Genomic DNA, 144,179 nt, shown 5'->3' on the forward strand with positions numbered 1-144,179 from the left:
AAAGAATGGTTACTTTAATATCAAGAATTTTCAACGATGGAAAATCTTGATTATTGCTTGATCTTTATGTGCCACAATAAATTCATTAAATAAAAAAACATCCTGTGTATGCATCATAAGAAATACATCGGCAGCTTTATCATGTACATAAAGGGAGACTTTCAAAGTGTGACCTTGACCTTTGTGGAAGAGATCTGGGTGTTGCATGTGCAATGTCTTAGTATTGCCTTCCCAACCCCCCACCCCCCTCGCCCGACAAAAGCCCCCCCCCCCATCTAAAATGACAAGGTGGACAAAATCAACAGGATCTTTAAATACCAGGAGGTTTTAAAAATAGGGTGAGACTTGCTCAGTGTCCCACTCCAACTCCTACTTTTCTAACTGATTCTTTTATAGCAGACTGGCGTTTCCGTGAGTTTTACCCATACCAGAAATTTCATCTGGCATGGGGGGGGGTGCCAGATGAGTCGCATGCCAAACAACAACCTCATTTAAGCGCACTTTATGAATGAACCACGTTAAAATGATGTTGAGAAGGGAAATATGTGCTTAGGATGATGTCATTTCGCCGTTGTTACTTAAGTTGTAAGTTAGTCATACGCTACTGTAAGAAAATAGTTATGGATGAAATGACTTTAATTTCCATAAACATATACCATATTGAGGTAAAACATTTTAAATATGAAATAATGTGAAAGAATATGCAAGAAAAAATATCTGACATATGTTTGCGGTTTGGGATATCGGGAACTCACCCATGGGCGGTAACTCGGCAAGCCTCGTTACAGCTCACTGGGCGGGTCCCCTTGAGACGGATATTTCGGTCCAAACCGCAACTTATGACAGATATTATCATTCCAGGATTTTGTAGGATGACTGATTTGTTTGCAGATGTCAGAACAATGTATATTGTAGTATCATCTGCAAACAAGGACCTGGGAATTCATGTTTCGTGGGGTGGGTGGTCATTTATATAAGCGAGAAACAGCCTAAAACAGGAGGGGTCTTAGAACTGAGCCTTGGGTGACACCTGAGTTTACTGGGATTGGGTTTGAGCTGTTGCCATATAGCACAACGGACTGCAGTGTTATTTAGAAAACTTTTGACCCATCTTACAGTTTGACCTCAGCAGTGATTCCATATAGTCATGTATTTTCAGCACAAACATTTGGGATGTGGAGCTCAGAACGCATTTCATTTCCAAATAAAATGTATGCTGTATTTGTCAATCCCAGCACATGGACTTATCTCATATATCAAAAAAAAAAAAAACTTAATATAAGCTGTTTCGAAAAAAAAATCATATTTCAACGTCTATAATAAAAATTGCCCGTAATGAAATCTAAAAGAAACAAACTTCTTGCTTTTTCTCAACCCTACATTCCCTATATAACAAAATCTTGATGTGTCAGGCATGTCATTCTCCTACAAAATCACATCTCTAGCACAAATACTTAAGGGTCATTTCTTATAAGTCTACCGGATGGAAAATTCAATACAATAGTCTGACCGTCAATACAAGATCATGACCGATTTCAAGAAAACAAATAGAAAAAACTTTCGAAAGAGGAAGCAGTCTTCTGACAGTGATCTGGATTCAGATGGAAATGAAGAGACAATGTAAGAATGTTGGTACATAATGTGATTTTTATTCAAAATAACTGAACAATATCTAAGTAATGACTTAATAAATGTAATGACATGTATTTTCGCGACATCGGGTCAACTTAAAAACTTCTATTAGGATATATATAGGTTTTTTAGATTGTTTAGTTAATATAACATTTAAGGAGTAAATTATTATAAAAGTATTCAAAAGTACGATCAATTACAAACAGAAATTGAAAAGGGTGACAGTGTACATGTAAGTATTGTTTGAAATTATCTTTGTTAAACAATGAAAGTTATGATGAAAACATTTAAAAAGTAATCATTACCAGTAATATATAATTATGGGCTGAGTTGACCCGTGCCGAGTTGGAATAGGGCTGAGCTGACTCTGGGGCCGAGTAAGTTTTAGGGCCGAGCTGACCCCAGTTCATAAATGACTGCCCGTTTAGGAGTAGTCCAACTAATTGTACTGCGCGACGAGATATTGTGCTATTTTCGTGTCTGGGCAATATCTCGCCTCTAAAGCGAGATTCTGCCCCAGAACGAAAATATCTCAGAATCAAGCTTTGGCACGTCAATATATTTTGACTAGTTTAGGAGGCGCCCCTGTGTGCTCTTCTAATGTATGTCTATGTTGTTTCATAATGTTTTGTTGACAATTTTGTTTGTGTCCCTGGTTGTTTTCTCGTCTAAGTTTAGTATCTTCCTGTTTGCCCCTAGTTTGTTTTTTTATTTGGCCACTTGGACCCTTCCCCTGATCTTGTTTACCATATTTTGGACCAGTCAAATTAATTTCACGTTATCCATTTTACTTACCTGGTAGGTATCAACAACTTGTTAGAAAAAGATATTGCCCTTCAACATGATAATCTTGATGTTTTAAGTTTTTTGACAAATCTAACTATTTTTACAAGATCAGCCTGAGGACATAAATGCGGGGTTTTCGATTTAAAACACTGGATTTCCGTGCATTCTAATGTAAATATGATAAAGACATGCAGTCATAGAATTTAAGATTTTGAATTGACTGGCCCTAATTCAAGTTTTGAATTTATTTTACTATATATTTAACTAAATTTTCTTAAAATTTACAATGGCCCGAACTAATTTTCACTGGCCATGGGTCACTGGGCCAGTGCTAAATTCGATGACTGGACATGAGCCTAAACATAACCATGGACTTTAATTACAAGGATCAGAAAATTATTTACTGGCGATTAAAGATGCAAAATTTCAGTTCAATTGAGTTGCTAGTATGTAGTTGTATTTATTGATGCACAGTTGTTTAATGAGTTAGATCTATTATTATTTTCACTTAAACTTATTCATTTCTTAAAGGATTTACTTAAAACTTCCTCATCATAATAATATGACAAGGTTTATAAATCTAGCGTCCATATTTCCAGAGTGATCTACCCCTTAAACTTTGAATTTTCCTAATTTATTCTATTTTTTCTTATTAGCTCACCTGAGCTAGCTCAGGGTGAGCTTATAGGATCGTTGAATGTCCGTCGTCCGTCCACACTTGTTCGTTAACACTCTAGCGGTCACATTTTTGCCTCAATCATCATCAAACTTTGTCAGGATGCTTATCTAGTTGATAGCTCGGATGAGTTCGAACATGGGTCATCTCGGATGAAAAACTAGGTCACCGGAGCTAAAAATAGAAAAACCTTGTTAACACTAGTGGTTACATTTTTTCCTCAATCATCATCAAACATGGTCAGGATGCTTATCTAGGTGATAGCTGTGATGAGTTCGAACATGGGTCATCTCGGATGAAAAACTAGGTCACCAGAGCTAAAAATTGAAAAAACTTGTTAACACTCGAGCCGTCACATTTTTGCCTCAATCATCATCAAACTTGGTCAGAATGCTTGTCTAGGTGATAGCTCGTATGAGTTCGAACATGGGTCATCTGGGATGAAAAACTAGGTCACACTGCCCAAATATGGAAAAACCTTGTTAACATTCTAGTGGTCACATTTTTGACTCAATTATCATCAAACTTGGTCAGTCTAGGTAATTGCTCGGATGAATTCGAACATGGGTCATCTCGGATGAAAAACTAGGTCACACTGCCCAAATATAGAAAAACCGTGTTAACATTCTAGGGGTCACAGTTTTGACTCAATTATCATCAAACTTGGTCAGTATGCTTGTCTAGGTAATTGCTCGGATGAGTTCGAACATGGGTCATCTCGCATGAAAAACTAGGTCACAGGAGCATAAAATAGAAAAATCTTGTTAACACTCTAGTGGCTACTGTTTTGATCCAAGTATCCTGGAAATTGGTCTGAAAGTTTGTTTTGATGATTTCTAGGTCAAGTTGGAATATGGGTCACCTGGGGTCAAAAACTAGGTCACTTTGCTCAAATATGGATAATCCTTGTTAACACTCTAGTGGTCACATTTTTGACTCACCTGTTTTGAAACTTGGTCAGAATGCTTGTCTAGGTAATTGTTCGAATGAGTTCGATGGGTCAGGTTAGCGATCTAGGGCCATCTTGTTTATATTGTGTGAGCATATTAAAATATAGTTTTTAAGTTAACTTTGATATTTGGATGGGAACTATACTTGAATGCCAGTATGTTCATATCAACACCTACACATCATATGTGATTACATTTATAAGTCTAGCACCTGGATTTCCATGATTATTTTTATTTTGAACTTAGAATACATTTGATAATTGTTATATTTTTTTTTCTTTGTTACTATAAATGGTATATGTTTGAAAATTGTTATTTTTTTAGATTTCTTCTTTGTTACTATAAAGGTACTTCTTTAGACTTAAGATGATTGTTCTTTGTCATAACCCGCTTCATAAAACTATGACAATGTTGATAAGTCTAGCATCTTGATTTTCAAGAGTTATCTCCTCTTTAGTTTAAAAATTTTACTTTTAAAAATGTTATATTCTCGTTACAACCAGGGATGTTAAATGATTTACCCTCTGTCTGTCTGTCCATCCCTAAAAACTGTTTCATGAGGTCACTTTTAAAGAACTTAGAACTTTTCCAACAAATTTACTTGAAATAGAGAAAAGTTGAAACATTAGTTATACATTATATATAATATTATAACTTTTAAAACTGGGAAATTTTACGTGTATGAAATCACAGAAACTTGACATCTATCAAAAATTACCAAACACCCCAAAATATTTTATATTTATGTACAATCAGACTTCCTACCAAAAACCCCCAAAAATAGTTTACAGACAATCAGTCTGAACTCTTATTGATAATTATAAAGAATATTGTAAGTTCCTGCACTCGGAATCAGAAATTTTTTGATCCCAATTTTTGACACATTGAGTTTCAATGCTATTTTGCAGATATTTTAAATTTTTTTTGGAAAATCTATTATCATTTTTACAATGAAAAAAAAAATCAACCTGTTTCATATTATCTACAATTTCAGATCAAAGCTTGGCGACATTAAGGAGTTACAAAAGTCCAGAGAAAGGCAGAAAGGTGTGAATATTGTGGGACTGGCATTAGGGAAGAAAATACCAAAAACTGAGGATGTTGACAGTGTAAATATTTTACTGTTTATAGCTATAAGCCTTGCATTGTATATTTAACCTAGACAAAATTTGATGTATATTCATTATTTTGCCTGAGGGAATGAGAGGTTTCCTTAATAGGACTTGAAACCAGTACATCTAGACCCTGAGGCACCTATCATATCAATGGAGCACTGTTTCCCATGACTTCCAGAAATATTTTTAGAAACATTGTGTACTAGTAATCAAGAAACAAAGAACAAAGCTTTTTTTAGCTTCCTATTTGACATTAAATCTGTTTTGATTCCTGAGACATTGTGCTCTAAAATGGTAGCATACACATATAAAATGTTTTATATTTGTATTAAGCATAGAAAGAGATAGAATAAATATATATAACATATTTTATATTTTACAGCATGATCCATTTAAGATGAAAACAGGTGGTTATGTTGACATGAAGGCATTGAAGTCACAGTAAATATTATTTTTATGCTCTTTGGCTTAAAATTAGTAATTGAACTGTCTATCCGTACGAGGTCACTGGTGTAGAAAATAAATTTATACATTTTTGCTCATACACTGACATTCAGCCTTTATTTTTAAGTTGATTTATCACTTTTGATAAGGTCCTTGTATGATTGACTAATTCAGGCAAGTTAAAGATTTTAGAGTGACCGATGTACATTGAGAGATATTACTACTAATTAACAGATTAGTCACCGTTTTCCTGTTTCTCACTATAACATGAATTGCTCATGATGGGACATTATTTGTAGAGGGACTGTCTTAACAGAGGAAGAAAAAGATGCTATTGGTACAGCATTTGCTGCAGAAACTAACAGAAGAGATGAGGATGCTGAAATGTGAGTGTTATAACTTGCTTAATCATTTTCTTACTACGAACACATTGTTTAATCAAATTAAGGGCATTTTAGTTTAACTACCAGGAGTGTTCAAATATGAATGAATCTAAGCACATAAAATTTTATTCTGTATAGGTTTCATTGATTTTTAGGATCATTGAATGTCAGTAAGTTGTCCACATTTAGTTTGTTAATACTCTAGTGGTCACATTTTGCCTCAATCATCATGAAACTTGGTCAAGATGCTTGTTTAAGTAACTGGATGAGTTCGAACATGAGTCATCTCGGATGAAAAAATTAAATCACAGAAGTTAAAAATAGAAAAATATTGTTAACACCAAAGGCTTCTGTCTTGATTATAATATCCTGGAAATTGGTCGGTGAATTCTAGGTCAAGTTTTAATATTGGTCATCTGGGGTCAAACGCAAGGTCACACAGCTCAAATATGGAAAACTCTCTAGTGGCTACTGTTATGATCCAAATTATGTATCCTGAAAATTGGTCAGAAAGGTTGTTTTGGTGATTTCTAGGCCAATTTTGAAAATGGGTTATCTGCGGTCAAAAACTAGGTCACACAGCTCAAATATGGAAAAACCTTAATAACACTCAACAGGCTACTGTTTTGATCCAAATATCCTGGAAATTGGAAAGAAAGGTTGTTTTGATGATTTCTTGGTCAAGTTTGAATACGGGTCATCTCTGATGAAAATTTAGGTCACAGCAACCTAAATATGGAAAAACATTGTAAACACTAGAGGGTAGTGTTTTGATCAAAATATCCTTGAACTTGGTCAGAAAAGTTGTTTAAATGATGATTTCTAGGTCAAATTCAAATACAACTGTTTTTGTATTACAGTATACAAGAGGACAATGTGAGCAATAAACATAGTAAAAGTGAATAGATTTAATGAATGTGGTATAAATGTAAATCTAACAATTATTGTACATTTGTACAATAACCTTCATTTCTTTGTGTATTTCGCAATATTGAACAAATTATTAATTACTGATAATTATAAGATAAAATTTATGAAAACAAAAAGAGAAAGTATTGTTCTTTTAATTTTCTCTTGGAGTTCTCATAGTAGGAGCACTGCGATGGTATATTTTGTCGGAAAATTTCCTAAATGATCGGTAGAAAAGCCTGAAACGTGAATTGTTCATGTTACAACATTAACATAAATCAGAGTAAATGATTGTCATAGAAGAATCAATGATGTATCTAGATATATAATTCAGTCTTAGCTGTCTTTTAAGCAAGTGTGTTACCCTAGCTGGCTTTGTTTACCAGTGGTCTTTAAAACAGATTTTTGTTAAAGAAAATAAAATTTTGGCATTTTGTGACCGGTTGTTTTTTTTTCAGACCTTGTGTTGGGCATGTTTGGCATTGGTTACATTTCATTACTGATTTTATTTTGATTTTCTTTTATTAGGGCTAAGTTTGTAGAAGAAGAACTGAAGAGAAGAAAAGGAGTGACACCGATTGAGAAGAGAAGACAATCCAGGTATGTTGTCTACTGTACCATATAATTTTATGATTCACGTTTGCTGTCTATTTTACCACATAATCATTTACATGTATAATTTAGGTATGCTGTAAACATTACCACATTATTTTGTACAACCCAGCTATGCTGTCTTTTACCACATTGTTATATATACATGCTCACAATCCATTTATGTTGTCTACTTAATCATATTATTACAGTTAAACTTCGTTCGCTCGAACTTGGATTGCTCGAATACCTCCCTTCGCTCGAACTCATCGCCCAGTCCCGGCAAAATTCCTATATAATATATATTGTTCTACCTCGGATCGCTAGAACACCGATCGCTCGAACTCTCGAACCTGATCTCTTGTCCCTTCAGCAGAAATATAGTGAAAATCACACCTTTTCGGTCGAACACAAAAAGACATGTCCTAAATAAATGACAGTCGGCGACACATGTTTTTAACACCTCGTGATAGTGACAAAGGTAATTAAGGTTAATTGATACAAAATAAGAGGTGTTGTAACTGATTTGTTTGTTATGATAATATTGTTGATTTGCCGTTTATCATGTTTATGGTAACAATAAAAAGAAAATAACTCGTGAAATAAGTGAAATATGCAAAAGTCAATAAAGAATGACGTTTACCTGAACGGCTTTAATTACAACCGTGGGTCATGTAAAGTGAATTGAAACAGTGTTATCTATTTATAGAATGATACTTGTATGTGTGTTCATCATACATGTGAACTTTTTTCGATGATCAGGAGGGAGATTTTTCTTCAAACAGAGGGAGATTTTAGAATTTGCAAAAAACAAAGAAGAAATTTCTGACATCAAAAATAGGGAGATTTTATAAATTTGTGAAAATACCCCATATTTTAAGAAAAATCTTTGAAAATATGGCTGCCCTAAAGGTGGAAGAGTTCACATGTATGGTTCATTTTAGTAAATGACTACAAATAGATGCTGCTGTAAAACGTTCTTTTTGTATTTTAAATATTTAATTTATTCATTTTTTAAAATTAAATTACAATAATTAATACAGCGTACCGTTTATACTTAATTGAAAACTCTGAATATGACATATTCGACGAACAGATGTACTAACAAACAATTATATTGACGTATTTATAATTTGACCGACGTAAGCAAGAAAACCTTTAGGCATATGATCAACTTAATAATAGTTCAACCTCGGTTGGCTTGAACTACCGATCTCTCGAACGAGTTCGAGCAAACAAAGTTCTACTGTATATACATAAACAATGGCCCTTGAATGAAAACAGTGTTAATAAAGTTTGTCCAAATTACTCATTTTATATTACTGATGCAATTTCAACTTTACTGGATTGATTGTTAGTTCTTGTGCATATGGCACAGGTTTCCAGTTGAATAATTTTTGGCTGAGTTATGGTCATTGGATAAAAAAAGGGTCTTCTTATAAGCTTGCTATATACCAAGTTTGATTAAAATATCTCATTCCTAACTTAAGTTATTGTCCGGAAACCATTTTTCTATTTTTTTGTAACAGTGATCTTGACCTTGACCACAGGGGGTGCAAAAGACAAAGGCCCAAAAGCAATCAAAACCTAGGTTTTCAAATATTATGGTTACTATATACCATGTTTGAATACAATAACTCATTCCAGTCTAGTTATTGTCCGAGAATCTTGAAGTGGACCAACCATACGACTGACAAGCTGACTCCTGTATAGCCCTCGAAACTCTGTTTGTGGGGTTATAATAAGTTAGAATAGAATACAGTCAGAAATATTTACTGTAAAAATTTCCGTTGCTTCCTTCATTTTTTTAAGCACCCACCAATTTGTTTGAATATATATTGCACTATACAGCATGTACAATCCCGATATGCTGTTTATTTTACCACATTTAATTATCGGACATGTACAATCCATGTTTGATCTTTTCATTGCAATTGGTAAACTAAGAAAATCTTTGATTTTGTTACTTGCAGTACTGATGAGAAAGAGTCAATCTTTGAATTACCAGAGCATCTTAAATCTGTAACATCAAAGTTTAAGAAATCAGAAGACATGTTATCCAATCAGATGTTGTCTGGTATACCAGAGGTCGATCTTGGAATAGAGTAAGTTCTTTTCTTTAAAGTATAAGATGTGTATTTGACAATGTTACAAATGTCATCTTAATCTTGACATTAATAAACTTTTATCATTTTCAAAAACACAAAAATAACAGTCTATTTCTAGTAGCCTTTTAGTGTATTATTTATTCCTAGTATCCTGTTAGTGTCTGTGTATTCCTAGTAGCATGTTTGTGTCTGTGTATTCCTAGTAGCCTGTTAGTGTCTGTGTATTCCAAGTATCCTGTTTGTGTCTGTGTATTCCTAGTAGCCTGTTAGTGTCTGTGTATTCCTAGTAGCCTGTTAGTGTCTGTGTATTCCTAGTAGCCTGTTTGTGTCTGTGTATTCCTAGTAGCCTGTTAGTGTCTGTGTATTCCTAGTAGCCTGTTTGTGTCTGTGTATTCCTAGTAGCCTGTTTGTGTCTGTGTATTCCTAGTAGCCTGTTAGTGTCTGTGTATTCCTAGTAGCCTGTTTGTGTCCTGTATTCCTAGTAGCCTAATAGTGTATATATATTCCTAGTAGCCTGTTAGTGTATATGTATTCCTAGTTGCCTTTTAGTGTCTGTGTATTCCTAGTAGCCTGTTAAGTGTATATATATTCCTAGTAGCCTGTTAGTGTCTTGTATTCCTAGTAGCCTGTTAGTGTATATATATTCCTAGTAGCCTGTTAGTGTCTTGTATTCCTAGTAGCCTGTTAGTGTATTATATGTTTTCCTAGTAGCCTGTTTGTGTCTTGTATCCCTAGTAGCCTGTTAGTGTCTATATATTCCTAGTAGCCTGTTAGTGTTGTATATTCCTAGTTGCCTGTCAGTGTCTGTGTATTCCTAGTAGCCTGTTATTGTATTATATGTATTCCTAGTAGCCTGTTATTGTATTATATGTATTCCTAGTAGCCTGTTATTGTATTATATGTATTCCTAGTAGCCTGTTAGTGTCTGTGTATTCCTAGTAGCCTGTCAGTGTCTGTGTACTGTATGTGTAGAAATATTGGCGGGCTTCAAATTTTCGCCATCTTCGCGGTGACATTCGATCTGCGAATTCATGTTCAGCGTGAATATTTCTACACCAATAATTTCTTAAAAGTCATATTTTCGCGCATCTATAGAACAATGTATATCAGTGTGTTCACGGCTGCCATAAGTCTGGTATCCATGGCGCTTTCAAAGACTGATTTTACGTTGTATAAACTGTACATATAACATTCAGCTCTGTATATAAATCAGTTTGCTAGTGTATTATTGTTTGACTGATATGATTATCGGATACTTGTATAAGTATATACATGTTTGAACAATACCATTGTAGTTTTAGTCATAAATGTTTTGACATCTGACCAGATTATATTTTGTTTTTCTAAACAAACAATACAAACAACACAAACTTTAACGATTTTAACTGATGAAAACATGGAAAACAAAACACAATTACCCAGTCAACATTTTACAATATCGGTGAAAAGGTTATGGTCTCATTCGGTGCTGTTTAAAACTGTGAAAAATCATGCAAGTTAACGGACCTCTTTTGTTTGCCATAATTTGTCCGTTAGACAAATTTAATGTCTTTGTTATATGTACAATAGCGTATTGTTTGACACCAGGTGTTGAAAATAACTGTGAAGTCCAACAATGGTTACAGTAAAAAGTATTTTAAATAAAAGAAGGCTGCTTGCGAAAACCATTGCCTCATCATGTAAGACTAATTTCCCTTATTTTTTAACCTGATGGGTGAACGCGAATTCATGATTTTCGGCAGTCACCTCCGCCAATTCAAAATAGCGCGAGTATTTGTATATACCCCCAAAATGGACCTTTCAGCGAAAATTTGCTTCCGCGAATTTAAATACACATACAGTATTCCTAGTAGCCTGTTAGTGTATTGTATGTATTCCTAGTAGCCTGTTAGTGTATTATATATTCCTAGTTGCCTGCCAGTCTATGTATTCCTAATAGCCTGTTAGTGTATATGTATTCCTAGTTGCCTGTTAGTGTATATATATCCCTAGTAGCCTGTTAGTGTATATATATTCCTAATTGCCTGTCGGTGTCTATGTATTCCTTGTAGCCTGTTAAGTGTATTATATGTATTCCTAGTAGCCTGTTAGTGTCTATGTATTCCTAGTAGCCTGTAAGTGTCTGGTTGTCTTTACGTTCTTAATTGCCTGTAAGTGCAGTAGTGTAGTCTTTTTCTAGGCTGGAAGTCATTATATGACTTCAGCAGTGTCAAAACATCAATAAATACTATGAATGATTTCAGAGCTAAGATCAAGAATATTGAGGAGACAGAGGAAGCCAAGCAGAAGTTGATCAAGGAGAGGATGAAAAAAAAGGAAGCAGTGTCTGAATTTGTTCCAACTAACATGGCTGTCAATTTTGTACAACATAACAGATGTAAGATGGTGTTACTATAATGTTGTTCTAATTATACTTTAAAAAAAATTGTAAAAATCTAATTTTAATTAGGTAAAGAATCATTGCCATGTATATGTAGCAATGGTACATTATATTCTATAAATATTTGATTCTTCTTATAGATTACTGAAACAGTCATTTAACTTAGTGTCTTTTATTGAGCAATTTTGACTGTTCTACATATATTATACAGACTTTCAAAGAGTAGTAGCACAGTGAAGTTCAGTCTTAAACTGTCTAGGCAAATTTATATACCTTCTTATCTGGGACATAACTATGCAACAATAAGAGATATCAACAAGAAACTTTGTAGGTATGTTGAGCTGATTGAGTAAATGTGCATTGCAAAGGAACTGTAACTCGGCCTTGCCTACGTTTGGAGTTATTGCCCTTTGTTAATTTTTACACTTTGAACTTTGACATAACTCTGAAACCACAAGAGGTATCAACAAGACACTTTGTAGGTAGATATATCTCATTGAGTAGAAGTGCATTGCATAAGAACCGTACCTAATTTTGTAGTTATTACCTTTTTATGCCACCGCAGCATCTGCCTAGGTTTTCCTCTTATGTAAGTACATGTAGTAAAAACTAAAAAATCTCCTCTGAATTGACAAAGGCTAAGGGTTAGATATATTGCTTGAAATATTATGTAGTGATTGTTCAAATTATGGCCCTGGGGTCAAAATTGGCCCTGCCTGGGGGTCATTGATTTTCATTATGTACATATAGTGAAAACTGAAACTAAAACAAATGTTCTAGGAGAAAGCTAGAGCTTAGATATTTGACATGAAACATTGTCCGGTGCACTTGTATCAAGATTGTTTAAATGAATCTCTTGGGTCAAAATTATGCCCTGCCAAAGGGGACACAGTGACTTACTTTCTTGTCCTTTGATATACAGCCATGAAATTTTGACCATGTGCACAGCTTGAGATCTAAAATTGATCAGTATCTCAAGTACTTGCGCATAATTTATGGATTTTCCAGTGGAGGGATTTTGGCTGAGTTATGCCCCTTGAATAAAAAAAATTGTTTTGGCCTATTCTTGATTATTGTGTCTCCTGCTACACAGTAGCCACAACATGCTACAAAGTAGCCACCACATTTTGGGAACAGACTGGTCACACCTCAATACAACTACTTAATTGGCTATTATCAGGCGACACGTGATCACTGATTGCTATTGTTCCAATTATGTTTTACTGAAAATTTACTAAAAAATACAACAAAGTTTAACCAAGGTGTTTTAACCAAGATGTGCTACAGTCACCATTAGATTCTTAATTTTAAAAAATTAGTTTGTGCTAGGGAATGTGTTATATTTGTTGTTGTTTTTTTTTAGTTAACATTGAAGATACTGCACCAATATTGAAAAAGGAAGAACCTGTACCAGTAAAACAAGCTAGAGTTGCCGACCCAGAGTTACGGAAGAAAGGTGTGTACCATGATTTTGATTTGATGAAATCAAATATAACACAGTTAAATATTTTTAAAGTACTTGTACACACTTTAATTTACATGTGTGAACATGCACCCCAGGAAAATATATTAATGCAGCGAAACAATTCAGTTTTTATGCCCCCACAATGTGGGAGCATATAGCGTTGCACTTGTCCGTCCGTCCGTCAGTCCGTCCGTCCGTACGTCCCGAAATCTTGTGAACGCAACTCCTCTTAAACGGGATGGCAGATTTTGCTTAAACTTACAGGGATGAACAACCTTAATGTGTAGATGGTAGTAAAGGAAGGAATTTTCGCTGCGACCAAATTTAACAGAATTATGGCCCTTTGTTGATTTTTTCACTAGATACTATGTAGAAATTTTGTGAACGCAACTCCTCTTAAACCGGATGGCAGATTTTGCTTAAACTTACAGGGATGAACAACCTTAATGTGTAGATGGTAGTAAAGGAAGGAATTTTTGCTGCAACCAAATTTAACAGAATTATGGCCCTTTGTTGATTTTTTCACTATATACTATGTAGAAATTTTGTGAACGCAACTCCTCTTAAACCAGATGGCAGATTTTGCTTAAACTTACAGGGATGAACAACCTAAAGGTGTAGATGGTAGTAAAGGAAGGAATTTTTGCTGCGACCAAATTTTACAGAATTATGGCCCTTTGTTGATTTTTTCACTATATACTATGTAGAAATTTTGTGAACGCAACTCCTCTTAAACCGGATGGCAGATTTTGCTTAAACTGACAGGGATGAACAACCTTAATGTGTAGATGGTAGTAAAGGAAGGAATTTTTGCTGCCACCAAATTTTACAGAATTATGGCCCTTTGTTGATTTTTTCATTATATACTATGTAGAAATTTTGTGAACGCAACTCCTCTTAAACCGGATGGCAGATTTTGCTTAAACTTCCAGGGATGAACAACCTTAATGTGTAGATGGTAGTAAAGGAAGGAATTTTTGCTGCGACCAAATTTAACAGAATTATGGCCCTTTGTTGATATTTAGTTTTCAACTTGTGGCACATGTAGTCCAAAAAATATTTGACCTAGAGTCATAAGATTGACAGAACAGTGGTGTGTGGGGGCATCCGTGTCCTATGGACACATTTCTAGTTGTAGAATTATATTGCATATTTAAAATTTAATTTTGCATATCATTAGATATATCTACCTTTGACTTTACTTGCAAGTCCATCCAAGTGGAATTCAGAATTCTCTGCTGTTATGTAATGCCTTAAGTATAAAGTCGTCTTTACAGTTGACTGATAAATGGCAGGCTAATGCCTCAATTACTATGTCATCTTTACAGTCTGGCAATAATGGCAGGCTAATTCATTCACTATAGTGTCATCTTTACATTCTGGCAATAATGGCAGGCTAATTAATTCACTATAGTGACATCATTACTGGCAGGCTAATTCATTCACTATAGTGTCATCATTACAGTCTGGCAATAATGGCAGGCTAATTCATTCACTATAGTGTCATCTTTACAGTCTGGCAATAATGGCAGGCCAATTCATTCAGTATAGTGACATCATTACAGTCTGGCAATAATGACAGGCTTATTCATTCACTATAGTGTCATCATTACAGTCTGGCAATAATCGCAGGCTAATTCATTTAGTATAGTGTCATCTTGACAGTATGGCAATAATTGCAGGCTAATTCATTCAGTATAGTGTCATCTTGACAGTATGGCAATAATGGCAGGCTAATTCATTCAGTATAGTGTCATCTTGACAGTATGGCAATAATGGCAGGCTAATTCATTTAGTATAGTGTCATTATTAAAGTCTTGCAATAATGGCAGGCTAATTCATTCAGTATAGTGTCATCATTACAGTCTGGCGATAATGGCAGGCTAATTCATTCAGTATAGTGACATCATTACAGTCTGGCAATAAAGGCAGGCCAATTCATTTAGTATAGTGTCATCATTACAGTCTGGCAATAATGGCAGACTATTTCATTCAGTATAGTGTCATTATTAAAGTTTGGCAATAATGGCAGGCTAATTCATTCAGTATAGTGTCATCTTGACAGTATGGCAATAATGGCAGACTAATTCATTCAGTATAGTGTCATCTTGACAGTATGGCAATAATGGCAGGCTAATTCATTCAGTATAGTGTCATCTTGACAGTATGGCAATAATGGCAGACTAATTCATTCAGTATAGTGTCATCTTGACAGTATGGCAATAATGGCAGACTAATTCATTCAGTATAGTGTCATCTTGACAGTATGGCAATAATGGCAGGCTTATTCATTTAGTATAGTGTCATTATTAAAGTCTTGCAATAATGGCAGGCTAATTTATTCAGTATAGTGTCATCATTACAGTCTGGAAATAAAGGCAGGCTAATTCATTCAGTATAGTGTCATCTTTATAGTCTGGAAATAAAGGCAGGCTAATTCATTCAGTATAGTGTCATCATTACAGTCTGGCAATAATGGCAGGCTAATTCATTCACTATAGTGTCATCTTTATAGTCTGGAAATAAAGGCAGGCTAATTCATTTAGTATAGTGTCATCATTACAGTCTTGCAATAATGGCAGGCTAATTCATTCACTATAGTGTCATCTTTATAGTCTGGAAATAAAGGCAGGCTAATTCATTCAGTATAGTGTCATCATTACAGTCTGGCAATAATGGCAGGCTAATTCATTCACTATAGTGACACCATTACAGTCTGGCAATAATAGCAGGCTAATTCATTCAGTATAGTGTCATCATTACAGTCTGGCAATAATGGCAGGCTAATTCATTCACTATAGTGACATCATTACAGTCTGGCAATAATGGCAGGCTAATTCATTCACTATAGTGTCATCTTTACAGTCTGGCAATAATGGCAGGTCATTTCATTCAGTATAGTGTCATCTTGACAGTCTTGCAATAATGGCAGGCTAATTCATTTAGTATAGTGTCATTATAAAAGTCTTGCATTAATGGCAGGCTAATTCATTTAGTATAGTGTCATCATTACAGTCTTGCAATAATGGCAGGCTAATTCATTTAGTATAGTGTCATCATTAAAGTTTGGCAATAATGGCATGTCATCATTAAAGTCTGGCAATAATGGCAGAAGTCTTGCATTAATGGCAGGCTGATTTACATGTATTCAGTATAGTGTTATCATTACAGTCTGGCAATAATGGCAGGTCATTTCATTCAGTATAGTGTCATCTTGACAGTCTTGCAATAATGGCAGGCTAATTCATTCAGTATAGTGTCATCATTACAGTCTGGCAATAATGGCAGGCTAATTCATTTAGTATAGTGTCATTATAAAAGTCTTGCATTAATGGCAGGCTGATTTACATGTATTCAGTATAGTGTTATCATGACAGTCTTGCAATAATGGCAGGCTAATTCATTTAGTATAGTGTCATTATAAAAGTCTTGCATTAATGGCAGGCTAATTCATTTAGTATAGTGTCATCATTACAGTCTTGCAATAATGGCAGGCTAATTCATTTAGTATAGTGTCATTATAAAAGTCTTGCATTAATGGCAGGCTAATTCATTTAGTATAGTGTCATCATTAAAGTTTGGCAATAATGGCGTGTCATCATTAAAGTCTGGCAATAATGGCAGAAGTCTTGCAATAATGGCAGGCTGATTTACATGTATTCAGTATAGTGTTATCATTACAGTCTGGCAATAATGGCAGGCTAATTCATTCAGTATAGTGTCATCATTACAGTCTGGCAATAATGGCAGGCTAATTCATTTAGTATAGTGTCATCATTAAAGTTTGGCAATAATGGCGTGTCATCATTAAAGTCTGGCAATAATGGCAGAAGTCTTGCAATAATGGCAGGCTGATTTACATGTATTCAGTATAGTGTTATCATTACAGTCTGGCAATAATGGCAGGCTAATTTATTCAGTATAGTGTTATCATTACAGTCGGGCAATAATGGAAGGCTAATTTATTCAGTATACTGTCAGCTATACTGTATTGCAATATTCTGTATTCACCATGAATATTGCATAATGCAGAAATATGGAAATTACTTAGGAATTGTGCAAAATGTAAGCTAAATTGTTCAAATTTATAATGGAAACAAGTAATTACTTAGGAATTGTGCAAAATATAAGCTTAATTGTGCAAATTTATGATGGAAACAAGTAATTACTTAGGAATTGTGCAAAATGTAAGCTTAATTGTGCAAATTTATGATGGAAACAAGTAATTACTTAGGAATTGTGCAAAATGTAAGCTTAATTGTGCAAATTTATAATGGAAACAAGTAATTACTTAGGAATTGTGCAAAATGTAAGCTTAATTGTGCAAATTTATGATGGAAACAAGTAATTGCTTAGGAATTGTGCAAAATGTAAGCTTAATTGTGCAAATTTATGATGGAAACAAGTCTAAACCTATAGCATGTTCAGTAAATGGTCAATATATTTTGAAGTAAACCATTTCAAAGAAGTAAAATAGTACATTGAAAGTATTTGAAGAAAGTCTTTGCTATAAAGATCAATTGTTAGAATGACAGTCATGCATACAGAAGGTGATTTTTATGCTTTGTCGATTACAATAATGGACATAATACTTTATTGCTTTTGTATGCCTGAAAAATTTGCTTAACTAACAGTCATATGCACTAATTCATTTTTTTCAAATTTGTTTTCCATCAAATATATTGGTCCATTTATCAAACATTTAACACCATAGCTTTGCACAATTGGCATTCGTTTTTGCTTATTTTCACATTTCTGCATTATGGGATATTTTGCTGGCTGCTTATTTTTGGAATTCTGATCCGGGTATTGAACAATGAAAGGACATAATGACACTTTATTGAAGGTATTTGCCTGCCATTAATGCAAGACTGTATAGATGGCAGAACATAGACATAAAACAGATGAATGCTGATTTTAGAACGGGTTGTATATATCCTCATATCTTGTATTCAAAGCAATTTGGGGTAATGACATATTATAACCTTTTTTCTCAACTTGAAATGAAGTTTAAGCATTTAAGATATCTTGAATTTTTTGTTAACAGATAACCATCAGCTGACAGTACAACCAGATGAGAAAGCAACAGATAACTTCCATTTTGACAGATTTAAAAAACAAATGAGAAGATGATAGATTACAAATGATGAAAGATAACTGCTAACTTATGAATGTATTGTTACTTTCTTGATAGTAGTGGTGATAGGCAGGTGTCAACCACCAGTATAAAGACATGCCACTTTGACAGTATAACCTTGCTGTTGAGTGTTAGTGCTCACTTTGTGTTATAAATATAATGTACCAAAATCTAACAATTGATATTACCAACTCTTAAAGCAGGAAAAGCCAACTCAATAAATTCAGAGAGAAAATGTACTATATGTACAGTGGATGGTGACATTCTTGTCCTGCAACATGTTTGTACAATGTACTACTAGTTTATATTGACTTAAATATCAATAATCTTATATGATTGGTGTACTAGTCTTTCAGTGAGAATTCTTGCAAATAGAAGAATTAATTAGGATGAAAATTATTTGTTCAAAGTATCTGTTTCAGTGTCATTATTGCTGTCTAAAGAATGACCTAAATCAAATAACAAATAAGAGTAGTCGTTGTTGAGAATGATGGTTCCAAATAAATGGATGAAAATTTCAAATAGGCTTTATTTTGTCTTAACAATTGATGTCTTTATACTTAATGTTTTTAAAAAAAATTAAATATCTTGTTCCGAATTCCAAGCAGGCATTCAACAGAAAGAATCAAGTAATCATTGCATAATAATTGCCATACTTGTTCCAAACTTTGTTGCTTTGCATGTTGTAAGAAGTAGTGATGTTCCGATTGTCGCAAGTTGCCGATAATCAGTTACTGTTATGTAAAGCGACAATAATCGATTCACAAAAATTGTTCCACGACGTCGTTGAAAATGTTTAAAGTATCAAAGGGAATTAAGTCTGATGGTAATTTTCTTTTAGGAACACCTCGCCGTTCTAAAACAATTATCTCAGAGACAATTTGGAGTTGAAAAGGATCAATACTTGATGTAAACAATAGTTAATATGTCATGTGAATGTTATTATTTGACATCCATTGGAAAATAAAATCTATTTCGTAAAATTACGACTATATAAGGTTAAAACTGTGATGAAAAGTGCTAAATGAAGTTCATGTTACTGAATATAATCAAGTGCCTTGTGAAGAAATGTTACTTCCCATTTTTAGCTCACCTGTCACAAAGTGACAGGGTGAGCTTTTGTAAAAAAAAAGATCACTTTTCGTCCGGCCGTCCGTAAACTTTTACTTTAAATGACATCTCCTCATAAACCACTAAGCCAATTTCATCCAAACTTCACAGGAATGTTCCTTTGGTGGTCACCTTTAAAAAGTGTTCAAAGAATTTAATTCCATGCAGAACTCTGGTTGCCATGGCAACCGAAAGAAAAAACTTTAAATATCTTCTTTTAAAAAACCCAAAGAGCTAGAGCTTAGATATTTGGCATGAAACATCTTCTAGTGAGTGTCTACCAAGTTTGTACAAATAAAAGCCCTGGGGTCAAAATTGGCCCCGCCCCAGGGGGTCATTGATTTTCCCTATATGCATATAGTAAAAACTTAAAAAATCTTCTTTTAAAGAACCCATAGAGCTAGAGCTAAGATATTAGGCATGAAACATCTTCTAATAAGTGTCTACCAAGTTTGTTCAAATAAAAGCCCAAGGGTCAAAATTGGCCCCGCCCCAGGGGGTCATTGATTTTCACTATATGCATATAGTAAAAATTAAAAAAATCTTCTTTTAAAGAACCCATAGAGCTAGAGCTAAGATATTTAGCATGAAACATCTTCTGATAAGTGTCTACCAAGTTTGTTCAAATAAAAGCCCTGTGGTCAAAATTGGCCCTGCCCCGGGGGTCATTGATTTTCCCCATATGCATATAGTAAAAACTTATAAAATCTTCTTTTAAAGAACCCAAAGAGCTAGAGCTAAGATATTTAGCATGAAACATGTTCTAATGGGTGTCTACCAAATTTGTTCAAATAAGAGCCCTGGGGTCAAAATTTGCCCTGCCCCGGGGGTCATTGATTTTCCTTATATGTGTAAAGCAAAAACTTTAAAAAAAAAATCTTCTTTGAAAAAAAAACAAATAGCTAGAGTTTTGTTACTAAGCATGAAACATCTTCTATTGACTGTCTACAAAGTTTGTTCATATAAAAGCCCTTGGGTCAAAATTTGCCTCGCCCCGGGGGTCATTGATTTTATTTATGTGTATAGCAAAAACTTCTTTGAAAAAACCCAAATAGCTAGAGTTAAGATATTAAGCATGAAACATCTTCCAGTTAGTGTCTTCAAAGTTTGTTCAAATAAAAGCCCTAGGGTCAAAATTGGCCCTGCCCCGGGGGACATTGATTTTCCTTATATGTGTATAGCAAAAACTTAAAAATCTGATTTAAAAAAAACCAAATAGCTAGAGTTTAGATATTAAGCATGAAACATCTTCTAGTGAGTGTCAAATGGGGTCAAAACTGGCCCCGCCCTAGGGGTGTCATTGCTTTTAACTATATGTGTATAGTTAAATCTTAAAAAATCTTTTTTTAAAAAACTCAACGAGCCAAACCTTAGATGTTTAGCATGAAATATCTTCTAATGGGTGTCTACCAAGTTTGTTCAAACAAAAGCCCTGGGGTTTAAACTGGCCCCGCTCTGGGGGCCTATACTATATACAGGTGAGCGACTTCAGGGCCATCATGGCCCTCTTGTTTATAAAGTTATAAGATTTGCCTTGGTGCTTCCTTTACTGCTATTTTCAGAATTATATAACATATGTTGTTTGGAAAATGTCTTCTGTATACCAAATATCAAAAGAAAACAAAAAGCATAATACTATAGTATATGCATCATTATAACAAACCAAAAAAAAATTTTCTAATGAGGTTTATAATATCATATAGTAGCAGCTGTTTGTGCTAATTCATAACAGATTTTTTTTTTCAATTTCGAGTTACTTTAAGATACATTGGTCTGTTTTCTTAGTGTGTTTGTTGTTTGTTGAATTTCACTGCTGAATTTTCACATTCCTGCATTACAGCAGTGTATGAAATCATCTACTTCAACCACAAAACAATCTGTTGATCATTTACAATCACCCTGTTCATCACTTCTGTATTGTGCAGAAACTGTTCAAATCACTTCCCACTTCAAGCCACTTAACACTATATTGTCTACAAATCTATATATATAAAATGAGCAAAAAAGTTGCATGTAATAAATATTTTAATCTTAAAAAAAAAAGAAAAAAAGTTTTTTCATCAATGATGATCTTTTAGGTGATCTTCAATTGCTCTTTGTTGAGCCTTTAATTCTTCCATTCTTAAACCAATAGTAGAGATAATTTCCTGTCTTTGTTGATCTGTGAGTTTATCCAGCAATTGTCTATATTCTGTCAATGTTTCTTCTACAGCTTTTTGAGCATCTTCTAAATCTTCACTAAAATATACTGTGTCTTGACTTTCTCTCTGAAAGATGAAAAATATGAATTAATTGGCATTTGATATAGAGGCAATGATTTAATCTTATTTGTCACATACGAGGGATGATCCAAATTAACTAAAAGAATAAAATACAACAGAAAAATAATATATTACTTAAAAATTGCAAGAGTGCAATGTGATTCTAGAACCACAGTAACATGTATGCAGCGCATTTTGATTTTCCAACAAATAACCAAATGTTAACATACATAATTATTACATGTATCTATTCAAGAAAAATTCATGACAGAGGAGAGTGCCAAACAAAGCCACATCACAGTCTGATATGCTGATGCTATTCTGTCAAAGTTTGAGGTAATCTGAATGATGTGATTTTAAAACAACAACATTGTGATTCATGGTGAGGTGTTACCAGAGTTTCTACATTTAAAGCTTGAAAATATTACTTTTAGGGAAATCCGTGAAATTATTTAGTTCTGCCTTATCTAGTAAACATTTCAAAATGAACGCTTAAGATGACTGAATTTCAACCAATTTTCTAAAAGCAATAAATAAATGGTTTAAATAAATCTTTAAAAAGAAAATTAAAGAGTAAAACATCCAGTTTATCCTTTTTCTTATTTTAATTGGTCTGTCTAGACACATTTGTTGTTTTGTCGAGGTGTGAATCATTTCCATAACTCAATGAATAAGTTAAGAAAATATTGCAAAATTCAATCATCTGACCTTGACAGTTAAGGTCATAGTTTAAAGGTCAACACATTTATGCTCAAGCAGCTAATGTATGTTTACTCATGATGATTTTGGAAATTTCGTTGGCACAAAATATGTTGACCTGGGAATTTTAAGGTAGTTGTTTGATAATTAACTTATCGTAAATGAGGAAAGATGGCTCAATATTTAACGGTTGCTGAAAGAGATATGCTATGTTTATGTCTTATTTTTAAAAACTGCAAGAGCATGTTGACCGGGTCTTGGAAATACACTACGGTGAGTAAACTTGTATATAATTTATAAAGCAAACAGATGCTGTATAGTTATTTTGTTCTTGATGATCAAGGGGTGATAATTTTATGATAATTTGACCATTATTGGCATGGCAAACATGCCGAACGTCTGTGGTTTTGCAGTAGTGACCAATCAACGCGCCAAATAACTGTGCACAGTGCTATCAGAAAAGCTCAACTCTAGCCTAGGTTTGCTAAAACGCGTCAATCGAATCTTGGAGTAACTATGCAACTCTATATGAGTTTACTGGAATCTTACCGCATCAGTTAACAATTCTCGTGCTTCAGAAAATTTGTATGTCAAATTGTCAACAAGTTTCTTTAATTCAGGAGCTTCCACGCATTTGTCATTCCACAAAACTGATTGGCATGTGAAACTTCTACAAACTAAAGATGTTTCCAATTTTCGGACTGTCTGTAAGGTTAAAGCATTTGATCTTACTGCAGCTTGACATCTTAAAAACATTGTCCTTATTATGGAGGCTGCCATCTTGTGTACAGTAAAATATACTTTCCATGATAATCACTATAGAGCGCAGTAAAGGTCAGACTAATGTACTGATTATTCCATAGACATATATTATGAGAAATGGTCCCTAATCTTACCTTAAATTGTGTTTTCATGCTAAAGAGGTAATTTTTCTATCAGAAAAAAAATGCCTTACACATAAAAATGATCTTGTAACATTTTTTTTCTGAGTGGACAGGATTGAGTAGCTTGGGTAGCCTATCACACTATACTTTTAAACCCCCATGCATGGCCATGATTAACGTACATGTATCATAAATAAACATAGCCATTAAGAAGAAGGGGTAGCCAACCACATTTTTTACCAAAATGACTCCAAAGAGTATTACCCCCCTTTTCATTGAAATGTTCTGCTGATCACAGGACTGACATACACTTTTTCAAATGCAAATATCAGTCACGCAAAGTCAGTTCCATAGAGCTTTGACCAATTGACTAGATATTGTTATACTGTGTTAGAAATAACTCATAGAATCAAGATCTCGCACCTTCTGCACCCATACCAATTAAATAAGCATCAAACATTATCATTGGTATTATGTATGAAAATGTAAATACATTTGGTAACGTAAAATCTCCAATAAATCAACACAGCCCGAAGTCAATCTGATCTTTGCGCCACTCTTGAAAATCCATTTACTTCAATCATATTTGTACGATATCTCTATTTTTCTTTGGAGCAAAATATATGGTGTCCATTACCAAGTGACATCACTTTTTTTCCCTATGAAAACAATATTTAGTTAATGATAAAGGTAATTATAGCAAAAAAAACCGAAAAACCCTGAAATTACAATAATTTGACTTTCAAGGTCAAGGTCACTGATTAGTAAAGGTCACAATCAATTTAATCTACTTTAAAACCTTGTCCAAAGAATTATCATGTCCAAGAATGAAGCTATGCACAAAAGTACACAATCTAGTCCCAAACATCACATTTGACATACAAAGGTGACCTTGACATTGAACTGGAGACCTGACCCTATGCAGTACACATCATGTCTTAAACATTTACCAGTATGCAAATCATTTTAAAATCCATCCAGGAATGACAGAAATGTTGACTGGACTCTTATGAAAAAAAATCATATCATGACATTGGAATACAAGTGTGACCTTGACCTTTGAGGTAGGGACCAGATTCATGCACATGCCACACATTAAGGCATAATATTTTTCAAATCTATCCAGGAATAACAGAATTTTTGACTAGACACGAACATCAGTGTAGATTTATAGAAATTTATATCTACAAGTGGGTAGGGACCCAATTCTTGCTCATGACATGTCATAATTATGTCCAACACATTTATGCATAATAATATTTAAATCCATCCATCAATGATCACACAGAGTCATAATAATAAAAAACAAAACAGATTTTCTCTAAATATTTTAATTATATCATATTGCACTTTATATAAAAATATCTCTCATTTTGTAAGAGCAACATTTTATCACATTTATATGTACTAATGTGTCTGACTTATGAGAACACTTAAAGTTTGCAACCTCTTATCATGCTTAACTCTGCAAAAGATATTAACAGTATCACACAAGGCTGATGTATGCAAACCTCTTTCCTAACTGACAGCTCATCACGTTAATTATGTAGGATGGCAAAATATAACAGACAATGATATGGTTTTGAGACACATTTAAGGTATAATTCTTGTATTATTGAACTCTCCATCCTATACCTAAGAAACAATTCATAATTAAATGTCTTTGATTAAGTTCCTCATTCAGATAGTTTACTAACATAAACAATCATTGTTGACAACCATACAAAATCTTTGGCTGCCATAAACCAATCATATAGTGTAGGATTCTGAGAATTGTTTCTTGTATGTCACACATTACACTAATACGAGAAAACTTTTTTAACTTGTTATTTGACATTCTGATCCAGTACTTAAACAATAGCTAATCAAATATGCTGCTTAGATGCAGACAGGATGTGTTTCTTGTATTGATCACTTAGACCCCTCATCCAATAACTAAGCAACTTTTTATCATCATCAGTAGCACCAACAATTTTCAGCAGATTTTTTGTGTCTTCTTCACTACGGCTGCCACCAGCTTTCGTAAATTTGAACAGTACCTTTACTTTGCTGAAGGAAAAAAGAAAGAAGAAACTATTATAGAAAAATATACAATGTACATAAAAAATATAACTACTTTCAAGCAAAATATTTGACCAGTAAATACCTAACTACAATCACCTTTCCAAAACTAAAATTTAAAATCATGCAAGATGTCGTCAATAAAAATTCCTTTCAAGATAACAGACCATCTAAGAATGTTACAGACAAAGTTTTGTGATCATCCATAAATTAGTTTAGTAAAAAAAAAATGTTTTAAGGTTTTTTTATTTTTAGCTCTGTTGATGCCTAAAAGATGCCAATTGAAATTTAACGTGTGATTGTCACAAGGATGCTACAGTCCAAATTTGAAGTAATTTGCCCAGCAGTTCAGAGAAGATGATGAATGTTGGTGTATGACGCCGGATGCTGGAGCATCTCCTTTTGATACTATTAATAACTCACCCTGGACCTTCCGTTCTGGTGAGCTAAAAAAGGCCATAACTTTTCAAAATATAATTTTTGGATTATCTGACCTTGTGATAAGGCATCATATGTTGGTAACTAGAGCACCACTAAGGCAGGGTAATATATTCCCAAATGAAAAATTTGTTTGAGTTAGGAAACTTCAGCAAAAAAGTTTAATCTTAAATATCCTTATAAAATACTAAATGACCCTGAGAGTTGATGCATTTTTTTACCATTAGTGCATAATTCATAGAAATTTTGTAGGAATCTACTAGGCAATGGTACATGCTAAATATATAAGCATTGTGTACTTAAAAGTTTTTATCAAAAAGATTAGATTTGTTTTCTTATTTATTAGTCTACATGAGGCATGTGACCCAAGGGCAGGGCCAATTTTGACCTTAGGGCCATAAATGATATCACTTTTGTAGGATGCTACATGCCAAAAATCTAAACTTTGGGCTGAAGAAATGTATATTATATAAGTCTACTTAACAAAAAGATCCCCAAGGTGGGACCAAATTTCACCCCAGCATCATAATTTATGAAACTTTTAGATAGGTTCATTAATCAAATTTAAATGTGTATTCCTATACAAGTCTATATTAACTAAGGGATCCTTGGGGCAAAGCCAATATTGACACAAGGGACAGTGTTAACATCAGTTTTGTAAATGTCCACCAAGCAATGCTGAAGGTCAAATATCTAAGCTCTTGGCATTGTAGTATAACAAGAACATGTTTAACCTTTTACAGGTCACTGTGACCTTGACCTTTTGACCATAATATTTGTGTCACAGAACTCATCAAAGTGCATTCACATATGATGTTTCAATATTATGCCTTTATAAGTATTGAACTAGATGGGCTTCATTTGCAAAAACATATGTCTCCCAAAACTATGTATGGTCACTCCAGTGAATTTTGGTGGAAATCCTGCCAGCAGTTTAACCTGTAATGGGTGTCTGTCTTAGTTTCAAGTTTTTTGACTGTGTTAATTTTGTAAGTTAATTTTACTTTTTAAATTGCTGGTTAAAATGATGCACTGATGAAAGTATTATGTTTAATGATAAATAAAATGAATTGTATGAATGTTCAGTATATGTGTTTATATATGTTAAAATTGTGATAACCATTTAATCATTTCATTTACATGTTATATTTTCTTTGATTGATATGTGTTCTTTTGTGTGTGTGTTTTTATTTTTATTTATTTTTTAATTTTATTTTTTTTTTTTTTATTTTAGAAGGCCGCATTGTAAATAAGATGTTGCAATCTGTATATGTCTTAATGTGTTACCTTCGGTAAATAAAGTTATTATTATTATTATTATTATTATTATAGCCGGACAGGATTTTCTATTTATAGCTCTGACAGTGATTTTGTGCAGCAATGCAGAACATGCCGGCAATATGCACAATTAGGGATGGTAATGATCCCTCTTGTGAGGTATTATTGAAATCCTACCAATAGTTTGACCTGTGAAGGCTAGACAAGTTTTTTCAATTTTTATCTCCGGCGGCCATTTTGTGCAGCAGAGCGGAACGTGCCGTGATATGCACAACTAGGGATGGTACTTATCACTCCTGTAAAGTTTGGTTGAAATCCCACCAGTAGTTTGACCTGTGAAAGCTAGACAAGATTTTTCTATTTTTAGCTCTTGTGGCCATTTCATGCAGCGAAGCAAAACAGTGATGTGCACAATTTGGGAGGTTACTGATCACTCCAGTCCTGTAAAGTTTAGTTGAAATCCCACCAGTAGTTTGACCTGTGAAAGCTGGAGAAAATTTTTATATTTTAAGCTCTGGTGACCATTTTCTGCAGCGAAGCAGAATATGCCGGCGATATGCACAACTAAGGATGGTACTGATCACTCCTGTAAAGTTTGGTTGATATTCCAAAAAAAGTTTGACCTGCGAAAGCTGGACAAGATCAGGGCTCACGCTGTCGGTCGCCATGGTCGCCATTTGCGATAATTTTATATTATTGGCGATTATTATTGCATTTTGGCTACAAAAACTGGCGATTATTTTTTACTTCCAACAGTGTTTATATAAGGTGTAAAAATCAATAAAGAATGCAGTAAACCTAATTAACACCAGCGGGGTGGATTTAATCGAGTGTCAACTTTTAATCAGTCATCCGATGGTTACTATTGCCCGAGTTGTTATACATGCCAGCTGTAAATTTGTATAAGTTCTTTATAGATATTGTCCAACATTATAATAGACATCAAATATCCACCAATTAGCCACAGACATTGTCTTCAAATTGATAAACTGTATATTAACCAATCCAAAATTTGCTGTTCATAGCCGTTAATGTAAATTTTGATATTATTTTGTTTTAAGCTGCTTGACTAAATCGTCAGTGGAAAACAATGATAAAATATTTCAAAAGTATTTACTTCAAAACAATTAAATGCACAACAACCAAAATTGTGAATATTTCCAAATTCAATTGTCACATATTTTCGTGACACCGATATTTTTTTATTATTTAAAGGTGAAAAAAGCTATGTTTTGTTTAAAAATCTTTACTATTACGACAAAAAATTTGTATTACATTGGTGATGATGACATTTTTTAGTAAGTTTCTCACAAAAAAAAGCTGCATTCTGAACCAGTGTGAACCCTGCAAGATTTTTCTATTTTTAGCTCTGGCGGCCATTTTGTGCAGCAAAGTGAAATGTGCCAGTGATGTGCACAACTAGGGATGGTACTGATCACTCCTGTAAAGTTTAGTTGAAATCCCACAAGCAGTTTGACCTGTGAAAACCGGAGAAAATTTTTCTATTTCTAGCTCTGGCGGCCATTTTGTTTAGCAAAGCTAAATGTGCCGGCGATATGCACAACTAGGGATGGTACTGATCACTCCTGTAAAGTTTGGTGGAAATCCCACTAGTTGTTTGACCTGTGAAGGCTGGATAAGTTTTTTCTATTTTTAGCTCTGGTGGCCATTTTGTGCAACGAAGCAGAACATGCCGGTGACATGCATAACTAGGGATGGTACGGATCACCCCTGTAAAGTTTGGTTGAAATCCCACCAGTTGTTTGACCTGTGAAGGCAGGACAAGCTTAATGCAGGAAGACAGACAACCAAACAGAGGGCGAAGGCAAAAACAATATGTCTCCCAAAATGTTTTGGAGACATAATTAATGACCATAAGTTTATGGCATAAGTAAAAACTTTATCAAAAAGGTTGACATGTAAATGTTAATGCTCATAGCAAGAAGTGGGTCATGACAATACCTCTAGCTTTTTTCTTCAAAAATCAGTTATCCCTTTTTAGGCAGTTTTGTAAAAAAAAGCATCATTAAGGAAAGATTATAAACTACATTAATATATAGAAATGACTCACTTCATCCATTCTTCTTTTAAACAGACCAGACAAAGATCTGCTGCATCCATACATAAGTCCTCATTTCTGATAGCATACTCCATCTTACTTAGAATGCAGGGAGCTGAAATAAAAATTATAACAAAGTTAAGAGCTATGGTGCGGGTAGGTAGGGGTGTAAAGTTAAAGTAGCATACATTAATCACTCAACTGTGCATGAATTTATTCAATCTAAATTTTTTTCATTTTTTGCCATTTTTTACTTTTGGGTTTTCAAATTTTCTATTTTTTTACAAATTCAACAGTGGACTTATCACAGCTGCCTAAAGAAGTAATCAGATTTACATCCCTATCAATTTGTATATGAAGATGGTAAAAATACCCATTTATGCAACACTCAACAATTTTGAATACCAGTGGTGATAAATGTAGTAATACAGTAAGCAGGAATGTGTCCATAATGTTAATAAGGTAGTTAAAAAGTTTTGTCTCAAAACAAAATTAAACAGCCAATTAAAACAAGAGCCACTTCCGGGTGGGGGCAACGTTTGACTTTTTTGTTACTTTTTCTAAATGTAAACAAATAAAAGGTTGTAGCAAATCTTTAAAAAGAAAATTAAAAAAAATTGTTTTCCTTTTTTTAAATTTCAATAATAGTCAAACTTGTTGTTTTGCCCCAAGTATGAATTATTACAATAATGTTCAATGATCAATTTTACATCTGAAACTGTGCAAATGTTCCAAATTTCATAGCTGTACATCAAAGGACAAGAAAGTATTTGTTCTTTATTTCAATGGTTGTTTGATCTGCTTTTAAGACCATTCTGCTTATCTACTAATATAACCACTAAATTCAGGCACAATATTTATTTTGAGGTTTAATTTTCATCCTTCTCCTTGTACAACACTAAACAGTAAGAACAGAAGTAGATATCTATCTAGGTATCAAGTGAATTTGGGGTTTAAGGTCATACTCCAACATTTCAAATGAAAGACAATGTGCAGATGAGTCTAATGTTCAGATTCAAAGGCCATAGTATAATAACTGATTCAAAATAAAATTACTTGACAAAAAATTTGGTATTTACAGCATTACATAGCTGTGGGATGTCAATGGTTGCTATGGAAAGTCACTGGTTGCTATGGAAAGTCAATAATTTCTATGGAAGTCTATGGTTGCCATAATTTGAATATTTTTTGTTTAGGTTCACCACACTATGTTTCATGTTAAATATCATAAGATATAGCCTGAGCAGTTTTCAAGAAGATTTTTTAAGTATTTACTTCATATAAGGAAAATTTACATTTCCCTGGGGTGGGGCCAATTTTAATTCAAGGGCTATAATTTGAACAAACTCAGTAGAGGTCTACTAGATGTTTCATGTAAAAAAGTAAGCTTTAGCTATTGTAGTTTTAGAGAAGACTTTTTTTAAAATTATTACTATATACATTTAAGGAAAATCTATGTTTCCCCATGGCGGGGCAAATATTGACCCAAGGGCTATAATATGAACAATTTTTGTAGAGAGAGGTCCACCAGATATCAAATTCATACCAAATATCTAAGCTAAAGCCTCTATAGTGTAACAGAAGAAGTTTTTTTTATTTGTTATATACATTACACATAAGGAAAATGAATGACTCCCTTGGGCAGGTCAATCTGCAGATGCTGCACTAGCATAAAAAGGCCACACATTTCTTGATTATAACAACAAGGCAACGACTATTTAATTTATGTCACCCTATCCATTTGCCACTAATACGGAAGGGATTTTATTTCCCTTGCATAAGAATATAAACGGCTGAATCAAGCTTAAAACTCATAAATCAGACCATCCAGCAATTAAGACCACTTTAGAGCAGTCTGGTGGATTGCCTTAACTGAGGGTTTTCACTATATTTTAAATCTCATGAATTCTTTTACAAAACCTTACAATTTTCTGTGAATAAATTGAAAAATGGTTACAAAATTCTCTACTGTAAACATATCATGATTTAAGAATAAACTGTTTAGCTCACCTCTACCTAGATTCACCTCACTGCTAAACTTAAATCTGTAATTCTCTAGAGATTTCTCATCAGAAGATTGTCTGTTATCTGGTTCATATATATCCACCAATAGAAATGGCTCGTTCTTACTCACATGTGCTGGTATGGATACAGCTGGATTCAAACCAAGAAAGTTACAAAGGTAAGACTCAACATATACATCACTGTGTGGCTTAACACAGTAACAACCTTTTGGTAGTAAACACTGAAAGAAAGAAAAATTAAACACAATCTTGATTCATTTATTTTCTTCAGTTATACACCATTTTATGATTATAAATTTCCATTTCTTGTAATTCAATACTCTTTAAACTTAGGTAACACCCTTACTGGCATTGAATTGTTTGAGATATTATGGTTAACACAGGGTTCGTACAGACATCCAATATTATGGTTAACACAGGGTTTGTACAGACATCCAATATTATGGTTAACACAGGGTTTGTACAGACATCCAATATTATGGTTAACACAGGGTTTGTACAGACATCCAATATTATGGTTAACACAGGGTTTGTACAGACATCCAATATTATGGTTAACACAGGGTTTGTACAGACATCCAATATTATGGTTAACACAGGGTTTGTACAGACATCCAATATTATGGTTAACACAGGGTTTGTACAGACATCCAATATTATGGTTAACACAGGGTTTGTACAGACATCCAATATTATGGTTAACACAGGGTTTGTACAGACATCCAATATTATGGTTAACACAGGGTTTGTACAGACATCCAATATTATGGTTAACACAGGGTTTGTACAGACATCCAATATTATGGTTAACACAGGGTTTGTACAGACATCCAATATTATGGTTAACACAGGGTTTGTACAGACATCCAATATTATGGTTAACACAGGGTCTGTACAGACGTTAACACAGGGTTTGTACAGACGTTAACACAGGGTTTGTACAGACATCCAATGCTAAAATTCAAGTACTTTAGTTTAAGCATAATTTGTTGCACATAATTATATCATTTAAAACCAATGATAAAGTAAATTTTCTTCAACCCCATATTATCAGCCATTTTTGTTGAATACACACTTTCTGATTGACATCTTACAGTTTCTCAAGAAAAACAGCAAAAGCGCAACTATGATATATTCTTACCCAAACTACATGTAGTTCGAATCTAGAGTAATTCATCCCCTTACTATTACTGTTGAGCAAACATTTCATTAATTTTGGTACTAAATTTGATTGTTTTGATTTTTTGTTAAATGTAAAGTAAACCCCACACAAAAAAATGAGCCAATCAATGGGTATGCTCTGGAGTGCTGGTAACTAATACCTGCACTCCAGTTAATGCACTGTGCATGTATATGTATATGATTTAACTCTGACAGATTTTCAACAAAAAGGTCCCCACACTATGATACAATATATGCATAAATTTAATGAATCATGTAGGCCTCCTTAACGACAGCTAATTTGTTATATTACATAACACCTTGCATTTTTAGTTCAATAAAAAATATCAACCATTGAACCAAGGCAACGTGAGTTGTTGAGTTATTTGTCAGAAATACATACAAGGTCAATGTGACTTTGACCTTTGACCCTTAAAGCAATAGGGGTTATCTACTGGCAAAGACTAATGTACCTGTGAAGTTTGAAGGGAAAGGGCCAATGACTTGTTGAGATATTAATTTGAAAAAGTTTTTACCAATAAGGTCAACGTGATCTTGACCTCTGACTCCTTGACCCTAAAAATCCATTAAAAGAAACACATTTGTGAAGTCTGACGGTCGCAGGAATCATGGGTTGTCTAGTTATTGATAGGAAACTTTTTTGACATACAAGGTCAATGTGACCTTAACCTTTGACCCCCCTGGTCAAGACCAATGCACCTATGCAGTTGACAGCCTAAAGCCCATGGGTTGTCAAGTAATTGATCACAAATTGTTTTACCTACAATATGAACTTGACCTTTGACCCCAAAATCAATAGGGGTCATCTACTTGCCAATACCAATACACCTACAAAGTTTGAGGGCCAACAGCCCATGGGTTGTCAAGATATTGATTGGAAACCGTTTTTACCTTCAATGTCAATGCGACCTTGACCTTAGACCCCTTGACTAAACAATCAAAAGGGGTCATCTTCTGGTCATGAACAATACCCAAACCAAGTTTGCAGTTCCTAGGCATAAGCATTCTTTAGTTATTGATCAGGAGGGAGGGGGAGCAAAAAAATAAAATTGTACAAAGAGCAAATAGTTAAATAATACAAACAAGCCAATGCCTTGTGAAAAAATCTAAGCTCTAGCCCTTTCCATTTTGAAGTATAAGAATTTTTTTGTTTTCTTTTAGTTGCCATAACAACCAAAGTTTTGCATGGAATGGAATTCTTTGAACAATCTTGATAGAGCTTCATACAAAGAGTATCCCTGCCAAGTTTCATTAACATTGGCTTGTGGTATCATAGAAGATGTCGTTTGAATAAATGTGGATGACGGACGCAAATGATGAGCCATCATAATAGCTCACCTGCACTATGTGCAAGGTGAGCTAAAAAAAAAACCTGATACATATAAATGAAAATTGTTTAACAAACAACAATTTACTAGCATTGACAGTGCAAAGAGTAATTTCTTACTGTAAGGGAATCAAAAAATGTCCTGATGAGGGTTTTGCCTGTGCCTCTCAATATTACTTGGTTACCAATGACAACATGATGTGATAAAATGTGTAACTTCTCTCCTCCCAGCAACTGTAATACAATACATACTTTGAAAACATGAAGTCAGTACTAAATTTAAGAAATTTGAAGACATGCATAGGCTATGAAAAGTCAATGGCTGCTATGAAGTCACTGGTTGTTATGAAAACTAAGCTTAAGCACTTGTAAATTTATAGAAGAAATGTTTAATAAGTCTGTCCAGGGCAGGGCCATTTTTATCCAAGGTTTATCAATTACATAACTGAAGTAGAGGATCCACATAGCAACACTACATACAAATTATCTAAACTCTGGACATCTTAGTTTTACAAATAAAGTTTCCTATATAAGTTTATGTAAACTAAGTGACCCCTGGGATGGACAAAGGCTATAATTTGAAAATGTTTCAAACCAAATATCTAAGCTTAAACCTCTATACTATAATAGAAGAAGATTTCTGTTCTGTTTTTACTTTATACAAATAAGAAAAAATAATGACCCCCTGGGGTTGGGCCAATTTTGACCCCAGGGCTTTTATTTGTATAACTAGAAGATGTTTCATGCTAAATATCTAAGCTCTTCAAGATTTTTAGAAGAAGAAGTACAAAATAAAGACAAGAGGGCCATGATGGCCCTGTAATCACTCACCTGTATATAGGCCCCCTGGGGCGGGGCCAATTTTAACCAAGGGTCTTCTATATGAACAAACTTGGTAGACACCTATTTGAAGATGTTTCATGTTAAATATCTAAGCTCTAGTTCTAAGAAGATTTTTTAAAGTTTTTACTATACACATATAGAGAAAAACAATGAACCCCCCCCCCCTTCTGGGTGGGGCCAATTTTGTCCCAAGGGCTTTTCTTTGGACAAACTTGGTTAACACTCACTAGAAGATAATTCATGCTAAATATCTAAACTCTAACTCTTTGGGATTTTTTAAGTTTTAACTATATACATATAAGGAAAATCAATTATCCCCAGGGCAGGCCAATTTTAATCCCAGGGCCCTTATTTGAACAAAAATGGTAGACACCCATAAGAAGATGTTTCATGCTAAATATCTTAGCTCTAGCTCTTAGGGTTTTTTTTAAAAGAAGTTTTTTAAAGTTTTTACTATATTGTGATGTTTTCCGGGGGAAGGAAAGATAGCCGTTGTTCGAGCCTAGAGGGGAAAACTCCGACCTGTGGGTGCCTTGATAGAATATTTCAGATAAACTACAAAGAGCTAATTTAAAGAACAAAAATGATTTATTTTATTAAGTAATCTAAAGATGTGTAGTAAGATGAAGTTGAATCTATAAATAAATTATCTATAAAATGATGACTGTTAGTTATTGTTAGTAAAAGTAAACGTTAGTAAATGTTAGTAAAAGTTAGTTACATTCGTTCCATCATGAACTCCAATTCAGAAAATAGAATCTACTAGATCTAGGTGATGAAATAAAGTTCAGCTCTTGTAAGTTGTATTCAGTGTAGATGCCTAGTATCAACTTGTCGTATGTCTATAATGTTTAACTGAGGATTCCTATTATTTAACCAAGTAAAAAGAAACTAAGTAAAATGATTAGACTTAAATGATCTTTCCAGTGACCGAATCCAGTAAGCTGAAGGATAACACCGTACCGGCAATATATTGAAATTCCCCGCGTTAGGAACTTGTATATTATTGGGCACCTAAGCACAGCTAACGCTCTCATCCACTCAGATTGCGGAACGTCCATTTTGGCGCCAAAGCCCTCCATATCGACCAATGGCTAGCCGTTCGACTCCTACATCTAAAAGAAATAGATCCGAACAGGCCACGACGATTTCCAATAAAATCCCCATATCTGGTTGTCTAAGTAACCAATATTATTTACCTAATTTAGTACTTTTTAACCCAAACATTCTGTTCCGGAATTGATTAAGAATTTAGTCAAAACCAAGCATGCACTGTGACGTCACAATTGACACAAAATGAAAGTAAATTCAGTTTGCATTTCCTGATAGAAATAAAGAGTCACCATGCATGTCATCAACTATTTGTAAAAGGTATATTGTCACTGAAATGTATAGTTTGTATACATGCATTTATTGCATCATATCCGTTAATTATAAATATGATAATACGAAATGTCATTAGTTTTCACGATCTGTCAAATTTTGCCGGTGTTTTAAAAGCAGCTTTCTCTGCATACCCTGAGTATCACATACCCAGTAAAACTTATCAATGTTATGGTTTTAAGTGTTTAAAGCATTTGTAATTTATAATGATGTGTTACATGTGTAAGAAAGAGTTCTATAACTGTAAACAAAAGGGGGGGGGGTATTCATATTACACTCTCCCCACCTTAGTTAAAGTAATCCTCCTGGATTACAATCTTAAGAACCTTAGAAATAACTTAAGAAATAAGAAACAAACAATTGTACACGGTTTGAACCATCTAAACATGTGAAAGCAACAATTTACATATGAATAATACAGTATATTTAACAACAATAAATACATTTGAGCAGAATCAAATTCATGCAAATGTCTCATGTAATGTCATAAGAACAACACTTAATAAACAAATTTAAATTAGTTATTTACTCCCCAGCCATTCTGAAACAACATCATTATTTTATCAAATTTAACAACCAACAGTATTTTTAAAGTTTCACTTTCACGCCCCCTTCCTCCAGTACTTTGATTATATCATCCGTCTCGGTCCAACGCTCGGCTTTTTCCAAGGATTTTACTATAGCCCAGGCTTGTTGTGAGTCTGGGATCTCACCTTTGATAATTCCCTTTAGATATGAAAGATTATATTGCCGAATTTTATCTGGAATCTTTTCACATTCACTAGTACTTGCCAATGGCTTATCCTGGCCGTCAAGCATTAAGAAGGCATACTTGTCACATAGTAATTTTTTAGATATGACTGGGAATTCCACATTATTTTTCCTTTCCAGAAATAACGCCATCTGTTCCATCGCAAAGAGCCGGTTTTCTGGTGTCAACTCCCGCCAATTCCTGGGTGGCCACTTCATCTGTACATCGCCAACGTCTATCTCAATTTCTCTCGACCAAATCCTTCTACCAGGGGGACAAAGAGGCATCACGCCAGTCAACAAAAGTTTTGCTGCCCTGCTTCCCAATGTTGATGGTGAATCGTTTACTTCACTTACAGATGATGACCCTGATGAAGAACTACTTGTTGAAAAAGAGTCTTCGTTTTCCGGGCTTCCATGCCCTACTTTTATCCCCCGTATACTTCCCCTAGCACTAACACCTTTGTCCTGTTTATCCTCTTTAATGCTTGATTCATTTTCAGTGCTCCCCAAAACGTCTCCCCTAATCCCATCACCTATACTATCCTTTGATTTAACGTAAGTCCCTGTGTTTAACTCTTTTTCCAAATCGTCTGAGTCAAGTATCGGCAGAAACTCCCCTGTCCTATAATTTAAACGCATTGATATGTCTACATTTTCTCCAATAGTCAAACAATTTCCGTCTCCTTCCTCTGGTCCAACTCTGCCTTTTTCTGTATCCTTCATTTCTCCTAATAATGTGTTAACCGCCGCTTCTGTTTCGTTCCTTTCCTCAGCCACTTCACAGTCGAACTCATACTCATAAAAATCTTCTGTCTTCTGTCTCTGGTCTGCGTCCCCTCTTTCTGTTATGCTTTCTTTTTCTACTTTGTCCTTCGTTTTGTTCATGTCAGTATCCATTTTCTCTTGTCTGTCTACATCTAATGCACGTTGTTTATTGTTGTTTGCGTCTTTTTCCAATGATTTATGTTCTTTATCAACTTTTTCTAATGTCTTTTGTTTCTTGTTAATGTCATTCTCTATGCAGTCTGTATATCTCTTTCCTCTTCCACTGTTGCAAGATTTCTCTTCCTTTCTATTTGTTATTCTACCAGGCCGTTCACTACTAACTGATCTACCCCTACGATCCTTTTTCTTTGAACACTCCTCCCCCTCCTTCCAACCTTTGTTTAACCTGTCTAACCTTTCCTTTTTATCATCAAATCCCTCTGCCCAATTTCGGAACTCCTTCCTGATAGAATATGCCAATTCACTTCCATATGGGGTAACCGACTCAGTGACCTTTGCATAATCTATAGGCTTCAATGCAAAGTAAAACCCTGCCTGACGGGAAAACATCTCTTTGCTCCTCCATGCCTCATCAGTGTGAGCACTACCCCTGACATGACTTTCTAAGTCTGAGATTCTAGTGAATGTCTTCTCCTTTCCGGGACACCATGGACATACTACTGTCAGACACCGGTGGGCAGAACCAATAAGATGCGACTTCAGAGCTCCCCAGGTGCGGAACATCGCAGGACAAAGCCAACATGATTCCCTGTAAAGAACGCCTTCTGTTAGTTTTGTTAGTTATGTATTTTTATTTCTTTTAGGACACACAATGAAACATTTATTGATTTAATTTTGTAACTGCAAAGAAAAATTTAGGTTGGCCACCCACAGGAGTTGCGACGAAGACTATACCTGCTCTGCTAAAAAAAAACGCGGAAGACTCCGTTGTGAAGAATTTACGTTTCCGATATTTTTGTATTTATTCAAGTTTTATAAAAAGGTTTTTATTTTTACACATGTTGCCTGTTGAACATAAATAAAAATTTAACACAATTTTACATATGTTGTCTGTTGAACACATATACATTTATTTTATTCATTTACTGTTATGTTTTACATTGTTCTATGCATAAATTAACTGTGATATTTTTTTTTTTACATTTGTATTGTTTATTAACATATATCTATAACACAAAAATCAAATTCGCGAACACGTGACCAATTCCTTAAACTATCTATCCTACATGTCATAACGTTGTTTCTCCTTTCTAACCCAACTAGGGACCTTATTACCACAGTAGGGATATAATCTATCAATGTGATAAGCTTTTGGTTTGCCAGTTGAAGTCCGTTTTACCATACAAACCAAATCGTCTACAGTCCTTGTCACTATGAACGGTCCTTTCCATTTGTTGACGAGTTTCGAGCTGACTCCGACTTTCCTTGTTGGGTCGTGTAGCCAAACCAACTGCCCTTGCGAATATGCATTGCGTTTCCGAGATTTGCAGTCATAATGCTTCTTTTGGTATCTAGCTGCAACCTTCAAATTTGTCCTTGCAATATCATGACATGTTTTCAGTTTGTCTTCAAGATTCAACACATACTCACTTAAGTCTGAATTGTTTTCCGGTTTAGGACGGCCGATAAATGCATGCATTGGTAACGTGATCTCTCTACCAAACACCATCTTATTTGGACTGAGTTTTGAACTACTATGCGGAGAGCTACGGTAGGCCATCATTACTTGTTGAAGGTAAGTGTCCCAGCAATTTTGTTGATCACTGCAATATGCTTTCAGCATCGAAATCAGAGTTTTATTAAAAACCTCAATTAATCCGTTGGCCTGGGGCCGTAGGGAAGTAGCATGTGTCTTTTCTATATCTAAAAGCTTGCATAGTTCTTCCATAAGTTTTGACTCAAAACATTTTCCTTGGTCCGTATATATCTGTAAAGGCACGCCAAATCGGCATATGTACGTTTCAACAAGTGCTTTAGCAACCGTTTTTGATTCTATGTCATGTAAAGCAACACTTTCAGTCCATTTTGTGAACCAGTCAGCCATGACAAGGATGTACTTGTTTCCATTTGTTGTAACCGGAAGTGGTCCAAGAATATCCATCATTAGCCTCTCTCCTGGTTCCCCAACAAAGTATTGTCCAAGAGGAGCCTTATTCGCAGTTCTTGATAATTTTGCTGCTGCACATTTGTCACATACTTGACAATATCTTTTAACAGTATCAACCATCCCCGGCCAATAGAATGATTGTCTGATCTTTCCAAGTGTTTTCTCTATGCCGAGATGTCCATTGCATTTGGTGTCGTGGTGATGTCTAATAACATCGCGTTGTCTATCCTTTGGGGTAACCAGTTGATAAATTTGGTCTCCATCGTCAGTTTCGAATTTCCGATATAGCAAGTCGCAAACTATTTCCAATCGATCCCATTGCCGCCATAATGTTTTCAAATAAGAGGAATAAGCAGAAATGTCAGTCCAAGCTGGTCTTTGTTTACCATCCTGCAAGGCCATTTTTATCTTCGCTATGTCTAAATCTTGAGTTTGGCTGATTGATAAATCAATAGGGTCCCATCCGTCTAAGAGAAAGTGATTGTTTGACAATGCAGATGATGCATCCTGTGTCTGACTTCTGGTAGAGATCCTGATATGTTCTTCCTTGTATTCATCTGACGGTTTGTTATTTTTCTCAAAGTTATCTTGTATCTCTTGTTGGTGTTTACATGATTTACATGGCCTTCTGGAGAGTGCATCTGCATTTGCATGGCTCTTCCCACTTCGGTGTACTACGGTTAAATTATACGTATTCAATTCCTGTAGCCATCGAGCAACTTGTCCTGTTGGAACTTTTAAGGATCTCATCCAACTGACAGCTGCATTATCAGTCCTTAAAAGTACTTCCTGGCCATACAGATAACTGTGGAAATGTTTCAAAGCCACCACAACTGCTAGCATTTCTTTTCTGGTTACACAGTAAGACTTTTCATGCACATTCATGGCTTTGCTCAAATACGCAATTACTCTTTCTTTACCATCTTGCATTTGACTTAGCACAGCTCCAGATGAAGTATCAGAAGAATCAGTATCAAGTATAAATGGTGCACCTAATACCGGATATGCAAGTATAGGCGTTGTAGTCAGTGCATTTTTCAACTGGTCGAATGACTCCTGACACTCGTTTGTCCAAATAAACCTACTGCTTTTCTCACAGAGCTTGTGCAACGGTCTAGCCACGTTGGAAAAGCCTTTAACAAACTTTCTGTAATAAGAAGCTAACCCAAGAAAACTGCGCATTTCCTTGCTGTTCCTTGGTGTAGGCCAATCATGCACAGCCTTGATTTTCTCAGGGTCCGTTTCAATGCCCTCCTCTGATACGACATGGCCAAGGAAACGTACAGATTTCTGGAAGAATACACATTTTGATGGTTTAAGCTTTAGTTTTGCCTCGCGAAGTCTTTCGAAAACATGCTCTAGACGACATAAACATTGATCAACCGATTCCCCAGGAGTTATTATATCATCCATGTATAGAAGAGATTCAACCCACTGAATTCCTCTTAAAACTGTTTCCATTAGCCTTTGGAAAGTCGACGGTGAATTAACAAGACCAAATGGCATGACACGAAAATGAAATAAACCTTGGCTACTTGTAGAAAATGCTGTCTTCATTTTGTCTTCTTCTTCCATTTCTATTTGCCAGAAACCACTACAAAGGTCCATGGTGTTGAACCATTTGGAACCAGAAAGAGAATCAAGACAATCATCTACCCTTGGTATTGGATATGCATCTTGAACAGTCACTTCATTTAGTTTTCGGTAATCAATGCAGAATCTAGTTGAGCCGTCCTTTTTCGACACAAGTACAATTGGCGAGGACCAAGGGCTGTTCGAAGGCTCGATTATTCCTCTGTCAAGCATTTTGTTTACTTCCTCAGTTTCAGTATCACGTTTTCCATAAGGTTGTCTTCTAACTGATTGTCGTATGGGTGGGGAACTTCCTGTGTTGATCTTATGTTTTACCATATTAGTACATCCAAGGTCATCAGAACCTTTCGAAAAGACGTCTTGATATTTGTAGAGCAATGTCGCAAATTTTTCCTTGTCACTTTCCTCCAAATGTTCTTTCCCTTTGTCAAACATTGACTTTATGTGATCCGGTAATATATCTTGCTTGGCTTTTCCTTGATCTTTACTGCCGCTGTACATTATTGCAGCACATGTATGAGTTTTGTCATTTCCATAATCCATGTCTCCTGATACTTCCTGTGTAGGATAACACTGACCTATTTCTTGACCACTTTTCAAAGTATACACAGCCTCACTCTCATTCATAACTCCTATAAATGCCTCAATTCGATGGGGATCTAATAAACCGTTGATTATCTTTACTTCATCTATTTGTTCACCTTTTGTCTCACTTATAAACGCAACTTCAGGAAGCATTTGGTGTCTCAATATTCTCACTGGCACTAACATGCATGTGTTTGATGGCACTTGTATGTCACTCTTAACAGTAACTCTACATACTCTATTGTTATCATCCTTCATCATCCTACATTGTATTTTATGTCCACTTCTAGTACCAAGCTCCAACGTTTCAAGGTCCCAATGTTTGATATTTCCCATTATAAAATCCTGTCCCAAGAGGCCTGGCAATGATATGTCACATACGATAAGAGTCATTTTAACTCTGAATGGTCCAAACCCTATTTCTACCTCTATCTGGCCATGTATTGTGATATTTGTTCCATTCACTGATTGAACATTAATTTTCCTTCTATCAAGTGGATATGTGCCTTCTCCTCCGCATTGCTCATATGTTTCTTTAGATATTAAAGATGAAGTAGCGCCACTGTCAAGCAGAAAGTCTATATGATTGTTGTTCATGCTACCCCCTATATATAGTCCATTATCTTCAGAAAATTGTTTAACTCCTACCTGGCCAATTCTAAATGGCATATTATTTTGTTTGAATGTTGTTTCACAATGACTAGGTCGATTTCCCTCCATCTCAACCTTCGTCATCTCACGACCTAACGAGATGACGGCTTGAAGTTTTCCTGGTTCCTTAGGTGGGGTTTGTTTTGTAACCTATTCTTTTGTGGACATTGTCTCCAAAAATGATCCCTGGCCCCACATGTAAAGCACGATCTGTCATTTATAGGCTTCCTATCAGTTGTCTCAAGTTTATCCAGGCGTGCCTCTATCCTCTGTATAGCTCCTTTTATAGTCTTAAGTTCTGTGTCTTCTTTTAAGTCTGCAGGTTTGACATCTCTAAATTTTTCTGAGACTACACCTCTTATCAGTCCTGCAGAGGTGGTTGCTCTCCCTAGAACATCCTCGTATCGTTCGACTATTTCTACTGCTTCCCTGATTGTTCTACAACTTTTATCCATCAGTCGACACCTCATTTCCGGTGAAAAGCTCTTGTAGAAATGTTCCAGTGCTAGCATCTCTTGGGCCACTGGGTCAAGTGACACATATGCTTTTTGAGCATACAGCCTAATCTCATCTCCAAACTCGGCAACTGTTTCATTCTTTTGTCTAGTACGTGTCTGAATTCTGGATAGCCATCGGTTAGCCTGTCTTTTGCTACCAAATCTTTGTTCCAGATGATTAGTAAGAACTTGGTATGACCTTTTTTCTTGATGTGCTAATGAGCTATAATGAAGCCTGGCCTGTCCCTTAAGTGCTGTTGCTAGGTAAAGAAGCTTCTCTTTGTCCGACCATTCTGCAAGTTCTGCACAGTCCTCAAAGTAGGCCTGGTATAAATCCCACTCTTCTTCCCCAGTATAAGGATCAGGCTTTATATTTGGTGCATGGCGTCGTACATAATGTTCCCTGGGAATGTAGGCATGGTCTCTTTCATCACCCATATCTCCAGACTCATCATTCCCACCTGGATGATTCATATTGAAATTGACTTCAGAATCCGAATCATGTTGATCTGCCATACTTAAAATAATTATTTGAGCTTCTGGTAAATAAAGATATGAAGAAATAATAAAAGAAAACACAAAGTTTTTTTTTTAAGTATCTTGTATTATGTAAGATATGCTAAATTCGGATCCGAACAGGTGTGCGGAATCGAACGGGTGTACGGCGTCGAACAGGTCCACGGATCCGAACAGGTGTACGGAATCGAACGGGTGTACGGCGTCGAACAGGTCTACGGATCCGAACAGGTGCACGGAATCGAACGGGTGTACGGCGTCGAACAGGTGCGCGGATCCGAACGTGTGCACGGCGTCGAACAGGTCCACGGATCCGAACAGGTGCACGGAATCGAACGGGTGTACGGCGTCGAACAGGTGCGCGGATCCGAACAGAACGGGTGTGTGGATCCAAACAGGTGTGCGACGTCGAACGGGTCTAGAACCTTTTACTCCAAAGTTATCTTCTCTAATCCTCCCCAGTCCAAAAAATTTAAATTTTGTCCCCCCTTTTTTTTTTCCCTTTTTACCGTTCCCCAAAAAAAAAAATTGGGGTGTTTTTTTTTTCCCGGTAATTTTTTTTGGAAAAAAATATATCAAAATCCCACTTCTCTGACACCAGTGTAATGTTTTCGGGGGAAGGAAAGATAGCCGTTGTTCGAGCCTAGAGGGGAAAACTCCGACCTGTGGGTGCCTTGATAGAATATTTCAGATAAACTACAAAGAGCTAATTTAAAGAACAAAAATGATTTATTTTATTAAGTAATCCAAGGATGTGTAGTAAGATGAAATAGAATCTATAAATAAATTATCAATAAAATGATGAGTATTAGTTATTGTTAGTAAAAGTAAACGTTAGTAAATGTTAGTAAAAGTTAGTTACATTCGTTCCATCATGAACTCCAATTCAGAAAATAGAATCTACTAGGTGATGAAATAAAGTTCAGCTCTTGTAAGTTGTATTCAGTGTAGATGCCTAGTATCAACTTGTCGTATGTCTATAATGTTTAACTGAGGATTCCTATTATTTAACCAAGTAAAAAGAAACTAAGTAAAATGATTAGACTTAAATGATCTCTCCAGTGACCGAATCCAGTAAGCTGAAGGATAACACCGTACCGGCAATATATTGAAATTCCCCGCGTTAGGAACTTGTATATTATTGGGCACCTAAGCACAGCTAACGCTCTCATCCACTCAGATTGCGGAACGTCCATTTTGGCGCCAAAGCCCTCCATATCGACCAATGGCTAGCCGTTCGACTCCTACATCTAAAAGAAATAGATCCGAACAGGCCACGACGATTTCCAATAAAATCCCCATATCTGGTTGTCTAAGTAACCAATATTATTTACCTAATTTAGTACTTTTTAACCCAAACATTCTGTTCCGGAATTGATTAAGAATTTAGTCAAAACCAAGCATGCACTGTGACGTCACAATTGACACAAAATGAAAGTAAATTAAGTTTGCATTTCCTGATAGAAATAAAGAGTCACCATGCATGTCATCAACTATTTGTAAAAGGTATATTGTCACTGAAATGTATAGTTTGTATACATGCATTTATTGCATCATATCCGTTAATTATAAATATGATAATACGAAATGTCATTAGTTTTCACGATCTGTCAAATTTTGCCGGTGTTTTAAAAACAGCTTTCTCTGCATACCCTGAGTATCACATACCCAGTAAAACTTATCAATGTTATGGTTTTAAGTGTTTAAAGCATTTGTAATTTATAATGATGTGTTACATGTGTAAGAAAGAGTTCTATAACGGTAAACAAAAGGGGGGGGGGGGGTATTCATATTACAATATACATAAAGGGAAAAACAATGACCCCCTGGGGCAGGGCCAATTTTGACCCCAGGGCTTTGATTTGAACAAACTTGGTAGACACCCACTAGAAGATGTTTCATGTTTAAAAGCTAAGTTCTAGCTATTTGGGGTTTTTTTTTAAAAGAAGATTTTTTAAGTTTTTACTATAAACAAATAAGGAAAATCAATGACTCCCCCACCCCCCCAGGGGTGGGGCCAATTTTGACCCAAGGGCATTTATTTGAACAAAATTGGTAGACACTTACTAGATGATGTTTCATGCCACATATTTAAGCACTAGCTCTTTCAATTTTCTAAAAGAAGATATTTTAAGTTTTTTTCTTTCGGTTACCAGAGTTCAGGACAGGCGCAGGACGATAAGCGATCACAAAAACTCACCAGGTCACTTTGTAACAGGTGAGCTAAAAATTGATGAGGGGGCAATTTTCACCACACGGCTTTTATTTGATCAAACTTGGTAGACACCCACTATAAGATGTTTCATGCTAATATCTAAGTTCTAGCAATTTTGGTTATTTTAAAAGAATCAAAGAATCAAGACAGAAATTATATTATTCTTAAACACCATGACTTGTTTAAATTGAATATCTATATCATAAACATGCACTTCATCATCAAAGACTTTGAAATATATACATGTATATATTTTATTTCTAAGTACAAGGTTCCATTTGTTACTATAATTATATGTTTCCCTAATATAATATTATTATTGAATCAAACATCAATTTAGATAACCTTGTAAAGATGGCGGATATTTTGTATGGTTGGACTCCCATCATCCTCAGGTACTTCCTGTAGAGACTTGTTGTCTCTTGTTGGTGATGATAGCACTTCCTCTCCTTCCTCAACATCATCATCACATCCTAATTTCTTACTGAACAGTTTTACAAACCCTTCTTCAGTTTCTTAAAAGAACAAAATGAGATTTTCAAAAGATTTTGAAATCTTTATGTGATACTTCAGATGAGACATATAATTACTGCTGCCATATAATGTTTAAATTGTCTAAGAAAATCAAGGTTGAGACTTTTTTTTAAAAGGTATGCATTTTCCATAAATTTGGGAAAAATAACATAGTATTTTGCAAAAGAGAAAGAAACTAGAACATGATTAGTAACACAAATGCCCCCTACCCATGATCTCCTGGGACAGGGCCAATTTTGACCCAAAAGCTTTAATTTGAATAACCTTAAAAGAGGACCAAAGATTTTTATCTAAGCTGTAGCCTTTTAAAATAAGTGGTGTTTTTTTTACCTCGGGACTTTAATTTGAGCAATCTTGGTAGAGGTCCACCAGACATTACCTTATGCAAAATATCTATGCTCTAACCAGTCGGTTTTTTAGGATATTTTTTTGCAGTTCACCATATAAACCTATATAAATCACACCCACACTTTTTATTTTATTTCAATAGGTAGGTCTAGTCACACTTGTTGTTATGTCCAAGTACGAATCATTTCCATAATGTTTAATTTTACATCTGTAACTGTGCACATGATCCAAATTTCATAGCTGTACATCCAAGGATAATAAAGTAGGCCACCTGGTTAAAATCTAGGTCAGCTGATTTTAAAGTTCAATTTTAAATCCAAAACTGTGCATATGGTCCAAATTTCATACAAGCTGTACATCAAAGGACAAGAAAGTAGGTCACTTAGTCAAATTATCATGGTCAATGACATAACAAAACTATGACAATTTAAGCAAAATTCAATAATTTTACTTTGACCTTTAAGGTCATTTGAAGCTCAAAGTCAAGGTCAGTTCAAACTTTTAGATAGTTTTGTCTAAAAAAGTTATTTTGTCCAAGTATGAAGATAATCCATTATTTATTACAAAGTTGAAGTCAATCATAGCAAAAGTCAGTGAAAATACAATAATTTAACCTTCAAGGCCAAATTAGTTTGATATACATAAAAAAGTCATATCCTAAAGAATGTTGTATCTATATATGGAGTCAATCTATTCAATAAAAACAAGTTATAGCCAGTTGCAACAAAAAAAAGAAAATTTCAATAATTTGACCTTCAATGTCAGTCATTCATGGGTGAAGATCATGATCTGTACAGTAACCTTGAAGGTCTATCCTAAAAGATTGTTGTGTTCAAGTTTAAAGACAATCCATTAAAAAATAACTAAGTTTTAGCTTCTGATAGCAAAAATCAAGAAAAATTCAGACATTTGACCTTGACTGTCAAGGTCATTAATGAATAAAGGTCAAGATTAGTCTGGTGCATTTGAAGGTCTTGTCCCAACAGTTGTAAGGGCCCAATAGTTGTTAGGGCCAAGTATAATGACAATACAACCATAAATAAAGAAGTTATGATCAATGTTAAAGGTTTTAGACGGCAACGGCAACACGCGAAGCAACAGCAACATGTCCGGATACGGGAACGTCACCATAACTATAAACAATAACTTTTTTTTCTTCCAAAAAAAGTCGAGCTTAAAAAAGGCTGTATGAGCTAAAATGTATGAATTTATTTTATACACTAGTGACTTTAAGTCAAGAGGACCATTGAAAGGTATCCAACTACCAAACATGGAAGATATCATTAAATAAATGAAGTTATGAGGAGAGATTTAAGATAAATCCAAATGAAAGAAATGCGTTAACCGGTATCCGGACATTTGCCTCATGGACTGTTGCCACCCCCCTTCCCTCCTCAACTGTGGTCATTACTATTAATAGTGGTAAACTGAAATCTTGGTGACCACATTAGTCTAGTCTTATCAACTGTTACCATAGAAAATCTTATTCATTTAATCTTGGAATGACAAGTATCTGTCATTATTTGTTTACTTACAATGTACATGTAAGTTACAAATTAAAAAATATTTGCATAAATCATGTAAAATATTTGTAGGGTTCCATTCTCAGTCAGTAAGTGACTATGCATTTATGATTCAATCAATTCCCAATATTAAGAGAATTTAAAAATGTTTACTTATACGTTTTCTATATTACAACATAAAATTAGTTACATAATTAACTTTAAAGATTTTACTCAATTTCAGGAAATAATCTTTGATATTCTTTAATGAAAAACATTCTCATAATTTTAAGATAGAAAGTCTTCACCAAACCTTCTAGTTTCTCCATGTCAATGATTGTGTCTTCAGTAGGAGGTCCCTCTAGTAATGTTTCTGATAACCTATTCCCACAAGCTTTCAATATCCACACAAATGAGGTATGTAAAATCTTAAAAACATGCTTATCATCTGTTAACTCTACAAGAGATCTTGCTGGCTTATTCACATTACCTCCCCTTTGTTGTATAAAATTCTTTGGTGTTACACTAGATGCTAGTCTATGCTGCCTTTGAGGGAACTTCACTTTTTCATTTTCAAACACAGAATTTGCTTTAGTCTTTAGGTGTTTTACAACAGTTTCTATGTGAGTCACTAAGAATGGCCATGAATTAAGCAGATATATTTTGTCCATCATAACAACAAGTATACTGTAAAGTCTTTGGAAGCCTCGTGCTTGATTATCTTTAATAAAGAATGTATAACTAATGGCATGACCCTGCTGGATATCTCCAAAGAATATCGGACCTTCTCTCCCTGGACAAACCTGCACAACATATATCTTATATTAACGTTTTTATATACAGACAATTGTAACTGATACAATGGAAAGTGATTACTTTGCACAGAGACCATGATATATCAATCAACATGTATACATATCAGTTCCTAACTATTGATAAATATCCAAACATATAAAACCAGAGGCTACAATCTGACATTTAAAGCAATTCACTCAAACCTTAAATGTAGAAATAAACATTTTAAGCAAATTTATAATAGATTTCAACTTCATATAAAGCAATCCTAAAAAAATTCATATTGCTGTTAAAAAAAAAGAGTAAGAAATATATAATGAAGAATTACCCTATGAATTCAATTTGTTACTCAAATTATCATTTTCTTATTACTTTTGGAAAAATAGATAGAAATTTAGTTCAGCCTACCTCACAACTTAAGCTTCTAATACAAGCTTGTCGAATCATAGCGAATACATCTCTGTGTGTAGGTCTCTGAGAGCTGACATAACTCACACCAGCCTCCTCATCATGACTAACAAAACCTAGGTGAACTGATGTACATCCCTGAATACACAAAACAAATACATGAATCATATCATGCTAATAACAAGATGAGATGTTGTTTTAACTTTTTTTCAAAATTTAAGCTTCGGCAGGCATCTTGATTTAGCAGACCATCACGATATTGCAATTATTGTAAAAGAATACCTCATAATATTTCCTAAATTTCACCAAAAGACAGACACATCAATCAAGTTTTATTAAGATTTTGATAAAAAATGTAGTCTTTAAAGTGGTGACATGGTTTCTTTGATTTGATCATGTGAACTAGTTTTTTAATCCAAAGTCATTCGAGATTTCATTGAGGCATTCTGACAAAATCATATCAAGACAGTGACATTTACAGTACCCGGTATTCACAACGCAGGTAAGGATGGCATGCAGACAACTGATAGATCCCAATAGCACATCCATTAGAGCTTTGTGTTTATTTCAGCTAAAATACAAAAAATGTTTCTAGTCACATTTTAAGAAATAATCACAATGAATTTTTTTTTAAGGACCTGCTATAGATCATATTTAAAAAAAATAAATTTTCCTTTCTAGGATTTGGATTCAGATGACTGACTTTTTTAATCCATATACCTAAACATTTAGAGGTATATTATAGTATAAAAAGACAACACCAAAATAACAAGAGTTATCCGTAAGACAGCTTACTTGATTATTTTTATAAGTAATTGGCTAACAAGAATTTAAAGTTGAAAAGTAATACCTGAACCAGTAAATGAAATAAAGTGGGGTGGTACGAAAAACTTAATTGAAAATTTGAAAGTTGAAAAAGGGGCATTATTTTACTAAATCCAAGAAAGAGATATGCACTCTTGTCTGGAAGTCAGGATGATAGTTACTAACAATCAAGCAAAACCACGACAGGTATAGGAAATAAGGGGGATGGAAGTCTAAAAAGGGGAATCTTTTGTCAAAATCCATGACATAGTTATGTCCTCTTGCCTCGAAGTAAAGCTCCCATGTTTACACATTTAAACATATTTGTTTCGATGCTCATTCATTATAGTGTACAATATTTTTGAATGTAAAAGTAATGACCAGAATATCTTACTTGTACCTTACAAATTTAATCAGTTTAAAACACTAAGCTAAGTAAAAATGGGTTGAGAAAGAGTTTTGAGGGCTATAAAAAAATTCATGTCCATAATTTGGGCAATACAAACAATTTTACTGGAGAATGCTAAAATGACTTGGTGCCCTTAATTTGAACACACAAAAATATATAACATTTACCTCACATAAATCATTTTTATAGTTAGGTAGAGAGTTATGTGTTGGTGTTAGTGGTGCCTGTGGCTCTGTTGATATAGAAGGGGTGACAACTCTTCTTGACTGCACGGACGCCTCCCCTCCCGCATCCACAACACTTTCTCCAGATTTCTCTTCAAGATGTAATGGCTGTGTACAGAACAACACTTTTGGACCATGTAATTCACAAAAATGGCACAGTGATATAATGGCATTCATTTTAAGAGCCTTTCAATCTGAAATTTCAAAAGTTGCATACATTTGCATACAATAAAAAGTTTGATATATATTACAAAATGTTATAAAATGTTAACATCTAAATATATTTGAAGGAAGGATAATTCCATTTTATACAAAAATCCTGTGCCCTAGTCTTACAGTTGAACACAGCTGAAGACAGATCGGAAATAAGAAAAATCTGTTACATCTTAGCAAAAGCTGTCAGAGACGACAGCATGCTTGACTAAATAATGGGTACAATCAAGGAAACAAAACTATAAGACAAGAGGGTCATGATGGCCCTGGCTCTCTCACCTGGAATACATTGCTAGAAAAGGTCAGAATTCTTAAAGGCATATTATTCCTCAGAAATTCTTTAGAAATATCAAACATGTGTTTAATAATAGTTAAATAATGGATTAAGTGCATGTTAGATGTTTTACAACTGAAAAATTTGTAAGTTAAAAAGGGGCATAATTCTGCCAATATTGTAGGCAGAGTTATCCAACTTGTCAATCTGATGTACCTTGTTACTATAAATAAGTATTGTAAGTTTCAATTGAATATCTCAAGTAATAATTGAGATATTTGACTTTACAAAAAACTTTAACCAACGTAGACGCCGACGCTGACGCCTACGCCGGGGCGACTACAATAGCTCTCATATTCTTCGAATAGTCGAGCTAAAAATGATAGCATTTCTGAGACATAATGGGCCTTTAAAATTAATGTAGAATTAAATAATTAGTTCATATTTGATGTCGCATGTCATTTTTTACCCCAACTACATCATTTATAAAATATTTGTAGACATCTGCTAGGAAATGTTACATGCCATACTAACATACTTTATATTAACAAGAGCTTCATTCCAGTAAATGTCATGCCCCTAGGTTGATAACATGCGTGCTTGCTAACTTGTAGCAAGTAAAACTTATTAACCAGTTACCAAAATCTGTAAAATAATACATTTTCTGAAAGCTTATGCAGTTGTCTATATAGCTGCAGGCAGGGTCTTTCAAATAGAATGGTCTGGAGACAGACCAATTTTTACGAAAAATGCTGTCTCGGTTGAGTCACGGGTTATCTACCGACCGTGATATGGCATAGCACATCACCATTCAAAAATCAAATTATAAGATAATGTTTTGTTAAATCAATCAAAAAATTACTAAAAACTAACTCTGACTACATTATATTATCAGTTTTTACTTTAAAAGTAACAATTTTATAGATTTGCAATGAAATTAGAATTTTTCGTTCCCGGTGTCAAGGTAAAAATCTACTGCTCATATTTGAAAATAGGTCCGAGTTTCATGAGCTTTTTTTAAATTTATGCATTGTTCAATGACAAAATAGAAATTGATTTTACAGAGAAAAGATGTTATTAAATCGTATCATGTAAAAATATTATAATATTTCACGATGTTATTTGCAAATATTTGATGTTTAATTTGGTGCATTTTCAAAATGGCGCCGATTATCGGCAAATATTCTGAACAAACAATCTATGTTTTTTTAACAAAGATGGCTTTAAAAACATCATTTCCTGAAATATTTATCCTTTTTTCAAAAGTTTAAAGATTTTTAAATAACATCATGTCGTTAAAATTTTCATTTTTGCTCTTGTATTTAATATAATAATATTCGCCCTTTTCTTTAACACTTACATAATTTGCGTATAGCAAAACTATACCGATTTATACCAAGACATGTTTAATTGTAGCGAGAAGGGTTTACATAGCGTGTTTCAAGACCATTCTATTTGAAAGACCCTGCTGCAGGTAAAAATATTTACAGTTCCCATTTAAATAAATGATACATCAATTTTTAAAGAGAACTACTTATTAATTTTTACAAAACAATTCATATGATAAAAAACTGACTCACTGGGTTTGTTCTGCTATGTTTTTCTAAGAGAAAAGCATGGAAAGTTACCAATATTTTAACATGCAGCAATAGATAAAAGATATATTAAATATTGAAAACAGAGTAAAACAACTAAGACTTAATCATATGCATAAGATTTTTTATAATAAGTGTCCAACTTATATGAAAACAAACTTTGTTCGGATGTCTGATATACACAACTACAACACCAGATCAAATAATTTTAATTTTTCAATTCCTCATTGTAATAAGACATGTAATAGCACTTTTTTCTATAATGGTATTAAAGATTGGAATAGTTTGCCATATGATGTAAAATGTATATCAAATCCAACTTTATATAAAACTTCTGTTAAAAGCCATCTTGCTTCAATTTGGGCTGCGCAACATCAAAGTGATTTTTTATATTACTAAGTGGCGACATAAGTTCGCCAAACTTTATTATTTTTTAGTTATCTTATTTTTTCCTGTGCCTTTCTTTCTGTGATAATGCAAAACTACTGTGATTGAATAATTTGAAGATTATCTATTTTTATTTAAGGAATGAATGTCTCTCTGGTTTCATCTTGTTTCCATCTATTTGGTTAACAGGACCCCATTGGAAATAAGCACACCAGCTTAATGGGCTATCCTTGTAACCATAGATCACTTTTAAACAAAACCTTTGTATTGAAATTTTATTAAAATTCTTTTATTTCTTTTATATCATGTTTATCAGTAACTTTAAACAATATTCTGTTATAATTATAATTCTGACTGTTGTAGTCTTAATCTGAAATTTTGAATACATTTATCCAGTTTCCCATCTGATCTCAGTCATTAACTAAATTTGTTTTATTTATTATTAATATGAAATGATATTTTAATTTGGATAAACTGTTATTTTATATATATTTATTTATATATATATCTTATTATGTAAATGTGATCTATGTTGTTGCTAAAAATAAAATAAATAAAAAAAATAACTTTCAAATGGTGTATAATATAAAAAGATGAAATGCACATCCATTAAGTTTTATTTGCTACAAAATACCTAATTTTTCACTTTTTGACAGGCATGAGTGATATTTCAATGTAGTAAATAGGAGCTGCTTATCTCTGTTATGAACAATCAAGGCACATTTTTCAATATATTAAGACAAGTACATTGTACACAAATAACTGAAATAAATTCTGTATAAACTAATACAATATCAAATACAACAAAAGCAGGTTACAAATCTTTATCATAAGTTACACATCAATTTAATAATAAATAAACAAATTATTTACTTGTTTATCTTTTTCATTATTTAAGAAAAGTTTAACTTTCGTTCTAAATGTTTGGATATTTTCGATAGACCTAAGGCTGTCTGGTAAAGAATTCCAGTCTTTTGTGGCATAATTTGTAGAAAAATGTGTTTGTAACATGAGAATCATTTTGAGGCAATTTGGATTCTCTACTGTATCAGTCGGCTTTTGTTATAAACCGACAATTATTAGTCAAAATGGACAAACCGACAATAATCAGTACATGGAACTGACAGATGATTAAATATCTGGAAATAAAAGAGATATGATCATACCTGAAAAATACAGTCACTTCGTTAGTCATCCACCATTTTACAGTCATGTGATACCAGTCGCATCATTATAAAGGACAGGGAACCAGTCTAAGGAACCAGATTAGATCCGAGTTTATAAAAATGGAATTTGATAGGGCAAAGTGTATTGCTCTTAACCAATCAAAAGCTTTGATACTGACCATGTTAGGAACATACATGTTGAAACATGGCGGCCAATGGTTTAAAATTTTGTCAATAAATGCTTTACGCTTGTTTTACTGTAATATATGAAATTGATTTAGTCATTTATTTTAACAATGACATTCTATGTGACATTTTCTTTGGAAAACAAACTGAAAAATGAGTAGTATCTTTATTCTTGCTTGAAACTGCATTGAAATCGTGCTTGGACATGTTTCAACTTTTATAAATATTCGGGGATTTACCTGTTTACGGAGTGAATAGACGAAGAATAATGAATGACTCAGTATTCGGTTATATCGTTATTTTATAATTGACAAAAGTACAATAGCATTTGAAATGGCAGACTTGAATAAAGGGAAATCTGTGCAGGTATGTAATGTATAAAGTTTACAAACCAACACTACAGGGCTTCCATTTGCAAACAGGACGTTTCGGCCCCAAACCAAATCGGCCCCAGTCGAAAAATCGGCCCCTGGACGTTTCGGCCCTTTTTCGCGAGACGTTTCGGCCCCACTATAGCATATAGCTTGATTGATCAACAACAATTAATTTAATTACAATTAAACAATTATGACACTTTGATTCTTTAAATAATTATTTATTATCTTTTGATCTTTGAACCATTTAGATATACGTTAATGTTTTTAAAGGTGTAACAAACAATAAAAGCAGGTTACTTAATTTATAAAACAAACCACAAAATCTTCTAGATTAAGAAAGTTACTTACAATTATTCCTTAGAAAACATTATCTTTTGATCTTAATTAAACTATACGTAATTTTTTCAAGGTGTAACTATTAACTGTTTATAGCTTTATGCAGTAAGTAATATCAGAGAAAACTTCAAAAGATTTGAAAAATTGTAAAAATGTTATTTATAAAAAGTGTTTGTTCACATTTGTTTTGTTTCAAGTAAAATTGTTTAACTGTTCTGTACTTGTATTTTCGTATCCATCAAACTCGTCACTGTTAAATAGGTTGTTGATGATAATTTAATGTCTGTTTCGTGCATTGTTTTGTGTCTTGCTTCTTAGCCATTCAAATAAAATATTATCTATATATGGTGTAAATAATTGTTTGTTTGTGAATTATATTTTATCAAATAAAGTTTATGTTCTGTTCTGTTTGTATTGATTACTTTCCCCCTACTACTATTAAAATCTAGTTTTTATACAAAATGATTGAATATATATATATTAATTGATTCATTTATTTACTGAAATGCTATTAATACATGTATATCGGTTTAAAATACAGTCCTTATTCTGGGGCCGATTTGGTAAAGGGCCGAAACGTCCGGGGCCGAAATGTCTTGGGTAGTCTGGGGCCGATACGTCTTGGGGCCGAAACGTCTCGAAATCTTCCATTTAGCTTCAAAATTTGGAAGTCAAAGATTTCAAAATCTCTGATATTGGAAGTCACATTATACAGGTAAAGAAGGAAAAGTATTAGATTTTGGAAGTCACAAGCCAAAATGAAGGTGTAAATGACTCCCAAACTTCCACTAGTGGAAGCCCTGATACACTAAAGCACAGTCGTACGGCAAATTTGCCACATGTGCCAATAATGGTCAAATAATCTAAAAATAATCCCCCCTTGATCATCAAGATCCAGCACCCGTTTACTATAAAAAAATATATACAAGGTATATAACTTGCTGTAGCGTATTCCACAACACAGTACACATTTTGCTCTTGCATTTTTTTAAATTTAGACATATTTTCATACTTAAACATGTAAACATAGCACAATAGATATATCTTTCAGTAACCATTAAAAATATTAAGCTATCTATCTTCATTTATGATAAATGAATTATCAAACATGAAAGATTACCTTTAACTTGCGAGTTCGACATGTTTTGTGACACAGAAATTTCTAAATCTACCACAAGTTGACACAAGTTGTTTTTTTTTCTGAATAGTTAACATGTGTACTGTAGAGAAAAAATATTGTCTTCTAATAATATCAAATTGCAACCACTGCATATTAAAAAACTTTGCTTAAAATACATTTTATTCGAGCATCACGATCATCAGTTTGCAAGTATCATCACAATGATTTGAATGAAATTTTAACTTCTTTCATTTACCTCTGTTCTCACAGAAATTCATTTTAAGAATACATGTTATCATTGTATATTTCACCACTGCGATTGTTGACAGAATTCATTTACCTATTATTTTCATTCGGCATTTGACAAGAAAATTGTGAGCATCGAACATTTTCAGCGACACACTTTTGTAAAGCAAACATATATCAACATGATCACTAGACTTACCGACAAATTTATGGGCTGAGTATGTCCCTTATTGGTCTTAATTCAATTGAATTACCGCTAATCTCTTTAATTGTTGTCGGCAATTTTCAACACTCTGAAGATTTCATTCTTTCACCTCTAACACCCGCTCAATTTTGCCGCTTTTCATTGGTTTTCCAATTTTACTGCCCAATAAAAATAAGTTGAATTGAACATTTTGAAATAGGCGGAGCCACAGATATATATACAACAGATAGAAAGCTCCGAGAATAGACGGAAAGTCAGATTCAGACCCACAATCTTTTGCCCGCTTCGGTGATCATCGGGTTTTTCCGCTATTCTCCAATTTTCTCGCTCTTGTTAAACTTTGACGATATCCATGAATTATTGTTTTCATTGCCGACGAGAAATATTTGTGTGAAAAAGTGTGTACAATGTATTGTACGTTTTAGAATAAATAACTATTGCTTCTTATAAATGTAGAAAATGCTTCGTCGTTTTTATCAATGTACCTCCGGGAATTCAATATAGCAGTATTTTGGCTATTTTTACCCAGGATGCATCAAATCTCGGAAAATCCTGCGACATATGATAACCTACGTGAACACAATTCCACTGATACTGAATTTAACTGTGTGACATTACAGTTTCTTCTCCATTTATATTTAGCTCCATGGCGGAGCATGGACAACTGACATTTGGGAAATTATTGTACATGTTTATCCAAATAAGGGAGACTTTGCTTTTGCTTTTCTGAGTAACTGGGCGAAATGTAGAGAAAGAGAGTGACTTCTTTGCCCAAGTCGCCTAGAAACGTGATACCTGATATTGTATGAATTTAGATCAGTGATACTCAAAATATGCTGTTCCTTGAATATTTGGGTTTGATCCTTAAAAATTTTGTGTGGCAGATTAATGACCCTTGAGTTTCAGAGTCTACCAAGGTCACTGTTGCTAAAAATAAAATTTCAGTTTCCGCTCAATAACTTGAGTTTGCTTTGGCCTATTGATGCCAAACTTTGTATCTAGGTAGTTTATATCAATAGACAGCTTGTGATTGCTACTCTGATGTCTGTAATAAAGGTCAAGGTCACTGTTGCTATGTAATTTCTTTGCTGAGACCTGTTGACAACAAACTTGGGGTGTGGGTAGCTTTTTATATCAAGACGCTATGAGAGAATGGTATTCAGATGTCTGTGATCAAGGTCAATGTCACTGTTGCTAAAAATAGAAATTCAGTCTCCAAAATATTAACTTGAGTTTGCTCCTATTGACACCAAATTTAGTATGTGGGTAGCTTATATCAAAAAACAACCTGGGATTGCTACCCAGGTGTCTGTGTGCAAGGTCAAGGTCACTGTTGCTTAAAAAAAGAAATTCAATTTTCACGTAATAACTTGAATTTGCTTTCACCTATTGACACCAAATTTGCTGTGTAGGTAGCTTATATTAAGATGCAGCTTGGGATCGCTACTTAGATATCTGGGAGCAAGGTCAAGGTCACTTGCTTAAAATGGAATTTTCAGCTTCTACTCAATAACTTCAGTACACCTTGACCTATTGATACTTAACTTGGCATGTGTGCAGCTTACATGAAAATACAGCCTGGTATAGATACTCAGGTATCTGGTATATTTTTATTGAAACCAATTTTCTGTGTTACAAATAACAGCATCATTTTTTCTTTACTGCCATATTTCATTCTAATTCCTGTCACATCAATACTTGGTCATTGAAAACCTAGCTGGTTTCATAGCATTGTGGCGCTTTTTGATTACATACAGATTTGTTTAATACAAAACAAGACTTGCTACCAAGCAAACATATTGAATAATTAAGATGTAACCTTGACCTTTATTTGACACATTTCTCGTGTTTTTTCTATAACTGGCTTTAACTTTAATGCATCATATATGTATTTAGATGCAGCATCTTTTACGTGGTCAGGACATTCATTTATATAAAACTCAATTGACGTTGAGTAGACCTTGATGGTCAAATTATTGAATTTTCACTAATTATTGCTGTGATTGGCTATTGCTATAATCAGCTCAACTTGGTAATTAATCAATGGATTATTTTCATACTTGGATAGAACAATCTTTTGGAAAAGGACCTTCTAAAAGGTTGAACAGATCTTGCCCTTGAGGTTTAAATGACCTCAATGTCAAATTATTGAATTTTGGTTTTAAGTTGTCATAATTTTGTTATTTATCTATGAATTTGATAACCATCACTTGTGATCAAACGGACATGTTTAATGATTTAGATTTTAAATGACCTTAGCCATCAAGGTCAGATGATTGAATTTTGCTAATATTTTTATATCTATGTCATTTATTTGTGGAAATGATTCAAGCTTGGACAACACAACAAGAATGACTAAACAGACCTATTGAAATAAAAAAGGAAAAAATAAATTCTTAAATATTCTTTATAAAGATTTGTTTGCTTTTAGAAAAAGTAAAAAAAATGTTGAGCTTGCCCCCTGCCCAGCAGTGGCTCTTGTTATCTATAAAAAACTTACTGAACTTGGTCAACAACTCCTAGCATTTGCTTGCTATTTGTTTACATGTATATGTTTTTAATATAAATTGTGCGGAAATACACAATGTACATGTACCATATCGAAACAGTCAACTTACTCAAGTAGCCTGTATACAAATTATAATAGTTGAAAAACCATTGTAAATATCAATAAATTATAAATATTACAGGGTGTTCACTAGCCATGAATCCTGAGGGTCATTTTGACTAAGTTTTACCGACTACAAGGCCAAATCCCCATGAATTTAACAAAATTTGACCCTCCAGTTAAAATCCCAATGGTCAAATCAGGCCTTTTGGAAATTTGGAGGGTTAAAGAGTCATTTCAAGGGTCAAACGGGCACCCTGTTAACATATAAAACAGCAAAGTTTATTGCACTGAAACATTTACTGCATATTAATGTAACTTATTAAAACTATAGAATAATATATGTACATTTTCCTCCAGCTTTGTACAAGATTAGAACAGTTACTCAACTTACTGTAGTGTTGTTTTTTTAAATTGACATTTAATACAGCTTTGAGAGATGTTTTGTTGTCTTTTGAATATAAAATAAATTAGCTATGTCATAATATCAATAAATATAGAATTTAATAGATTGTAATTATTTCAAGCATGAAGTTTCAGGATATCAGATGACTAGGTAGTAGTTGATTCAATATGGGCTGGGTTTAAGTCATTACCTGTCAATATGTTGTTGATTGTTTTCCTGTCAGTTAGCTATGATTGTCAATGACAGTAGTTTTTGTTTTAGTTTAGTGAACTTTTGGTCACATATATCTTCTAAAGCTTCTATGAAAGGTCTTTGAGTTCTCTACAAACAAAAGAATGTACTTGTGTTATGTATGTTTATTGTAGGAAAAATAGAAACACACCAATATTTGACACATTTTCTTTTTGATGCCAATATCTAAATAGTCCCTCTTTTTAGATATATTTTTAAATCTTCAAATAAGAAAAGAATTTTTTATTCTCTACAATTCAGCTTACATGTAAAAGTACATGTATGGAAATTATTTTGAAATGATTTGAATTAGTTAATGTTAAGAAGACACAATGATGGGAAATAATCGAGGTTTAGGAAACATTAGTTTTAGACATAGGAGACTTAAGGTAAAATCTTATTCTATTTTTCGCATAAATTTTTTTGTCTCTGACTCTCAGGTGATACATTATAGTATTAAATGGTCAGATATTCTGTAATTTTATAATGATTTTATATATCCTTTATATTATACAGTTCTATAAATTATTTTTTTTTTCCTCTATATAGCTTGAATTGCTTATATGAACACAAGAATCCTTGATTAGACTAAGCTTGACCTTCATTCATAAAACTTCTCTAAAAGCTTAGTTTTTTGACATGGAATATTATCTTAGTTTTTTGACATGGAATATTATCTAATGACCTCTACTAAGTTTGTCCAAATTATAGCCCTTGGGTCAAAATGGCCCCATCCCAAGGGGTAATTTATTTTCATTATATGTATATAGTAAAAACAAACAAAACATCTTTTTTTGTTATACTACATGTATAGACTATAAAGGCAGGCTTAAGGCACTTTCAGATACAAATCTGAACTTTGTGATATCAGTTTAAGATTTAAATTTAATATCTGCTTCCGTTTATAGTTTATAATATTACTTGTTTCTTGTCATGGAGAGAATTAATATTCGGATGAGCAATATTAATAGGGCCATCATGATCCTCTTGTTTCTGTAACTGGTTATACCCTGAAACCGTTTTCAGGCATTATTTTTTTCTGTGGGCTGCATCCCCTAGTTGTAAAAAAACCCATTGACTGGACAAACACATTTAAGAAATCCGGCATGGTAAGCATTAACAGGCAACATATGTAAAGCAAAAAACATTACGGGTATTGATTGTATATAGGATATTCTGACATCCTTTAATTAATTGTATTGAGAAACAATATTCAATTAACAGTTGTCTGTTAGACAGATATTTCACAATGTGTAACAGCTGTTTCTTGCATGAATAATTGAATGCTATAACCAGGCTGCAAGAAGTTTTATACTATAGTACTCATACTGGATGGCTTTATTTATGTATCAGTAAGGGAATTAGGTGAAAAGATCAGTTTCATGGCTTGTTAAATTTAAATGCCTTGAAAAAATAAATAATATACATGTAGATATAAAAGGTAATTAACTGTATTTCCTTTTGATGTTTTAAAATTTTATTTCTATACCATATAATGCACATGTTGTTTTTGATATTGCATACAATTTGTTATATGATTATATGCATATTTATTTATAATTTCAGGCTCCAGATATGGCTGATTTGTTAGAATATTTTGAGGCACGAAGTCGTGCTCTTGATGACGAGGGCCAGCCAGTGTTGGATGCTTCCACGTTGCAGTTCATGTCCCTCATCAAGTTTAATGGGATCTCTATTCTACCTCCTGTTGTAAGTGAAAATTATGATTTTTTAGCATGAAAGGTATTGTAGTTGGCCTTAGTGTGTTGTAAATATAAACAGGGTATTGTCAGAGAAGAATTGTGTATAATAATAATGTGTTGCTGTTACAGAGTCGGTGGAAGGAGACTTGGAAATATGATGTCCTTCAGTGTACAACTCTATAATATAGCAGCTTTCTTTCCTGATTTGATTTGATAGAGTAGGTTTATAATCCTGTAAAAGTATTTTCAAATAATTTTTTGAATGATCTCCTCAATATGATGAATTTTATGTATCAATGCTATAATGATATATTTTTAGCTGACTCCAGGAAGAAGGGAAGAAATGGTATCATATAAACATGAGGCATTGAGAAGAGAAAAATGTACCCGTGCTAAAAAGAAGGATGAGTTACATGCCAAAGTACAGTCAATAGTTGCTGGAGTAGAGGTAATTAAACATTTATTTTTTGGTGGCGTTTGAAGTCAACATTATCTTGCTGATTTATTGTTATAAGGGATTTTTTCCGGCTTTTACTGTTGGAGGAAGTCTGGTTTGTGTAGAAAAACCGTCAACATGCTGTAGGCTAGCTGGAGAATTTCCTCACATGAAAGAATTTAAACCCATAGCAATGAGGGGCTAAAAATTGGTCATTGAAGCCTCAATAGATGTTTAAAGTATATAGTATGAAAATAAATATTTCATGAGTGGCAGTATTCACAAGTGAAATATGATAATTTTCATACCACAAGATGAAAATAATTCTTTATTTATAGAAGAGACTTGAATTTTCTGTTTATTATATACTATTTCTCTTTTTAAAAGTTATTATTTGGAAAAATTCCCATTTAATTTTGTGTAGAAAGTAGTCTGGCAAGACACCAGTGAAAATACAGAAAACATTATTTCACTGCAGAGAAAAATAAATATTTACAGTGAAAATACAGAAAGTAAAAATAAGCATTTTATCTCATCAAAATTTCTCAATATTTCTTTTAAAAGTATATAATAATATTAATATTATGTTCATTGGTCTAAAAGTAGAAAATATGTTCTAGATAATTGTGACCTTGTCTAGCCAAAGTTCTCAGGTGAATGATCAAGGACTGTAATGGCCCTTTTAGCTGTATCATTTCTTTATATTTGTTTGTATGCTTAAATTTATGACATACAGTTTTTATGGACAGTGGTAAAATTTAGGTTGAAAAGAAGAGTTCTAGTTAAAGATGTTTTAACTTACAGTAAGTTATTTATTTGGTCTTAAAAAGTCACATTTACCATGAAGTTATGACATTTAGGTCAGCACCAAGGTGAAAACCACCCGAGTTGTATTTGAGATCTCAAGTTTTAGTTACACAGAGAGATTTGATGACTAGTTTATATTATAACATTAAGTAAAGATCTTACTATTACAGAGTACATACTCATTAAAAAGTCGTAGCCAGCTGCCAAGAACAAATGGAATGTACAAATTACTAGTAGGTCATGTTTGTGGCTACACTTGTCTTATACTATAATTTTTTATGAAAGCAGGAGGATGTCATGTATTCCATACATTAACAGCTTAATTTATCGCATGAACTACGGTACTAGGAGTGTAATAAAGCCATTATAGGTGCGTCAATGAAAAACTGTAAACCTTTCTTATTTGGGATATGTGATAAATAGAATACATGTATTATATTCGTGTAAATTCAACCCTAAATTTATTGAATTCATTGAATAAAAGAATATTATGCTTGCTAGAGGCTAGCATAATATTTATTCAACTTGTGCAATAAATTAAGTATCAAACCTACACTCATTTAATATCCTCTGTTTATCTATATTCTTGAATATTCGTTAAGTCTCATGTCATTTTACATGCTCCAAAATCTGGATATAATTATATATATATAGATACCACTTTGTCTGTCCATCTGAGATGTAAATTGTATTGAGATCACTCATCATCAGTAGATTACAATAGGCTTGTTCCTTAAATATTCAAAAAAGCATTCAAATATGTTTTTTGTAGATGTGCTATGTTCAAATATTTTATACAGATTCTGAATTGATCAGTCATAATCTGTAAATTGCTCATTCCATCTACACTTTTCTTATTAACACATGCCTATTACACTTGTGTGCTACTTTGAAGAGCATTCATTGTTTCTAAAGATATCTGTACTTTAAGGTTAATTTGACAAGCCCGGCTGCCTTGTATTGGCTGGTACACATATCTTAAGGCATCTGATACATAGGTTAGTTTAGAAGACCAGAACATTTCATATTAGAATGTTAATGTATGGCATACAGGGCCTATTGGTTGATAGAGTTTAAAGGTAAAAAAAAGTCCTCTTGCAAAAAAAAACAAAAACAAAAAGCCAAATAAAAAAAGAAAAGAAAAAAGACAAGTGTAACTATCATATGTTCAACTGTTTGTGTTAGGGAATGGTGCATGGATGATGGTACATGTACATATATTTCTTTATAATATCTGATCTTTGATGCACATCTGTTATGTAACCATATATTACAAATAAAATTTCCATGATGTTTATTTCACTATTTAATGTTCATTGTAATGACATTTGTATTATTTTAAAAAAACTATTTTCAATGAAAATTTCAAAATATCAAGCTCTTCCTGTTGTTGAATAATCATAATTGTATCACTTTGCATTGTTTTACATATTTACTTAAAGCTGCATGTTTGGAGAAAAATGTACTAAGATTTTGAGAAAGTGAAAATACTCACAATTCAAGTCATTATTATTTACGTGTTAAGTGCAATGAATGCCTGATTTTGCAATATTTATTTAATTATTTAATTATTTTTATTGCCTGACTAACACAGTAAGGGCTGTTTTTGCATATTTTGACCTTTGTCAGTGGGTAATTAATGTTAATTGAAAGTAAAGTACTTTCTTTGTTCACTGGTGGACCTCTACAAGAATTGTTCAAACTATAGCCCTTGGGTCAAAATTGGCCCCAACATAGATTTTCCTTATAATTATGTATAAAGTAAAAACTTTAAAACAATTTCTTCTTTCATGCTACAAGAGTTAAGCTAAGTTTTTTTTACATGAAACAATATCTAGTAGACCTCTCCTACTGTATTTGTTTATTTTGGTTTGTTTTGTGTTTTACGTCACATCCACACAGTATAGGTCATTTCGCGACGTTCCCTCAGGTGCCCTTCCGTGCATTATTTCAGGCACGAAAGGGCACCTGAGTAGAACCACTGATGTTCCGTAAGCTAGCTGGATAGCTTCCTCACATGAAAGAGTCCAAAGTCCCTGTTGGGATTCAAACCCACAGCGGTGAAGGGCAAGTGGTTTGAAGTCTAACGACCTTAACCACTCGGCCACGGACGCCCCAAGTTTGTTCAAGTTTTAGCCCTTGGGTCAAAATTGGCATCCAGACCCCAGGGGGTCATGGCTCTTCCTTATAAAGTAAATACATGTACTTCAAAAATCTCCTTGAAAACTGCAAGGGCTATCATCTTATGATATTTAACATGTTACATAGTTAGGTGAACATCAACAAAAATTATATAAATTACAGCCCTGGAGTCGAAACAAGATTTTCCTCATATGTGACATCTCATAGCATCCAGTGACTTTCCATAGTAACCATTGACTCCCATAGCAACCATACATTACAATAGCAACCAGTGACTTTCCATAGCAACCACTGGCTTCCATAGCAACCAGTTACTTCTCTAAGAAACCAGTGACTTCCCATAGCAACCAGTGACTTACATAGGAATCATTGACTTTCCACGGCAACCATAGACCTCTTGAGCAACCAGTGATTTTCCATAGCAACCAGTGACTTTTCCTGACAACCATTGATTTTCATAGCAACCAGTGACTTCCTATAGCAACCATAGACTTTCATAGCAACCATTGACTTCCATAGCAACCAGGGACTTTCCATTGCAACCATAGACTTCCATAGCAGCCAGTGACTTCCCATGGCAACTAGTGACTCACATAGCCATCATTGACTTACGATTGCAACACTAGACTTCTTAAGCACCCACTGACTATCCATTACATTCAGTGTCTTCCCATAGCAACAATTGACTTTCCATAGCAATCAATGACTTATGTTGCAACCATAGCAACCATTGACTTCCAGAGCAACCACTGAATTTCCATAGCAACCATAAACTTCCATAGCAGCCGGTAACTTTCTACTGCAACCATTGATTTCCATAGCAAACAGTGACTTTAAATAGCAATTAGTGACTCTCAGAGCAACCATTGACTTTCCATAGCAACTATTGATTTTCCATAGGAGCTATTGACTTTCCATTAGAACCATTGGCTTTCCATAGCAACTGCTTGCTTTCCATAACAACCATTGACTTCTGTAGCAACCAGTGATTTCATAGCAGCTATTGACTTTTCATATCAACTGTAAATTTCCATAGCAACCAGTGACTTACATTGCAAACATTGTTTTTTTACATAGCAACCAGTGACTTCCATAGCACACATTTCCTTTTCTTACCATTGAATTTCTTAGCTTTCAGTGACTTACAAGGAAACCACTGATTTTGTATAACAGCATGTGACTTCTTTAGTAATTATTTTTTGCCTTAGTGAAAGCAACCAGTAATGTTTTTACACAAGCACTATTACAGATACAAATATGAACTTTATGATATCAGTTTCTTATGTTAAAGTTTTTGTAATAGTTCAAATATTTTCAAAGTCCATTGACATATGGCTTTGAAACTTTGCACACTTGTTCACCATCATGACCCCAACCTGTAGACAGGAGGAGGTAACTCTATTAAGCATTTTGACAGAATTATGCCCCTTTTTCGACTAAGAATTTACGTTAAAGTTTTTGTAATAGTTCAAATATTTTCAAAGTCCATTGACATATGGCTTTGAAACTTTGCACACTTGTTAACCATCATGACCCCAACCTGTAGACAGGAGGAGGTAACTCTATCAAGTATTTTGACAGAATTATGCCCCTTTTTCGACTTAGAATTTACGTTAAAGTTTTTGTAATAGTTCAAATATTTTCAAAGTCCATTGACATATGGCTTTGAAACTTTGCACACTTGTTCAACATCATGACCCCAACCTGTAGACAGCAGGAGGTAACTCTATTAAGCATTTTGACAGAATTATGCCCCTTTTTCGACTTAGAATTTACGTTAAAGTTTTTGTAATAGTTCAAATATTTTCAAAGTCCATTGACATATGGCTTTGAAACTTTGCACACTTGTTCAACATCATGACCCCAACCTGTAAACAGGTGGAGGTACCTCTATCAAGCATTTTGACAGAATAATGCCCCTTTTTCGACTTAGAATTTACGTTAAAGTTTTTGTAATAGTTCAAATATTTTCAAAGTCCATTGACATATGGCTTTGAAACTTTGCACACTTGTTCACCATCATGACCCCAACCTGTAAACAGGAGGAGGTAACTGTATCAGGCATTTTTTTTACTATCAAGCACTAAGAATAGTCGAGCATGCTGTCCTACCGACAGCTCTTGTTCTTATTGCTGGCACGCACTGCATCGCTGCACAAAATGACCCCCAGAACAAAAAAATGATCATGTCTGCCTTTCACAGGTCAAACTGCTGGGAGGAATTTTATTGATCTTCACAGGAGTGATCAGTACCAAACCTTGATGTGCATTCACCTACACGTTTGTTTCACTGCACTAAATGGCCACCAGAGCTAAAAATAGGAAAAATTTACTGGGATTATATGCTGCTGTTCTATGTTTTGTGACCAAAACCCCTTCTAGTTAGGATAACCATCCTTGAACTTAAATTTTGTTTTCTAAACCTTCCTTCTTTCTAGCTCGACTTTTATTTCAAGAGAAAAAAGCATAGGTATTGTTATGGTCATGGCGGCATTGCCATTTTCAAACTGACCCTTTATCATTACTTTTGAAGTTCTTCGTGTATTTTCTTCATACTAGGCCACAACAACCTTTGGAACAAGACCTTTTAGTAGACCTGACTAAACTTTACCTTCATTCATAAGTGACATTGACCTTCAAGGTTACATGTCTAAAGTTTGCTTCATGGTCAGATTATCTAAATTTGCTTAAATTATCATAACTTTGTTATTTATTGATGGATTTGGTTCATTCTTGGACAAAAGAACATATAAGGCCGCTATTTCATTCAAAAGCCTAACTGGTATTCAATGTTTGTTCCTTTTTCATTTTACCTTATTCTTTGATGTTACAACTGGTTTTGGTATTAGAATGAAATTATATTATATTCTAAAAATAATTATCCTCTGTTTGCTATACTTCAATTAAAGTATATAGAAATAATACGTACCTATGGAATAATACTCACGGACATGTCCCGGACACGGATCACCGATCGCGTACCAATGGAATAGCGTCCTAAAACAAAACTGGTGATGATGATTAATTCAAATTAACTTTGATGGTACAAATGTGACCTTGACCATCAAGATTAAGTTTTAGATTTAAATTATAATTTGTTTATCTAACTTTATTGCGTTTTTTTCTTCAACGTGTTGGACCTAAGTCAAAGTCAAGCCTGGTCCCCACTTGGTGGTGGCTCTAATAATTTGAGTAATCCTCCTTTCTTTAATGAGTGAATGGGTGAAGCTTTTATGCAAACATGTTACTGATAATAATAAATTATAAGAAATTGAGAAGTAAATTTTGAAATTATTTTATTTTGAATTTTATCAACTGGGGAAGTTGAATAAAGCAAAACATGTTTTGATACTTAAATTTGTATTGGTTTTTGATCCAATTGTCCTATTTTGAATTTTAGAAATAGTTAATCTTTGAAAAAAAGATAAGTCAAAAACAGAATTTCAGTGAGATTATTATTTAATATGACTGCAATGTTTATAATCTAATTTCAGGAAAGAAGAGCTGCCAAGCAAGCTTCAAAATTTGTTAAATCTACAAAGTCTTCTTCTCCTGCTTCTAAGAGAAAATCTGATAGACACAGTTCAGAGGTCATATCAAAGGTGACAAGCAAGATCACAAATCCTGCTGGTGTAAAAGTGCCATCTGAAATAGTGGTCAATGTAACAGGAAAAGACATTAATTCCCCTAATGCAAAAACTTTAAGTAAGTCTTCAGCAACAAAGCATGCAATGTCTCCTGCAAGGTCAGCACCTCAAAGTAGTGGTGATGCTAAACAGAAGGAGCCCACAAATTATAACTCTTTAGGTAAAGTAGGAAGTTTATCTAAACAAAAGTCTTTCTCTTCACAACATCTAGATAGATCAGGGATACAGGGAGAAAAACTTGATTCTATAAACTCTTCAAAAGATCTTTCATCTCCAAATGCCAGAGCTCTACTACCCCATCCACCTGTTGGTCGACCACCCTCAAGAGGTTTGAGGCAGTCCTCTTCAACCCCAGATCTCAGAAATATAGATGCTGGTATTAAAACTGAGGATTTGAGGAAACCTATTGTATCTGGCAAAAGTTTTTCTCCTAAAGGAGGTCGACCTCAAGCATATGAACATGACAAGTCCAAGATAATTGGCCAACAAGATAACAAAAATACTAAACTTAAGGATAAAAAAGAAAGCATTAAAATAAATAAATCTGATGACAGTAAAGTCAAATCTGAAATTTCAAATAAAAGGAAAGAGATTGTTAATGATTCAAAAATTAAACAGAATGAAACTGGGTTAAAGAAAATGAGTCTAGATACTAAAGAGAAAGAAAGAAAAAGAAAAACTAGTTCAAAGTCTCACTTTGATTATCAATTACAAAATCCGCTGGAAATTTTGGAACAGGAACTTTCAAAGGAACAGGAAAAAGACATGAATAAAAGATTTGCTAAACCAAATGTTGAAGGTGCTGCAGGGGAGGTTAGACAAGATCTTGACCCCATTCAAACAGCTACAGCAGAGTTGTTCCCCTTCCCTATTTCAGAGGAACAAGCATTAGCTACCCTTGATTCATTGCAGTCAGACTTTGCTTCCTTAGAGCAGTTTGATTCTTTGCCAAGTGATTATAACGGAATACCACTAACATCTCTTAAACAACAACAAATTATTCATATGCTGACAAAATTGTCAAAGGCATTAAATATGGAAGATACTCTAACCTCAACAACCACTAGTAACATTGGTTTTGAACCTGCTGGACAAGGTGCAAGAGTTGAGAATACCTGTGATAACAGAAGTGTTCCAAATGGTGCTATAGGGCAGAGTTCCGAAAATTCTGGCCAGTCAGATTTGTCTGAGGCAGTAAATGAGTTATCAGTAAGTGGGACGAATGAAAGTAATGTTTCAAACAGTTCAGTTCAAAACTCTAGTGCCCATTCAAGGTCAAGGATGAGTCCCACTGGATCTTCTATATTGAGTTCAGCAAGTTCAGTAAGTGCCTCTCGTTCAAGAATGAGTCCAAAGTCATTGAAAAATACTGTTCACTTTTCTACACTTGTGACAGAAATTAGTACAAGTGCCAGTCAGTCCTATGAAGATAAAATATCATACAGAAAACTTGACATAACTCCAAAAAGTAGTCAAAATTTTGAAGATTCTACTGATGGGAGCAGAGAGTCAAGAAATTTAAATGAAGGCCAAGAGGCAGGACCTGATGCATCATTAGAAGTGCCTTCTAGTGATGGTAGAAATATGTTAAGTAAAGTTGCCTTAAGTCCAAATATTGATTCTCCTTCTGGATCTCCAGGAGAATTTCAGAATCAACACCCATTTGAGAATAGTAGTCAGGAAAGTGATCTTAACACTTCTGATAAAGAGAATGAGTTTGTGCCAGCAGATACTGAAAGTTCAGATGATAATTTACCTAGTGGATCAAATGTTAGATCTGGTAGAAATCAACCTGTGTTAAATGTGTTTACTGTCAATATGCCAGAAGGACCTATTGGAGAAAATCATCCAGCAGTTGTGCATATGAAATCTAGTATCAAATCTGATATGCCTTTTGGAAGCTCTGTGAAAGATGGTCAAGAAAAAGTTTTGCAAGAGAACTTTTCAAAAGCCAACATGAATTTAGACTCCCAGTATCGTTATTGCACAAGTACAGCAGATTTAGACAGGTATATTCAAGGTAAAGTGTCACATGATGATAGTATCAGTAGAAGTTCAATGCAAGATGAGATTACTAAATCTTACATGCTTTCCCATTATAAACCAGATCAAGGCAACTATCAAGTTTACGAAAACTTTGAATTTAAGAAACCCAAGAAAATAGCTAAAGAATTGCAAGAGTTGGATGATTCCTCAGTAATTTTAAAGCCAGTTATTTTTAGTAAAACTGGAAATTCTTTGAAAGAAAATAGGTCAATGTTAGATGAGGAAGACATGATAAGGAGTAATTTGCATAAAGTTCAACTTGAAGATACAGATAGCGAAGATGAAAATAGAACGGAATATTCCAAGACTTGGCTGGAAAAAGATGACTGTAAGTCGGAACAAAGTGAAACTGTAAAAGATATTCCAAATTTCCCACACATGGGGTTTCAAAATGTTTATCTTGGTAAAATTGAAACAGAGCATGAACTTGAAGAAATAGATAGGCCTATTGAAAGTGATGAAAACAGTGATAATAATAGACAGAAATGTAGAGACTTAAAAAGTCAGAATGAAAAAAATGAGTTGGATGTTATGCAAAGTGATGACCAAGAAATAGAAGAAGAAGATGATGATGATAATGGGGATGATGATGATGATAATGATGATGATGGTATGAAAGGTTATATTGAGAATAAAATTTGTTTTGAACAGCTTACCAAATCTGATGAAAAGATTAATCAAGCAATGTTGTTACAAGAAGAAATAAATCAGAAAGTGCAAGGAAACCATGAACAGTCAATCAAAATACAGACAGACAAAAAAAATCGGGAAAATTCTGGAAATGTGAGAGTACAAGGAAACATTAAAAAACCAGTCGAAATTCATGAAAATACTGACCACATTATCAGTATTCAGAATAATAATGAACAACCAGCCAGAGTTCATGAAGACAGTGACTGTCCAATCAGAATTCAAGAGATTGAAAGAGAGGAGGAAGCTAAAGCTGAACACATTCAAAAATATTTAAATCAAGTTCATGAACATTCACTTCATCATGAAGATGAAGACGATGACAGTTTGAGTAGACAAAGTACACAAAACTATCCTAATGTTATAGAGGACATAGGTACACTAATTCAAACTTACACATCCAGTATTCAGTCTATGAATCATCTCTCACAAGAGGAATTATTCAAGATGCAGTCAGATCAGTTTGAGCTGATACAACAGAAGTTGATTGAGCATCAGCGAGCTCAACTAGAAGAGTTATTTGTAGCTCAAAGAAAGGAGCAAATGAGTTTACAACATGAAATAGAGGTAAGGTTTGCTTATAATTGATATCCTTTATCTAATGATAAATTCAAGCTTAGCTGTGCTGGTTTTTTTTTTCTTCGGCATGACTTTTTTTTCAAAGAAAAAAAGATAGGTATATTGTTACAATCATGGAAGTGTTGCAGTTGCCATTGCTGTCCACAAAATTTAACCTTGATCATAACTTTTTAAGTTGTTGATGTATTGTCTTCATAATGGCCACAAAAACACTTTGGACAAGTTCTTCAAGTAGACTAGACTCATTTATAAATGACCTTGACCTTAGGGGTCAAATGTCTAAAAAAATTTGCTTGTTCTATGCTCCCCGAGTCATTTTTTGTCTGTCTGTCTGCAGCATTTCTTGGGTGGAACATAACTCTGAAACCAAAAGAGGTATCAACAAGAATCTACTTCATTAAAAGAAGAAGTTTGCCTAGACATACCTATAAAAATAAAAAAGGGAAAACCTTATTTTTTTGTTTTGTTTAAGCTTCTTTTAAAAGATTTGTTTAATCTGTTTATTTGCTTTTAGAAAAGTAAAAGAAGTGGAACATTGCCTTGCCCAGCTGTGGCTCTTGTTTTTTGTATGTTTTCGCTAAATTCAGCACTTAAATTTTATTTTAAAAAGTAGTTGAAACATTACAGTGTAACTAAATTAAGAGAAATTGTATTAGCGATGAGACAAATATGGAGACAGAAATGAACACTCCAGAAATATTATGATCCATTTATTCAATTACAGAAAATGTATCTCTTACTGCAAGAGGAATGTTCTTTAATTGTTACCTGATTGCAAGTGTAAAATGGCAGAACATTTGACAAATTTACTTAAAGACTTAAGTCATTTGTGTTATATATTTACAATATTTTGCAGGCATACCAGCATAACATAAATTCTCTAGATACATGTAGTGATGTTAGTTTACCCATGGACCCTCTTAAGCCTCAGATGGGAAGGTCAATGCCACAGGTCTCCCAAGCATGGCAGTTACATCAACAATTGCCCACACATGTAAGCATTCAACTTAGATTATGTTTTTGTGTGTTATGTTCTTGTCTGTTATTTACATACAAGAGAAATATTTGCATGCTGCTTCTCCAACAGCTCTTATTTTCACTGGTTTAAGCATGTTTGAAATGATATTCAGAAAGGTTAAAAGATTTTAAATAGTATAACCCCACCAAACATAGTTTGTGTGTGTGGGGGGAGCACATCAAAGCAGTATCACAATATATAGTTAGTTTGACAGAATTATGCCACTTTTTTACTTAGAAAATATCCCTAAAATGTACCAAAGTGGCTATTGCTTTTTTGTTAATGAATGCATTGTGATCATACTTTGACATAATAATCCTTTGGAATGTTCCTTTAAGATGACCAGACTGACCTAAGTCATAAATGACCTTGATCTTCAAGGTCAAATTATTGAATTTTGCTAATTTTTTGCTATAACTGGCTAAAAAAATGTTATTTATAAATGGAATGTCTTCATATTTTGACACAACATCCTTTAGGACAAGGCTTGAACATGAAATATCACTGCAGTATGCACTGTTTGTTTTAAGGTTGGTAACTCGAATAGGTAGTTTTACAAAAAAATTGTCCTTTTTTATCGAAATTGGCTTCAGAAGACTAATTTTTCTTATACTTAGTTATCTCCCTTTTTTACCAAAATAATGGTTAGTATATGATGACATTCTTTTGACAAAGCAATAAACTTTGATTATTATTGTACACAGATGAAACATCATAAAATATAGGTCCAGTTTAAATTTGGATTCTGACAACTTAATTTTCAGATACAGTAGTTAAAGTGGTGGGTGAGGGTTTAAATGACCTTCAGTGATAGTTTTAGTTTAATATAGCTATTGTTCTTTCAGAGTTCAGCAAAAAGTCCACCATTTCATGTACAACCGGTAGCATATCAGAACCCAGAAATGTCTTTTAACACAAGTTATAGCACTATTGCACCATACCCAGAGCCTGGTAGAGCTGCACCAGGACCATATCAAGATCCAAGAATGGCTTCCACTATTGATTCACGAGCTGGTGTGGTAATGGATGTTCCAATGGGTTATATACCTGATCCCAATATGAGTAGTATTAGTCATAACACAAGTTACAGCACTATACCAAATAGAGATCCAGGTATGCTAAAAGGTATCCAATCCCCTCTGCAACAACTTAGTGTGATCAAAAGCCAGGACCCAGGTTCAAGCCATTCCAGTAATCCTTTCATCTATCCATCTAGTCCAAGTTTGTACATCAATCCAAAGGATAGAGATAATGTGTCAGAAGTGAGTGGTTTTGCTAAGGCCACTCCAAAACAGCTAGTATTCTCAAACCAGTCAACACCAGTACCTGTTGTAAGGACATACAAACCTATACAACATTCTCCTTTGAAGCAGATGTCAAATCCCCATCAAAGCAGATATACAATACCTGATGCGGTAAGTTCTAGCTGAAACATTAGTATGAACCTTTCAGTTTCTTTTTGTCAGACCAAAATTATTAATGTTCTTTTATGGACAATCATTTCATTGTGTGTATTTTAAGTTTTTTGTCTGTTTCGAAGAAAAAGTGAAGCTTTAACGATCGATGTTGTCCAAAAAAAATTTAATGTAGCTCATTATTAAATTAATTTAAAAGCTGTAATTACGAAACTTGGAGTACTTGCTAATCCCCAGCAAGGTGAAGTTGTAAGACAAGGGGCATCAAATTCACTAGACGACTTCATTATGGCAAATTTATATAGAAACAAAAAAATGATCTTCTGTTCCTACTATTTAGTGTTGTTTTAATGTGGTGGCAGAGCATTTTTTCACAAAGGCAATCTTGTTGATAATTATCATTTTTAACAATTCTATATCACTTTCAAAAGTACAACATTGTGTTATAAATATATAAAAAATGTAACAAAACCAGATGACCATTGAGATACTTGCATCCATGAAAACTTTGGTAGAAGTAAATTTGACTTGTGTGTTTCAGAACCTGATAGTCAAAATATTTCAACATCCAAAGCTAGATTCTTGGGTACTTTTTATTCTGGGTTGGAATATCACTTCTGCATCATAAAGGGGAGATATTGCCCATACATAAACTAGCACATTTCAATCATTTGTAGTACAATTTGTTGGTACTTGGACTTAATCTACCGAGAGCCCTGTATAACTGTTGTAATCACAACTTTGAATTTGCACAAGTAATTTCTGTCATTATTTCATCAGTAAACAGGCAGTCGTAACATTTCTTCATGAATTCTAAAATCAGAAAAAAAATGTTTGCATGTAAAAAAACAGATTTACTCCAGCTATGTATCTTTTAAAGTTACTTCTTGTCATTTCTATTTTGAATCTTAAAATCAAAATATAATCTCAGGTTCTTGCATGCATGATATGAAGAGCATTGAGTCTACAACATACCTCATGTTAGAGGGCTTAAATTAGTGAACTGAACATGGCAATTTAGTTTAGGACAATATTTGTGAAGTACCTGTACAAAGCAATTTAGTTTAGTACAAAATATTAGTGAAGCACCTGTACATAACAATGTAGTAGTCTTCAGACATCATCCTTTCAGAATTCAATATTAACTTAACAGTATAAATTTTATAATCAGGATTGTCTGCAGTTAAGTTTAATAAGTCTATTTACAAATCAGTACAGGTCATGTATAAATCTCATACATTTCAGGTATTTGACCCAGCAATGCAGCCTAAGTTTGATAAAGTGTCTGCTGCAGTGAAAGGGTATCTCACACGCCGTCTGTTAAAGACACCAAAAGTTCAGGAAATTATCCAGAAACTATCTGTGAGTCATTTTTTGAAATTTTCACTTTTTTAATATTTTTTCTTGAAATATTGTTACTTGAAATTTTATAATTATAACTTCACAGGTTTAACTGCAGGTGGAATTTCAACAAAACTTCACAGGATCGATCAGTACTAACCCTACTTGTGCATATGGCCAGCACATTTTGCTTTGCAGCACAAAATGGCCATCAGAGCTATAAATAGAAAAATCTTTTCCGGCTTTCACAGGTGAAACTGCTGGCGGTATTTGTATGAAACTTCACAGGATTGATCAGTACCAACTGTAGTTGTGCTTATAGCCAGATGTTCCACTTTGCTTCATGAAATTGCTGCAAGAGCTAAAAATAGAAAAACTTGTCTGGCTTTCCCAGGATACAGGCAGATTTCTGACTAAACTTTACAAACTGATTAGTAACAACCTTAGTTGTGTATATCACAGGCATGTTTTGCATTGCTGCACAGAATGGCAGCTAGAGCTATAAATAGAAAAATCTTGTCTAGCTTTCACAGATCAAACTGCTGTTGCAATTATGATGAAACTTCACAGAATTGATGAAAACTAACCTTAGTAGTGCATATGTCTGGCATGTTCCAATTCACTGAACAAAGTGACTGCTAGAGCTATATATAGATAAATCTTGTCCGCCTTTCACAGGATTTTTGACAAAACTTAACATCATTTTTCACTTGGTTACCAATATCTTTACTTGTAAGACATTAAGTATTTTCTCATTTCCTTATCACTTTTCAGTGTCTTCTTCATCTGTGTAAATTCTTAAAACTAACTAACTTAGGTTTTGACTTTCACCATCCTGACAATATCTATGGGGGAGACATATGTTGTGACAAAAAAAACCTTCTACATTATATTATATCTATTGTAATATACAATTTAAAAACATTGAGTTGACAATGATTTGAGTGTTTTCGATTATACTTCTTCGATCATTTATGACTACATTATATCTGATGAAAAATGGTTGTTGTTTACTTTGTTAGAACAACAAAATCATGAAAATAAAAGTGGAATATTTTTATGCAATTTGATAATTATTATTCTCTTTGGTTACTTTAAAAGGTGTTGTTTTTTTTAGTAAAATTCTTTTTTTTTTGAGTGTCGTGCATAGCCCAAAAAGTATTTGACTTTGAGTCATGAAACTTTACAGGAATGTTGGTCGGCATGTGTAGTTGTGCATCTTGGATTTGGCTTGTTTTTATTGTAGATGTGCATCTTGGATTTTGCTTGCTTTTATTTTCTTAAAAGCATACTTTAGGATATAAAATAAAGATTTGAAATTCTAAATACTGGCAAAAATCAAAATGTCAACATTGGAAAAATTTGATGTCATTTCATATGCCTCAACCACATAAAAGGAGTTATGAAAGTGATGTTGAATTTCCTTTGTCTGTCAGTTTGTCATATTGTGCTGCTGTATGTTGTAGACTGACATTGGAGTGTTGAGACATCTGTGTTCTATGGACATATCTCTAAGTAGAACTATTCTAGTCCCCTGAGCGTTGGTGTAAGCACTTATTTGCGTGCTACCTCAAATATTTTGAATTTGTGTGTAAAAAAGATGAACCAATGTCTATCGGAGAAAATTAAATTCCAGTAAAATACACCCTAATAATTAGCTCGACTTTTCTATGAAAAGGGGAGCTATCCTACTCGCCCCGGCGTCGGCGTTGGCGTCACACCTTGGTTAAGTTTTTCGTACCACCCCACTTTATTTCAGAAGTATTAAAAGTATGGCTTTGAAACTTACCATACTTGTTCACCATCATAACCTCCATCTACAGACAAGAGTACATAACTCTGTCAAGGTTTTTGACAGAATTATGGCCCTTTTTTGACTTAGAAAGTGTATTGAGCTTGGTTAAGTTTTTTGTACCACCTCACTTTATTTCAAAACCATTGGAGGTATTGCTTTGAAACTGACCATACTTGTTTACCATCACGACCTTCATCAACAGACAAGAGGACATAACTCTGTCAAGGTTTTTGACAGAATTATGCCCCTTTTTGACTTAGAAAAATACATTGAATATGGGTAAAATCCACTTATTGCCTTAACCCTTTGAGATATTGCTTTGAAACTTTTAATGCTATTTCACATCATTACCCCCATCTGTACGCAAGAGAAGGTAACTCTGTCAAGGATTTGTTTTAAAAATTAAGGCCTTTTATCGACTTAGAATCTTGGTTAAGTTTTTAGTACCAGTCCACTTTTTGACTGAACTGTTTGAGATATTAATTTGAAAGTTGGAATACTTGTTTACAATCATGATTCCCAAACATGTCCAGGAGAAGGTAATTCTGTCAAAGATTTTATTTGAATTATGGCCCTTAACTGTCAATGTTTTGTATTATAGGCAAGCACTAAAAAACTTAAAAAATCTAAAAAAATTCATTCCTATCCACTTGTTCACTTTACCATAAATTATGTCATATAAACATTGCTGTAATATTCAAGGGTATCAAACAACTAGTTCACTTTAAAAATACAGAGATTCTTGTATTGCCTTTTACTGCAAAAACTTTTTTTATTGGCAAGCAATAAAAAAGTCGAGCGCGCTGTCTTACGGACAGCTCTTGTTTTGTAAGGGTGTGATATTTGACATAATGTACATGTATGATATTTTTTCATTTCTAGGATACCCGAAATTTTGCCTTTAGCTTCCAAGCAGAGACCCCAATTAAAAAAGGGACATTCTCAAGGGAAGATAGAACACTGCTTGAACGTATTGTCAATCAGGTATGAAAGTAAAATTTTCATGTCATTTTTTGTTTATTATCAACAAAGCACAAATTTATTCAGTTTCAACATCATGAGACATTTCTTTGTCAAATACTCAAACTACTAAACTGTATGGGTTTTTTTAATGTACCACTTTAGGCCTCTTACCCCTCACTACTGTGGGTTGAATCCCACAATCTTCTTTAATGTAAGGAAGCTTTGTAGTGAGCTAAAGGAACATTGGGGTTTTTATTTTAGGTGCCCACTCATGTCTAAAATAATGCACAGGGGTGCACCTGAAATGGACCTTTACAGTGCCAATGTGACAAACAAACTGTTCCCTTTTGATATGAATAAGATTAACAGAGTATCTCCCCTTGAAACTTTATAATGCTAAATAAACAGTATAATGAATCTGTGTGGATAATTTTTATGCCCCCGCTATAAAATGGCTGGGGCATATATTGTAACCTTGTTCTGTCATTCTGTCATTTCATCATCATCATCAGTTTCCATTTATTATCTTGGCAATAGTTGCACAAATGTTGCAGTTGCATATGTCAAATTTGACATTTGTATATATCATAGGAAAATGCAGGTCAAGTTCACATTTGGTCATTATCTGATGACTTATGCCCCTTGAATAAATTTTCAGTTCCGTTCATTATCTCCCCAACAGTTGTTGTCAACTCAAATTTGACATATAGATACATCAAACGAATGCACAGGTCAAGTTCAAATTTGGTCATGGTTCAATGATTTTTGGCAGAGTTATGCCCCTATTATATTTATTTGTGTTTATTGGCAGCATTAGAGATAAATTGTATCCATTTACAAGACTTAATTACCAAAGAAAATGTAATTTCTTTGCCTTACCTTCATTTACAACAAAGACTTTTAAAAACATGCTATTTATAACACTGAGCATAAAACTGTCATTTATAATGTTTTGAAATGATGAGACATACATGATTGGCACTGTAGTGTTATTCCTATGTCATCACCTGATACAATGGTGGAAATTATCATGTTTTTATTGATATAAGGAAATGGATATACTAATTAATTATACCCCCTCAAACGAAGTTTAGGTTTTTTAGCCTGACTATTCGAAGAATATGAGAGCTATTGTAGTCGCCCCGGCGTCGGCGTCCGCGTCTGCGTTGGTTAAAGTTTTTTGTAAATTCAAATATCTCAATTATTGCTTGAGATATTCAATTGAAACTTACAATACTTATTTATAGTAACAATATACATCAGATTGACAAGTTGGATAACTCTGCGTACAATATTGACAGAATTATGCCCCTTTTTAACTTAGAAATTTTGGTTAAAGTTTTTTGTAAATTCAAATATTTCAATTATTGCTTGAGATATTCAATTGAAACTTACAATACTTATTTATAGTAACAATATACATCAGATTGACAAGTTTGATAACTCTGCCTACAATATTTACAGAATTATGCCCCTTTTTAACTTTGAAATTTTGGTTAAAGTTTTTGTAAATTCAAATATCTCAATTATTGCTTGAGATATTCTATTGAAACTTACAATACTTATTTATAGTAACAATGCTCATCATATTGACAAGTTGAATAACTCTGCCTATAATATTTACAGAATTATGCCCCTTTATAACTTAGAAATTTGGTTAAAGTTTTTGTAAATTCAAATATCTCAATTATTGCTTGAGATATTCAATTGAAATTAACAATACTTTTTATAGTAACAATGTACATCAGTTTGCAAAATTGCATATATCTGACTGCAATATTTGCAGAATTATTTGCCCCTTTGAAACTCTAAGAAATTTTGGTTAAAGGTTAAAGTTCTTCAAAGATATTTACTAACCTTACACATGTGCTTAGGGTCATAATTGGAGAGTCAAAGTTCTATGTCACTGACCAAGTTCCATAACTCTACTCGCATTTAGGCTGATTCATCTCCCCTTTTCTACTTAGTCTATTGGTTAATGTTTACATGCAAGTATTACATATCTCAATAACTATTAAAGATATTTATTTAAAACTTCACATATGCATTTAGAATCATAATTGTAGGTCACTGACCAAGATCCATAATTCTATCTTGCATTTAGGCTGATTTTTCTCCCCTTTTTCAACTTAAAAATTTATAGTAAAATTTTGCTTGTCATAACAACTGAAGAGTTTGTGCCTTTTTGGGGACATTTTTATGCATTCATAATAATAAAGCAGTGATTTACTTGATAAAACATCTTTATAACATGCCTGTGTACCTTTTCAGTCAATTTTATGTATTCATAGGTAACTAGCATTATTATACTCAATAAACACTCTTGTGACAACATTTTGAATAGTCGAGCCAATACTGTCCTCCGACAGTTCTTGTTTTTATTGGAGTCAGCTTGTCAAGGTCACAATCAAATTTGTTATATAGCAAGCTTATAAGAAGACCTATCCCCTTGGGTCAAGGTCACACTGTTAGTAAAAATAGAAAAATGGTTTCCGGAGAATTACTAAGTTAGGAATGAGAGATTGTAATCAAACTTGGTATTTAGCAATCTTATGTGGAAACCCCGGTTGGGATTGCATTAGACCTTCCTGGGGTCAAGGGTAACTGTTACTTAAAATAGAAAAATGGTTCTGGACAATAACTAGAGGTAGAAATGAGATATTATAATTGAATTTAGTATAAAGTAAGCTTATATGAAGAGCCTGGTTGGGATTGCAGTTAATTGAAATAATTTTTTGTTCACAGTTGAAACTTCATAAACTATAGGTTGAGTTCAAATTTTTCTTCAGACAATTTATTTTAAAAAGTCAAGGTTACTGGTAGGGGTATTAATCACGTTTAGTGATAGCTCTAGTTGTGTCTGATCATATTTTTGCTTTGGATGCATTTTGAAATAATTGGGCTCTATGAGAATATGAGAAAGTAATTGTTTATGTTACACTGTTTTTATAGTAACCATGCTTTTGATGCAAGTGAAAAGTCATGGTTCCTTTACTTGGCCCTGCTTGGGGGGCATTTGTCTGTTTTCAACAACAGTTCTTGTTGTTACATACAACCCACCAATTTGTTTATTATCTTGTTACATGAAACCCACCAATAATCTCTTTTATCTTATTAACTTTATTTTATGTATTTACAGCTGCAGGCCTCTTTACTGGACATCCATGAGATATTTTTTGTTATACCTGTATCAGAAAGAATATCAATTATTTCTGCTGCCAGACTACTAGAGGAGGAGAGAAGAATGAAGGAGTCTGTAAGTTGTATTAATACACTTGTTACTATATATAGTAACAAAATTGTCCATGATTTCAACTGATTATGAGTGTCACATGACCTATTATGCGTTTGCGGCCCGGGGCCGAGAACTAGTTATCAGCCCGCAGAACTAATACATGTGCACAAACTGAAATGACGTCAGATTTTACGTCATCAAACAGTTAACTGTAAAAGTGAAAGTAGATTTTTAGCACGAATCGCTTGATATTATTATGAGAGCTTAAGCGAATTTCGTACAGACACAGTTTTTTAACTATTGAAATTTAAATAAATAGATCTAATACGATAAATTCATTCCGAAAAAAAATGGAAATAATACTTGCTTCTAGATTCTAGTGTACTTTGTACACATAAAAAGTAAACAACTCTGTAGAAATAACTGTACAGTAGAAGTACAGACAGGAATTTCAACGAAAGAAATATCAAAGTATTTGTTTTAGAAAAATGCTACTATTAGATCTACCAAGTGTATTAAAGACATAAATACCCGTCATAGTTGTGCCAGAAGGTGATAATGGGCCCTGAAATGAATAATGCCCTCGGGCTATAGCCCTCGGGTTAGTTGTAACTTCACATACACTTGTGCAATAATGTTATAGTCAGTGGTTAGTTGTAACTTCACATACACTTGTGCAATAATGTTATAGTCAGTGGTTAGTTGTAACTTCACATACACTTGTGCAATAATGTTATAGTCAGTGGTTAGTTGTAACTTCACATACACTTGTGCAATAATATTATAGTCAGTGGTTAGTAGTAACTTTACATACACTTGTGCAATAATGTTATAGTCAGTGGTTAGTTGTAACTTCACATACATTTATGCAATAATGTTATAGTCAGTGGTTAGTTGTAACTTCACATACATTTGTGCAATAATGTTATAGTCAGTGGTTAGTTGTAACTTCACATACATTTATCAGATGAATTATGTACTTTGTAATTGAACTTGTAGTTGTCTTCTTATGAATTTTTCATTACTTTACAGCAGAGATATAGTTCCGAAAGTGTGTTTAAATCTCAACCTAAGCTAAGCCAGGCAACACTGAAAGCTATGGAGAGAAAGAAGAAAGCTCAGTATCCTTTTTGTGTATATCTTGTTCAAATATTATTCATTATGTTATGGTAATCATTATTATGCTTCTTGAAATAATTCCTTCCATGTAGATGGCCGCCAGAGCTAAAAATATAAAAACCTTGTCCGGCCTTCACATGTCAAACTGCTGGTGGATTAAATGGATTCGCAGGAGTGATCAGCACCAGCCCTAGTTGTGCATATTGCCAGCATGTTCCACTTCACTGCACTAAATGGCTACCAAAGCTTAAAATAGAAAATCTTTGTCTGGCTCTCACTGGTCAAACTGCTGTGGGAAATTAGCTGAAACTTTACAGGAGTGATCAGTATCAACCCTACTTGTCACAAGTTGGCACAAAATTGTCACATGAGTTTAAATAACTAAAAAATCTTGTCAAGGTTTTCACAGGTCTAACTGCTGGCTCAGTATCCTTTTTGTGTTTACTTGTAAAAATCCAGAGCACTTCAAAAACTTATTTCAAAATCTGTAAAATAGTCCTTTGCATAAGTCAAGAATTTACATTGGCGAAATTCCACAGGAGCGATCAGTACCAACCCTTGTTGTGCATATTGCCTGCACCTTCTGCTTCACTGCACTAAATGGCCACAAGAGTTAAAAATAGAAAAAAAATCACAGGTCAAACTGCTGGGGGGATTTACATGCTGCTGTTCCATCCTTTAGCGACAAAAACCCCTTCTAGTTTCTACTCAACCTTTTTTTATACAATGTAAATTCTTGACTTATGCAAGGACTATTTTACAGATTTTGAAATAAGTTTTTGAAGTGCTCTGGATTTTTACAAGTAAAAATTTGAAATATCTTTATGTTTTGCACCTTAATGTTATTAGTACATTTGAACTTATATAATTATCTGCCTTGACCAGAGCAAAGATTGGCAGAAGAATCTATTTTTGGAAGTGTTGAGTTTCGATCCAAGTCAGCCCCGCCCACAACTAGTAGTCCACACCTTTCAACTGATGTCAGGTATATAGAAGGTTTCATATCCTTACTGCAACACTGAATCTTATTACTGTCTAGAAATTTCATATACCAATATACTTGGTTATCCAGTTTTAAGCTCGACATTTCAACGAGTAGAAACAGCTGTTGTCCCCACCAAAAGCATTGGTGTCGAAGATGGCATTGCTGTCACACTTAAGTTTTGTATGTTGTAATCTCCGAAATTACTGAAGGAAATTTCACACAATTATTTTAGAGCACTGTCCAAGGCCTATAACTCTTACATAGATTGTGACAGAAGAATGGCCCTTTTTGAACATTGAAATTTCTACATTCTACTGCACTGGACCACCTAGGGTTAATGAGATGAACATATGATCTTATCAGATGACCAAGCAGAACGCTAAAAGTATCCTATCAGAGTGGCCGCAGTTAATTTCTCTTAATTTATGTGTTTATGTGTTATTACTAGAATTAAGATTTATTCAATTATTCTTGTTAAATGGATTAATACAATTACTTAATAACTTTTGTAAAATGGATTAAATACCGGATTTATTTGTTCATAATTTAATTTAAAGTGACAATATTCTGGATATAACAATTGACTTCTGTTTTTGATTTGATTATCCATTTATATTTTCCACATGGATTGCTACAAGAATGGGTAAAGTGTTCAGTTCCAGTAGGGAACTCCACTTTTCAAGAAGCCCAACAGTCGCTATATAACCAGTACAATAGGTACTGAGGCGTACTGCAACGACCCCAGAGTTTGCGGACAGTAGGTCCAATATAACTCTGCAACAAAATTTGGAATGTCTAGAGTTTGCGGACAGTAGGTCCAATATTAACTCTGCAACAGATTAGGAAAATCTGTTTCATCATCATGGAATGATGGACAACAGTATGAAGCCTTGGCCAGATGATTGACCTTCCAAGTTTTTATGCTACAACTACTACTACAACAACAAAGACAATATTGCTTTAACTTGAAGTTATAAAATTAATATTATATTATTTAACAATTTAATTTCTTGAGCCACGAACATACCAAAGTCATGTCTTCTTAGGCCAACGAAATGCACATATCACAGCTTATAATTTATAAGACTCTTATTCTATTGGTTAAAAAGATCTGCAGTATCTTACTGTTTTAAATCTTACTTGATATAAGAAAATATCAGCTCTTGCTCACAAAATATAATTCTATGTTTAGTTGGGTAACTGTATGATAAGTTAAAATAAAAATTATTTGAATTAAAGATATAATATGCTCAAATTCATTGTATTTTTAAATATTGATAATTGCTACACAGTCTCTTTTTTAATATAAAATAAACATGTTTTGACTACACACTAAGAAGATATCTTATGTCTTAAACTCTACACAATTTAGAGGCACAATAAGAATGCATAGTTTCAAAAAAAAAAAAAAAAAAAAAAAAAAAAAATATGCAGCTTCCCAAACACAGTTTGTACATTCTTTTATTCAAATAAGACATATTTAGAAAGAAATACATAGATTTCAAATAATTTCTGGGATAAAAATATTTTACTCTGAGATGAGTATAGTATATCTTTAACATGCTTTGGGCGGAAAAACAGTAAGTTACATTTTACAGTATCATCCTTGAACAGGCTCATTCAAACCAAGCCTGCAACATTTTCATTTTTGCTGTTTTGGGCGTATTGTAGAGATTTTATTTGCACAAAAATGGTTTTATATTAGAGGAATATTCTGGAGTAAGTTTTGCCTAGAAATGTCAAGAACTGTATACTCCAAATTTGTTACATAACAGGGAATATGCTGGAGTAAGTTTTGCATAGAAATGTCAAGAACTTTGTACTCCACATTTGTTATATATGATGGAATATGCTGGAGCTAGTTTTGCATAGTAATATCAAGAACTGTGTACTCCAAATTTGTTATATAAGAGGGAATATGCTGGAGCTAGTTTTGCATAAAAATGTCAAGAACTGTGTACTCCAAATTTGTTATATAAGAGGGAATATGCTGGAGCTAGTTTTGCATAGAAATGTCAAGAACTGTGTACTCCAAATTTGTTATATAAGATGGAATATGCTGGAGCTAGTTTTGCATAGAAATTGCAAGAACTGTGTACTCCAAATTTTTTATATAAAATGGAATATGCTGGAGCTAATTTTGCATAGAAATGTCAAGAACTGGGTACTCCAAATTTGTTATATAAGAGGGAATATGCTGGAGCTAGTTTTGCATAGAAATGTTAAGAACTGTGTACTCCAAATTTGTTATATAAGATGGAATATGCTGGAGCTAGTTTTGCATAGTAATGTCAAGAACAGTGTACTCCAAATTTGTTATATAAGATGGAATATGCTGGAGCTAGTTTTGCATAAAAATGCCAAGAACTGTGTACTCCAAATTTGTTATATAAGATGGAATATGCTGGAGCTAGTTTTGCATAGTAATATCAAGAACAGTGTACTTCAAATTTGGTATATAAGAAGGTATATGCTGGACCTAGTTTTGCATAAAAATGTCAAGAACTGTGTACTCCAAATTTGTTATATAAGAGGGAATATGCTGGAGCTAGTTTTGCATAAAATGACAAAACCGTGTACTACAAATTAGTTATCTATATAAAAGCGAATATGCTGGAGCTAGTTTTGCAATAAATATCCAAACCTGAGTTTCTCCAAATTTGTTATATAAGATGGAATATGTTGGAGCATGTTTTGCATAGAAATGTCAAAACCCGCGAGTACTCCAAATTTGTCATACGAGAAGGAATATGTTGAAGCAAATTTTGCATATCTTGTCAAAACCGGAATACTCCCAAATTTTTTATATACGAAGATCAAATATGCTGGAGAAAGTGTTTTGCATAGAAGTGTCAAAAACTGTGACTCCAAATTTGCTCTTGGGAAAACGCACCATTTGGAGCTGATCTTATGAAGGAATTGTTACTTTCCTTACAGAAAGTAAACACATATTAAATAACATTGGTTGTATATAGTGTGAGGTAAGAATCTCAGGGGCAACCATGAGTACATATACAAGAAAGCTAACAGAATGTGAGTATGCATTGTTTTTACAATACTCTAGAAACACTTCGAAATACCCTGAACATTGTAAGTTGATAACTTTCAATATTGGTACTTGCTCGAGATGGTTCAATAATGAAATTTATATTGAATAACTCTTTACCTGTATATCTCAAGTAAAGTACACTGACAATGTCGATTGTAAAGAACTTGCTTTTATTTTTAAGAAAATGACATGTCATTCGAAATGGAAGAACATAAAATAAGATATGAAAAGTTTTAGTGAAGAAAATAAACATTTAATCACTAAAATATTTTTCTATCCAGAATTTTCTTCGACTGAAAGGTGTATATAGACATAGCTAAATGCATAATTGAATACATGTTTGATATACTTTGTATGCATTGAAATTTTTGCTCAAGCTAACTACAGTAAAACATAGAAAAGAAATAAAATGAATTAATGAATATAATAAAACAAACTATTAAGATGGGGAAAAAAAAATCATTTGCATTTGCCTTGTCTTTCATTGTTGGACAAACCTATGAAACCAATGTTTTACCATTCATTACAATAATGATAGTTTATACAAAGTTGTAATGTGCAGTATTTTAGATGGTTAAGATAAGGTTGATAATTTGGGATTTATTGTATACATGTACTACATCTTCAGATAAATCTCTCACTGGACCCTCTCAGTGAATTGTTTTTGTTAGGGTTTATCATCGGACTTATTCCTGGGAAAACAGCAGGTATTAATAGCTGTACCTGGTTTGTAGGTCAAACATATGTCTTAATTTGATTTGTTTGTTTGCAAGGAGGGGTTGCTAATTAACCTTCACTGTGTTATGATCCATGGCACTATAAATCACTCAGAGAGGGATTTGTGTCGGACCTATCACAACAATAGGCAAACAAAATCCTGATTGTGCTACGGCTGTCAAAGTGTCATTAAAATTTTGATTTAAATAATTGAAACAACTAGTTTCAATAAAAATATTAATTATATCAAGAAAACTGCAGTTTAGTCTATGAAACATTTCTACGGTTGATGAACGCATTTATATTTGTAGACTGCATGTTAATTAGTCAACTAGAAATGTTATAAAATTTGAAAAAGAAATGGCAGGTAAATTAATAATATATCATTATATGTAGATGTGGTACCTTACTCGTCATTGCCCGGGGGAAAGGAAAACACTAAGCAGATTATTCTACCAAATGGCATGATCATAGAATATTACTTGTTTGGGGTTTTGTTTTCAAACAACTGAATAAGTAAGTGGTGATAAGAGATTCAGCCATTTGTTTTGGTAGTTTTCATTATCGTTTTTGAAATAAATCAGTTGATGACTTAATTAACTAATTAATTGATTGATTGATTCCAAACAAAAATGATAATAATATTAATAATTCAGGAAAAATGAACAAATTCATTTGTATGTTTCATTATATCCTATCCTGTATCGAGTGGAATCGAAAACGTGAACCATAGAAACATGTACTGTAACTGCAATACAGAGCTGATTTGGAAAATAATATACATGTGTTTATTGAAGAAAACATGCATGGAAAAAAAAAAATGTAAATAATATAAACGAATAATGGCAGGTTTAGGCTTAATGGCCCTTTAACCGCAGATCAGTAATTTCAAAACACTGATTTTGCAAGATATCAGAAATCGAGCCTAAAGAAATTATAATTAAAAACATAAATGTGTTGCTTTAAAACCATAGAAAACTTCGAATATCACTACATGTGAAAGAATTTTGTGCTACACGTATATGTGTGTCAAACTTGTTTGCAATTTTCTGTTTACAATATACGATACAATGTATCAATTTTGCAATGTAACATTGCAGCAGGGGTCAAGCCTATAATGACCTTTAATTTCCGCACAGTAGAAATAGGGAATAGTATTCTTTTATAATGATTGTTACTTTTACAGCATTTTATGTATATGGCAATTGCATACTTTATTTTGTACATTACATTTTCAGTTTTGAAAAGTTAATAGTCGTAGATTGAATGCGTAATCATTGTACTTGGTTATGAAGTTTTAACGACTTATCAAAATGCGAGCATGGTCTCTAAAATCTCATTAACCCTAGGTGGTCCAGTGCAGTAGAATTAATAAATTAAACGAGACTTACCTGGAAGTTGAAGTTCAATTATTATTCTACTGCTACTGGACCACAGGGTTTAATGCCCACCCAATTACCCCTCCCATATGTATAAGCCATTGTCGCATTTTGCATAATTATGTATGCTCTGAAAGTCTGCTTGGTCATCTGATAAGATCATATGTTCATCTCATTAAACCCTGTGGTCCAGTAGCAGTAGAATAATAATTGAACTTCAACTTCCAGGTAAGTCTCGTTTAATTTATTAATTATCTAGGCTCTTGTTTTATTGTCAAGCACTTACAATAGTAAAGCATGCTGTCCTACTGGCAGCTCTTGATTATCAGGACTAGTTGTTGGTATTTTCTACTCGCAATGTTGGGGTTGATGCCAGCAAAACACTAGTGCATACAACTTTATCATTCACTTGAGATTTTAGCTAAATAGTTAAAATGTCAAAGAAAATATCAGTTCAGTGCTTTTATTACTTTTTGTGAATTGAAAATTTGCTTTAAATATAAGTGAATAATTTTGTATTAAAAAACGTATATCTCTTATTTCAATCAACTAAAGTACTTGATAGTTGAATACGTAAACTCTGTCTTAGTTTTGTTAGGGAAATGCAAAAATGTTGCATTTAATTGTATTTCATTTATATAACATGTTTGTCAATAATAATGTTAAAGAAAATGATGACATTATGGATTTAAGTATACAGTAACAATCCTCTATTAAGTCAACCAATGTTTTTTTTATAAATTAGTCTTAATAGTGAGGTGGTCTTAATTTTTGGGTGGTCTTAATGAGGTTTTTTACTATAATAGGCAACAAAAGTTCTGTATACACACTTTTTTTACTCTTAGTGGTCCTTTACGCAGACACTACCATTCTTTATTTGTCAGGGCTTTACGACCAATACAAGGTCAGATTTCACCAATCACAGGGGACCATCAGGTCACTGTCAGGTATGTTATATGAATTAAACTTTATTTTAGAAATAATTACATATTTCTTAGAGATTGAAATTATTCATTTTATTAGACTGAAATGAACATTTTTGTTACATTGTTTTGAACTTTTCATAATATTGATTTCTTATATTAAATTCATCTTTTAAAGAAATGAAAGAAAAAAATATCTTGGAATAGAATTGCATACTTGTAAAAAAAATTGTCATTAAAATACCTATTAATTACATTTACTTTGGTTTATAGTGAAATTAGTACCGGTAGAAAAAAAAAAGAAAAGAAAAAATAGATGAATGAATGTACATGTATTATAGTCTAGAATGAATGAAGTAGAATAAAAGTTAGGAGTGTAAATAATTTGTTCGCACATTAATGTTGTGTTTCAGAGAAATGAAGGAAAGACCAAGGTCTACATTAGAGAAGAGAAAGTCTAGTGATACAGGCAGTAAAGCCAAGAAAACAGGTATGCTTACTTTAATGTAAGGGAGCTTTAATTTATTCCTGAATACAATATAGTATTCCTATAGTTACTATATTACCTGTTTCTACAAATGACATAAATGACCATTTGTTATTGTTCTACATGAGGACATTAATTCAATCTAGGCCTATTATGAGATACAATCATAATTTACTTTAATATTTCTATGTTAACCTTCATTAGGTTTCAGATTTTTAGTTTTGATATCCCTAAATCTGTAATGGCAGGAAACTTTGTATAGTGATTGTGTGTCTGTGTGTTATATATATTATATTGTGAACTAACAAAATCTTCATACACTACAAGTCAGATTTCAACCAAACTTGCCAGGATTGTTCGTCGGGTGAACGGCTTACAAAGTTGTTCAATACATGCATAAATCCTAAATTCACTAGACACTACTGCATTATGGCAAACAAAACAAAATTTACTTCTGTTCCTTCAATTTATTGTTGTATTAATGCGGTGGCATAGCAATTTTTTCACAAATGCAATCTTGTTATTTTTGTAAAGAATATTTTTCTTAAAATTAGACCTGATTTTCTTTGATATTTAGGTAGCAAGAAAGCAGCATCAAGTACTGGAAATAGTAAGCAAAAATCTATACCTGCAAATACAACAAAAATAAAGAAGATGGAGAAAGCATGGAGATGATGATAAACAACACCTAAGAAATGACTTAGTTTTACTTTATCATTAACAACTTACATTGAATACATTCCTATTTTATTATTTGTTTAAAAACAGCCACAAAAATCAGAATAAGTTTTGTGTTATTTTTAAACAGTTTATAGTTGTGCTATGATATGGTTTTGAATGTGTAAGAATTTGTGATTAATCTTTCAGTATTATGCTAGATGATCAACAAAAGTCATAGAGTGTTTTGTAGTTGATTCACATACTAGACAATACAATTGTTATTTGATGCTGAGTAGACATTATTTTAGCCATTTCAAATTCAATTGTTTGACATATTAAGTCATACGGAAAATCAGGTTTTGATTTTTGCTATATTTGGGGGGCACTTAATATTGTGGGAAAAAAAGCTAGCTTATTATGCCACCGCAGCATCTGCGATGCGGTGGCATATAGCGATTCACCTGTGTGTGTGTTTGTTTGTGTGTGTGTGTGTGTGTGTGTGTGTTATATAGATTATATAGTGAACTTAAAAAATCTTCTTGTGAAAAACCACTAGTCCAATTTAAACCAAACTTGGCAGGATTGATCCTTGGGTGAAGGGCTTCCAAAGTTGTTCAAAGAATTTCATTCCATGCAGAAATCTGGTTGCCATGGCAACCAAAAGGAATTATAAGAATAAATTTAAAAAATCTTCTTGTAAAGACCCAGAAGGCCTAGAGCTTAGATATTTTGCATAAGGCATTGTCTGGTAGACCTCTACCAAGATTGTTCAAATTATAGCCCTGGGGTCAAAATCGGCCCCGCCCCAAGGGTCATTGATTTTCACTATATGTACATATAGTAAAAACTAAAAATACCTTCTTGTAAAGACCCAAAAGGCCTAGAGCTTAGATATTTTGCATAAGGCATTGTCTGGTAGACCTCTACCCAGATTGTTCAAATTATAGCCCTGGGGTCAAAATGGGCCCCGCCCCGGGGGTCATTGATTTTCACTGTATGTACATATAGTAAAAACTAAAAATACCTTCTTGAAAAGAACCAAAAGGGCTAGAGCTTAGATATTTTGCATAAGGCATTGTCTGGTAGACCCTTACCAAGATTGTTCAAATTATAGCCCTGGGGTCAAAATTGGCCCGGCCCCAGGGGTCATTGATTTTCACTATATGTAAATATTGTTAAAACTTAAAATACCTTCTTATAAGGACCCAAAAGGCCTAGAGCTTAGATATTTTGCAGAAGGCATTGTCTGGTAGACCTCTACCCAGATTGTTCAAATTATAGCCCTGGGGTCAAAATCAACCCCGCCCCGGGGGTCATTGGTTATCCTTACATGTATATAGTAAAAACTTACCGTAAAAACTTTAAAAAAAATCTTCTAGTAATTGACAAATGCTAGAGGTAAGATATTTTGCATGAAACATAGTGTAGTGAAGCTACAAATTATAACCCTGGGGTCAAAATTGGCCCCACCCCTAGGGGTCATTGATTTTCACTATGAACATAGAGTAAAAATTAAAAAATCTTCTTATCTGAAGGTACAAGGCTTAAAGCTTTGATATTTGGTATATAATATCATCTTTGGGTCCTCTACTAAAGTTGTTTTAATTATGCCCCTAGTGTTGAAATTGCCCTGCCCCAGAGGCGCTAGATTTCCTTATATGTATAAAGTAAAAACTTGAAAATCTTCTTCTCTGAATTGACAAAGGCTAGAGTTGAAATATATGGCATGAGACTTTGCGAAGTGAACCTCTACCAAGATTGTTCAAATTTTAGCCCTGGGGTCAAAATTGGTTCTGCCCCGGGGGTCATTGATTTACATTATGTATATCTAGTAAAAAAATAAAAAATATTTTTGTCTGAAGGTACAAGGCATAGAGCTTTCATGTTTGCTATATAATATCATCTATAGGTCCTCTACCAAAGTTATTCAAATTTTTCCCCTGGTGTCAAAACTGGCCCTGTCCAGGGGCATGATTCTCATTATGTACACATAGTAAAAACAGAAAATAAAACAAATGTTTTCTGAATGGGAGAAAGCTTCAGCTTAGATATTTGACTTGAAATGTTGTTTGGTGGACCTGTATCAAGATTGTTCTGAATTAAACCCTTGGTTTTTGGGTCAAAATTTTGCCTTGACCAAGGGGACAGTGACCTACTTTCTTGTCCTTTGATGTACAGCAATGAAATTTTGACCATGTGCACAGTTTTAGTTGTAAAATTGAACTTTGATATCAGGTGACCTAGATTTTGATAATGTGACCTACTTTCTTGTGCTTTGATCTAAAGCTATGAAATTTGAACCATGTGCACAGATTAAGATGTAAAGTGGACTTTGATATCAGCTTACCTAGATTTTGACAAAGTGTCTTACTGTGTTGTCCTTTGATGTAGTCATGAAATTTGGCTGTGTGAAATATGACCTTCACCACCAAATTCACTAGACTCAAGTGCATTGATATATTCCTGCTCTGATCTTTTATTTGATTAACAATAGATTTAATCACTAATTTGATAATAAGATTTAGATAGGTCAGGGATCTATGCATTATGACAATCTTCAATTGTATAGAAACAAAAAAAAATCTTTTCCTACACTACTATTTAGTGTTGTATTAATGTGGTGGCATAGCATTTTTCTCAAATGCAATCTTGTTTTAATCTAGGAACAGAAATTTACCAGTTTCTGTATCTGAATTGCCTTCTTTAGTTTTGCTTCCAGTTAAGTCATAAATATTACATGTTTGTATTCCAGGTTATTAGGCATTGAATATTTATGTAAAAAAAACAAAAAAAAAACAGATAATTACTTACAAAATGAGAAACATGAGTTTTTGCTTGTTTGTTTTACTGATTGTTCCATTTAAAAAAAAAGATATTTCACACCATTCATATAGGTGTACAAATATGGGAAATAGACAAAAACCTCCCTTCCAAAAATGACAAGTCGGACAAAAGCCCCCACATGAAAATGACAGGGCAGACAAAAGCCCTCATGTGAAAATGACAGGGTGGACAAAAGCCCTCATGAAAATAACAAGGGGAACAAAAGCCCTTCCATGTAGATGGCAGGGCGGACATAAGCCCTCCCTAACAAAAATATATGTGTTTTTTAAATACCTGGGTTCTTTTTTATTCAATGCACTCAACATATTAAAATTGTAACATATACATTTGTTGTTGTTTTCGATTGGCTTATGTATGAGCTAGAACACACTTACCGTATGCTGTATTCCAGAATAATTCTTTCATAATGAATAAAATGCACTTACAGATTTAATCATTTATTATTCAGATACCTGTTCAGAATGATCTGGAATATGGCATAAGTGTGCTAAAGCTCATACAAACACGCTTATGCCAATGAAAAAAAATATTTCTGATTACAATTTTAATATATTCAGTTATATATATGGGTTGAAAGTAGAATTATCACTTTTATACTAATCATGAACATAAGGTAAATGTCTGTGTGGGTATTGATGTTATTAATGAAAAGGGAGGTAATAAAAAAAGAAAATTATTTGCAGACAGCATTTTATGCGTAATATTTTGTGTGTTTTGATTTTTTGTTATAATATTATTTGTACCTATCTTAGAATGTATATCATTTAAAAACGAATATTATTGTTGTTTTCAGTCCTTATAGAATACATACTGTGTGGCATATATAAGTATCTTTCAGTATTCATGTGACAAGAGCATGGTTCTTTGACATATATCAATATAGATCTCACTATTATATTGATAATTGAAATAAAACATGTTCCAGACATTTGTAATGAATGGGTCTCTTCTATGATTTAAAAATTATTTTTGATTACATTAAATTTCGATTACTTAAAACAAATTTGCAGTTAGAGCGTTAATTGCCCCGCCTATGCGGTGCTCTTGTTTCGTGAGTAGGTGCTAAAGTAAGAATCTATTGACAGACTTATTACTTAGATCTATGAGTTTATTTTATTAATACAGACTTATATGTACTGTATTGATATTTTGTTACTTCTTTTATTTATTTTTGCCCGTGCTGTGTTCTTTATAATTCATATTTTTTAGTTCTGATTTTCTTCAATAAAAAAGTTGTATGTAAATTTGCAAGTTTGTTAACATCTTAAGTAAATTTGTATCTGTCTGAATACATACATTACAACAGGAATTACAAGTTTTGTTTTTTATTAGCTTGACTATTCGATAAGAATAAGTAGAACTATTGTAGTCACCCGAGTGTAGGAGTTGGCGTCGACGTAACCACTTGTGTTAAAGTTTTTGTAATACCTCAAATATTTTCAAAGTCCATTGACATATGGCTTTGAAACTTTGCACACTTGTTCACCATTATAACCCTAACCTGTAGACAGGAGGAGGTAACTGTATCAAGCATTCTGACAGAATTATGCCCCTTTTTCGACTTAGAATTTACGTTCAAGTTTTTGTAATACCTCAAAAATATTTTCAAAGTCCATTGACGTATGGCTTTGAAACTTTGCACACTTGTTCACCATCATGATCCCAACCTGTAGACAGGAGGAGGTTACTGTATTAAGCATTTTGACAGAATTATGCCCCTTTTTCGACTTTAATTTACATGCCCCTTTTTCAACTTAGAATTTACATTTCGGTTTGCATACCACCTCAGATATTTTCATATTCTATTGAAACAAGTTGAAATTTTATACTCTTCTTTGAGAGCATAATAGGACTCTCTCCAAGACCTATAACTGTAACATGGATTTAAAGAAAAATTTGTCCTTTTGTTATTAACTCAGAAAATTTTACATTATCAAGGCTCTTTTACTATCAAGCACTAAGAATAATGGAGTGTTGCTGTCCTACCGACAGCTCTTGTTACTGTATACAATTGCTAGTTGTGCAGCTTTTTTAGCTCACCTCTAAGCTTTTGGGATCACAATGTGCATTCCTAATGGCGCCGTAACTTTTTCTCCTCCTATACCAAGGGACCAATATTGTTTAAACTGAGCAAGAATGTTCCTATCATGAAGCTCTTTAAAAATTGTTCAAAGAATTCCAATTCATGCTAAATCCTGGTTGCCATGGCAACTGAAAGACAAAACTTAAAAATTTTCTTCTAAAAAATCCAAGCAGCTAAAGCTTAGATATTAAGCATGAAACATCTTCTAGTGGATGTCTACCAAGTTTGTTCAAATAAAAGCCCAGGGGTCAAAATTGGACACGCCCTAGGGGGTCATTAATTTTCCCTATATGTATATTTTCTTTGGGTGGTCACCTTTGAAAATTGTTTAAAGAATTGAATTCCATGCAGAACTCTGGCATGGCAAAGAAATAAAAACTTAGAAAATCTTCTTTAACGAAAGGAATTTATTTGACCACAGGGCATTAATTTAAACAAGTATTGTAGAGATTCACCCACTAGACAATATTTGATGCCAAATATTTCCGCCTAGCCCTTGTTTTGGAGGAGAGGATTTCTTATTTTTTGTGATCACAATTTGTCCATCATGTGTCTATGTGCCTGTCGTCATGCTTTTTCATTTTCTCTAAAACCATTGGGTCAGATTTGATGAAATTTCCCTGGGTTCTACTAAAATTGATCAAATGGTTCTGCTCCATTGAATATCTGAAAGGGAGGGCCAATTTGACCCCTGGGCCATAATTTGAACAAGCAAAGTTGTTGAATTTATATCCACCGCCAAGTAGTGGTTATTACTTACACAACAACTGGAGACATAAGGCTCTATTTATGTGAATTTATCATGGCATGCAATTTTCCTTTTCGTATTGATGATTATCATAAAGTCTTGTTGAAATCAATCCAGATTTGAAAAGAAATAGCAGTATTGCTCTATATGCATACTGGAAAACTAATCAAGTGCCTAACTCTGTCTTGAAGACTCTGACTGGAACAAGGCAATGATATGTGCGTCTCCCCTTGATATTTATTGTTGCAATAAAGTTTCATTGAATTCCAGCAAGTAGTTGCAGAGAAGTAGCACGGAGACGATTATTGCTCTATATGCATACTGCATAACTAATCAAGGGCCATAACTCTGTGTTGAAGAGTCTGAGCGGCATAAGGCGACATAGACATCTATTGGTATTGATGGTTCCCATAAAGTTTTGTTGAATTCCAGCCAGTAGTTGCAGAGAAAAAATGCAGAAATGATTATTGCTCAATATGCATACTACATAATAATCAAGGGCCATAATTCGTCTTGAAGGGTCTGACCAGAACAAGGCGATGATATGTGCATCTCCTCTTAGTATTGATGGTTCCCATTAAGTTTCATTGAATTCCAGCCAGTACTTTCAAAGAAATTGCACAGAAACGATTATTGCTCTATATGCATACTGTGTAACAAATCAAGGGCCATTACTCTAAGTTAAAGGGTCTGACCGAAACAAGGGGGCAATATGCGCATCTGTTCTTAGTATTGATTGTTTCCATAAAGTTTTGTTGAACTCCTGCCTGTATTTGCAGAGAAATAGCATGGAAAGGATTATTGCTCTATATGCATACTGCATAACTAATCAAAGACCATAAGTCTGAGTTAAAGGGTCTGACCAGAACAAGGCAACGATATGCACATCTCCTCTTGGTAATGAAGGTCCCCATAAAGTTTCATTGAATTCCAGCCATTAGTTGCAGAGAAGTAGCTTGGAAACAATTATTGCTCTATATGCATATTGCATAACTAATCAAGGGCCATAACTCTCGAGTTAAAGGGTGTGACAGAAACAAGCCAATGATATGCGCATCTCCTTGTGATATTGATGATGCCCATAAAGTTTCAATGAATTCCAGCCAGTAGTTGCAGAGAAGTAGCGTGGAAAGAAATTCGGACGGATGGACCACGCCTTAACAATATCCCCCTCCCGATTCCATCAGGATAATAATCTTGGTAGAAATCTATGATTCTTGCTGAATATCTAATCTCTATCTCTTCTATCTAATCTCAACCCTTTTGGGTTTAAATGAAGATGATTTTTGAAGGAAACCCAAAAAAGATTAGTCACTATGGATGTTATTATCATATTTTACAGTCTATTTTGGTCTTTATGTATGAACATGTTCCAACAATATGCATTATAACCTTCAAATACTACTTATTAGAAAATATTTCCAGCCAAAAATCTAAACAGAACCCTTGTAGTTTGAAGGAAATGTTTTTTTAATTATTTATATTATTTTATGTATACAAGGATAAACCCATAATCCCCAGTCCAGGCCAAATATGACCCCACCCAGGGCAATAGTTTGAACAATTTTTGTAGCAGTTCACTAGACAAATCACTGACAGATTTGAAGAAGATATTGAAAAACTTTACTTTATACAAAGGGAAACGCATGCCCTTAGGGGCGGGGCCAATTTTGATCAATATAGGAACTAATAGTTACACAAAGTTCGTACAAGTTTGGTGTAATGGAACTGATCTCATGTAGGAAAATTCTATTTACCAGTTTTTTTTGGCCCTTTCAAGGCAATGCTTTATGAAAATCAGGTCATTTCGGGCAATATTTGCCCAAATGTAAATTTGTTTTAAGAACAAGAGCTGGTACGCAAAAGTGACAATGCCCCCCAAAAGGTTTCTAATATAAGAAACAACAAAGCAGAATATCCCGAATTTTATTCATAATTGTAATTTGATAAATAAATAGAATACTTCTAAATAACATGTACACAGCATCAAAATGAAGTATTTTTGATAAATTACTAAATCATGAAAAATATACTAACAAATAATGCACATACGAATTCTAGTAAACACTATCACTTTTTATTTTTAAGTATGCCTTTTACAGTTTAAAAATGTAAACAACAGGTGCATACCTTAATGGCATATGATCACAATAGATCACTCCTCATTGCACACAGTAGGTCAATGGGTCACATTTATAGTTATCTTAGTTAAAATTTTGATAACACACACTGAAGTGTACAAATTGTATTATTTTGTAGAGAGCCATACTTGAATGTATGGGCCATGTACTGTTTTGTCCAAGTATAAATCAAATATATTCATCACAAGAATTATGACAAATAACTTTGGGCTTTCAGAGAAGTAGATTTTTTTAAGGTTTTAGTATATATATAAGGTGTCTCCCACCAGGGAAGGCCAATTTGACCCCTAGGCCAGAATTTTTATAATCTTGAAAAAAGTTTCATGCCAAATACAAAACCACTTTTAATACAAGATTGGGGCAGGGTTAATTTTGACTAATGATTAATTTCTGTAGAAATCTTGAAATTGATGCAACATGCTGTAATTATCAAACTTCTGGGCTTTGCAGTTTCACACAATAACACTTATACACTGTAGCCTCGATAACTCGCTCTTCACTATAACGCTAATCTCAGTAGAGCGCTCATAGACCTTGGCTCCCAAAAAAAAAACAAAAAAAACTTCCCCCCCCCCCCCCCCCAAAAAAAAAAATTTTTTTTTTTTTTTAATTAGACTTAGATTTATAGCGCGCTATAACGCTTGCTCAATTTGATAGCCAAGTACAATAAACAATTGTTATTAGGACATTTATGATCGCCAAAGGTGTGAAAAACATGCCCAGGTAAGCGTTTATCCGCTCTTTTGTTGTTTTACCTGTCCATCAGTCATGCATCAAATTATTTCCAAAATCTCAAATTCATTTCATAACTGTTACATTGGCATTCGGTGGTGAGTATAAATAAGCTTAAAGCCCAAAATCAATTTAAAATCCTGCACTGTAAATAAAGCGGCCATGACAGGTGGTAATTGGCGTTTGATTTACTAGGGGACACAACTAAAGCTGGACTGTAAATTACAGTGTCATTTACAGTCCAGCTTTAGTTGTGTCCCCTAGTTAATAAAACGTCATTACAGTAATGGCTACCTGTTTTACACTACACTCATGATTTATCATTTTCTTTCGAAAGTTTTTTCCTTTCTCTTAAATATAATTAGTATTATTTGTGAATATAATATATGTTTACATCATTGAATGGTTTTAGAAAAAGATAATGTCGATATTCATTGAACAGTAAGTAAAAAAATCAGCGTTAAATATATATGCAGTGGGTGGGGTAATGCGGTAATTTCGCAATGAGCGTTCTAATGAGAGCCTCGTTAGAACGCGGTGTTGAGACATTGGACCCCAACATGAGCGTTTTAATGAGGCTGAAGTGTATATGTTTTCTTATGTAATGTCTATATAAATTAAGTGACTCAGGCGGCCATAAATTGACCAAAGGGTCATGATTAAAAATTAATACATGTATCAGTTAAGTGGAGGCCCATAAGGAAATATGCTACAACTGAGCTCATATAAAATATGTAACATTACATACAAAATGACTAACTGTGACCTAGACCTGAGGAGGAACAAACCTGTGCTCTGCACATAGTCTATTGTTAACACTTCTACCAATAGTTTCAAATTCCTTCCACCGGTTCATAAGATACAGATCGGACACAAAATTGCTAACTTAATATAAAATATAAATATTCAATGAAAGCTGCCTAAATGAACTAAAATGAAGTTAAATTAATTATCTAACAATGATTTTAAAGATGTAATAAAATCTTGCAAATAGCCAAAAAAACAACAAAACAAACAACAAACTAACAAACAAGACAAAAATGATAAAAGAAAAAAGAAAATAAAAGTGCAGTAAACATAATACAACAGTATCATGTATCACAACAAATTAAAAATGCATGGATGTATTTGCTAAAATCATGATATAAAGAAAAAAAACTCAAACTCAATATTAACATACAGATACTAAATACCAAAATCACATTATATGAAATTTGATCAGTTAAAATAACATTATTAAAATTAAGGAACTCTAATGAGATCCAAAAGCCCTAGAAATATATAAATTTCAATTTTTTACATAAATCAGCGGGGACACTTAGAACATAAGATATGTAAAAGATAATTAAGAAGCATACTTAGAAATAAATTGTTAATCTTATTTTTCTGCTTTTCTTAGCCATATATGAGTCAAAATGTTTTAATTTTGGGTCTTTTTCACAATTAGAATAATTATTCTGGAACAATAGAGTGAGCAAATTATCTGAAATTTTGCAATAAGTTATTAGATAACATCAAATAGAAAACATCCCAAAGAATTCTTAAGTCCATTCATGTCAAAAGACCTCAGTGGAGTCCCTTTAATATACATGCACATGTCACAGAATGAAATTAAAACAAAACATCTTGCTCATGGTGATGGATGCTCCACAAAAATTAAGGACTATATATATATAAGCAAAACCTATGAACCCCCAGGGCAGGGCCAATTTTGACATTTGAGGCATAATTTGAACAATTTTGAAAGAGGTCCACTAGACAAAGTTCATGCCAGAGAAAAGTTTTTAAATGTTTTTGCTTCATGCAAAATGTTTCAGTTTATAGTAATTTATAAAACCCTAGACTTTCAAAACATAATTGGCAGAAAGGCAGTTCAAAAAGAAAAATTTAAAACATTATACTTTTGAATGAAAAAGTTGACTTTCTACCTCTAAAACCAAGTAAGGTTTTGTGATTTCGAGAGTTTATGTTGCAATAATGTTCCCTTATATGATACCAGAACTGCTTAATCTAGCAACTGGAGTGGTTCAAATAAAAATGCAAGTTTGAATAACTAGAGGGCCATGATGGTCCTTATATCGCTCACCTGATTATTTCATAAAGTTTTTCAATATATGCCTTTTCATGTGCTGTCACCTAGTTTTTGCACCAAGATGACCCATATTCAAACTTAAGCTAGAAATCATTTGAACAATCTATAGTGTTAACAAGGTTTACCAATATTTGGCATGTGTGATGTATTTTTTGACCCCAGATGAATGATATTTAAACTTAACAACCTTTCTGACCAAGTCAAGGATATTTGAACCAAAACAGTAGCCACTAGAGTGTTAACAAGATTTTCTATTTTTAGCTCCTGTGACCTAGTTTTTCATCCAAGATGACCCATGTTGAAACTCTGATAACTGATAAGAATTGAAACAAAAATGTGACCCTTAGTGTGTTACAAAACTAAATGTGCACTGATGACGGACATTCAACAATCCTAAAAGCTCATCCTGAGCTTAAAATGTCACCCGTAATTGGTTATAAAAGTTTTGAAAGCAGTAATTTGATGAAATGTCTCATATATAACAGGCATATGGAAACACATTGTTATATTAGCCATAATAAGAAAAGTACTTGTTTTTTTGGTATCTCGTAAACATCCTATGGCAATATCTTTAAACATTTCAATTACCTTCTAATACAACTCTATCTTAAAAAGAATAAACTGTTTGACAACAATATCTCAGTACAGTGTTTTCAGTGACATACTAATGGAAGAGACGACTGATAGATATAATATTAATTATGGCCCTACTTTTACAACACACAGACAATATCACATTATAATTATTGCACATTGAATTGTGAACTTCTATATTACATGAAATAAAGAATGTCTACAAAATGAACTTGTACAATAAAAGCACACAAAGTAATATACATAGTACCAGTATAGTTAAATATTTCCCCTGATATAGGTGGTCATGCTTACTTTCAGGAATCTCAATATCAAAATACTTCATTTATGTTTGTCTGCTCTAACTAAACACACAGATTCTTTTTAATTTATCTCTGTAGTTAATATAAACAGCAACAGGTTGAATTGGACTTTACTGTTTCAGTTAAAGTCAATTTACTAAAACAAGGCTGAGGACAAATCATTCAATACATGGGTAAAAATAAAAAATATTCCCCTAAATTATGAAATCAGTAACTTGAAATTTACATTCATACCATTGGGTCTTGGTTAGGAAAATGAGCACAATGGCTCCTGTATACCATGTTCATTTAGTGTAAGTAGGCTAAGTCTGTGAGCATAAAGTTACAGAAAAACTCATCATAATGTGCATACACCTTGAACTGGCTGGTTTGTAAAATAACAACTACTATATGACATTAAAAATTGACATCTCGTTTGGATTGTATGTCATATATTTACAACTTTGTCAAAAAAAATCTTTAATAATTTTAATACACTTTGCCTGAGAAAAATTTGTTTGGCCAAAAAAAACATCATTCTAGAATTGATGTTGAATGTCATGACAAGTGGTCTGATGCCAGCTACCTTCACCACTCTCAGTTTAGAATAAACAAACATGTATTTTATAAGGTTCATATGTGACACAGAGACAAAATATTTAAGTTTGCAAGAAGCTAATTTTGCTACAATACAATAATAAATTCAAATGCATTTAGTTTTTTGGCCCCATGAAAATATCACAATCTTACTTGTATACAAGGTAATTTAAACTTAGATGATTTTGATATTACAGATTTACTCTGCCATCTCTGGTATATTTAACTTTATAGTTTAATCAAATATGCATCTTTAAAAACAATGCAATAATGAATGTCAATATTTCAAAACTTATCACATTTGTACAGTTAAGCTGTCAAAGTCCCAAAGGGCATGTCTATAACTATGATAATTTTTTCATTTTCATTTTAATTTCACGTCTAAATTTAATTGTATCTTTTAAATACACAAAATATAAGAAAAGTAAGAACTGCAATATCAATTGTCCTTTATAATTCCCCATGTTGTCAGACAGCTTGCACGGACAAGTGAATTTTTTTTCAAGAATTACTTTATAAATATCATATGGACAAGTAGAAAATAATTCAGATAAAACAAATTAGTATGTCAAAACAAGATTTTCCTGGTCCTGGTAACATATTACATTGTACAGGAATTCTATACATAAACTAGTCAAGGTCTATGAACATGACCTTAATGCACCGATACCTGTAAACAATGGGCTTTCCTAATCAATGAGGGTGGTCATCCTATGTAGTAAGACAGCTATTAGTCAGTTGATTATCTAGTTATTGACTCTAATTGAGCAGGAAAGGTTTCTGCAGTATAGGTGTCTGTGACCATGACTTTTATGCATCTGTTCACAAACAGAAAAAGATTCTTTTACTCAAGGAGAGTGATCATCCTATGAAGCTTGCAAGCTGTGGGACAAGTGGTTCTTTAGTTATTGAGGGGAAACAGTTTAAACATTCAAGGTCACTGTGACTTTCAAGCCATAAAGGTCTTGTTCTTAATAAGGGTGATCATCCTATGAAGTTTGAAGACTGTGGGTCAAATTGTTCCTTAGTTACTGTGCAAAAAACGAAATGGTCGATTGACCAACAGACATTCCGAATGACATTAGCAAAACAATATACCTACTTTTCTTTAAAAAGGGGGCATGATTATACATCTTCACAATAGACAAACATGCAAATGAATGTACTAAACTTATCTATTTTCTATATCATTAAATTTAACTCTAAAAGTAAACACTTCACAAATTCAATTACATTGGCATTTTTGTAAATATGTTTGAAGAATATACCATCCAGTCAAACTTTAAGGATGGGATAGGGAATTAGAAGATCCTGAAATGAAAATGCTAAATAAAACAGCCATCAGAACATAGTCTAGTCAAGTAGACCCAGCTACATATATATATATATCAATGGTATAGACAAATTATTGTTAACATACATGTACAGTAGTTAACAGATTAACTGTATCTAAAATGTCTTTTTTTTAATGTAAATAACAATGCAGTTTATCTCTAGTTATCAACAGGACTGCATTTGTGAACAAGAGCTGTCGGTAGGACAGCATGCTCGACTATTCTTAGTGCTTGATAGTAAAAAAAATGCCTGATACAGTTACCTCCTCCTGTTTACAGGTTGGGGTCATGATGGTGAACAAGTGTGCAAAGTTTCAAAGCCATATGTCAATGGACTTTGAAAATATTTGAACTATTACAAAAACTTTAACGTAAATTCTAAGTCGAAAAAGGGGCATAATTCTGTCAAAATGCTTGATAGAGTTACCTCCTACTGTTTACAGATTGGGGTCATGATGTTGAACAAGTGTGCAAAGTTTCAAAGCCATATGTCAATGGACTTTGAAAATATTTGAACTATTACAAAAACTTTAACGTAAATTCTAAGTCGAAAAAGGGGCATAATTCTGTCAAAATGCTTGATAGAGTTACCTCCTCCTGTCTACAGGTTGGGTTCATGATGGTGAACAAGTGTGCAAAGTTTCAAAGCCATATGTCAATGGACTTTGAAAATATTTGAACTATTACAAAAACTTTAACGTAAATTCTAAGTCGAAAAAGGGGCATAATTCTGTCAAAATGCTTGATAGAGTTACCTCCTCCTGTCTTCAGGTTGGGGTCATGATGGTGAACAAGTGTGCAAAGTTTCAAAGCCATATGTCAATGGACTTTGAAAATATTTGAACTATTACAAAAACTTTAACGTAAATTCTAAGTCGAAAAAGGGGCATAATTCTGTCAAAATGCTTGATAGAGTTACCTCCTCCTGTCTACAGGTTGGGTTCATGATGGTAAACAAGTGTGCAAAGTTTCAAAGCCATATGTCAATGGACTTTGAAAATATTTGAACTATTACAAAAACTTTAACGTAAATTCTAAGTCGAAAAAGGGGCATAATTCTGTCAAAATGCTTGATAGAGTTACCTCCTCCTGTCTACAGGTTGGGGTCATGATGGTGAACAAGTGTGCAAAGTTTCAAAGCCATATGTCAATGGACTTTGAAAATATTTGAACTATTACAAAAACTTTAACATAAATTCTAAGTCGAAAAAGGGGCATAATTCTGTCAAAATGCTTGATAGAGTTACCTCCTCTTGTCTACAGGTTGGGCTCATGATGGTGAACAAGTGTGCAAAGTTTCAAAGCCATATGTCAATGGACTTTGAAAATATTTGAACTATTACAAAAACTTTAACATAAGTGGTTACGCCGACGCCGACGCCGACGCCGACGCTCGGGTGACTGCAATAGCTCTACTTATTCTTATCGAATAGTCGAGCTAAAAAATGCTATGCCACTGCATTAATACAACACTAAATAGTAGGGACAGAAGTAGATTTTATTTTTGTTTTGATACAATTGAACTTTGCCATAATGTAGTTGTGTCTAGTGTATTTGGGGTCAAGGTCATATTTCAGCATATCAAATGAAAGACACTGTACAGATGTGTCTAATGTTAAAATACAAAGGCCAAGTATAATAACTGATTCAAAATAAAATTATTCTTGATAAAACTTGATGAAAATTTCAGTATACTACTGCAATACATAGCTATATAAAACTTTGAAATACAGTAACAGTTATTTTCCTAAAATACTATCTTTTCAATTAAGCATTACATATTCCTGAAAACATAAAAAACATTTATGATTCAAAATCATAATTATATACATGGTGTGAATCATAATGTCCTTATAATGTGCTCAAATTATTTCATAAATATCCACATGCACACAGACAAAGGTAAAACCCTATATACCACCATATCGCAGATTGCAGTGGCATAAAAACATATTGTGTAATTTTAATACTATGGAAAATCAGTGGATACTATTTATTAATGAAATCTGCTATTTCAAGAAAATCAAGATGTAAGATATAAGTGATCACAACTGAACTGTTTCAAATGTTAAAAAACACATCAGTACATAATTTGCAAATTATTGTTTTAAATTTCATCTCTCATTATATTCTTTTAATCATGATTTATTAAACATTTATTAAATCAAATCATTTATGTCTTACTTTATTAGTAAGAATTATTTTGACAAGAGATCAAAAAATTACATAAGAAAAGAAAATCAGATTAAATATGTGCCAAGAACTATGAAGAAACAATAAATTCAATGGTTTATGGTGGTAGAAAAATTTACATAATATATATAAAGCCTGACAATCAATGACTAGGCAATATCTACTACAATGACTTTGTTACTGAATTATATTACTCCACGAGCAGATAATTTATCTTTTAGCATATTAAACACTTGTCGCTGCTGATCAACACTCATCAGTAAAACACTCTGTATAACTTTGGAGGTATTTGGTAGTCTGAAAATAACAACAATGCCAAGTTGATAAAAACAGAAAAGCAAAATAATTAGACCACATATATTAACATGCATTCCAGATAAAACAATCTTTTAAAGGCAGGGCAATAGATGCCTGAATGTAAATTTGTTTAAAGTAATCAAAATTTAAAGTACAGTCCGACCCCAGTTATTCAACAACCCTTTATTCGAATACCTGGCATTATCCGAGGTAGATGGGCGGTCCTGTTTTTATCTCAATATAAATCAATACAAATTTGATTGATTATTCGAAATTCTAACATTTGAGTTTGACATATATGAAGGTCTTATCCTAAAGAATGTTGTGTCTTAAGTCCATCCATTCATTAATAACAAAGTAATAGCCTCAAACAGCAAAAAAAAAAGAAAATTTCAATAATTTGAGGTCGTCATTTATAAGAAATGGTCAATATGACTAACTTGAAAGTCTATCCTAAAAGATTGTTGTGTTGAAGTTTGATCACCATCCATTTAAAAAATAACAAAGCTATACTCATTAATAGCAAAAATCAAGCAAAATTTAGACACTTAACCATGAAGATCAAGTTTAGTCAGATCTAATTCAAGGTCTTGTCCCAAGTATTGTTGTTGCCAAGTATGAAGACATTACACCAAAAACTTAAAAACTGATGATCAAAGTACAAGTTAGCGGACGGTAATGGCAACAGGACTGCAACAATACCTCTATTTTTTGTCTTAGAAAAAAAGTGAAGCTAAAAATCATGGGTTGACTTTGAAAGCACTATGTGGTCCTCATTTCCCTTTTACTTTCTGCCAATTTTAAGAAAACTAAAGTTAGAAGGCCCCCAAATTCATTTAATTTGCTCAAATGACGTGAAAGACAAAAATATGTTTGAAAATCAAGCAGATGTTGAACATTAGAAAGCTGCATCGGAATGTAATTAGAGAATACTCACTTTATAAAACTAGAGTGGTAAACATGAACAAATGTTGCCATGAGAAACTGACAGTCAAATCTATCCATGATCCCTCCATGACCAGGTATTGTGTCTCCAAAGTCCTGAAATATCAGTATCTTCATTAAATTGATATCTTGTACAGTATGATACAAATAATTTCATCAAAACCTCTGCAAGTATTAAATACCTCAGCTAATAAAATAAAATGAATTTGGTGTCTACATTATAATGATACAAAGTCCTAAAAACTGTGTCAAGCAAAATAGTTCTTATAGAAAAGAACATCCTTTTGGAATATTCACATATCATTGTAAGATTACAAAATGTCTTAAATCATTCAATTAGTGTATTATACTAGGAATTACAATTCAACTCAGTTGTGAAGCATGCAAATTTACAATCAAATGATCAGATTCAATGAATCCAATCATACCAGCAATTATACTAGGAATGAATATAATCGTAGTATTAATACTGATTTTTTAACAATGCCAAATGTAATATACATGAATATACAGAACTTCAGATCTCCATGACATCACCATAATCCTAATAATCTAAATCATTACAGTTCAATATAGTTATACATGTACATACATTTTTACCTTTCCTATATGCACTTACATAGTATAAATAGTGAACATTATCCATTTCTTAAATAACAAAAAGACTTTCCACGACATCTACAACAGTAGATGTCATTCACGTTCATCATATTCTGATCAATATAATATACATGTATATATATTAATTTTGATTGAAAACTAACAAAGCACCTTAATATTTGGCATGAATAAAAACACTCTTTAAAATTCTACCATATTTCTTTAAAAACCATAACTGAAACAAAGAAATGAACTAAAGTGTTGATATTTATGGCGAACAATTTTCTTATTGAAGTACTCATTCCTGCCATCATCTTTAAAAAAATCTAGATCACCAGTAGTGAGATTGGCTGATTGACCTATTTCAAACTTACAAGAGGTCATGAGTGTATGATGTGTAATCAGAAAGTAATTCATGACCATCATTTCTTATTATCATTTGAGCCGCGTCACGACAAAACCAACGTAATGCATTTGCGACCAGCATGGATCCAGACCAGCCCGCCCATCCGCACAGTCTGATTAGGATCCATGCTGTTCGCTATCAGTTTCTCTACTCGTAAAGGAGTTGGTAAGCGAACAGCATGGATTCTGATCAGACTGCGTGGATGCGCAGGCTTGTCTGGATCCATGCTGGTCGCAAACGCACTATGTTGGTTTTGTCGTGACGCGGCTCATTTACATTCACGCTCAGTTTCATAACAATCTTACTAATTGTAAATTTTGGCTCAAAAATGGAAATAAATATTTCATTAAAATGTCTTTTTATTCCAATAACAAAGGTCATAACTCAAAAACCCATGAGTTTATTTTGATATTGGGTGGGCTTCATTTCCCTACTTATACATGTACAATCCTGCCAAGTTTCAAGAAAATTGACCAAACAGATTCCAAGTTATGGATGCAGACAGAAGGCTGGACAGAAAACAGACAACTTCATTTCAATCTTCCATTTATTTTATGTATAGGAAACTTCTGTTTACCTTTATTTTAAATGCTCGTTTGAATCCACTGGCAAAGAATCCTCCAAATGGTCCAATGACAGATGCAAATATAGACATGGAGACAGAGTGTAACATGAATGGATACATCTTTACTGTATACCATGGTATTCCTACCTATAATATAATAACAATATTTGTATACAAGTTGTGACTTAACTGATACAAGTAGTTTGGCAATTTTTGTACTAATACATTAACTTATCAAGTTGATATTTTCAGCAATGTACTACTAATTCCTTTTTATAGACAATATAACTAAATGAACATTATACCAAATCATGCAGTACATGATAACCTTTATATGACATGAGTTTTTTTGGTTCATTAAAAGAGCTACATAAATATATAATCACATGCCCATGCTGCTTTTGCAACTCCGTAAATATAGTATAATCTGCAACTAAGCATAAATCTTATGACATATTTGCATTATACAAATCTTAAAGACATCCTCAAATGTGCTTTTCATCTTGTTTTAACTGCCGCATAGAAAAGTTTGATTACCTATTTCTTTTAGTTTGATAAAGAAAATTTGTCTATTATAAGTCCACATGAGTTTCATTACTAATTTATGTGAGCTATGATTTAAAGCGTAAAAAGTAATTATAGCTTGCTGGAAGCTCACATAATATAACCTTACTCAACTTGTTAAATTAATGACATTGTGTATGCTTGCTCAAAATTGCTTCGAAATCTCATTATAATAACTAATACAACTTGCAGGAAAAATTAAACTAGGGCGATCATGCCAAAAACATAGTCTTGTTTATTCTGATTCTGCTTTTTAAAATGGTCAAAGAGAAGTAATGAGCTAGAATTTATCTAAACAATCTTTCTGACCCATTTAAAAGATATTTAGGTTCAAAATGTTTCCTCTAAAGTGCTAACAAGGTTTTTCCATAATTGGACTGTGTGACTTAGATTTTGATCCCAGATGACCCATATTTGACCTTAATCCATTACTTCATATAGACGTCTTTTCATCCCCCCCCCCCCCCCCTTGAGAAAATACCTTATTTAGTGAGAAAATACCTTATTTAGACCCCAAACACTTGTTTTCATTTGACAGCCGGTGTTAAAAATGTAATCACTTTTTCTGCGCCATCCGCTATCAAATAGATATATCAAGGGGGCCAAGAAAATTTTGAACTTGTGAAAGGCTCAGGTCAACCTTAGGGTAATGTGTAACCAACACTGAAAAGGTTCTAAATCCATTGAGAAATTGCAGCACTCTGAAATCAGTTTTGATGGAAAAATCAACAGAAAATAGGGATTTCTGACAATTTTGAGACGTCCCCCCCGTTGCCATGGTATATATATATATTCAAAATTGACCAAGAAATCATCTAACCAACCTATCTTACAAAATGTCAGGGTATTTGTGCTGAAAATGTGCTAACAAGGTTTTCCATATTCAGGCTCTGTGACCTAGTTTTTGACCCTAATAACCCATATTCGAACTTGAGCCAGAAATCATTTAAACAACTTTTCCGACTAATTTTATCAAAATATCTGGACCAAACAAGTAGCCTCTATAGTGTTACCAAGACTTTTCTAATTTTGTCTCCGGTGACCCAGTTTTTTCGTCTAACTCAAACCATGTCTGAGCAATCACTAAGACAAACATCCTGACAATTTGGTGACAATTGAGGCAAAAATGTGACCACAAGAGTTTCAATATACTAAATGGGGATGGCTGACAGACCCAAATGTCAGACAATAATTTTAACAATCCTACATGCTCACCCTGAGTCAGCTCAGGTGAGCTGAAAACTAAATACTTATATAGATTGTACAGTGCATATTACTACTTTTTCTTCTTTATTTATAACTGATTTAGTAAACAACAAGTTTATCACTATATTGATTAAACATACCAGTTTAAAGAAGATGGTAATGGTTTCTGGAAGATTATACTCTTCTAGAAGAAATACTGGATGACGCTCACATTCCATTGACATCTGACCTTTGTCATCATCATACATGATTGGGCATACCAACAAATCAAACTGTATCAGGAACCATGCAAGCTGCAAAAATCAAATAAGCACAGCTTCAATTTTTCTTCAACAAGTATTTTGTCATCTTTATCAAACTGTATGTAAACAAGATCCACCAGGGCAACCTTCGACTTTTTTTTACCTTTTCTAAAAGTAATCAAATAAAAGGTTTAAACAAATCTTTAAAAATTTCTATAATGTTCAATACTCAGTTTTACATCTGAAACTGTACACCTGGTCCGAATTATATAGCTGTACATCAAAGGACAAGAAAGTAGGTCTTGTTTTGTCCAAGTATAAATCAAATCCATACAGACATTACAAAATTATGATAATTTAACTAAAATATAATAATTTGACCTTGACAGTCAATGTCAGTTCAACCTTTAAGAAGATCTTGTCCAAAAGGTTGTCTTGTCTAAGTATGAAGATAATTTGTTTATTACTACCAAGTAGCAGGTAATAATAGCAAAAAAAAATCAGTGAAAATTCAATAATTTAACCTTCAAAATCAAGGTCATATATCAGCCCATGTCAATTTGAGTTTGATATACATGAAGGTCTTATCCTAAAGAATGTTGTGTCTAAATATGAAGTCAATCTATTTATTATCAAAAAGCCCCACAATGCAACAAAAACCAGGTTTTCAACGACCAAGTATTGATGTGACAGGAATTAGGAATGAAATATGGCAGTTAAGAAAAAATGATGCTGTTTTTTGTACCAACACAGAAAGTTGGTTTCACTAGTTCAAAATAAATATATACCAGATACCCTGAGTATCAATGTCAGGCTTTATTATCATGTAAGCTACACACATGCCAAGTTAAGAATCAATAGGTAAAAGTGTAAATAAGTTATTGAGTAGAAGCTGGAAATTCTATTGAAAACAAGTGACTTGACCGTGCTCCGAAATATATAAGTAGCAATACCAAGCTGCAATTTAATATAAGCTACCCAAACAGCAAGTTTGGTGTCTATTGGTCAAAGCATACTCATAAAGTACTAAAGGTGTGCTAAAAAACAAACCATTTAACATCATTGAGCATGAACAAAGATACATACACACATTCCAAATGCAATTGTAGAGATGCCACCACCAATAAAGCCCTCCCATGTCTTCTTTGGGGACAGTTTAATTAAAGGTGTTTTTCCAAAGAAAAATCCAAACATATATGCCATGATGTCATTGCAAATAATCATAGAAACTGGAAGCAGGAACCTGAAATAAATTAGTCAACAATAGGTTTTATATCTGAAATTTCAGGCTGAACATTAAAGAACATGAGCACTAGGTCTTCACTTTTATCATATTTAGTTTACAAAAACTACAAACCATGGTAACATAATTCACTTTCTCCTTATAGCTACTGACCCACACAACACATCATCATTATTATGTCAAATACATGCATATCAATTTTTAAATCCATCTAGGAATGATAGAATTGTTGACTGGACATGGAAATCAGTGTACTTTTATAAAAATTAATATCATGACTTTTGATCTACAAGTGTGGGGGATTTTTTTAAAGATTTTCACTACATGTTTACTATACATGTCGGGAAAATCAATGTCACCCAGGTCAAGGGCCAATCTTGACCCATTATGGCACCCAGATCAAGGGCCAATCTTGACCCATTATGGCAAACTTGAAGGAAGTCCACGAGACAATTCTCCTGCCAACTATAAAAGCTCTAGCCTTTGTTATTTTGAGAACAGTTTTCAAGTTTTTACTATATTTATATAAATTATAAAGAAATCATATCTAGGGCAGGGCAATTTTTGGTCCACAGCTATAATTCAATCTTGGTAAGTCGACCAGACAATGTTTTAAGATAGTGTTTACTATGTATGTAAGGAAATCCTTTTTACATGAAAGACAGGAACCTGACTTGAACAAACTTCTTAATAAGATCAATTTGACATTGCTTCAATACGGTATCTAAATTCAGGTTTTTTAGAGGAGTATTTCAACAAGAGGGCCATCATGGCCCTTATATTGCTCAACTGATATTTAAGTCTCTATATCAATATTGTTAGCAATGAATGAAAAGCAAAAAAAAATTTCAGAATCTTAAACTGATATTATAATGTTCATATCTGCACCTGAAATAGTGCAAAAGTAAACAAGGTTTTCCCATATATGGGTTGTGACCTAGTTTTTGACATTAGATGACCTATATTCAAACTTGACATAGAAATCATCTGATTAACCTTTTTGACCAATTTCAAGGATATTTGTACCGGAACAGTAGCTTCCCGTGCGTTAACCAGGATTTTCCATATTTGGGCTCTGTGACCCTGTTTTTTTACTCCCAGATAACCCATATTTGAACTTGAGCAAGAAGTCATCTAAAAAGAAAAACAATTCCCAGGATATTCGGTGCAAAACAGTAATCTCTAGAATGCTAACAAAGTTTTTTCATATATGGGCTGTGACATAGTTTTTGATCCCTGGTGACCCATATTCAAACTTGACTTAGAAATCATTTAATCAATGTTTCTGACAAAGGGCTAGGTACGTTTTGGGTCGATTTTGGCCCATCCGCAAAAAATATTCAAAATTTTGATATATCAAAATTAAGCTTTATTTATAACAAATAAAGCAAGATTGAGTCAGATATCTGTTTAGACAATAAAGTTATAATAAATCAAAACAACCTATCAAGAAAACAAAATACTTCAGTTTGACGTCATCAACGTCACGTATTATTTTGAGCGCATCGCTTCGAGTAATTAAAAATACAATGACGCATATGTATTTTCTAAATTGTTTATCGTGTAATACAAATGAGTTGATGATACATTTGATGTACATTTTTACCGTTCAATTACGATTGCAGACATAAATAATTAGTCACCGTGAAGTATAGTAAAACAAACGAAAAGGAAGACATATACAATAGCTTTTATTTATGTAATTCACTTACCCTATTTAAGATACTAGTATGTGTTTAGTTACTTCTGTTTTATAAAATATACAATTACTTTGACAAGTTCATAGTTAAATTGTCGGCACTGAACCTTCTTCAGTTTAAAAGAGCTAACCACCAAAATCTATTAAAAGTTTGTACGAAGAGGCACATATTCGTAATATTACCGCTATGACAATATTTTTTATTCAGTGGTCTTATGTATTTACCGATTTAGAAAAGTTCAGAACTTATATTTAAGAACGTGTACGATTATCATTATCATCATCATTTTTATTATATGATATTGATTTTCACATAATCTGTAAGATGTATGCCTCGGTTACTCGACCTACCGGAATCGGCCGAATTACCGGAATCGGTGGGGACTTTAATGGAATCAACCTGTAATTTTGTTATTATTAAACTTTTAAAGAATATTCATGCATTTTTATAAGATATAAACATTATAAATGATATGTCAAAAGATTTTGGTAAATAAAATCACTTTTGATTAAACAATAGATCTAAGATCGGAGAGTTACTGCCATACTGCCGGATTCGTCGAGGGCCTGTGATTTGGTTATTTATGCATTTTAATAATATTTGTTTTGCCTGATTTTATAAAACTTAAACGTTATGATTGACCTCCAAAGGAAATGTGAAAAAATCGCTTTTAAATAACAGTGAAAAAATATTAAAATCGGCGAAAACGGGTAAACTGCCGGAATCGGCGAATGATTACCGGAATCGGCCTGCAGTTTGCTTATTTATGAACTTTTAATTAATTTTCTTGCATCTTTCATTTAATAAAACACGATATCAATGATATGTAAAAAGATTTTTGTAAATATAATCACTATTGATTAATAAAACAAGATATTTGATATCGGCAAGTTACTGCCATACTGTCGGAATCGGCGAAAGATTACCGGAATCAGCCTATAATTTCGTCCTTTTTTGTAGACTTTTTAACGTTTCTTTTGCATTTTTTTAAAAATAAATATAAACATTATCTATCATATTCAAAATAAGAATTTTGCAATTCGCTTTTGATTAATAAAACAATCGAATTACTGTCAAACTGCCGAAATAGTCAAATGATTAGCCTCCCTTGAATTCCCGCCAAAATGTCATGACATTAAAAAGGGAGATCACATTGCTTGTAAAACAACAATGTGTTAGATATGATATGGATTTATTAATGTCTTTATACTCGGTATTTTGATTTAGCAATGTCTTTAATATTCCACAGCATTTAACACAGCTGGAATTTATACGAAACAAATAATTTTGAATCTTCCAAAACTTTGGTTTTGAATACTGGATATTTCCATGTTTCATATGATATTTGTCGGCGGTCACCGCGGAGAACTTACTTTTATTATTTTAAGATGACGTTTAAAACACAATTGAATTAACAAGAGCTGTCCGTAAGACAGCGCGCTCGACTTTTTTATTGCTTGCCAATAAAAAAAGTTTTTGCAGTAAAAGGCAATACAAGAATCTCTGTATTTTTAAAGTGAACTAGTTGTTTGATACCCTTGAATATTACAGCAATGTTTATATGACATAATTTATGGTAAAGTGAACAAGTGGATAGGAATGAATTTTTTTAGATTTTTTAAGTTTTTTAGTGCTTACCTATAATACAAAACATTGACAGTTAAGGGCCATAATTCAAATAAAATCTTTGACAGAATTACCTTCTCCTGGACATGTTTGGGAATCATGATTGTAAACAAGTATTCCAACTTTCAAATTAATATCTCAAACAGTTCAGTCAAAAAGTGGACTACTAAAAACTTAACCAAGATTCTAAGTCGATAAAAGGCCTTAATTTTTAAAACAAATCCTTGACAGAGTTACCTTCTCTTGCGTACAGATGGGGGTAATGATGTGAAATAGCATTAAAAGTTTCAAAGCAATATCTCAAAGGGTTAAGGCAATAAGTGGATTTTACCCATATTCAATGTATTTTCTAAGTCAAAAAGGGGCATAATTCTGTCAAAAACCTTGACAGAGTTATGTCCTCTTGTCTGTTGATGAAGGTCGTGATGGTAAACAAGTATGGTCAGTTTCAAAGCAATACCTCCAATGGTTTTGAAATAAAGTGAGGTGGTACAAAAAACTTAACCAAGCTCAATACACTTTCTAAGTCAAAAAAGGGCCATAATTCTGTCAAAAACCTTGACAGAGTTATGTACTCTTGTCTGTAGATGGAGGTTATGATGGTGAACAAGTATGGTAAGTTTCAAAGCCATACTTGTAATACTTCTGAAATAAAGTGGGGTGGTACGAAAAACTTAACCAAGGTGTGACGCCAACGCCGACGCCGACGCCGACGCCGGGGCGAGTAGGATAGCTCCCCTTTTCATAGAAAAGTCGAGCTAATAAAATGAAATAATTCAAAAATAATACAATGTATCTTTTACAAGGTATATACACGGATAATTCAAACTACCGTAGGCATTAAACTAGTAATTAATGAGCCGTGTCATAACAAAACCAACATAATGAATTTGCGACCAACATGGATGTAGACCAGTCTGCGCATCCGCGCAGTCTGATCAGGATTCATACCGTTCCCTATCAGTTTCCCTTTTGTAAAAGAGTTTGTAAGCGAACAGCAGGGATCCTGATCAGACTGCGCGAATGCGCATGCTGGTCTGGATCCATGCCGGTCGCAAACCCATTATGTTGGTTTTGTCATGACGCGGCTCATTTGTTTTCAGATAAAAATATTTTCAACTTGCTTAGAATTCTGTTTTAATTGAAGAAAATAGGAAAAGGCGGTGAACAATCAACATAAACTTTGTTCCGGATTATTTACTCTAGTATTTATGTTTCCTGTTAATGGATAATACCACATATTTCATTGTCAGATTTTGTATATTCAGAATACATATATATAACAACATAAAGCACAAAATAGATTTGAATTCCTTTTCCTTTTATGACGTAAAGAATACACAAGAACACGTAAAAACCGTTCATAAAAGGTCCTAGCTTTGTCAATGACATATACTATTGGTACAATAGTACTGTAATATACTGTAATTAATTTGCATAGCAGTACAAAAATACTCCCGACGAGTTTCTTATTTTCATATTTGTTTCAACACAAGTTATGACTCATAAAATATAGGTACAATTGCCGACTAAAAAAACTTTCCAGCTATTTTCGTTTTATAATATTTAATATAATTCAATATATCACCGGTGAGCACAAAGTTGAAATTCATAATCATTTACAAGGTAAGTATGCAAAACTATTCCTAGTACAACTAACAATACTAAAAAAAAAAAACAACAAACAAACAAACAAAAACAACATGCCATAATTTCAAGACTGATTTCAGGGACACTTTAAGAAATGTTTCTTAAATTGAAACAGCAGTATGTTGTATTTTTACAACTTGCAAATGTTATGATACAGTAAAGCATGCGCTATGCTTTATAACTGCGGTAGGGTTAGGTAGTCAGCGTACCTGTTTTTATACCTGACCAATGCCGCATCTGACAAAAGAAAAAAAATGTTAAAAAGTGACTTTAAAGGTTTTTGAAGCCAGAGAGACTCGTATGTTAAAAATAATGCACAAAATTTCGATACTTCCAAGATAATTGCAAGCATGCAAACATTTGAAGAACTTGTAAAATTATTTCAATAAAAATGTATAAAACAAAATCGCAACTAATGACCTATATTCAGAATTTTTGACAATATTTAATTTCACACTACCCATCTAAATAAACTGATGCTGGAGACAAGTGATTGACCGTTGCTAGAGATCATTTGGTGCGCTAAAAGTGTCAGTCATCATTACAGGGCGGTTTTATCAAGACTTCAAAAGACTTTGCCGACGTGCGTACGTGACAAACTGCTAGGTAAATGTAGGCGGAGTCATTTATGCAGACAGTTGTTGACACACTTGCCCAGCAAAGCAGCAGTGTTAGACGAGACAGGTCACACATATTTATCAATCAGTGGAATAGTGTCAACATTTTTATGTATTACAAAAATGTCTGGGGAAATCTATCTGATACGGGGATATGAACGTCTTATACTAATTAACATGCAAATAGTATTGCATATTATTGAAATTGTTCACTAAAGAGAAATACTTTATTTTATTAAAATGTACGGTGATATTTATCTCTTCACTTAAACTGGAGCCTCTCCTACTACCAATATATACTCGATTACGCCCCTTACCAATCCGTCGCCATTTGCCAGTATGTAAACAGCAGACTGACGGAGTGTAAACTTTTGGTAATAAACAGAAGTGCGCAAGCAGTAACCACAAAATAGTAGGTGATGATTTAAAGGTAATATTTTATGGTCATATAATATGTAAAAACCTAAGCGGTTAAAATATGCGTTAACCTAATATTTGTAGAATCGCACCAAAATTTACCCATTTTCACGAATTTTGCCCGAACTAGAGGATGATTGACGTCATCCGTGACGTCATCTACGTTGCCGCGATACAAAGGAACGTCAGTTTTTAATTGCATATATGTTGCTTTGTCAATTGACATTAAATGATTTATTTATATTCAATATTTAATTTCCTCAAAATTTTGGGCCAAAATCGACCCAAAACGTACCTAGCCCTTTCCTGAATATTTGAACAGAAACAGTAGCCCCTATAGTGCTAATAAGATTTTTCTATTTTTAGCTAACAAATTAAAGGTGGATGGACCACAAACGCCGGACATTCAACGAAAATGTTTTCCAATATAACTCTTTGTTAAATCAAATGACCCACAAGCAGGTCAATTTTGACTCAAGGATTATAATTCAAACTAGATAATGTCAAAGCTCTAGGTTTTGCTGTTGTAGGGTAGAGTTTTTCACCCATACAAGACTAAATAAAATCAAGTTACCAAATTTTGACCCTAGTGTTTACAAACTTGGTAGAATTTAGTCAGAAGATGTTACAAATCAATTATCTAAATTTTAAACCTTGTGCTTTTGTATATGAAGATTTTAAAAGATTGTAAAATTTCATTATTGTAAACATGATTTACAGTATCACATTTAAACAGATATCAGTGAAAATACAATATCTGGAAAATATTAACTTCTGGATTTAATGAAATTATTGTGTCTAGCTAGCTGTTATTAAAATTCAAAATGACTCAGCATATTGGAGAAACTTATTATTATTTCATGAATTGCAAATGAGATTAGAAACATGGTTAAATGGACAATATTTCAGTGCAACATGAATCCAGACATGTAACATTATCACTGTTAACTATATATAGTTTGAATTGAAATAAGGTTAATTCATACAGAGAATAATCTCAGTGAAGCTAATAAGAATAGTTTAAAACATTCAACTTCTGAGATTTCCACTAACATTATTGTTTTAATGTGTAAAGACAAATAAATCGTTAAAACATGAAATATTCTGATACATTAATTCTGATTTATACTTCCCTATAGAATAATTTTAATACTTGTAAATTTTGTCAATCTTTAAGAAGTATAAAATAAACATTGCAATGGTATCATTTAATTGAGTACATATGAAATCATATTCATTTTAACACATTAGAGATTTCTCATCAGTAAGACAGTAAGACAAACTAGCTTTGAATGATACTGACAAGTTAGACATTTTCAATTAGGAACATCCTAGAAATTACTGCTGTCTTATTATTTTGTTAACTTAAACCCATTATTACAGAAGTATTGTAATAAGTTTCCAGGTAACATGTAATCCTGACAATATGAATAACAGCTGATGTGGTGGCATAGAAATGAAAGCCATAGTTATGTAACTTGACAAGACCATGAACTTAAAACTAAGTCTAAGTGCCTGCATTATGAAGCCATAGGTACAGGTAGAACTTGTGATATATCTAAATATGTTAACATTGTACAGAGAGATAGATAGATGTGCCCGGAGCATAAAAATAGGGTCTGTAAAAATTATCATATATCTCAGTATACAAAGTTGTAGACTAATTAAATAACTTTCAAAGTTCTATTACGTTATGACCATACTTGATATTTAAGAAAATAGTTAAAATATTTACCAAATAAGCCCTTCAAAGATGTTCTGCATGATGAGATGTGACTGAGTTACAACCAGAAGTAATGTCACATGGGTCCAGCCAAACTGTAAAAAAGGGATAAAGATAAAGATCAATTATGTTAATTTTTTTTGTTTATTTTAATAATTGGGGATATAAGCATAACAGCTGTCAATAGAGGGTGATTATTTTTTACATAATATCTGCAGAAACACAAGTACATATCTAAAGTCTGCAGGGTGAAGGATTAAGTAAGTCTGAGGGCTTCCACAGGTGTTAATATTAGCGCTATTTATGCATAAAAGTACACATCTAAATTGGTACTTTTGCCTTTCATTCTCTGCATTTAAAACAAAGAAACAATTGCTTCTGCCATGCTTTCAGCATTCTAGTGCAAAATTTGACAGTCATGTTTTGATAAGTAAACTATCGGGGCCGTCATTGCATCACACATATATAAAACTTGCAACAACAGCATATGGTCATGAGAATCTGTATGTTGATGCATGTTTTCTACTATGTTCATGTATACCTGCACGTGCAAATTTTATACAAGAATTAAGATACAAAGTAAATTTTAAGCAGTGAATGTTCATATAAAGAAATCATATATTTTAAACAGTACATGTTAAGCAGTCAGCGTAAATTTTAAGCAGTCAAAGTTCATAATTATAAAGAAGTTATATATTTTAAACAGTACATCAATGTAACTTTATATCAGTCCATATACATGAACATTTAAGCAGTCAGTGTACATTTAATGCAATCTGCATAACTTTAGTGCACTAATGTTTATTTAAAGCAATCAGTCTATATCTTTATCAAACTTTTATTTAAGAACATTTGACATCAAGTTCAATATAAATTAACATCAGCATTCAAACAGACAGAGATCTGCCAAGAATTTGAAAGTACTGGGCCCTGGGCCCACTTGGTCTGAAAATGATGGGCCATTTTTACCAAAGTATGGGCCTTGGGAAAATAAGTAAACATTGACCAAAATAACTGTTAAAAAGTTTGTAGATAATTGAATTGCCCCGGTAATAAAACTTAAATCATATTTTATGACAAGTGGTTCACTTATAATTCAGTACTTTACCAATAATAAAAAATTATGCCTACATGGTAACTATCTAACTAATATTAATTGCAGGCAAAAATGAAAATATTTTTTAAATGGCTGCTCAAAAACTTGATATGCAAATTTATTCACATAATTGCTGGTTCTTACTTGTAATGTCTTATATTGTGCATTATCCATTTAATTGTTCCTACTTTGCACCAAATGTCCCTAACCACTGTATATTGACGAATTTTATTGCCCCTTGTATGCCTCTGTTTAGACAGCATACATCAAAGACGTTTGCCGACAGACCTTTTGATCATGAAAAAAGTCATGCACAATGTTTCTCTGATTGGTTAATCACCCTGTCAAACATTCTGATGACGAAATATACATCTTTTTTTTACACTTTAGCAGCCAAAACTTGCGTGAACTTGAGTGACCTTAGGGTTGATCAAGTTGAACACCTGTCAGATTATACTGTAACTTACAGCATTTCTTAAAATAGCAACACTTTTTTTTCAGTTACCGATAATCATTTTAAATATTAAGTAGTTGTTTAATTTGTTTGTTTGTTTTATTGGATTAAATTTACGGTAGTAGAAATAAGTATCTGTGTAGGAAAGGGATTATGAGAAGAAATGCGGTAAGTAGATAACATGGACAAAAGCTATAGGGGAATGGATAAACTCAAGAATATGCGTAATTACAGGAGCATGGGTAACATGTTGCTGTTGGTACCAGTTTTGACTGGATGACTAAATAACCCAGCAGACAGTTTTGTTTTCTTATAAGTCTGGCACAGATTTTAGATGCGCCCATGGCCCTTTGCTGCCGATTTTCCTGCGCCATTCTCATTTTTTTAGCGCCAATGGCGCAAAATCGCGTCCTCGGCAGATCTCTGAACAGACATTATGATATGACAATTAAGTATGGAAATATATCATGGTAGTGAATGGTTACACAAAACAAGACAAGTATAAGGAGGTTTAACACTGATTACAGCTCACTGCCTGGAATAAATACCTTTATGGTAAAATTAGATAACTGACTTATGTTGTAAAATCAGCTGGAAAACTCATTACTTGTAAAGAAGAGGGCTTTTCCATTCTCTGATCAATAGATGAACATTTATTTTCACAATCAATACTACCATACTTCTCTAAATAAATAATAGCACAATACCTGATGATTCCCATTCAGTCAATGATATTAATTTATAATGAAGTTTTTCAACTATCATGCTACCACAGTACCACATTTTAGTATGATAAATACTCTGTTTTTACTATCATATAAAATGAAAATATCTCATCTAATGGTTTTAAAACTAATCATAGTAACTCCAAAGGGAAATTGTTTCTCATACCATGCATGGAAATATGGAACATTGTTTCACGATTACTTTAATTTAAATAGCAAAATCAATAAGGTGAATATGCTGAAAAAAGGATAAGTGGATGCCTCACTAGCAGTTCTACTAGTTGTAAAAAAATAATTATATATATAAAAAGAGAAACACCACAAATAACCATTGTTTAATATTGAGATATATTTAATAACAGTGTGGATTAAACACAATATCTGGACATGGCTGGGATTTAATAGAAGACCAGCTGCTTTTAAAATTACTTAACTTATATTACAGACAAGATATTATGGTTCACACACAAATGAAATTCACTAATAATTAGTAAATACAGTTTTCAGAAATCTCATCCTGATGCAGCAAAACTTGCTAAAACTGGATGATAAACTTGCTCACTTTGAAGCTTCACAAAGATTAACTTAAAAACCTGTCATGCTAAATGGAACTGATGTTGATGGGACAGCTAGGTATTTACTTGAGGATTTGCTAGTGTAAGAGACTGATCATGTCACATCATGAAAGTATTGCCATGCTTTTGCTTGATCAGACAAGTTCAAATCTGGTGATCATAATGTTGTTTTGTCATAATTGGCTATATGATGATGTATGGCAATATATTGTAATATTTTGGGCAGTTTTGGGAAATTTGAAGATCATCTTGCTTTTTCAATACTATAAGCAGGTCTTTGAATACTATGAGTAGGTACTTGGGTAACTGCCTGTATTTATGATGTTTGGTTGGTTGTTTTTTTGTATGTAAATAAAAGAAATAAGAGGGCCATGATGGCTTCGGATCACTTACCTGAGATACATTGCTAGAAAAGGCCAAACATGTTATTTTTCAATTTTAAAGTCAGTAATGATGCCTGTAATGGGTTTGTTCATTTTCACTCGAGCTGCATAATTTTGAAATATTTGTAGATTACTGCTACAGAATGCTTGATGACAAATATCTAAGCTCTTGGCTTTGTAGTTTCACAAAAGAAGACTTCCATGTATTTTCCTATACAAGTCTATATAAGTGATCCCCAGGGTGGGAGGAATTTTGACCCAAAAGGCAAGATTGATAAACCTTTTGTAGAGGACCACATGATGATGCATCATGCCAAATATCAAAGCTCTAGCCATTGTGGTTTCTCAGGAGAGGTCTTTTAAGATATTTTTATTATACAAATCTATATTAATTAAGTGACCCCAGAGTCACACACACACATGAATTGCTATATGCCAGCGCAAACAAATTAAAACCCAAGTTGCACATCTACACTTGCTGACTACCATTTCTCTCTAGAGCAATAATTTTTGGGCTATGTGCTACACAAATTGAAAATTGCAATTTTATTCATTCAAGGGCAATAACTCTACAAATACTGAATAAATCCACAAGCAAACTCCCAGGTGCATAACTACACATGCTGACCACTATTCCTGTAGTTTCATGATTTTAGGTCAAACACTTTTTTGCAGATGCTGCGGTGGCATAACAAGCAACTTCAAAAATAATAATATGGAAAAGATGGCTTGAAAATGTCTATAATTAATCTGTGAGTTATAAAACATTCATTAAACCTCTCCTGTGTAAAATCAGATGGTTTTTGTTTACATTTTGTCTGCAGGTAATACTCAATGCTATTTGCAGTTCAAGGTTTATAACAGACACATTTACTTCACTGATAAGTCACACCTAAAAATACTCCCCTCGACAGCGAATGATGCCATTTTAAGATGTTGCTTAAAAAAATTATGGATAACGATGGACAAAGGACGACAAATGACAGACATTATTGCCTTCACAAAAACTCACCTCTGAGCATTCTTTGCTCACCTCTGACACAGCTATGTGCTCAGGTTAGTAATAAATGACAAATAAAATTGTGATGATTTAACTAAATAGTAAAGATACATAATTACCATAGTGAATTGCTTAAGGTAGTGTCTCTTTCTCAAACTGACCACAAATGACACAAAGCCAGCTACATACAAGCAGAATGATATTATACGATGGTAGTTCACAAATGGATGTAAAAACTCCTGTAATATACAAAAAAACATACATCTAAACACTTTCAGAACATTTTCAAGACATTTACGCAGAATTAAAACTATTCAATAGAATTTCTTAAAATTTGGCATGTTGTTTGAATATGATGAAAGAATAATTTAAGCCAAAAATAGTTGGGTGTCACCCATCTCACTTTGAGTTATCTGCCAATGATTCAAAATTATTTACTCATTTGACGTCATTTTAAGGGCAGGTAACTTAAACATATTTGCTATAAAATCTTCTCCTTTTTTTAATATTTGAGTATGTTTGTCTTGTTATTGTTGATCACAATATATAATAACATGCATCATAAATTATTTATGTAAATAATTTTAAATTCTTAAAAAATAGGCCATTTTTAAGAAAAAATGGCACAGGTTAGAAAGAAGAGGGAAAATAAGCATTCCGCTCTTCATTTGTTCTTGAAATTTTGCACAAAGACTGGCAACAAAGAAATCTACATGAAAATAAGAAAAAAAAAAGTAATTATAGAAAAATTGCAAGCAATACAAATGTACATAGGAGTGATCAGACAGACTGCGACTGAATTGAGATAAAAGGCCATTTCTATTGATATTTTTTATTGTTTAAAGGGTATAAATGTTGTTTCCGTAATATGGCTTGAAAGAGTTGTAAAATAGAATGTCTCTGCTATTTATCACACATGAATATTGCATGTAATCAAATAAAATGTTCTGGAATAAATGAATAACGAATAAATTACATTATGCTGCTATTTTTAGTAGGGTATTCACCATTTATCAATGATTCTGTGGATGTGTCATTCACTCTTTTAGAAACAGGCAATAAACAAAGTATTGCCAGCAATACAAAAGTCCGGACAGAACTCTAATTGTGAGAATGTGAACCTTCAAACTGTAAACTGTAACCTTTGAGATAGGGACATGGGTTTAAGACGCAACACATCATCATAATGTGGTAGACATTTATGCCAAGTTACTTTTAAAATCCTTCAATGCATGACAAAGTTACAGTCCCTACAGAAATGTGTGTACCTTTAAACTCTAATTGTGAGAATGTGAATTTTCAAACTGTGTGACCTTGACCTTTGAAGTACTGACATGGGTCTTAGACGTGACATCATCATGCTGTGGTAGACATTTGTGCCAAGTTATTTTAAAATCTTTCAATGCTTGACAAGTCCAGAGATGAATGTTGTGGAAGACTGTGGACGCACAGACAGACCCATATGTTAAGTTTCATTTAAGTATTTTCAGTTCTTTGTGTGTAATCATCGGATCCAGTTTTTGTGTTATTTTTGTGTTAAGTTTCATTTAAGTATTTTCAGTTCTTTGTGCGTAATCATAGGATCCAGTTTTTGTGTTATTTTTGTCATATTTTAAGTCTATTAGTTGCCATAGCAACCAAAGTTTTCAACCAGTTTTCACTGGATCCAGTTTTGTGGATGGGTGAAACGACTTAGGATATGGTAATTATGTGACTTTTCTTTTGAGCTTTTTAGTCATTTTTAGTCACAGAAGGCCTTAAAAAAGACACACGGAATGAATAGGATCAAAGAAAATGTACCGTTACCTATTGTTCTCCTAGTCATACAAGTACCCATGTGTTTGTATTGACAGACAGATGGTAGAATGAAGCCCATTTCTATGTCCCCATAGGGGACAATAACATTATATGATTTAAATTATAAAATTACAAAGTCTGTGTTTATAATATCTAATGAATTTACATATGAAGGCATTGCTACATCTAACCGCCAATGTTCGTAGATTTGTTGCAAAAAATCGTGGCATGTTTTTAGAATTTGCAGCAAAATTACTGTTTATGTCAAATATCTAAGCTCTGAACATTGTAGTTTCTAAGAAGATTTTTAAAGATTTCATTTTTAAAGTCTATTTTAGGCATCAGACTGAAACCATTTATATATCTTTTAAAGAAGATCACATAAGGACCGTTCAAGTGAAATTTGGTCATAAACCATCAAGCAGTTTCAGATATGTTGTTTAAAGAAATTGTGGATAACAACGAATGACAAACCACTGACTCACTGCCATCACAAAAGTTCAATTCTGCTCCAGTGCCCTAATAACATTGCATACCAAATTTGAAGTTGATAGCTTTCATAGTTTCTGAGAAAATGGACCTGAAGTAAAAGGTTAAACAAAGTGGATGCAACAAGGGGCTCATAACAGTAGCTTCCCTTTTTTTTCAGTAAAAAGTGTAGCTAAAAATCTTTTTTACTCAACAAACTCAGACACATTATTTTCATTTTTACTTACTGCTCTATGTAACAGGAGACCAAAGTGGTCTATCATACTTTCACCATAGAAGTAATAATTGGATGCAAACAGGAAGTACCAACTGAGTGTACGGAACCAGGGAAGATCATACGACTTGTAAACAACATAACCAATGGTGATGATTTCATGAAAACATTTGATCTGCAGCAACATAACCTGAAATATATGCATGAACATATATATATATATATATATATATCACATGGGAAACTATTTTTCAGACATATGAGAAACTGATAAACAAATAAATACTTGTTGATATTAATTGATGTAAAATATTTATTTTACAATAAATGTTGTCTGATACAATGGTATATGAAAGCTCCATACATTGTACACTTAAAATGTTACATAACATACATTAAATTTTTTTCTTCTTCAATACATTACTGACTCTGTTATATGACATCACATTGGACAAAAACTCCATCGAAAATATTTTCACTTTGCCCCTCTAGTAACCCAAAAATCTCTTTGAAAAAGTCTGACATATATTTCACTACTCAATAAAATTGCCTCGAGTCAGACTTAATTGTGTAATCTGACATAATTTGCACACACACTGAAGTATGGCCCTAGCCACACTTGGTAACTGACATTGCTAAAAATAGCGCTTTGTTTCTGTGGATTAAATTGTCTCGTGTTAAAGCTGTGAAACACCCTGACTAAACGAATTCGGTCGATGATAATTAAAGCAAGCTAATTGATAATTAAGTTATATTAAATGTATATTCATATATATTCAAATATCTTAAAGAGTATTACCATGGTGCAAAGGGCAAGAGGGCCAAGATAGATGATCAAGCCAAATGCACCAATCATCACCCACGTAAATATTCCCCGTATAACCCAATTCCGCCATCTGAAAAAAAAATCATGTTATAAATATAAATAATATCTATGTACATTCTTAACTTTTGTGATGAAACATTATCATCTGCACAAATACTAATATATTTAATTTGTTAGAATGCTTGCGTATCATTATTTATAAAGATTTTTAACAGGTTATATAACCGTATAGAAATAGATGTTGCATATACAGATATATAGTGGCGGCAAGGGTTGTCAACAGTTTATAAACAACAGTTTATATATGACCATACAACTGGTCAAGAGTTAATAATGCATTAGTTAAAGTAACAAGACCATAATTTAAAAACCCTAAGCAGATATTTCTGGAACTTTGGGATCTATCTACCTATTCATTCTGCCTAAAATTGGACAATTAAATTCTCAGAGAATGAATCCTGGAGGATAGAGGAATGAACTGACAACGCAATACACAGATTGACAGTTTCCGAACTAGCAGACGACAGGCTATTCTTTTCAGTAGAAATTGCAAGTAAAGATTACCGATTGCCTATCTCACTGTATAAAACTTTTGTAAAATGGTGAATGTAAAGAGTGATTGCCAGTACCTTGGTGTTAAATCTTTGAGGGCAGTGTCTATAGCCTCTGTAGTTTGATCTGATGCTTGTGGAAGCTCCTTGGAGGCATTTGGGTTAAAAAGCGGAACTTCCTCCTCCTCATCTGAATCCTGGATCTTACTTTCCTGTTTTCCTGTTAAATCATCCTCTTTCTGTATATAAATAAAAAACAATTACTTTGCATCAGTGAAAAAAAGCACTTAAAATACCATCTAATTTATTGATTCTACACAAAGATGTTAAAGCTACAATGTGTAACACTATTTGTTAAAAGCAATTAATCAAATATTATAATGATAATGAATATATAATTAATATTCCAAGAAGTGCTGGTTCTTAAAAAGATACAAAAACATGTATAGGATCAGTCAAATATACAGAGACTGCTGACAATAAATTCTAACACTTTACAATGAAAGTACTATGAATTATTTCATGATTTATTATGTAAGCTAGTGATAGAGTTATGGTTGCGGATAAAATGTTTGAGACCATTTTTTGCATTTGACCTTCAAGTATGAACTTGACCTTTGACTTAGCCACACAGTTCTTGCGCTTAATTATTTGAAATTCCACCAACTAGTGATAAAATTATTGTACTGCGAATTATTTTTGGCTAAATTCTTCAAAGTGTTGAGCAACATTTAGGGGTTTTTAACATCAATTTCATAAATATAAACAATTTGAAATCAAATTTTTAATGGTAATTGTGAATTTTTATCATATTTTTTTGTGAATTTTTGGCTTCTTTAGATTTTAAAATGACTGATATTCGGTGTCAAATTGCCGTGTGAGATTATCGCTCATTCAACAAATTCTTTGAGATGTTGGCGATTTATATGCGAGAAATCGCTCCCAAGAATGATCCCTGGTGTCCGGAGTCAATTTTCGAATACGGATATTTGTGTAAAATATTTCAGAATATTGAGATGAAAGATTTTTTCAAAAATATAACAAATTCATGCATTCAGATAACCAACAAGAGAAAAACAAGAGCCAGTCAAACAGGATGATGATCCCCGAAAGGGTATTGGACACAGAGAAGTAGTTTCTTGTTGATATCTCTTGTAGTCCCAGAAAAAGTTCAAAGTAAAAAAGGCAATAACGCCAAAAGAAGGCAAGGCAGAGTTACAGTTCTTATGTATTGCACTTTTACTTAATGAGATCTATCTACCTACATCCATCTACCTACAAAATTTCTTGTTGATACCTTTTGTGGTTTCAGAGTTATGTCCCGGACAAAGATCAAAGTGTAACAAGAACCCCGCCAAAAAATGAACAGTTTAAACAAATCTTAACAAAGAAAATAAAGGAAAAATATTGGAAGTTTTGTATTTTAATAGGTCTGTCCAGTCACACGTGTTGTTTTGTCCAAGCTTGAATCATTTCTTGAATAAATGACAATGTTAAGAAAATATAAGCAAATTCGGTCATCTGACCTTGATAGTCAAGGCCATTTAAAGGTCAAGGTAAGATCAACCTTTCAAAAACTGACTCTACACATGTTAACTATTCAATGAAAAAAATATACTCAAATGTTTTTAATACTTCAGCTATCTGCAGTAACTAAAACAAAACAAGCTACATAAGATAGATAAGAAAAAGTTAGACTACCTGCAAGCATTTGGTTCATTTCACAATTGTTATTCTGCTGTTTATTATATGAGTTACCTAAAAAACTGCTACATACATGCGTTGTTATATTTCTACCTAATGAAAACTTAAAATAAATATTTTTAAAGGGAACATCAAACTCCAACAAATGTAATTTTTATGCGCTTCTCCTTTTTCCAAAAACCCCTTCCCCATATTTTCGCTTGAGGGATAAGTCACTTCTCCCTAAAATTCAAGGCTAGCATGATCCCTGTACCTAGTAAACTTTATGTTGATATCCCTTGTGGTTTTAGAGTTTATACAGTAAAGCTTTAACAATTTTTCCAAAGTCTGAAGTTCACCGTGATTTTTTACGGGTGGATTGTCACCATGACGTCCCTGCAACAGTTGTGACATTCCCATCATCTGATTGGGTGAAATTTGTGCTGCCGGATATGGTCACCGTGGATCACTGTGAAATATTGCAGGGGCATTTTGCTCTCTCGAGTGACCATTAATCAATTTATTACACACAGACTTCATTTACTTACGTCTGTAAAAATTAACATGCGCAACATATCTGTCTCCTAAAATTTTTGATGGGCGGACATTTGCCCCAAAATGTTGAAATATTCAATTGTTTGTTTTTGTCAATTTTTGACATATTATTAAAAGTAAGTGCATTTTGATTGTGATTTTTTTCTACATTTTTTTACGCAAATGAAACTTCAAAACTACCGGTTCTGATGCTGAACTGTGCTCTGGTAAATTCAATGTAGCTTAGTTACTCTATTTACTGTCCTGATCCGGAGCGAAAACTACATATATACATCTACTAATACCACCACATAGCATGTCAACCCGGCCCCAATTTAATGCCTTCATATTTCAATAACTTATTTATTATAATTAGTAAGCCTTTTATTATTCTGTATGTATTTCATAGAAATTTACATGCTTTAATAGTTTAGAAGTTTTATTTTTAAAGTGTGTCTGGACTACTTCTCTTATACCACTAATGCAATTTCAATGAAACTTTACAGGAGTGATCTGTAGCTCAAGTCCTTGCGCGTATTGCACGGGTTTTCCGGTTGAATGATTTTTGGCCGAGTTATGGCCCTTTGATAAAAAGGTGTTTTTTCTGTGTTGCCAGATACACAAAAGCTTGTCCGGACTACTCCTCATAAACTACTGGTGCAATTTTATCCAAACTTTACAGGAATGATCAGTAACAAGTCTAGTTGTGCACTGTCCATCTGTCTGTCCGTCTGTCACAAAACTTGTCCCAACAAGAAATTGGCCATCATGAGGCGACACAATCATGTGATCACTGATCGCTCTTGTTGTTATATACATGTACTTAACAAGTTATTGCTAATGGTCATAACCTATAAGATAATTCAGTATTAGATTTTATCCACAACCTTTTGATAATCAGTTTGAATATAGATCTACAGACACAGGTCTACACAGATTTTGTATTTAAAACTGACAATATTAAGATATTGTTTTATTCTTCGGTCATGGCTTGCATTCTTTGCACAATCAATTGCTACCTTCAGATAGGCTCCCACTAACAAACTCTTTCTCTCTGTTACTTTCAAAATGGTACCAAGTCAAACACATGTCCTTTTGAGAGTGGCGGCATGGCTGAGTGGTTAATATGTCAGACAAGTTATCTAAGGATCGCTGACCGTGTGGGTTCAAACGCTGTCAGGGGCAAGCCGTTGTTTCCTGTACCTAGTAAACTTTATGTTGATATCCCTTGTGGTTTTAGAGTTTATACAGTAAAGCTTTAACAATTTTTCCAAAGTCTGAAGTTCACCGTGATTTTTTACGGGTGGATTGTCACCATGACGTCCCTGCAACAGTTGTGACATTCCCATCATCTGATTGGGTGAAATTTGTGCTGCCGGATATGGTCACCGTGGATCACTGTGAAATATTGCAGGGGCATTTTGCTCTCCCGAGTGACCATTAATCAATTTATTACACACAGACTTTATTTACTTATGTCTGTAAAAATTAACATGCGCAACATATCTGTCTCCTAAAATTTGTGATGGGCGGACATTTGCCCCAAAATGTTGAAATATTCAATTGTTTGTTTTTGTCAATTTTTGACATATTAAAAGTAAGTGCATTTTGATTGTGATTTTTTTTCTACATTTTTTTACGCAAATGAAACAAAACTACCGGTTCTGATGCTGAACTGTGCTCTGGTAAATTCAATGTAGCTTAGTTACTCTATTTACTGTCCTGATCCGGAGTGAAAACTACATATATACATGTACTAATACCACCACATAGCATGTCAACCCGGCCCCAATTTAATGCCTTCATATTTCATTAACTTTTTTATTATAATTAGTAAGCCTTTTATTATTCTGTATGTATTTCATAGAAATTTACATGCTTTAATAGTTTAGAAGTCGAATTTAAAAGCTCTCATGGGCTTGTTTTATATGTTTGTGTGTCCTATCCCACCCACTTTCGTTTTGCGTATTTCAAAACAAAAATATTTTCATAAAAATAAGCCAAAAATAACAAACGGAATTTCATAAAATTATGCACAGACCTTAGTGTAGTTTTCTGAACTATCGGGTACGTTTCTTTGACGTACTTCAGACATCCTGGACTGTTGCGGATTAAAACAATTTTTTGTTTATGTTGATTAGTTTTGTAAGCAAATTTCTCTCGTAAAGTCTCGTTCAGGGCGTGAAGTAAAGTATCTGGAAAATGGCGACCAGTGGAGTTTCGTGGGTTGTCAGGCAAACTTTAAACAGGTTTGCACATCCGAATAAGTCGCATTTACTTGTTGGAAAAGCCCAGGTAAGATAGCTTATTTAATCATATTCAATTAACCAATTAACTTTGAACTTCATATATTTTTTCATTGTAACAAAAGTTTGGAAGAAGTTAGTGCATAAGTGAAAAACACAGCGTGTTGTTTTCACGGTTGTGTTCATATTTATTACCAGAACTTAATTTCATATAGTGATAGGGCATTTGCCTTAGTTATTTGTTAAATTACATGAATGCATTGCGCTAAAGAAGATGTATGTGCTTTTATCATTAACGCGTCCCATAGTCCAAAAGTTCACCCCTCGGATGCTTTAATACTGTATCACTATTAGCCATAATAAATAATCAGGAAACAACTGTCACAGGGTGAGAAAAAAATGTGCAGCCAGACCGGGACTCGGACCCGGGACTTTCCAAATACCGTACCATGGCTCTACCGACTAAGCTGTCCGGCCACATACACATCTTCTCCCCTAAGTAGGCTTGTGAACAGTTCTGAACTGTGACATACTGTGCGAAAGTCTGTCGGTCCTCGCCAACTAAAAATCAGAAGGACCGAGATAAATTTCGATACAGTCAGTCCTCATGTCTGAATAAAATTTTAGCCAGTTTGAAACAATTTTTGGCCTTCTAAAATATGCAAAACTTCCAAGATCAATCTGTTTTTTTCATTTTTGCTTGTATTCACAGACCCAGATAATCAAAATTACCACAAGATACAACCAGTTTTTGCTATCAGTAATGTAAGCCACCATCTTGTCTTGGATAATTTCCTTACCAAAGCATATTTTTTCTCCAATCTTTAAAATTAAACCTTTGAAAGATGTATCATTTTCTTGTGAATAAAGTGAATAATGCTAATGTGTTTTTTTTTCCATAGTATCTTATAGTTGAGTCTGATAATTCATATTTGCTAAATGTTTTTGTTTATAATTATGGCAATATCCCTCCCACACCCCTATAAAAAATACCTTTCACAGTCCGGGCCAGAAAAAATCACCAGGGCCGGAAATAAATCTAAGGATCCCAGTCCTTATGGCTGGAAAAAAATTTTGACTTTCGCATTGACTGTAATAACTCCCCGGCCTGCTATATTGAAATTTGTCCTTAAATTTCACATAGTTACAGAGTAATGTGAATAAAACTCTGAGATATATTCAGTCACAGTCCCCTGTTTGGCTCCTAATGTCACTGGGTGATAAAAGTGTGCAGCCTGACCGGGACACAAGAAAATGTTCATTTTATGTGAAACAATGTAAATTTTCCAATTTTACCTACTGGTTCGGGACCACCAAAACCGGACAACCACCAAACCCTGACGGCCCCGAAAATGCTTAATTTAGTATTTTCTTTGTTCAGTGGTTGTCAGTCATTTTTTTATCAACAATAAGTGCATGTTTCTTTTAAAATTAAGTAAATAAATTTATTTCAACCTCCGTAAATGGTAATATTTCAATGTCTATTTCAAGAATGTTGACGTTGAAATTCGGGGGTCAAGAAAGCAATGCCTGGCCTCATATACCAGCTATAATCATTTGCAGAGTGAATAATAGAATATCAAAAACTTCAGCATTTGTTGCTGACATATTGTATATCATGTTACAAATCAAAACATCTAAGCTTTTATCTGAATTAAATCACATCATGTACATATCTGTCCGGACACATGGTACTGTAGTGTAGACAATTTAGGTAATTTTGATACCCTCCTTGTTGAGCCTCAGATATAAGTGTCATAAACAAACTAGTTTGTTAGTTAGGAGAAGAACCTAGCTGAACTGTGTCAAATTTTTTGGTCTCTAGGTTAAAAATTATGAAATCTGTACGGAAAAATGTTTCAAAAGTGTCCGGTTGATGGTCTCCGACCAGTATACTGGTTGGCGAGATAACCTTGACACTAAATCATAGTTTTTCTGCAATATCTTTAAGATGGACTTGTATATTACACTAGTTATTAGTAACCTACCTTTACAAACTTCAGTCAGTCTATTTTACGCGACAATGAAAAACCTATTTAAAGAAACAGGTACTTCTATGAGGACCTGAATGAGGTATATGATGATATTTTGCACCGCGACAGTAGATACATGTAACGTTGATATCTTATGTTGTAAGCCGGAAAGTGCTGAAAATCTAGAAAAAAAACATTTATGTTGATACTTTATATATTTTTCATACCTAATACCGATATATTTACCATATTTTTGTTGCCTCTACGGAGTAGTGGCGACATATAAGATCACTTCTCCGTCGTCTGTCCGCCCGTCAGAAAACTTGTCCGGACTACTCCTCATAAACTACTAGTGCAATTTCATCCAAACTTTACAGGAATGATCAGTACCAAGTCTAGTTGTGCATATTGTCAGCATTTTCCGGTTCAATGATTTTTGTCAGAGTAATGGCCCTTTAATAATTTTTATTTTTAAAGTGTGTCTGGACTACTTCTCTTATACCACTAATGCAATTTCAATGAAACTTTACAGGAGTGATCTGTAGCTCAAGTCCTTGCGCTTATTGCACGGGTTTTCCGGTTGAATGATTTTTGGCCGAGTTACATGTATGGCCCTTTGATAAAAAGGTGTTTTTTCTGTGTGTTGCCAGATACACAAAAGCTTGTCCGGACTACTCCTCATAAACTACTGGTGCAATTTTATCCAAACTTTACAGGAATAATCAGTACCAAGTTTAGTTGTGCACTGTCCGTCTGTCACAAAACTTGTCCCAACAAGAAATTGGCCATCATGAGGCGACACGTGATCACTGATCGCTCTTGTTGTTATATACATGTACTTAACAAGTTATTGCAAATGGTCATAACCTATAAGATAATTCAGTATTAGATTTTATCCACAACCTTTTGATAATCAGTTTGAATATAGATCTACAGACACAGGTCTACACAGATTTTGTATTTAAAACTGACAATATTAAGATATTGTTTTATTCTTCGGTCATGGCTTGCATTCTTTGCACAATCAATTGCTACCTTCAGATAGGCTCCCACTAACAAACTCTTTCTCTCTGTTACTTTCAAAATGGTACCAAGTCAAACACATGTTCTTTTGAGAGTGGCACATGGTTAATATGTCAGACAAGTTATCTAAGGATCGCTGACCGTGTGGGTTCAAACGCTGTCAGGGGCAAGCCGTTGTTTCCTTTGGCAAGAAACTTTACATTCATTGCTTAGTACTGGTTGTTCCAGGAACGGATTCAAGAGTGTTTCAGTAAGCTTATAGTTTCCAACACAATCAAACTAAAATAAATTTGTATAAACTAAACACATGTCCTCATCACACTTCACCCACTCTATGCCCTGAGCCTAGTCATCAACCCTCCCCCGCATGCTATATACACCACATGTGTAAATCTGACTGGCAAGCCCGCTTTGTCTTTCACTTTGAGGTCATTCCTCGTCAGTTGTGACTTGCTTCCTCCTACAATTATTTGTTTTCTTTGTTTAGCCTCTGTCATCTTCTTTAGTCTCTCAGACTCTCTCCTCTTTTGTACTCAGTTTCACTTTTTTCTTTATTGAACTTTACTTCTGCCTTAACATGTTCCCTTTTTCTTTCTTTTTGTCTCTCCCTTTTCTCTTCTAATGCCTTTCTTTTTCCTGAAGAAAATAAATTCATACCGATTTATAATGCAATGTTTATTTATATAAAGTTCAGATTTATGCTGACTGCTTTTATCAAAAGATGTTTACTTGAATCTCATACAGTTTAACATGTCCTCAAAATCTGTAATAATAAAATTAGATAAGATTGGTTTAACTTTAAGAGACTGATTTCTTTAGAATGAGTACATACATATTTTTGCTTTAATTCTTCGCTGATTGGAAAAGGATTTATTGCTCAATGTCTTCACCGCTTATCATCTATCCTTCAAGTACAACTTGTGACTTTTGCTTTTCTTTCTGTGCCTTCATTGGTTGAGGCATCAAAACATTGGCTAAAGTTTCTGGTACAAGACTGTCTTTCACTAACAGGTTTAGATTGTATGCCCCACAGGTTGGACAATATTCTGACCTGTTCTTTACATCCTTGATCTAAAATAATAATACGTTTAGTATTGTAGCACATAAAAAAACTGGTTTTAAAAACTGAAAACACATATCAAAATCATTGAATTAAAAAAATTATTGCATTAATGACAAAGTCACATATGCATGTACAATGTATATTTGCAAGAATAATAAGGCCAGCGTGCACAAATTGGAAGAAAAAACGACAAATTAAACCACTGGGCAAAAAGCTTGCCGCCCATATAGCTTGAATAGGAGGAAGAGTAATACCAAGAAGATGGGATGCCATCCTTGTAATTTTTGTTGCGATAAACAACCCTGATAAAAGAGAGAAAGTTTTATAACATGTAACAGTATACATGCATATGAAAATAACGCACATTAATTAACTGACTATCTAACATGGCGGGATTGGAACCTTTTTCTATCTATCATGATAAAGAACCATGCATTGAGTCTGTGATTTTGTGTGGAAATTTGGTGACATTTCTTTTGGCACCAAATTGCCTGGATGTTTTGTACCTTATTTATAGTTGTTGCACTTTAAATACCTGGCTTGTTTCTTTCCGTTATTAACATTTTTTTAACAGTTCTACATGTACATTGCCTGTCTTAAGCAAATCAAAGCGAATTATTCAATATCACATGATAACAAAATGGATGTCGAAAACCTTCAACAAGGGGTGTGTGTTTCATGTAATTTCTGATTAGATAATGAAGTATAAATAAGAGTTTTTTTTGTTTTCTTTCCAAAACCTTGAACTTGAAGAAAAAAATGCTTTCTTTCGGGCGAGTTTGTCGTACTTTCTTAACGTTTGAGGGAGAACCGCCTCTCTGATAGTGGACATGGTTTTAGGCTTTGTAACTTGTAATTTAATGATTCGACAAGTGATATTGATCAAAGTTGTCCTGGTTCCCTTCCGCCCCGTCAACGAAGATTAAATGGTAGCATACGGAGCATCATATTAAATTTGGCGACAATTTAAGGCGGAGCCGAACTTCAACAGAGGCGGAGCAAATGAAGTGAGTGACACTGCCTCAGTCGTTACCTCTCTCAACCGTTAAGTTTTAGAACGATCGACTATAGACTGGCTCATTGGCACGTTATTTATTAGATAAATAAAATAAGATATTGATAAAAAGAATATGATATTCAAACATGGGATTATCACTTCAGTTAAACGTTAATTTTAATTCCTTAATGCTCGGTGACATGTTGTACATCAAAAAAGCTATTTTTATTAGAAAATTTGAAAACAGTGTGATTAAGTTTAAACAAAAAAAGATACACAAAATCAAGTCTAAAATTTTCCCCATTGCTGAATAGACGAATGCATATCTACTAGACGCCGCGTGCAGCGAGGCGTCTAATAATTATAATGTATAACATGTTTTATAATGTACATGCATATAAAATATACATGTATATGGCACATACACGGAAAATAAACATATGTGTATTGGAAAATCTCTATGACATAAGGAAAAACTAGTTGCTCAATAAAGTTAAAGTACGCATTTGATTTACACCAACACAACAATTTTTTTGAGGTTCAACAATTTCTTTTAAATGCAATTAATTAAGAAGAAAAGTTCTTTAATTCATAATAATTATCAAAATTCTATCAATTTACATCAGTTTTACTTTGTAAGAATTTCAAAACATTTATGACATAAACAATAAAGCTAATTCACAAACTATTAAAACAAAGCAACTATAAGCAAAATGAGAAAAAACAAAAGTCTGATTTCTTAAATGTGTTACAGACATCTTGGGTTGAAGTAGAAGTTATGCTTCAAGTAAAAGAGATGACAACTGTGCAAATGAATCAATTCAATTTGTAGACAAGAAATGGCTATTATTCTGTTATAATGATTGATTCAAGGGAGAAACAGTGCCAATATGATAGCAGTAAGGTGTATTAGCTATTAGTTTGTTTCTACTCACGGTCTGGCAATTACATGGAGGAAGTTTGGGAGGAAGATAATTACTTGAGTTATGAACAGACAGACAAATATGCCTCACTAACAATTTATCTACAGCTGTTAATCATTGGCCCTTACAATTAACAGTTATATAACTGTTCCAGGAATGGCGATGAAAATGCATATATCATAGTATATTGAAAATAATCTGTTTAGACTTTAATTACGTTTTAAAAAGTTCAAATTTACCAAAAGAAGTTTGCTCTATTTCTTTATTTCAGAAATTGTCGCACATCAATGCTGCTGTCTGCCCGTGTTTGTCCTATTGTACAACAGTTCTCTCCAGAGATAGTAAGTTTTATTAGCTCAACTTATTTTTTTTATTAAAAGAAGTATGGGTATACAATGCTTTGAATTTGTCTGTCCGTTGGTCCGTCTGTCACTCTGTAGACCAAAAGGTTTTGGATCAATAGCTAAAAATGCTTAGGCCTAGGAACGTTAAACTTGGTATGGGGATTGTTCATGACCAGAAGGTGACCCCTTTATTGTTTTTAAGTATTTAGGTGAAAGGCCAAGGTCAAATTGACATTGAATGTCATAATGGTTTCCAATTAATTGATTTTGGAGTCAGGGGGTCAAAGGTCATATTGACCTTGTAGGTAAAAACAGTTTCTGATCAATATCTCAACAACTCATGGGCCCTTTACCTTCAAACTTCACATGTGCAAGGTCAAATCATCAAATTTTGGTTAAATTGTCATAATTTTGTTATTTATGTACAGATTTGATTTATGCTTGAAAAGACTTGCTACCAAAAAAACATACTGAATAATTTAGTTGTGACCTTGAACTTTCATTGACCTTGATGTAGAGGTAAAATTTTTAAAAAATCTTATTTTTTCCCAATAGCAATGAGATTAGGAACATAAGCACAGTTTTAAATGTAACACTGAACTTTGTTTCAGCTGACCTAGATAATTTAATGAACCTACTTTCTTGTCCTTTGATGTACAGCTATGAAATTTGGACCATGTGCAGAGTTTCAGATGTAAAATTGATCATTGAACATTATTGTAATGATTCATACTTGGGCAAAACAACAAGTGTTAGTAGACCTACCAATTGAAATTTAAAAAAGGGAAAAAATCTTTGTTTTTAGAAATAGTAAAAAAAGTCTGCCTGGCAAACCAGGTGACCAGATTTTTACTGTTAAAAAGTATTGTTACCTCTCAGTCTCACTTTTTTGTGATGTTTATTTTCCATAGGCCACTAGGAGTTATTCATACTGTTAATGTAAGTGTACCACATGACTAAGAAATTTGTACTGTTACATAAGTAACAGAACTTTTTAACAGTATAAAATCTGGTTGTGGTTTATTTTGTAAAAAACAGAATGGCAGCCATTTGTATACCCCGCACAACAAAGATGTAATGGGGGTATACTTGAATCAGCTTGTCCGTCTGGGCGTCTGATCGTCCGGCGGTCTGTCAGTTTTTCTTTGTCCGCCCAAAAACTTAAGATTCCTTTGACCCACAGTCTTTATATTTGGCAAGGCAGGGCCTTTTTACCCTTCTGTGCTGTAGCCGGTATTCGGCTACTTCCCCAAGCCAACTTACTACCTTTTTTCCCCAAAAAACAGTCTAAAATTCCCCTTCTTGCAAAGATTTTCCCTTTCAGAGAAATGTTACATCGAAGAAAAAAAACTTGTTAACAAACTTTCTTGTTTAAAAATAGATCATTGTTTTTGTCCAATGAAAGCTAATTATTCAATTACCCACTAGAGGGATACCTCAAATCAAGAACCCTCACATGTCATACGTAAATTTTCTATAATTAGGAAATATGAGTTAATGTATTCTTAGGCAAATAAAAAGTGGCAATAAATTGATCTGTAAAAACATCCCTGTAACTTATGTTGGACAGAAAGCTCCTAAAATAAGTGTGTTTGGGGGAAAATATGCAAATATATTATGATATTTCCCCCAAATGTATGATTTAAATAAGTCTTTATTTATAGTAATAACGGTTAAACTGCCAGTGGAAAATGTGATTTTTTTTCCCCAAAAGTATTAAAACCGCACATTTTTTCCCCACAAAAAGGGCTTGGGCGCCTTCCCCAAAACTAGTGAAAAGGCCCTGTAAGGAGGTTTGTCATGATGAGTAGATGACCCTTATTGATTTTGAGGTCACTGGGTCAAAGGTCACGGGCCTTGACTGAAAAAAGCTTGTCTGCCCAATAACTTAAGGATCCTTTGACCCACAGTCTCTATATTCCCATATTGATTTTGAGGTCACTGGGTCAAAGATCCGGGTCATAGGGGCCTTATCTAAAAAAAAAAGTTAGTCCGCTGAAATGCTTAAGAATGCCTAAAGTGTTATTGATTTTGACATTTTAACATTTGTAGCATATAATTAAGTTCTCATATATTCATCATAAAACACCCCCAGGCAAAGCTGTATGAATGGGGGTATTCAAGTCATGCAATGGCAGTTTCAGTTTTGAGGTCAAAGGTAAAGGCCACTTTGATCTTTGCCACAAAAACATGTAGAATACATAATTTAGCAATGCGCTGGCTTACTACCCTCAGATTTGGCAGGGAGGTTGTCCTTGAACTTTAAATGACCACTGTTGATTCTGACAAAGCGGTAGGCAGGGGTATTCATGCCATGACAGTGGCAGTTCTAGTTTTCTCAATTCAGCCTCTTTTGTATGCCCCCACTATAGGGCATTTAGATTTACCCTTGTCCTTCAGTCTGGACATCCACACTCACAGGACAGTAATTATGTGGCTAGAGAGACAATAGGTAACTGTTCTTTCTCTTTGATGTCATTCATTCCATAATGCTTTTATGTGGCTATTTTCTTTTGTGTGGCTAAAATGAACAATAGAGAGAACAATAGATTAGCCACATTATTACTCTCCTGTTAGAACGTCCGTCCGTTCTCATTTTGTGTTGCACGTAGCTCAAAAAGTATTTGACGTAGAGTCATGAAACTTTTCAGGCATGTTGCTCAGCACGTGTAGTTGTGCACCTGGGTATTTTCGTGTGGATATTTTTAAATTTGTAGAGTTATTGCCCTTGACTTTGTAAAAATTTGCAATTTTCAATTTGTGTCTCATGAAGCTCAAAAAGTATTTGACCTAGAGTCATGAAACTTTACAGGAATGTTGATCAGCATGTGTAGCTGTGCACCTCGGTATTTTCGTGTGGATTATTCTAGTATTTGTAGAGTTATTGTCCTTGACTTAGTAAAATTTGCAATTTTAAACTTGTGTCGCAAGAATATACCTAGTGTAATGAAACTTTACAGGCATGTTGCTCAGCATGTGAAGTTCTACACCTGGGGTTTCCCTTGTGGGTTTATTCTGTTTTGTCAGAGTTATTGCCCTTGACTGAGGAAAAATTTGCAATGTTCAACTTGTCTCGCACATAATTAAAAAAGTGTTTGACCAAGAGTCATGAACTTTTCAGGTATGTAAAGTGAAGTAAATGCAGAAATCAAATGAAAATTTTAAGTCCAAATCTGCAGGAAAATTTTAAGTCCAAATCTGCAGAAATATTAAAAGTCCAAAACTTTAACAAAAGTGGCAAAACGTTTCCAAAGTAAAAGTTCTTAAATAATTGTATAAGTGTTGACTTTTATGAGTTTCCAGAACTGTTTCAAGGTCTTTTTTTTTTCGATAGAAAAGTCAAATTTCTAGTGTTCTCCATGAAGATTGTTCCAGAATACAGTTACTCTGTAAATACTGTGGAAGAAATTTTGTTTCCATGAAAATTCATGAATTTTTCCAGAGTGACTTCAGAAAATCTATGGACGAGTTTGGGTAAAGTGATTAGGAATGACTAGGGTCCAGATCACGGGTACAGACAATATATTTATACTATTTTGTTCTTAGTACAGACTTTATTACTAATGTGCATTGACAAATGTGCTAGTTTGGTGAGTTTCCATTTCCTTCGGTGATTTTCTTGTAATATATTTATTTTGATCAATTGATTATATATATAAACATTATGAATTTAAGATGTATTGGTGGAGTACCGACATGGGTTGTCTGTGTTCTCAGTGCCTTTACCATCACGGAAAGAATCCTGTGAATTTGTGCTCAAACCTGTCTCCCATACAGTGCAAGACCTTGTATCATTTCTTAAAGAAGAAGACAAAGGAATAGATAGGGTGGCAGTGTACAGAGATAGTAAGTGAACATTTTGTCTTTGATTAGCATAGATCTGTATTTTTTATTGTCCATCACATTAAAGGAAAAGAAAATTGATGGTTAACAAACTTGCTAAGTGACATTTTAAACGGTACATTTAGCCTTAGAATGGACTAGAATTATTCTAAGAAGAAGTAAACACTGTTTAATAATGTTTTAATAATGGTTATTGAGCTTGTTAGATGCTTTTTAGGCAAAGAAAGCAGTATTTTATGTTAATTGGTTTGTCATTAAAGTAGCAAATTATAAACAAAGTAGTATTTTGTCTTCCATACAATATATAAATCACTGTAACTTGCTAATGGTAAATATGCAAAAGATATTCAAGCAATTTTACAAATGGGTACCTGATTAAGATTTGTAATAGAATACTAAAAATAGCAATCTTTGGAAAAATAAAATACAGTTAAATTTCATGATATGGAAGTTGACAGGATATTCAAAACAAAGTCAAGGAGAGTAGGAGACAAAATGTTGAGATATAAACTTCTTTATAAATATGTAGGAATAAGACCTCACAAAAGCTCAAATTGTCTCCATTCTGTTTACATACCTATTTCTATACCCGGAATTTTTGTCATATATTATGCACCCAGTTGTTTGCCCATCTTCTCTTCTAGCAATTTCATGTCCATCTGT

At 33.5% G+C, this 144,179-nt stretch overlaps 6 protein-coding genes across 9 annotated transcripts in view; 3 read left to right on the forward strand and 3 right to left on the reverse strand.

Annotated features, from left to right (window-relative positions):
- Positions 1–1,462: 1,462 nt before the first annotated feature.
- Positions 1,463–19,098, forward strand: LOC132729665 (splicing factor C9orf78-like). Its single transcript, XM_060715475.1, has 9 exons — positions 1,463–1,620; positions 5,039–5,153; positions 5,542–5,600; positions 5,903–5,989; positions 7,424–7,495; positions 9,460–9,591; positions 11,838–11,971; positions 13,338–13,430; positions 18,487–19,098. The coding sequence occupies exons 1-9, from the start codon at positions 1,526–1,528 to the stop codon at positions 18,570–18,572; spliced, it is 873 nt and encodes a 290-aa protein (XP_060571458.1). The 5' UTR covers positions 1,463–1,525; the 3' UTR covers positions 18,573–19,098.
- A 2,595-nt stretch (positions 19,099–21,693) lies between these two features.
- On the reverse strand, positions 21,694–23,449 carry LOC132729669 (uncharacterized). The gene is made up of 2 exons (XM_060715478.1): positions 23,196–23,449; positions 21,694–21,953 (listed from the first exon to the last, which is right to left on the reverse strand). Exons 1-2 carry the CDS (start codon positions 23,424–23,426, stop codon positions 21,747–21,749), a joined length of 438 nt encoding a protein of 145 aa, XP_060571461.1. The 5' UTR covers positions 23,427–23,449; the 3' UTR covers positions 21,694–21,746.
- A 1,394-nt stretch (positions 23,450–24,843) lies between these two features.
- On the reverse strand, positions 24,844–54,617 carry LOC132729679 (folliculin-like). Its single transcript, XM_060715490.1, has 9 exons — positions 54,488–54,617; positions 50,796–51,046; positions 49,416–49,553; positions 48,526–49,015; positions 46,174–46,343; positions 34,020–34,133; positions 31,377–31,611; positions 29,379–29,481; positions 24,844–25,579 (listed from the first exon to the last, which is right to left on the reverse strand). The coding sequence occupies exons 2-9, from the start codon at positions 51,027–51,029 to the stop codon at positions 25,396–25,398; spliced, it is 1,668 nt and encodes a 555-aa protein (XP_060571473.1). The 5' UTR covers positions 51,030–51,046; positions 54,488–54,617; the 3' UTR covers positions 24,844–25,395.
- A 64-nt stretch (positions 54,618–54,681) lies between these two features.
- LOC132729677 (transcriptional regulator ATRX-like) lies at positions 54,682–92,766 on the forward strand. 4 transcript variants are annotated; one of them, XM_060715487.1, is made up of 15 exons: positions 54,682–55,039; positions 61,769–61,912; positions 62,225–62,353; positions 63,319–63,381; positions 68,784–72,239; positions 73,108–73,245; positions 74,115–74,684; positions 75,930–76,046; positions 78,703–78,804; positions 81,923–82,039; positions 83,051–83,139; positions 84,030–84,122; positions 90,113–90,214; positions 90,604–90,680; positions 91,255–92,766. In XM_060715487.1, exons 1-15 carry the CDS (start codon positions 55,007–55,009, stop codon positions 91,350–91,352), a joined length of 5,328 nt encoding a protein of 1,775 aa, XP_060571470.1. In that variant the 5' UTR covers positions 54,682–55,006; the 3' UTR covers positions 91,353–92,766. The 4 variants fall into 4 exon arrangements, with proteins under 4 accessions (XP_060571470.1, XP_060571469.1, XP_060571471.1 ...); XM_060715486.1 differs by lacking the exon at positions 54,682–55,039 and adding an exon at positions 60,218–60,591; XM_060715488.1 differs by lacking the exon at positions 54,682–55,039 and adding an exon at positions 60,219–60,591 and having other exon boundaries at positions 90,152–90,214.
- Positions 92,767–107,060: 14,294 nt separating this feature from the next.
- Positions 107,061–133,304, reverse strand: LOC132729670 (phosphatidate cytidylyltransferase, photoreceptor-specific-like). The gene is made up of 11 exons (XM_060715479.1): positions 133,146–133,304; positions 128,966–129,126; positions 128,310–128,406; positions 127,524–127,700; positions 125,130–125,249; positions 120,790–120,872; positions 112,888–113,044; positions 111,700–111,852; positions 109,802–109,936; positions 108,211–108,314; positions 107,061–107,273 (listed from the first exon to the last, which is right to left on the reverse strand). The coding sequence occupies exons 1-11, from the start codon at positions 133,197–133,199 to the stop codon at positions 107,162–107,164; spliced, it is 1,353 nt and encodes a 450-aa protein (XP_060571462.1). The 5' UTR covers positions 133,200–133,304; the 3' UTR covers positions 107,061–107,161.
- Positions 133,248–144,179, forward strand: part of LOC132729672 (calcium uniporter protein, mitochondrial-like) — a 29,341-nt gene continuing 18,409 nt past the window's right edge. The window contains exons 1-3 of the mRNA XM_060715480.1: positions 133,248–133,399; positions 139,601–139,670; positions 143,349–143,519. Coding sequence (XP_060571463.1) covers positions 133,307–133,399; positions 139,601–139,670; positions 143,349–143,519 — 334 coding nt within the window. The 5' untranslated portion in view covers positions 133,248–133,306. The remainder of the gene's footprint in view (positions 133,400–139,600; positions 139,671–143,348; positions 143,520–144,179) is intronic.

The sequence above is a fragment of the Ruditapes philippinarum genome, unplaced genomic scaffold (assembly GCF_026571515.1).
Source record: "Ruditapes philippinarum isolate M1 unplaced genomic scaffold, ASM2657151v2 ctg422_1_1_1_1, whole genome shotgun sequence".
NCBI classification, from domain to species: domain Eukaryota; kingdom Metazoa; phylum Mollusca; class Bivalvia; order Venerida; family Veneridae; genus Ruditapes; species Ruditapes philippinarum.

What these genes read in the sequence shown, in the direction of transcription:
- LOC132729670 (XM_060715479.1), bottom strand. Translation starts at nt 133,199, where the DNA reads ATGTCTGAAGTACGTCAAAGAAACGTACCCGATAGTTCAGAAAACTAC. An exon ending in CTCTTGCCCTTTGCACCATG is followed by an intron (nt 127,701 to 128,309) that starts GTAATACTCTTT and finishes CATATATTTCAG; the next exon opens with GTTATGTTGCTGCAGATCAA. An exon ending in AACGAGCATTTAAAATAAAG is followed by an intron (nt 108,315 to 109,801) that starts GTAAACAGAAGT and finishes CTGATATTTCAG; the next exon opens with GACTTTGGAGACACAATACC.
- LOC132729679 (XM_060715490.1), bottom strand. Translation starts at nt 51,029, where the DNA reads ATGAATGCCATTATATCACTGTGCCATTTTTGTGAATTACATGGTCCA. An exon ending in TTAGAAGCTTAAGTTGTGAG is followed by an intron (nt 49,016 to 49,415) that starts GTAGGCTGAACT and finishes TATGTTGTGCAG; the next exon opens with GTTTGTCCAGGGAGAGAAGG. An exon ending in CATTTTTTGATTCCCTTACA is followed by an intron (nt 31,612 to 34,019) that starts GTAAGAAATTAC and finishes TCTTTCTTTCAG; the next exon opens with TGTTTACTACCAAAAGGTTG.
- LOC132729665 (XM_060715475.1), top strand. Translation starts at nt 1,526, where the DNA reads ATGACCGATTTCAAGAAAACAAATAGAAAAAACTTTCGAAAGAGGAAG. An exon ending in AAACTGAGGATGTTGACAGT is followed by an intron (nt 5,154 to 5,541) that starts GTAAATATTTTA and finishes TATATTTTACAG; the next exon opens with CATGATCCATTTAAGATGAA. An exon ending in ATGAAGGCATTGAAGTCACA is followed by an intron (nt 5,601 to 5,902) that starts GTAAATATTATT and finishes CATTATTTGTAG; the next exon opens with AGGGACTGTCTTAACAGAGG.
- LOC132729677 (XM_060715486.1), top strand. Translation starts at nt 60,535, where the DNA reads ATGATGGGAAATAATCGAGGTTTAGGAAACATTAGTTTTAGACATAGG. An exon ending in AAATTATCCAGAAACTATCT is followed by an intron (nt 76,047 to 78,702) that starts GTGAGTCATTTT and finishes TTTCATTTCTAG; the next exon opens with GATACCCGAAATTTTGCCTT. An exon ending in GAGAGAAAGAAGAAAGCTCA is followed by an intron (nt 83,140 to 84,029) that starts GTATCCTTTTTG and finishes ACCAGAGCAAAG; the next exon opens with ATTGGCAGAAGAATCTATTT.
- LOC132729669 (XM_060715478.1), bottom strand. Translation starts at nt 23,426, where the DNA reads ATGGCAGCCTCCATAATAAGGACAATGTTTTTAAGATGTCAAGCTGCA. An exon ending in GAGAATTGTTAACTGATGCG is followed by an intron (nt 21,954 to 23,195) that starts GTAAGATTCCAG and finishes TTCATCTTTCAG; the next exon opens with AGAGAAAGTCAAGACACAGT.